This window comes from Mustelus asterias, chromosome 25, assembly GCF_964213995.1.
Source record: "Mustelus asterias chromosome 25, sMusAst1.hap1.1, whole genome shotgun sequence".
NCBI lineage: Eukaryota > Metazoa > Chordata > Chondrichthyes > Carcharhiniformes > Triakidae > Mustelus > Mustelus asterias.
Genome location: NC_135825.1, coordinates 7933246 through 8043643, shown reverse-complemented (window position 1 = coordinate 8043643; position 110398 = coordinate 7933246). Strand labels below are relative to the sequence as shown.

The 110398-nt window shown below is 44.3% G+C and overlaps 1 protein-coding gene across 3 annotated transcripts; it reads right to left on the bottom strand.

Moving 5' to 3' along the window:
* Positions 1 to 3022: 3022 nt before the first annotated feature.
* On the bottom strand, positions 3023 to 109976 carry dstyk (dual serine/threonine and tyrosine protein kinase). 3 transcript variants are annotated; one of them, XM_078242052.1, is made up of 13 exons: positions 109617 to 109976; positions 81820 to 82208; positions 55219 to 55909; positions 41049 to 41287; positions 38404 to 38487; positions 33726 to 33902; positions 31411 to 31540; positions 30587 to 30743; positions 25086 to 25218; positions 21404 to 21517; positions 16781 to 16895; positions 15523 to 15657; positions 3023 to 10591 (listed from the first exon to the last, which is right to left on the bottom strand). In XM_078242052.1, the coding sequence occupies exons 1-13, from the start codon at positions 109864 to 109866 to the stop codon at positions 10410 to 10412; spliced, it is 2796 nt and encodes a 931-aa protein (XP_078098178.1). In that variant the 5' UTR covers positions 109867 to 109976; the 3' UTR covers positions 3023 to 10409. The 3 variants fall into 3 exon arrangements, with proteins under 3 accessions (XP_078098178.1, XP_078098179.1, XP_078098180.1); XM_078242053.1 differs by having other exon boundaries at positions 109689 to 109969; XM_078242054.1 differs by lacking the exon at positions 109617 to 109976 and adding an exon at positions 89335 to 89431.
* Between the last annotated feature and the right edge of the window lie 422 nt (positions 109977 to 110398).

Below are 110398 nucleotides of genomic sequence, written 5' to 3'. Positions count from 1 at the left end.
TTGCGATTAAAACATTTAAAAGAATCACATTAGCTGCCAAGCTTCCATTTTCAGAGAAATCTGAAGCTGAAGTCTCTATAGCAGTAATTGAATATACAAAACTACAGTAAACGAAATTATTCATTTCATCAACTTCAAAAGAATTGGACTCGGGGGAACTATTCCCCATCCACTTCATGGGATTCCGATGTGCTAGAACTCTTGCTGGTGAATTGTTAAATGTGTTTCCACTGCAACTGTGAAATGGGAAAAATATTTGTGGAAATGGAAGCTTTACCCAGGATCCACCCTGATCAGACAATGGAGCCCAAATTATTTCATTCCATCCATCTTGATCCCGATATCCACCAATGCTAAACTCCAAACCTGACCTACACAAGTTCAATAACAACCTTCATTTTTTTTTTATTTGTTCACGGGAGTGAACATCACGAGCAAAGCCAGCATGAATTACCAATCCCGAATTTCCCATGAAAATATGGTGGTGAGCCACCTTCTCGAACCATTTGAATCCATGTGGTGTAGGTACAGGCACAGTGCTGTGAGGCTAGGGGAGGGGGGTGGTTCCAGGATTTTGAACCAGCGACTGTGAAGGAACATGACAGATTTTCAAGTCAACATGGGTTGTGACTTGTTGGTGATCAGACCACATGTCTCCTGCTCAAAGGGTGGCACAGGGATTAGCACTGCTGCCCCAGCACCGGGGACTCGGGTTCAATTCCAGCCCTGGGTAACCATCTGTATGGAGTTTGCACGTTCCCCCCATGTCTGCGTGGGTTTCCTCTCTCAGTGCAAAGATATGTGGGTTAGGTTGATTGGCTATGCTAAATTGCCCCTTAGTGCCAGGGGTACTAGCAGGGTCAACACATGGGATTATGGGAATAGGGCCTGGGTAGGATTGTTACCGGTGCAGGCTCAATGGGCCCAAATGACCTCCTTGCGCACCGTAGTGATTCGATGATTCTAGGCAGTCCAGCTCATGGGTTTGGAGTGCTGAAGGAGTCTAACTAAGTTGCTGCAGTGCATCTTGTATAACCCTGCCACAATACACTGGCCGTGCAGGGTGCGAATGTTTACGAAAGTAAATGGGGTGCTGCTCAAGCGGGCAGCTTTGTCCTGGATAATGTCAAGTGTTGTCAAAGCTGCACCCATCTAAGTAAGTGGAACAGCTTTGACAAAGGGTCTTCGGTACTCGAAACATCAGCTCTTTTCTCTCCTCACAGATGCTGCCAGACCTGCTGAGATCTCCCGGCATTTTCTCTGTTGGTTTCAAATTACTTCACACTCCTGACTTGCGCCTTGTGGACAGGTTTTGGGAGGTCCGATGTTGCTTTTCACAGAATTTCCAGTATGCTCCTGTAGTGACATTATTTACATGGTTGATCCTGTTAAATTTCTGATCAATGGATGTTGAATGATGGTGTCAAAGGGAGATTACTAGGTTGTTTCTTGCTGGAGATGTTCCCAACATACAGCCTAAGTCTGTATGTTGTCCAGGTCTTGTTGCATGCAGGTGGGGATTGCGTCAGTATCTGTGAAGTGGCAAATCATAGAATCCTACAGTGCAGGAGGCCGCCATTTGGCCCACCAAGGCTGCACTGACCACAATCCCACCCAGGCCCTACCCCCACAACCCAGTGTATTTACCCTAGCTTCTCCCCTTGACACTAAGGGGCAATTTAGCATGGCCAATCCACCCAACCTGCACATCTTGGGAGTGTGGGAGGAAACCAGAGCACCCGGAGGAAACCCACACAGACACGGAGAATGTGCAAACTCCACACAGTGACCCAAGGCAGGAATTGAACCCGGGTCCCTGGCGCTGTGAGGCAGCAGTGCTAACCACTGTGCCACCGTGCTGCACCCCCACCCTCCAAATAGTACTGAACACTTCAAATCAGCAAACACCTCCACTTCTGACCTGATGATACAGGGTCATTGAAGCAGCAGTTGAAGGTGTCTTGGCCAAGGAACTCCTGCAGTGACGTTCTGGGACCAAGATAATTAACCCACAACAACTCACAACCAGCATGAAACCAGTGAAATGTTGCCCTCAATTACAACCCAATATATTAAACCATTGTCACTTCGAAACCATTTTCTTGCCTTTTAGAGTTTCCTAGCTAATGTGAGAAGACAAAATGAAAAGTCAGCTGTGATTTTCAGTGTGCTACCTAAAACTGTGGTGGAAGCAGATTCAATAGTAATTTTCAAAAGGAAATTAGATAAGTATTTTAAAAGAAAATATTTGCAATGCTAAGATTTGGGGGAATGAGCCAGCACCATGTGCCAAATAGAGTCTTACAGCACAGAAAGCAAAGTGGGAATCGAATGACTACAGACATATCCCTCTTGTGAATTCAGCCTTCCCTCACCCCTACCCTCTTCCAACCCCTTTTGCGGGCAGCACGGTGGCACAGTGGTTAGCACTGCTGCTTCACAGCGCCAGGGACCTGTCTGTGCAGAGTTTGCACATTCCCCCCGTGTCTACATGCGTTTCCTCCAACAGTCCGAAAAGACGAAAGATACTAAATTCTCCCTCAGTGTACCCGAACAGGTGCCGGAGTGTGGCAACTAGGAGATTTTACACAGCATCATTGTAGTGTTAACGTAAGCCTATTTGTGACACTGATAAATAAACTTTAAACTTTTCATTGAATCCCGACAGCGCAGAAGGAGGCCATTCGGCCCATCAAGTCTGCACCGGCCACAATCCCACCCAGGCCCTATCCCCGTAACCCCACATAATTACCCTGCTAATCCCCTGACACTTAAGGTCAACCTAATCCGTACATCTTTTGGATTGTGGGAGGAAACCGCAGCACTCGGAGGAAACCCACATGGCCACGTGGAGAAGGTGCAAACTACACACAGACGGTGACCCGAGGCCGGAATTGAACCCAGGTCCCTGGCACTGAGACAGCAGCGCTAACCACTGTGCCATCATGCCACCCCTTTTAATGCGCAGTAACGAGTGGAACTGGGAAAGGAAAAATAGCACAAGTGAGACATTAATACAAGGAATAGGTTAATGTCCATCTTTATTATATAGCACCTTGTATTTTGTGCAGTTTTTCAGTTTCTATATAAAACAGGATTTGAGAGCAGAGGCATTTTAAACAATGGAGGAACATTTTGTTTTAAAACAAGTACTTTATCTTGAAACTTTACTCGATACTTAACTGGAGAAAGATTACAAGGAATACACAATAGTAAAATATTAATAATGCATCCAACTAGTTGTTGTTCATTGCACTAGAGTCCAAGCATATTTAGTATTTTAAAAATCTCCATTATGATGCCAAGTCTAGTTACCATTCACATTAAAACAAAACAGACTGTCAGAATGTACCAAAAGGAAAAACAGAAACACAATTGTTCTATACAGGATTGTGCTAATGATTCTCACAGGATTCTCCCTCATAACTGGCTATGCTGTGATGTTGCTTCAACCCCCTGGCCCCTCCCCAGTTAGAAGGGGATGGGGTGGGAAGTCATGCATGGGTGTGCAGACAAACACACAAAATGCCCATCTTGGTGGTAAAACCCTTGCCTCTAGTTCCCAGGGTTTCACCGAGGCAGGGAAATTGCGATAGGAGGTGGTTGGAGAACAAGTGGCAGAATGGCACTGGGTAAAATTAGGGCGTAAATGACCAATTTGGGAAGGGAAGATGGGATGGGAGGGGGGGAAAAATGAGGAGCACTTCATTTTCTTTGAAAGGACCTACTTACTGAAAATTGAGAGAGCCTTTCTCCTCCTAAGAGCGTCGGCATACAAGTGTTAGCAGAAAAAAAAAATCCTATTAACCCAATTCATCTCCCTATCTTGAGCCCTTCCAGGCTATCATTGTCAAACCCTGTAGCGGTGAGAGTGGACAGAGTAACAGCAATGGTCAGAGGGAGATCCTTCATGGTTTTCTCGAGTAACACTGAGAACGAATACATTCCCCTCTCACGATTCTGTAGTGGCTGACATTGTCCACAGCTGAAGTTGGAGAACATACAACACACCGACCAAAGTTTCAGTTAAGCCCTCAATAAAATAATCCAGAAGGTGCTATTCCGCCCCCACCCCCCTCCCAAAAATTGGTTGAAAATATATATATACATAAATTTTCAGGGAAATTGTAAAAGTTATAAGGAATAAACCAGACTCTTTAGTGTGGGACCTTTGTCGATTACTTATAGTTTTGTATTGGCAATTAAAGTGCAGAGATTTAGCCAACTATACAAAGCACTTTTTGGTTTTTAAAGGAGTATTAAACCTTGATGGACAGTCAACCAGGTTCATACGTACGCATATTTCACAAGAATATAGTTATACTTATTCAGTATGTTATACAAATATGCCGAAACGTTCAAAATATTAATAAACCATACTTCATTTATAGTTTGGGTCTCAATTGAGAGCGCATTCATGCAAGTGCATACCCAGGCCATGGCACCTGGGCAAGGAGTTAGGGCGGCCGGTTAGATTTCAGCAGCATGCCCATCAGTTAGCTTCCGTGGCACGTGAACATCTTGGCACTTCATTGGATGGGGAAATGAGGGAGAGGATTCATCACAACCAAAGAGGGGGCCGAGTGTGGAAAAAGTGTGCAAGATTGTGTGTAAACATGTAGAGCCACGAGTTAGCATTCGGGAGTTTTTAATACTGCACTGGTGTTTTTTTTAAAAAATATGGAGTGAAAGGCAGTGCCTTAAAAAGGAAACAACACCACGTGGCCAGAATTGTTCGGGTAACAGTGCAAACGCAGGTGGAGTTAGCTCACGAAGAGAAGCTTTACAACGTCGGCAGGATTTTCTCCATCCAACCTGCGATCCAAGCACAAGCAATGACTCCTTTTGCCTGGTTGAGAATTTACAAAACCGCAAGGTACAATCAATCAATCTTGTGCTTTTGCAAAAAGGAGTCATTGACTTGTACCTTTTTGAAGGAGACTTTTTCAAAAAAAAACACTGCAGCAGCCGAGGATAGCTGGCTTTCCCACAGGACACCCTATTTAAAAGTGGATGGAGGCCCAGCTCACCACCTCCACAGTCCGGTGCTTCAGCTCAACGCAGCAACCCGAGTAACCTGCGAGGCCTGTGCGCAGAAAAGAGTGGCTGAAGCTCCAAGTGCTTTCTTTTAAAAAAAATACAAGCCTCTTTCAAGGGTGGAAGTGCTTTCGGGAGACCAGCCTGTCACTACAGTCCACAACACAAAGTTCTCAGCTTCTCATGAGAAATATGGACCTTCAGCTCCAATAGCATTTCTGAAAGTGAGGAACAAGGCATCAAAACATCTGATTACTTTGCACGGGCCAGCTCGTGGGACTGAGGAGAGATTTGCTGAGTTTCAAGTTAAAACTGGTGTACTTACTTTAGAATAAATCAAGATTCGAAGTGATCTGAATTAGTGTTGTTAGATTCAGTTTATATTTTCCTCAATGATCGATTGGTTTGGCTTTTGATCCCTGTGTATCCCATGGTGTGAAAAAGAAAAAAAATGTGACCTCGGGCTTAATTTCTTTGATCTGAAACCTCTTCGGTCTCTCCACTTTCTGCATGCGCTAGGCGGCTCCTCTGGGTTTGGGATAATCAGGTGACCTCCTCCTACCTCTCACAGGGCAGTCTGTACAACCATATTCATTGCAGCAACTTGGCAAATGCTCCCCTCAAATTTTCTCCCAATTCTCGTACATAATTCAATTAAGGAGTGTGACGGAAAATAAAACACGTGGACCCTCCTACGCTGCAGTTCAATGCTCCAAGATTCTTACATTATTGCACCATCGCTCACAAAGCTAAGTTCTGAAAGCAATGAGACACCCCATTGAGAAATCTAATTTAAACCCAGCAACGTTGTATGACAAGGGATGCCTTTTAATGAAAGGGACTGTTCACTGCAATTAAGTTCCTATCTGGAGCTTGGAAAAAAGTTGACTTTGAATGGACTCCTTGCTCTCAAAAAAGTGCACTATCTAGATTTTTCCATAGCGGGGGGGGGGGATCTGAAATCTTGGCAAATGGTGCTTTGTGATAGTCTTATAAAGAGGAACTTCATTCTCAGTACAAGCTAACTGGCTAATGGTTCACTGCTTCCTGGCCGTAACCATTTAATTTTACAATGGGCCTGCTGAATCCCTCCCTCTTTGGAAATAAATCCTGAGGTTAAGAGAAGGGATCTGGACATTCAAACTAAAAAAAAAGCTTCAATAGATTAAGATCTCTCGCTACTTCATTTGAAACCTGCCTCTTTCAATGTTTCTCATTCCCTTACCCTAATAATTGTTTGCTGTGAATTGTGTTCAATTCAGTCGTGATTTCTCTCATTCCTTTAGCTTTTGTGAGGAGGTTTATTTTCTACGGGACAGTGAGTTTTTTTCCAAGTGCTATTGTTGCCCACCCGAATTTCCAATTTTGGTGAAGATTTTTCCCGTGCTCCCTGAGGATCCTGAATGGCGTGAGTTCTTGGACTCCTAACGACAGCAATACACAACTTCCAAAACAGGTGGAGCAGGAGCCAAATAGGAAAAAAGCTTTCCCCCTCACTGCTGAAACAGTGTGCTTTAATCAACATTAATGTTCTGCAGTTCATTACGAGAGAGGAAGGTTAAAGAGTTGTCACTTGCAGATGGGTCACCCATGCAGCAGCTCTCCCTTCACTCCAATCCATTAGTTTGAATTTTCCCCATTTCCTGCAACTGAGCAAATCTGGGGGCAGCTTTGCGTGGTAGATTTGCACGAACTAGGAATGGAATGGAGTCCGGTGGCATTCCAGTTCATGTAGGATCGTCAAGACAGGCTAAAAGTGACTTGCGTTTTTGCTGGTCTGAGCCGGATTCACATCCAGGCTCAGAGGGCGAACCAACATTGCACTAACCCCAACCCCTTGTGAATAAAGTGTCACTATGCAAACTTCCAAAAGTTTCAGTGTCTTCATCCGGTGGGATGTAGTTTTGAGCTCACGCCATTGGCTCACACTTGACTTTAAATATTCTCTCTCTCACACAAATGTGGGAAGCAAAGTCTGAGCAAGATAAATTGCAAAACTCATTCAGCTAACCTAGACTGACTGGCGTAGTCAATTTGGAACCATCCAGACACCAACCAGCATCCTATCCAGACAGATAGGATCAATGCCACAATTGTATTGCTGGGATTAGGATAGCATACAAAGTGTGGGGTCAGGCTGGCCCTTCCAGCTGGGGGCATGCTGCAAATTATCTCATGATTTAGATGATTGAAGTACTTCTGCAAGGGAAGGTTAAGGGCTTTGTTACTTGCAGGTGCTCACTTATAGAAAGAAATTTCCTTTTCTCTCTAATTTGTTAAATTTCAAAAATTACACACAGATCCAAAGCTCTGCCCAACTTGTTTCACCGGATTTCACTGAGGATTAAGTCGGGGAAAGAGGCACCAGCTGCCCTTCTCTGCAGTATCGTGTTTCAGGATGTGGTGGTTACAGATTGAGGAATCTTCCAATTGTGGTTTGAACTTTGGACACAGCTGGGGAGGGAGGTTGGCTGAAAGCAAGAACTAGTTTACAATCGCTCTCTGAACAGATCCGTAAATGCTGCCATTACACAAGAGAATCCATCACTTTTTGACAGTAAAGAAAATGGGGCATTTGGGTTTCAAATGGACAAACACTGGGGTCAGAACCCATCAGTGATGCTACCTGCACTCTAACCTCTCTTACTCGATTTAATAACTTATTTTTCTATCACATGGTTTAAAAGACTTTCTGATCGGTAATAAGTAATACTTATGCTCCAAAAGCAATACTGGTCAAAACAGCCTAAACAAAGTACAAGAGGCTCATCTGATAGTAGGAGACACCTTTTACGTGTATCCAAGGTGATGCAGTCCTTGCAAATGCTCAGGCTCTCAAACACTTGTCCAGCCACTCAATGCCTCTTACCTTGGGGAAAACATGAGCAGCAGAATTAGTAATAGAATAGGCCATCCTGTAATCACACAATGGATGCTACAGTCTGGGAGAAGAGGGTTCTCTCGCCATTTCAGTCTCAAGAATTAAAGGATGCTTGTACGTGAAAACATTTTGCCTAACTGTTTCTGCAGCAAATCTGACACTCTTCCATCTCATTCATCTGTCAAACTTAATGCCTGCCCGCCCTTCCAAGAACTGCGTCTTTCTCAACAGCATTGAAACTATGTCCCAGACACCGTCAACTCAGGCGCAGATATTTCAACAACTCAATACTCGACTTGCACTTCACACCAAGTGATCAAACTGAACTGGTCAGATTACTGAGCAAGTTGTTAAATGAGCCAATTCTAAAGCACCTTAACCTATTTTTTTTCTTGTAATATAGTTAGTGTTTACATCGTCTTCAAGTGGATTGTAGAAGGATGGAGTGTTAAATCCAAGTTGGCCCTCAGTTCAGAAAAAAATGAACACGGCCAATTTGGCGTCAAAGTGCTAAATTAAGGGGTTGTGTGTTCCAAGAATGAATTTGATCGCATTGGCTACAGTTTTCGGTCACTCTGATGAACATCATTCATTGGCTCTTTGGGCCCCCAGAAACACCCCTTTTTTTTTAAACAAAGTGATTACCAATATAGGTATCCATACAATACATGTTTTCTGTGTTATAATAACACTCACATTTAAGTGTTCCAATACCTTACAACATGGACCAAAAAAAACGGAAGGACCAAATTTCGGAAAGATTAGGCACTTCCATGGGGCAAAATTCAACCATTTAGAAAAGATGTCCTTTATCTTGGTGGGGAACAAAAAGCAAACAATACAGTAACACAGAACACTTTAAAAATAAGACATGTATAAAACAGTACATTACAACACAACAGTCTGGGTTTGGCTGGAAATGCAAGATGGAAGATAAGAGAACCGTCAGCCCGATTGGCACTAGGATGGAGTGTAAAATAAGGCTGGCGATTCACGATCTCCTGTTCACCAAGTCTTCAGCCACAACACATTTATCAAATGGAGTTGACCCGCAGTTTGCTCATAGCTAACCAACGTATCATAATAGTCACAGTCTGTCACTCCTGAACAGCCAGACACTGATAAATAGGCAGGCAGGAGTAAAACTGTCTGACCTTCACCCTGATCCTTTCGATGTCTAAAAATGGAGCTACGGGCAATGGAAGGAAATGTAGTGTTTAATTTTAGGAAAGCACCAAGTGTCCTCAAATCAGAGATATTCCGTTCCTTAATTTCTAGGCTAGAGGGGAAGGTCAGGACTTTTTGCAGCCTTTCCCTCCTTCACCATCAAGCGTTACATTTGTTTGAGGATCGGCAGAAGCTGAAGAATCCATCGGATGGCAAACGTGTTCAATATGGTCATTGGCACATGGCTAAAAGCACAACGGCTAAGGGTAAAAATTGGGAATTATTTCACATTTAAAACCTTTCACAAACACGACACTTTCCTCGCAGCCTCTGTTCCCAGTTCTTATTCTGAGCTATGATTAATGTGCAGTAGTGATATTGTTCTTCAGTACTTTGAAGAGGATCTTAATGCACCAAAAGACCCAAGCGAGCCATTTTAGGGGAATGGGAAAAAAAAAGCAGCAAGTCTCGTGTGAAACGCCAGCAGGCCCACAAGCAGGAGCTAGGAACCAGCAGGACTGGCAGCATCAAGGAGGAGGAGGAGAGCAGAGGAGCATTCATCACCATTTCCTGTCTTCAATCCAGCACACAGCAACACAGACAAGGCAAATAGTGAATCTCTGCACAACTTCCCTAAACTTATGAGTTCCAAACTAAAAAATATCAAATGTAAAATTAGTGCAAAGTGACACTATTTGTGGAAGGAAAGTGAAAGACAAGTGCCAGTGGTAAAAAGACAAATGTAACTGCGTCTGGCATTAGAAGCTATTAACAGAAAATGAATGACAAACACTGGAAATGCTGTAACCTTCAGCCAAAGTGTTACTCTGCTCTCCCCAGCTCTTGGAGAAAGAACACTCATTCACCAGCCGCAATCCACATTCAATGCAACAGCTTACATGGATCAAAATGGGTGCAGAGAGGGTGGGAAGAGTGAGGAAATTGATGGATGGGAGGGAAGGAGCAAGAAGCAAGCAGCTACATTCCTACATGTGCCTCTTTTTAATGATATTCGGTGATAACTTGGAGAACTGCAAGCAAGGTTTGCTCAAAAATACTGTCCGGAAAAAAGCCAATGAGTTCCTTGCACCAGCCCGAACAAGCTGTCCTATTGCATCCCCCACAAGTCCAAGAAAATGGATAAAAAATATCAAGTCTTGCTGCATAGCAGAAGGTAAACAGTAATGCTGAACTAGTGTTAATACTTATATTGAGTCAATGGAAACAACTCAGCCTCAATAAGCTGGTTTCCTCCTTGGCTTTTGTTTTTACCCCCACTCTGTGGAGACGTTGCTGCAAGTCCGCACTCTTTCCCGCTTGCCCATCACATCGAGCTGTCTTTGCACAGCAGTCCGGAGTGACCTTTGCAGAGTCTGTCCATGATGCTTTGCAGGATGGGCTGAACTATTCCAAGCAAGGGCCTCTGGGAAGGGTCGCCGTTCCAGCACGCCTCCATCAGCTGCCAGCATTCCTCATCAAACGCAGGTAGTCGCTCCGGCCGTACGCCTAAAACACAGAAACCACTGAATCACGCGACATAAAGATCATTCAGCCCATTGTACTCTTCAAAGCTGCCCAGTTAGTTCCACTGCCACTTGACCTTCCGCCCCCCCCCCCCAACAACTAGAACAAAGAACAGTACAGCACAGGAAACAGGCCCTTCAGCCCTCCAAGCCTGTGCCGCTCATTGGTCCAACTAGACCATTCGTTTGTATCCCTCCATTCCCAGACTGCTCATGTGACTATCCAGTTAAGTCTTAAATGTCTCCTTTAAGTATTTTTCTATTTCCATTTTAAAAGTTATTGAACCTGCTTTCACCATCCCTAAAGGCAGTACATACTCCAGATCACATCTCAATGAGCCTCTACTTTTTTTTTTTTACGATGATCTTAAATTTGTGTTCACTGACACTCAGCTAAAAGCGTTTCCACTGGCAGGACTTGCATACAATCATGTGAATTAGGTGCAGACCACTTGGTCCCTCAAGTTTGCTCTACCATTCAATAACATCATGGCTCAGATTGTGGCCTCAATTGCATGTTCTGCCCACCCCTGGTAGATTCTTGACGAACAATGGGGTGAAACAGGGCAACATGGTGGCACTGCTGCGTCACAGCACCAGGGACCCAGGTTCAATTCCCAGCTTGGTTCATAGTCTGTGTGGAGTTTGCACGTTCTCCCCGTGTCTGCGTGGGTTTCCTCCGGGTGCTCCGGTTTCCTCCCACAGTCCGAAAGATATGTTGGTTAGGCGCATTGACCCGAACAGGCACCCGATTATGGCGACGAGGGAAATTTCACAGTAACTTCACTGCAGTAACTTTAATGTAAGCCTACCCGTGACACTAATAAAGAAAGTTGAAGAAAAAAGGTTATCTAACTCTGTCTTAAAAATATCCAATGACCCTGCTGTCAATGCTCTCTGGGGAAGGGAGTTCCAAGGACTCATGACCCTCAAGTAAATTCTTCTCCTTTCCAACTTAAATGGGAGGTCTTTTATGTTGGAACAGTGCCCCCGAGTTCTAGTCTCTCCCACAAGGGGAAACACCCTTTCAGCATCCAAAAACAAACGCAGAAATTGGGTGCTACCTTTCACAGGAGAAAGAAAAGGGAGTCGAGAGGATTGAATACCTCAAAACTAGCAAGGGAACACAGTTGGCAGAGCTGGGGAATGCAAGTGATAGGTGTAATAATATGGATTCACACAATTTATGTACCTCAATTCATTGGACTATTTGTGGGATTAGCACATAGAGCTTTCAGTTCTGCTGAAGTGGTATTTTGTAAAATAGTCCTGTTGAAGGAAGACATTCATCAATGCCGTAGGGATATGGGAGATCTTTTGTTCACTGTTTATAATTTAGAAGTGATTGAGGGACTTAAGTAAATCACATAGCCATGGTAATAATTGTTGAGAGAACTTCCACAAATCTCCGATACCATAGCATATATCAGGGTTGCGTCTTATGATATTTTGTGGTTTTGCAAGTGCAAGTGTTTTGAGTAAACCATTACGTGTGATCTGTGTTTGCACGCGTTTCCTCCGGGTGCTCCTGTTTCCTCCCACCGTCCAAAGATGTGCAGGTTAGGTTGATTGGCCATGCTAAATTGCCACTTTGTGTTAGGGGGACGAGCAGGGTGAACACGTAGGGTTACAGGGAAAGGGGCTGGGTGGGACTGTAGCCGGTGCAGACTCGATGGGCCAAATGGCCTCCTTCTGCACTGTAGGGATTCGATAATCATGTTGGAACTTTGGTGCACGATGTACCAGAGTTCCTATAGTGAATTGCAAACTCCCTTTGATTTATTAATGTCACATGCACTGAGATACAGTAAAAAATATTGCTTCTTGCGTGCTATACAGACAAAACATACCATTCATAGAGTACATAGGGAAGAAGGAAGGAGAGGGTGCAGAATACAGTGTTACAGTCATAGTTAGGGTGACGAGAAAGATCAACTTAATGCGAGGTTAGTCCATTCAAAAGTCTGACAGCAGCAGGGAAGAAGCTGTTCTCGAGTCGGCTGGTTCGTGATCTCAGACTTTTGTATCTTTATCCCAACGGAAGAAGGTGGAAGAGAGAATGTCCGGGGTGCATGGGGTCCTTGATTATGCTGGCTGCTTTTGAGGCAGCGGGAAGTGTAGACAGTGTCAATGGATGGGAGGCTGGTTTGCGTGATGGACTGGGCTATGTTCACAACTCTTTGTAGTTTCTTGCAGTCTTGGACAGAGCAGGACCCATACCAAGTTGTGATAATATTGGTATATTGTGATATGAATTACCTGAATGGTTGGATTGTGTAAAAGACCCGATTCTGTAGTTGTTATATCTGATGTCTATGTTGTGTGGCATTTAATAAAATGAAAAATAACAGAAAGTTGTCCCAACAATATGCTTCATGGTAATACTTCACATCATGAGGCAATTTGGGATCATTGCAGGAGAGACAGCCAGAAAACCTGGCACAAAGCCTGCTAATGAGCTATAACGACACAGGAGACACTTTCCTCACGCACTAACAATTGACCCAAAACCTTTTATCTTACGCCACAATTACTGGCAGGATGAAACAGATGTTGAAAAGGTTAGAACTATTAAAGAAAATACAAACCAACACTTAATTCAAGCTCTGCGGTTGAAGTAGAGATAAAATGCTTTTTTAGGTTGTCAGAGATTCACTAATCGAGTTTACTGTCGGTGCGAGTTCATGGTATAAAATTATCAGAGGGAACAGGATTTATGATGTGGAAACTGGGAGGGCTGACCTATCTGACTTTGTCACAATTTTGACCTGAGAATAATTAAAACCAGTAATAAAATTTGCATCAAGCATTCTCAGACCAGGCTGCAGGTCACAACTGCCAGAGAGTCAGGCAAGGTCAACTCTCCCAGAGAGTCAGGCAAGGTCAACTCTCCCAGAGAGTCAGGCAAGGTCAACTCTCCCAGAGAGTCAGGCAAGGTCAACTCTCCCAGAGAGTCAGGCAAGGTCAACTCTCCCAGAGAGTCAGGCAAGGTCAACTCTCCCAGAGAGTCAGGCAAGGTCAACTCTCCCAGAGAGTCAGGCAAGGTCAACTCTCCCAGAGAGTCAGGCAAGGTCAACTCTCCCAGAGAGTCAGGCAAGGTCAACTCTCCCAGAGAGTCAGGCAAGGTCAACTCTCCCAGAGAGTCAGGCAAGGTCAACTCTCCCAGAGAGTCAGGCAAGGTCAACTCTCCCAGAGAGTCAGGCAAGGTCAACTCTCCCAGAGAGTCAGGCAAGGTCAACTCTCCCAGAGAGTCAGGCAAGGTCAACTCTCCCAGAGAGTCAGGCAAGGTCAACTCTCCCAGAGAGTCAGGCAAGGTCAACTCTCCCAGAGAGTCAGGCAAGGTCAACTCTCCCAGAGAGTCAGGCAAGGTCAACTCTCCCAGAGAGTCAGGCAAGGTCAACTCTCCCAGAGAGTCAGGCAAGGTCAACTCTCCCAGAGAGTCAGGCAAGGTCAACTCTCCCAGAGAGTCAGGCAAGGTCAACTCTCCCAGAGAGTCAGGCAAGGTCAACTCTCCCAGAGAGTCAGGCAAGGTCAACTCTCCCAGAGAGTCAGGCAAGGTCAACTCTCCCAGAGAGTCAGGCAAGGTCAACTCTCCCAGAGAGTCAGGCAAGGTCAACTCTCCCAGAGAGTCAGGCAAGGTCAACTCTCCCAGAGAGTCAGGCAAGGTCAACTCTCCCAGAGAGTCAGGCAAGGTCAACTCTCCCAGAGAGTCAGGCAAGGTCAACTCTCCCAGAGAGTCAGGCAAGGTCAACTCTCCCAGAGAGTCAGGCAAGGTCAACTCTCCCAGGTCCCACAGGATAAATCTCAATACCTTCAGCATTTTATAGCGAACCCACTTACCAGAATAAAGATCGAGTAATCCACTCACGCACTGACCAATTTCCTACACTCCATCATGATGTCTAGACTCTCTGCTCTGGAACTCTGGCCTAAACTTTTTGGTGTCTCCTCCTTCAGGAAGGTTCATCATATCTACCTGCCACCAAGCTTCCGCTAAACGTAAAAATTGGGATTTCTTTCACATCTCACCTTAAAACCCTTCAAGCCTCAATGCTTTCCTTGCAGCCTCAGTTCCAAATTTTTAGTCAACTAGTCAACTTTAGTGAACTATGATGACGTGCAGTACTGATATTGCTCTTCAATGTTTTGAAGAGGATCTTAATGCACCAAAAGGCTCAAGCAAAACGAAATTTTTTTTAAAAAATGAGATGGCATTAGTTCAAGTGTACATCGCCCTACCGGGAACAAGCAGGGACCAGGAACTACCGACTGACACTTCTCAAAAGAGGAGGGGGGAGGAGAGCAGAGGATTAATCATTTCTATTTCCTGTCTCAATGCAGTACCCAGCTGCACAGATGAGTTGAACTGTGAAAATCTGCATGATTTCCCAACAGTTGAGGGTTCCAAGCTAAAAATATCAAATGTAAAATTAGTGCAAAACTTCTGATTGCCTGTCCAAATGGCAGCTTTCTGATCATCAAATTTAGTTGGATTACAAAGCTGTGAAATCCATTCTCAAGCTTAGTTACATTAAGTGCTATTTACACACAAATACTTTTGCGAAAGCTTCTAACTTATTTCAACTGGGTGGCACAGTGGTTAGCACTGCTGCCTCACAGCGCCAGGGACCTGGGTTCGATTCCCGGCTTGGGTCACTGTCTGTGTGGAGTTTGCATGTTCTCGTATCTGCGTGGGTTTCCTTCGGGTGCTCTAGTTTCCTCCCATGTGCTGGTTAGGTGCGTTGGCCATGCTAAATTCTTCCTTAGTGTACCCAAACAGGCGCCGAAGTGTGGCGACCAGAGGATTTTCACAGTAACCTCATTGCAGTGTTAATGTAAGACTACTTGTGACTAATAAATAAACGTTTACTTTATTTCACATGAGACACACATGGAGGAGAAGTGACTAAGTACCTTTCTTCACATTGTTCCACAGCTGATCCTTGCTTGAGCATTTTTCAAACGTCTCCGGGAGTTTAATCGTCCCTGTGCACAGATACCAGAAAAGGATTCCGAATGCATACACATCTACGGAATTATCGTACTTTCCTAAAGGATTTGGGAGGGAGGTAAAGGTGAAAAGAAAACAAGGAAAGAATTTTAATCTTAATATTTGAGGATACACTGTGGCCAGTTGACTAACGATCCTCTTCCTCATCTTCCCTCTTCCATGCCCAATCTCAGTAAAGTCACTCCTGACTTATGAGAGGCATCACTGAAGACAAAACATGTGGTTTTTCCTAACCGGTTCCTAGTGGGCACTATTTGTAGAGTGCGGACAGCAAGGTCATGGTGAGCTGTCTTGCACCTCTTTGTCATGTCAAGAAATAGTCCTGCAAGGGTTACAAAGGCTATGAAAAAAAAGTGAGTTATTGGCTTTGGGGGATAGATCAGATCTGGACAAAAAGGTGGGAGGGGCTGAATGGTCTACTCCTGTTCCTTTGACCAAGTAAATTTCAACAAAAGTAGTTTAGTGATGGTGCAAGGTCTCTTGGTGCCAAATTCATGCTGGTTACATTGAAATAGTCCTGTGCAAGATCACAATCTTGTTGCTTTTGCGCAGATGCTCTCTGATGGGACATTTTTGGGGTAGAAGGTAACCTCACACACCACCCTCCCCAACATACACACCACACCCCCCCTAGTTAGTTGCCACCATACACCTTTCCTGATCTATTGCCTGTAAGAGGATCTTAAGATTTCAACGTCTTTAAGTGCCAGATCCAAGAACCAGCAAGAAAAAGGTAAAAGTTACCAGGTTTAACATTAATGTAGGAAATGTCAGAAATACAATTGTTAAAATCAACCAGCATCAGAAAAACCTATCTAGTTAAAGCAGGTTATATAAATGCAAGCTCCTGCTGCCACCTACGTTATTCCAAGGAGTAAGCCATTTGATCAAAAGGGGGTCAGACTTGTGACAAAACCCACCACTGATACACTGGATAACTCTCTGCTTGACTTTACCTTCCCAGCTGAGAGGCAGTGATGTTAAACAGCCACTGTTGCCAAACTAACTCAGCAGCATTGGAGCTTCTCGGCTGTGTTGCTTCGCTCACCGGGTAGGGTTAGTACGTCACAACCCACAGCTCTTTCCGAAAGCAACATTAGCTCAGCAATTCTGTCTGGGAGCTCCCCAGTCAAACAATCCTGTGCTGATAAAATGACATACCTGAAAACAGCTCAGGGGCCATATGTATAGGAGTTCCCACAATGCTCCCAGACATCATAGCTTCAGGCTTGCAGAACCCCAAGTCAGTGATTTTGGCTCGATTCTGTTTATCCAACTGTGGAATCACAAAAAGAGACATCAAAAAGATTGAAACAGAACACCCTGCATTATGAGAGGAGACAATAAACGTGCCTTCAATAAAATCCTGCTTCTAACAATGTGGCGTTACCACTTTTCCTTCTAATTGTATTCAAACAAGAGCTTCAAGTTTTTAGGTATCCAGATCACCAACAGCCTGTCCTGGTCCCCCCATGCCGACACTATAGTTAAGAAAGCCCACCAATGCCTCTACTTTCTCAGAAGACTAAGGAAATTTGGCATGTCAGCTACGACTCTCACCAACTTTCACAGATGCACCATAGAAAGCATTCTTTCTGGTTGTATCACAGCCCTAGTATGGCTCCTGCTCTGCCCAAGATTGCAAGGAATTACAAAAGGTTGTGAATGTAACCCAATTCATCATGCAAACCAGTCTCCCATCCATTGATTCGGTCTACACTGCCCGCTGCCTCGGCAAAGCAGCCAGCACAGTTAAGGACTCCATGCACCCCGGCCATTCTCTCTTCCATCTTCTTCCGTAGGGAAAAAGATACAAAAGTCTGAGGTCACGTACCAACCAACTCAAGAACAGCTTCTTCCCTGCTGCTGTCAGACTTTTGAAAGGACTTACCTTGCATTAAGTTGATCTTTCTCTACACCCTAGCTATGACCGTAACACTACATTCATTCTGCACTCTCTCTTTCTCTATGAATGGTATGCTTTGTCTGTACAGCGCACAAGAAACAATACTTTTCACCGTATATGCGACAATAATAAATCAAAAACAACAAGCAGCAGCTCACCTGATATTACTAATGAACAATCTTCCTTCAATGTCACTGCCAAAGACATGGCATCGAGCTACCCAATATCATGAGACCTTCCTGATGCAGTACAGCCCAGGTAGTGCATTCGCTAACACGCCAGGCAGCTTTTGATTAACTTTCCCTATGGTTTGACTCCTATGTTGGAGCATTCTATGATGCTATTATTGGAGAGTTAATACACTATGTTTTGGTTACTAACTTGCCTCCATGCAACAGTAGCTGCACTTTAAAAGTAATTAATTGGTTGCAGAGGGCTTTGAAGTATCCAAATGACAAAGAATAGAAGTTGCGTTTATGTAGTGCCTTCCACAACTTAACGCCAGCCCAAATTGCTTAACAGTCAATTACTTAGTCCTGCAATATAGTTACTGCTTGGTCCATCGAGTCAGCTCCAGCTCTCTCAAAGAGCAAATCAGCTAGTCCCATCCCTCTTTCCCCATTTCCTTGCCGTCAAGTATCTGTCTGATTCTCTTTGGAAGGTCACTGTTGAGAGGGTTGCCAACTCTCCAAGATTGGCCTGGAATTTCCAGGAATTGAAGATTAATCTTCAGGACACCACTCAACAATCCTGGAGAAAAATCACTGGAATATTAGGGTTTTTTGTTAGTTTCTTTGAACATTGTTCTTGACCAGATATTAAAAGGGGAGAAAAAGGCTCTTTGTCTGACAGCCCAGTGCCATCACATTGAATGATGAATTTTTTGCTTTCCAACTGGATTGAAAAGTAATGGGTCACAAGACTGGCTGTTCTTGAAATTCATTTTATGGATTGGGGTGTCTCTGGCTAAACCAGCCCATTCCCAGTTGCCCTTCAGAAGGTGGTGGTGAGCTGTCTTCTTGAACCACTGCAATCCCACAGATATACCCACAGTGCTGTCAGGGAGAGAAATTAACAACTGGAGCGTGGGGCAAGTCATGTAACAAAACTTCCAGGAAAACATTTCAATAAAATCCTACAGTACAGAAGGAGGCCATTCTGCCCATTGAGTCTGCACCGACCACAATCCCACCCAGGCCCTATCTCATAATTCCATGTATTTACCCTAGCTAGTCCCCCTGACACTAAGGGGCAATTTAACACGCACATCTTTGGACACAGTTGGAAACTCTAACTGTTAAACATGTATCCACCAATCAATCAGGCAGGGTGTTCCAAATCCTAACGACTCATAGCATAAAAAAGCTTTTCCTGTCACACTTAGTTCTTATGCTCATCACCTTACTCCTGCGGCCTCTTATCAACCAACTATAATAAAGCATTCCTCTTTGTTTACTCTTATCTAAACCCTTCACGATGTCAAGCACCTCTATCAAGTCTCCCTCACTTTCTTTGCTCCAAGGAGACATTCCTCCGTTCCCGGAAACATTTTTAGTAAATCTCTTCTGCACCTTTTCCAAAGCTTACGTGCCCTCCATTAAATGTGGTGCGCAGAATTGAACACGATATTCCAGCTGGGGTCAAACAATGTTATAAAAGAGTTAGCAGAACTCTGTCTTTTGTACTCCAATCCTTTATTTATAAAGCCCAGGACACGATATGCTAAGATCACTGGCTGTAATTTTGTCATCATAAAGGTTACATCAATGTAGGGTGACTCATTCTTACATTTCATTGTTTTTTTCTGAAAGTATTTCATGCATTCATAGCCCATTGTTTTTAATGAAAGAATATTTCAAGGATCTTGTCTCATACAAGAGTTACAAATGAAGAGCTTCCATTGTCAGCTAGATATGCATTATTTCTCTTCCAATCTTATTGTTTAAACATTGAAGGGATAGGCTTAATTTACAATACAAAGCAAGAAAGGTTGAGAAAATTAATTTAACCTCCAAAGTTAAAGGTCAACAAAAAGACCTTGAGACACAAAAAATGCCAAGTTACAAGATCTAAATGTGGCCCTTTTATATAATAACTGAGAAAACCAGTTAACATTTAGTGTTCAAAGTGGAGGATGCAGATAAATTTAATACCCAGACCAATTTTCAAAAAATAACTTGGCTTGTGAACCTAGTGCTGCAACAAGAAAGAGTCTTAATTTCCCTGACCTCAAAATTTCCTTCACCCACCCTAGATACTGCGTCAATTTTTCTATTTCCCACTAGTCACTCCTGCAGGAAGCATGAGGATACCAAGTGCTATGTTTCTATACGGTCTAAGACACATTAAATTACCCAAATCACTTCCAACAGGAGATAGTACAAAACTACCTAATTGCATTGGATTCCAAGCAATTAATGGGGAAAAAGTGCAGCCATATTCACGGCATACCATTGCTCAATAAACAATGTCTCAAGAGAGCAAGAGCAAAATATATCCTGACTCAGCTGAAACATCAAAATCACAAAGATAGATAGAAGCCCAGTTCATTTTGGCGTGAGGCGGAAGGAAGGTGAAATTGATCCAAGTTGATCTACAAATCAGGACAAATGGGCTGAACATTTTGTTTCCACCTCTACATCTTTTTATTTACAATAAAATGGAAAGTTGTTTTGTACCAACACTTCTTTAAATTCATAGCTAACTTACTGACTGCATTAGGAGGGATACCATGGACCAAATTTTACCTCTACCATAATGGTTAATCATAGAATCCCTACAGTGCAGAAGGTGGTCTTTCGACCCATTAAGTCTGCACCAACTCTCTGACAAAGCACCTTAACCCAAACCTACTCCTGACCTATTCCCGTAATCCCACGCATTTATCCCACTAACCTACTGTGGGAGAAAATCACATAACTCCTGGAGGAAACCCACGCAGATATGGTGAGAACATGCAAACTCCACACAGGCAGTCACTCAAGGACAGTGGGTTTAACAATTAACCTTGAAACTGAATAATTCATGACTGGAGAATAGACAAGAACACTATGAAATTCTCCCATTGTCTCCAAAGGTGGAAAAATACTAAGCCACTAAAACAATTGAGTGCACCAACTAAACATACCTGGGCAGATATATTTCACACAGGAACCAAAAGAGTATTGCATATTACTAAAAAGAGCGTAAGTGAAGATATTAGACAAATTGGGATTATTCTCCTTGGAGCAGAGAAGGTTAATGGGAGATTTAATAGTGTTCAAAACTGAGGGAATGGAATAGGATAAGTAACAACTGTTTCCACTGCCAGAAGAGTTGATAATCAAAAGGACAGAGATTTTTAAGATAAATCTGAAACAATTAAGATAATTGTTTTTTTTTAAATCCAGGAAATAGGGAAGAATTTAAATTATTTTATGCAATGCATTATGCACTGACTAAATTATAGAAACAGATTCAATGCAACTTTCAATAGAGGATTGGATATATGTGTGAAAATGTGACATTTTCAGGAATATGAGGAGGAGGAGGGTGGGACTAATTGGTTGCTCTTTCAGCGAGCGAACACAGACACAATGTCCTCTTTCTGTGCACCATGATTCTATGGATATTGAAACTTGAATAGAACCAAAATCAACCCACAAGAGATTAAACAATTATTTTTCTAGAAAGTTGTCCTTAGTCCAGTGAGAAGCAAGTACCGTGGCCTATTAGACCTACCCTCTAACCCGGCTTCAGCTGAAAACTGAAAGAGATTTCGCAGTTTGAAGGAATCAATTTATATAGTAAGATTCCTGTGAACTAAGTAAGCAGCTATTCAATATACAACGGACAGGTAAAAGACAACACAAACCTATGGAGGTAAATGTGGATCTTACCAAGACATTTTTCAATTTGATGTCTCGATGCACGAGTCCTTGGCGATGGAGAAACCGGATACCTTCCACGACATCGAGAGAAATCAGCAAACGCACTTCAAGCTTCAGGCCAACCTAGAAATTAGAGAGCAATTTCTAAATTTAGATTAAGACTCGCGTCTACAATAGCTTCTGGAATCAGTCAGAAGTCAGCAACCGGTGTACTGTTACGAAGTTGCATATACAAGGTTAAAAATGTGGTGTTTAAAAGCAGGCTGCAGAAGCCAATTTTGCAACATGTGTCCAAAGCAGCAGCCAGAGTCCCAGCAGAGCATAACAAGCTTTTGAAATTGGACAAATTAGTTTCAAACAAGCAGGCAAAGACACAGAACCAATTGAATTGAAATTTGAGTGTTGTTGACAGCCTCAAGCCATTCAATTTGCAGGAATATTGAGGTAATTCCAGGTATTTAAACCTGGACAAGAAGACATGACTATGCTTGCTATTTCTTGGAGAAAAGAGGGTAAGGCAAGGCTCTCATATGAAATACTGCAGTTTTAATATGTAGCTTCATCAAATCATCATCTAAATAGAAGGAGAAACCAACTCAAAGTATTCCAGCCTGAAGCATCAGAAGAATGTTCATACTTGCAACAGGCGCCTGGCATTATACTATTTGAGAATGACTATATTCTGCAGGATTTCTCTCATTATTCCTGAATGAGTCTTGTAATTGGAACAGCGTTCCATTGGGGAGTTTATTCAGTTTGTTAATTGTTTTAATAAGGTTGTCACCAGTTTAAAAATAAAGACCTGTTAATTGTTCATGATAAGAGAGTGGCAGATCCTGCTTTAATTTAGCAAAACCAGTAGCTTCCGACTACCTCACACACACTTAAGATTACGAGGCGAGGTATTTTCCTTTGGGGAGGGGGGAGAGAAGGGAAGAGGGTCCAAAATCACGCAGAAAGATACATCACCTCCCGTGTCTTAACAGTACCACTGAACTTAACTGCAATAAAATACATCCAAGCCAAGAAAAATGCATTTCGTCTGGGAGGATTTTATTAAGTTCCTAGTGTTTGAGGCTCTATACAGTTCGATGAATGTGTAAACAAAGCAAGATTCAAATCTATGTTCCAGCATCAATTCACACAATGGCTGAAAGCTTGGAAATCTGAAGCATTGAACAACTGGAACTCTATCTAGGTCCGATAGGTGTCCATGTGCAACTCCCATTTTCAAAACAATGGGACAAGAGTACTGGGCGAGTTTTCCTATAATGACTGCCTCTCAACATGCTGAATGCATTTTAGAGAGAGGAAATTAGGCGAGTATGAGAGTTAATTGTAATAACCAAATATCTACCTGTGAGCAAAACAACAGCTTGCATCGATTTTGCACCATATCAACTCTCAATACACTTTACATACAATTACTTACTTATTGACTTCTGTCGACAGATAAAGTAGCCATTGTGCCAACACAATGGCCAGTTACGTCAGTTTAAAATAACAGGAGAAATGCTGACCAAGTCAGCCAAAACATCTCCACTTTTCTGTGTAGGACACACAGATGCATTACAATGGGAAAGCCCAGGCAATTCCATGGGAAGGAGCTTAGTCTGGCTGAAAACCACATCTCCTTCCCTTTCCTATAGCATCTGGATAAATTGGATGAGGAGAGGATGTTTCTACGAGGAGGAAAAACTAGAACCAGAGGGCACAACCTCAGGCTAAAGGGACGATCCTTTAAAACAGGGATGAGGAGGAATTTCTTCAGCCAGAGAGTGGTGAATCTGTGGAACTCTTTGCCACAGAAGGCTGTGGAGGCCGGGTCATTGAGTGTCTTTAAGACAGAGATAGATAGGTTCTTGGTTAATAAGGGGATCAGGGGTTATGTGGAAAAGGCAGGAGAATGGGGATGAGAAAAATATCAGCCATGATTGAATGGCAGAGCAGACTCAATGGGCCGAGTGGCCCAATTCTACTCCTATGTCTTATGGTCTTATCATGATGGAACTCCTTCAAATCAAAAGGGGGCACAAACTAGGAATCTTATCTTTTATATGTTTCTGCTGTCACTGCTTTATGCATTCTCAAGTCATTAAATTATCCCCCCTCTCTCCACACACTCAACAATCAGACTGAAAAAAGTGAAGGCTACAGGAGTTATTCCTGTTCACTTATTTTGATTTACACAAAACTTGTATAAATTTCTGAAATCATGTTAAACTTGCATAAAACGTTGGAGTACTGTGAATACTTTTGGTCACCATGAGGTGGAGATGCTGGCTTTGGACTGGGGTGGGCACCGTAAGAACTCTCACAATACCAGGTTAGAGTCCAACAGGTGAATCACCTGATGAAGGAGCAGTGCTCCGAAAGCTCGTATTACCAAATAAATCTGTTGGACTTTAACCTGGTGTTGTGAGACTTCTTACTTTTGGTCACCAGAGCCAAGAGGGAAGATGCAAAAGATGAATTACCAGAAATGAAAAGATTGAACAGATTAAAAGCTCTTTGCAAGAGTGACTCTGGGGTGATCTGACAGGGGTCTTTATTAATAAAGGATTTGATAGGAAAGGAAGGAAAGATTGTGTTTCTATTAGGATAATACATATCACAGTCACATTAAAAACTCCCATTGAGGAGAAACTTCTTTACCCAGAGGGCAATTAGAATGTGGACCTCACAACCACAAGGGGGAATTATGATGAAAAGCATAAATGCATTGAAGGGAAAGCTGGATAAATGAGAGAGAAAAATAGAGAATATGCTGATCAGATTAAACAAAGGGTGATGGGTGGAGCCTCAAATACAGCATAAAAATCACCATGATCAGATGGGGCCTAATTATCTGTTTCTGTGCTGTAAATACTTTTTACTTTTCACACACCCCACACCTGAAAGTGAGGTGACTGAGGCAGCAAAAACCTCCCCCAGGATCTACTGCAGACAGAAACACCAAGTGCGGCTGATGCTTCAATCATTCTTCCTCACAGACAGGTACCCATCTGCTTTCGACAAAGAGTGAGAGTGATCACAGTATCTGCATGAAGTGGTGCAGATAATTTGTCAGTTGCACATAGAATTCCGACAGTGCAGAAGGAGGCCATTCGGCCCATCGAGTCTGCACTGACTCTCTGATCGAACATCTTGCCCAGGCCCACCTCCTGCCCTATCCCCGTAATCCTCCACATTGCCCAAAGCAATGAGGGTTTCCTTAACCTGGGAATAACAAAATCTTGCGGAAAGTGGTAGATTTGATCAAGGGACTTAAAGCATTAAAAGGAATTGACAGGCCATAGACAGAGAAATTATTTCCTTTGGTGGAGGAAATCAAAAACAAAGGCAACAATCTTGAAATTAGATCCAACATCCTTCAGGATTGTGTCAGGAAGCCCTTTTTCATAAGTTCATAAGATATAGGAGCAGAATTAGGCCTCATTTTTATTCCAGATAGATAAAAATCAGAAACTCGTTCCGCAAAGGTTTGTCAATGCGGGGGGGTCAACTGGAAGACTTGGAGACAGGACCAATAGATTTTCATTGGCAGGGCTATGGAGCAAAATCTGGTGAACAATGCTTAAGTGCAGATCAGTCATTATTTAATTGACTGGTGGAATGGGCTGGAGGAGCTGAATCCTAGACAGAGGCAGATCCTGGGTGTGGACGAGCAGTCAGCTTCTCCTGTGCTTACCTTCAGTCCGGCATAGAGATCTCGGTGTAGTCTCTCCATGATCAACAGAACAGCAATGCTGGATCCGCCTCCATAGCTATAGTCTATCACTGACCCGTGAAGATCAACCAGTCGCTCATGTCTGGGTAAAGATCTATTGGATGGAGAGAGAAAAACAAATACTGGTTTTAAATTTTAGAAACGCAGTTAAAACTTGGTCGAATATTCTGAATTGTGACGTTGGACAGTGGCAACCAATAGTTTTCTCCTTCTCTATCCACCTGGACTTGAATTATGGGCGGCACAGTGGTTAGCACTGCTGCCTCACAGCGCCAGGGACCCGGGTTCGATTCCCGGCTTGGGTAGCTGTCTGCGTGGAGTTTGCACGTTCTCCCCGTGTCTGCGTGAGATTCCTCCGGGTGCTCCGGTTTCCTCCCACAGTCTGAAAGACGTGCTGGTTAGGTGCATTGACCCGAACAGACGCCAGAGTGTGGCGACGAGGGGATTTTCACGGTAACATCATAGTAGTGTCATGGAAGCCTTACTTGTGACTAATAAATAAACTTTAATTTGGAAACAGAATCATAAACATCCTATTTATTATAATCTTACAAATTAAAGGGGGCTTCTGATCTCAAACTTGAACTTGTTTGTTCTGAGCAGATTATTCCCCTAGATTTAAAATCAAATGCTTGTTGCAAAGCGTCACGCCTGGGAATTTCTTCCCACCATCGACCACAACCACTCACCACCCTCCAAATACTAACCTTCCTCCTTAACTCTCCCTTGTCCCTCTATTATTTTAGCTTACTACAAAAGCTTTTACAGTCATGATGTGAAATTTAATAAATAAGAGTTAACTCTTGAATAGTTTTTATTAAATACTTTTTGGTGAATTCTCTGCAGTAATCAAGGCCCTCAAATAAACATTGCCTCCGATCCAAGAGTATGCGGACAATCCTCAATAGGATATGGTTTGGACGTGGCCACCCTGTCCAGGCCATATCCTACAAGTGGCACCTTCAAAGCTCGCTTAGCTGCAACTATGCTCAACCTGACCAAACCAGGCAGCACATAAACTTGCCCCCCCCCCCCCACTCAAGTTTCAGGGTGAGATCTCGGAGTTAGACTTGCTCTCGAGCAGGGCATTGGACTGGTCAGTGAAATTGACGTGAAAATGGTGACAACAGCTTCTGCTCCTAAAGCCATGAGAAAGGCAGCAGCAAGACGTGTCTACACCGGGTAATGGGACATTTTCTACTTCTGGTAATCCAGTGTAATCAAGCTGTCAGAAATCAGACAAAAACAGAGGCAGAGTAAAGGCTCCAATAAAGGCAAAACTCAGTGGATGCTGGAGAACTGAAATAAAAGTAAAGTGCGCGGAATACTCAGCAAGTCCGGCAGCATCTGTGGAAGAGGAAACAGAGTTAATGCTGAGTTCAATATGACTTGTTTTGGAACAGACACCAGTAAATAGAAATAAGGAATCTTGGTTCTCGAGGGAGATTGTAACACTGATTAAGAGGAAGAGAGAGTTGTATGAAATGTACAGGTAGCAAGGAACAGATCAGATGCTCGAGGAGTATAAAAAGTGCAAGAAGCTACTCAAGGGGGAAATCAGGAGGGCTAAAAGACATGACGTTGCTTTGGCAGACTGAGTGAAGGAAAATCCAAAGAGCTTCTATCGGTATGTTAGGAGCAAAAGGATAGCGAGGGATAAAATTGGTCCTCTTGAAGATCAGAGTGGTCGGCTATGTATGGAAGCGAAAGAAATGGGGGAGATATTAAATGGGTTTTTTGCATCCGTATTTACTAAGGAAACGGGCATGGAGTCTACGAAAATAGGGCAAACAGGTAGGGAGGTCATGGAACCTTTACAGATTCAAGGGGACGAGGTGCTCGCTGTCTTGAGGCAAATCAGAGTGGATAAATCCCCAGGACCGGACAGGGTATCCCCACGGACCTTGAGGGAAGCTAGTCTTGAACTTGCAGGGGCCCTGGCAGACATATTTAAACTGTCAGTATTCACGGGGGAGGTGCCAGATGATTGGAGGGTGGCTCATGTTGTTCCGTTGTTTAAAAAAGGTTCCAAAAGAAATCCGGGAAATTATAGGCCAGTAAGTTTGACGTCGGTGGTGGGCAAGTTATTGGAAGATCTACAAATATTTGGATAGACAGGGACTTATTAGGGAGAGTCAACATGGCTTTGTGCGTGGTAGGTCATGTTTGACCAATCTATTAGAGTTTTTCAAGGAGGTTACCAGGAAAGTGGATGAAGGGAAGGCGGTGGATGTTGCCTACCTGGATTTCAGCAAGGCCTTTGACAAGGTCCCCCATGGGAGGTTAGTTAGGAAGGTTCAGTCGCTGGGTATACATGGGGAGGTAGTAAATTGGATTAGACACTGGCTCAATGGAAGAACAGTAAGAAGTCTCACAACACCAGGTTAAAGTCCAACAGGTTTATTTGGTAGCAAATACCATAAGCTTTCGGAGCAATGCTCCTTCGTCAGATGGAGTGGTCTCTGTTCTCAAACAGGGCACAGACACAGAAATCAAATTACAGAATACTGATTCGAATGCAAATCTCTACAGCCAGCCAGGTCTTAAATGCACAGACAATGTGGGTGGAGGGAGCATTCAACACAGGTTAAAGAGATGTGTATTGTCTCCAGACAGTACAGCTTGTGAAATTGTGCAAGTCCAGGAGTCAAGCTGTGGGGGTTACTGATAATGTGACATAAATCCAACATCCTGGTTTAGACCGTCCTCATGTGTGCGAAACTTGGCTATCAGTTTCTGCTCAGTGACTCTGCGCTGTCGTGTGTCGTGAAGGCCGCCTTGGAGAACGCTTACCTGAAGATCCAAGGCTGAATGCCCGTGACTGCTGAAGTGCTCCCCCACAGGAAGAGAACAGTCTTGCGTGGTGATTGTCGAGCGGTGTTCATTCATCCGTTGTCGTAGCGTCTGCATGGTTTCCCCAATGTACCATGCCTCGGGACATCCTTTCTTGCAGCGTATCAGGTAGACAACGTTGGCCGAGTTGCAAGAGTAGGTACCATGTACCTGGTAGATGGTGTTCTCACGTGAGATGATGGCATCCGTGTTGATGATCCGGCACGTCTTGCAGAGGTTGCTGTGGCAGGGTTGTGTGGTGTCGTGGTCACTGTTCTCCTGAAGGCTGGGTAGTTTGCTGCGGACAATGGTCTGTTTGAGGTTGCGTGGTTGTTTGAAGGCAAGAAGTGGGGGTGTGGGGATGGCCTTGGCGAGATGTTCGTCTTCATCAATGACATGTTGAAGGCTCCGGAGGAGATGCCGTAGCTTCTCCGCTCCGGGGAAGTACTGGACGACGAAGGGTACTCTGTCCTCCGTGTCCCGTGTTTGTCTTCTGAGGAGGTCGGTGCGGTTTTTCGCTGTGGCACGTCGGAACTGTTGATCGATGAGTCGAGCGCCATATCCTGTTCTTATGAGGGCATCTTTCAGCGTCTGGAGGTGTCTGTTGCGATCCTCCTCATCCGAGCAGATCCTGTGTATTCGGAGGGACAATCACCAGGCAAGACTGTTCTCTTCCTGTGGGGGAGCACTTCAGCAGTCACGGGCATTCAGCCTTGGATCTTCAGGTAAGCGTTCTCCAAGGCGGCTTTCACGACACACGACAGCGCAGAGTCACTGAGCAGAAACTGATAGCCAAGTTTCGCACACATGAGGACGGTCTAAACCAGGATGTTGGATTTATGTCACTATCAGTAACCCCCACAGCTTGACTCCTGGACTTGCACAATTTCACAAGCTGTACTGTCTGGAGACAATACACATCTCTTTAACCTGTGTTGAATGCTCCCTCCACCCACATTGTCTGTGCATTTAAGACCTGGCTGGCTGTAGAGATTTGCATTCTAATCAGTATTCTGTAATTTGATTTCTGTGTCTGTGCCCTGTTTGAGAACAGAGACCACTCCATCTGACGAAGGAGCATTGCTCCGAAAGCTTATGGTATTTGCTACCAAATAAACCTGTTGGACTTTAACCTGGTGTTGTGAGACTTCTTACTGTGCTTACCCCAGTCCAACGCCGGCATCTCCACATCAATGGAAGAAGCCAGAGAGTGGTTGTGGAGGATTGCTTCTGAGTGGAGGCCTGTGACTAGTGGTGTGCCGCATGGATCAGTGTTGGGTCCATTGTTGTTTGTCATCTATATCAATGATCTGGATGATAATGTGGTAAATTGGATCAGCAGATTTGCTGATGACACAAAGATTGGAGGTGTAGTGGACAGTGAGGAAGGTTTTCAAAGCTTGCAGAGGTATTTGGACCAACTAGAAAAATGGGCTGAAAAATGACAAATGGAATTTAATGCAGACAAGTGAGAGATATTGCACTTTGGAAGGACAAACCAAAGTAGAATGTACAGGGTAAATGGTAGGACTCTGAAGAATGCCGTTGAACAGAGGGATCTGGGAATACAGGTACAGAATTCCCTAAAAGTGACGTCACTGGTGGATAGGGTCGTAAAGAGTGCCTTTGGTACATTGGCCTTTATAAATCGGAGTATCAAGTATAAAAGTTGGAGTGTTATGGTAAGGTTATGTAAGGCATTGATGAGGCCGAATTTAGAGTATTGTGTACAGTTTTGGTCACCTAGTTACAGGAAGGATGTAAATAAGGTTGAAAGAGTGCAGAGAAGGTTCACAAGGATGTTGCCGGGACTTGAGAAGCTGAGTTGCAGAGAGAGATTGAGGTTGGGACTTTATTCCCTGGAGCATAGAAGAATGAGGGGAGATTTGATAGAGGGGTATAAGATTTTGATGGGTATAGATAGAGTGAATGCAAGCAGGCTTTTTCCACTGAGGCTAGGGGAGAAAAAAAACCAGAGGGCATGGGTTAAGAGTGAAAGGAGAAAAGTTTAAAGGGAATATTAGGGGGGGCTTCTTCACGCAGAGAGTGGTGGGAGTGTGGAATGAGCTGCCGGATAAAGTGGTAAATGCGGGGTCACTTTTAACATTTAAGAAAAACTTGGACGGGTTCATGGATGAGAGGGATATGGTCCAAGTGCAGGCAAGTGAGACTAGGCAAAGAATGGTTCGGCACAGACAAGAAGGGCCAAAAGGCCTGTTTCTGAGCTGTAATTTTCTGTGGTTCGAACATGATTTTTGACTAAAATATTACAAGCTTCCTTTGAGTTCTTCCAATTTGGGAAAACACACAAATTGGCAGTACGAAGTGGGAATTAGGTGCAAAACCAGCCCTCACCAGGACGAGATAGAAATGGTACAAGTAATTTCACATAATACCAACACGAGACTTTAACTAGTTTGTAAACCAGTTTCAGCATTAAATCCTGAGAAGACCAATTGTAGCAGAAGCGCACCCTCTAAAAGCAGTCTTTAAACCCACGACCCACCGGCTGCGCGGATTATTACAATGCAGAATGTAAACGTACAGATGATCAGACAAGATCCTCCAAGAAAGATCGCAGCTTCCTGGTGCAACAACGCTCCAGATATCAAGCTCTGCACAGATCCTACCTTGTGTAGTGGAATTCTAGTGCAAGATCATTCCAATGCTTGTCATCTGGAGGCACGACAGACTTCAGTGCACAAGGAGAATGGCCAGCCCAACTGTCACACAGGTACACTACTCCGTACTGGCCACGGCCCAGCTCCCGCCCTAATTTAGGTTTACCTGCGTTGGAGACACAAACACCATTAGAGCACTGTGTTCGGTTGTGGGCACTGCACCTTAGGAAGGCTACGTTGGCCCTCCAGCACAGGTTCACGAGGCAGCAACCGAGGTTAGAAGAGTCAAATTGCGACCGAGCATCGGGTAGGTTTGTATTCCTCATGTCGAGATGATTATGGATGATTTGATAGAGGTGTTTGCGATTAAAGGAGTAGAAATCTTCTTTCAATCCACCCTACTTCTTCTAATGGGGGAGGAGCCGTCGTCCAGAACAAGAGGATATAACCATAAAAATGAGAGAGGCCATTGAGGCGTGAAGTCAGGAAATATTTCTTCCACAAAAAGGGGAGGGGAAATCTGGAACCCCCTCACTGAAAAAAAAACCTGTTGAAGCAGAGAGTCAATTGAAAATTTATAATCGGAGATGAACACGTTTTTGGTAAAAATCAAAGCAGGTAGATGAGGTTAGGCCCTGATTTAACTGGATCAGCTCAAGGGGCTGAATGGCCTATTTCAGTCCTAATTACAGGGGAAATATTTAATAATCTGAATATATAATAGGAATGTTATGTCACGCACATGTTCGCCATTACGGAGTCTTCAGTACTTCAAAATAACAGGTTGTCCACCTCCAAAAGCCAAACAAAAAGCACAAAAAAAGCAACCTTACCGTGCAGCAACAAATCCCGAAGAGAACGACTTTCCAGGGAAAGACGAGCGAGGCGTGGAGCATGATCTTTCCGTACTTTCAACCACAGATCTTCAGTTCTTTCAAGCCTTCCTGAAAGCCCCGTTTCAAGCTGTGGAGGAACAGCAGAGAAATTGAATCCTCTGGAGAATTTAAGGGGAAACCAATGCGTTGAAAGTAGAGTTAGATAAAGACGTGGGAAAATGGATAGGATGTGTTGGGAGTTACGATAAAGAGATATTGCACAAAGTTTTATTTGGAGCATAAACGCTCTCGACAAGAAAACAACTGGGCAGAAGGGCCTGCTGCAATTAGTGTCATAGAGGTTTACAGCATGGAAACAGGCCCTTCAGCCCAACTTGTCCATGCCACTCGTTTTTAAACACTAAGCTAGTCCCAATTGCCCACGTTTGGCCCATATCCCTCTATACCCACCTTACCCATGTAACTGGCTGCTTTTTAATACAAAATTGTACCCACCTCTACCACTACCTCTGGCAGCTCGTTCCAGGTGCTCACCACCCTTTGCGATGTGCAGAATTAATTATACCCATCACACCTTGGTGACGCCCTTCATTTGTACGTTTTCAAATTTTTTTAAAATCGGGGTTAAGTGATGCAAAGTCTTTATTCTTAACCTAACAGGAGTGCCAATTTGTGCTTCCTGTCTCAGAAAAGGCCCAAAGCGCTTCACACAGTTCATTACTTTGCAGCCCAATGACTTCAAAAAGCTATTTTGCACACAGCAAGATTCTACAAGCAACAATGAGATGAAAGACCAATTAATCTGGGGCGCCAGAATGTTGGCCAGTGAATTCAATGTTGAGTGCTGGAGGGGGAGAAATTATCCCCAATAGAATATTTGGTGTGACAAATGCAAGTAATATTCATAGAATCATAGAATCCCTACAGTGCAGAAAGAGGCCATTGGGCCCATCGAGTCTGCACCGACCACAATCCCACCCCGGCCTACCCCCATAGCCCTACACCTTTACCCGCTAATCCCTCTAACCTACGCATCCCAGGACACTAAGGGGCAATTTAGCATGGCCAATCAACCTAACCTGCACATCTTTGGACTGTGGGAGGAAACCGGAGCACCCGGAGGAAACCCACGCAGACACGAGGAGAATGTTAATACTGTCAGAATATATTTGGTGGACTGACAATATTACTTGCATTTGTCACACCAAATATTCTCTAAATACCAACTTCATTGCTCTCCAAGATAACTTCATACCCGGACCATCACTAAGGAAGACTGCCTATTTCTAGCCTCATAACCTTGCCCGGTACTCCCCATCTCAGCTCACCTGCTGCTGAAGCCTCATTTGTATCTTTTGTCATCTCTAAACTGACAATTACAATCTAATCCTACTGGCCTCCCAGACATTACGCTCTGTAAACTTCAGGTTCTCCAAAACTTCAGAGACCATATCTTAACCTGCATCACCTCGTGTTTGGTCATTTATATTGGCTCCCAGTTAAGAAACATCTTCATTTAAAAAGCCTCAACCTTGTTTTCAAATCCCTCGATAATGTCGCCCTTGAATCTCTGTAAACTCCTCCATCCCCCGCAACCCTCAAGATGTTGGCACTCCTCCAACTCTTGGCCCTTAAGCATCACTGACTTCAAATTGCTCTACCATTGATGGCCACACCTTCAGCTTCCTGGGTCCCAAACTCTGGGAATTTCTTCTCTATGTTTTCTGTTAAAAGCTCTATACAAACATTAGTATTTGCTGGGGAAAAAAGGCAGCTTTGCATTTCTGAAGAAACTTTATAGCCACCAGATATCATCGTGTGCTTCCCAAACAAAGCAAGTTCTTTTCAAGTGTAATCATTTGTAATATAGGAACATGTAGCATGGGAAACATGGCAGCCAATTTGCACACAGCAAGATCTAACAAATAGGAATGACTAAATAAGCTGTTTGTGTTTTAAATTGGTGTTGGTTGAGGTATAAATAAACCTCATGGGCCAGGACACCATGAGAACTTCTAACTCTCACACCTGAGAATCTTTCACATCGAGAAGGCACATTTCAACTTTCCATCCAAAAGACTGACAAATACACAACTGAGGGAGTGTCAGCGAGATTATGTGCCCAAATCTCTGGATGGAACCAAAACCAACAATCTTCTGACTCAGGCAGGGGTCAGATACAGCTGACAAGGGGCTATAGAAGACACACCTTGCAAATGCAAGCATAGAATAACATTGGCTTTGGATTAAGACACTGGTTAGGGAAGTGAACAGAACCAGTGCTTTAATATATTAAGTCGACGTGAACAGACCTGTCGTAGAGAGGCAGCAAATGCTTCGTGAGAACTGCTCAGCCGTGTGCGGAACTGACTACATATGCTCTTGGCAAGTTTTGATGCACAGAGGCTCTCGATGGCATCTTGAGCAATTTTCCTTTTCCACTCAATTGTCACTGAAGGGGGATGTACCCAAGGCATCCTGTGAATAATCTACAGGAAAAGACACACAAAAGCAATGAACTTCAAGATTTTCTAACGAGGAACCTCACCAATCTGTGGGCAAGGATAACCAGCCTCTTAAAATTTAAAAATATATATAAAAGCTTCACTTTCTCCAATTTTCCCCTTGCAAGGTGCTGACTCTTGCAGGAATGCAGTAACATGGGTTCCAGCAGCTCCTCGATACATTATCCAAGTGGCCAGAGTTCACAAATGTGTTTAGAGAGAACAAACTGGCGGGTTACTTAATTGTGGAGAATACTGATCTGGTCACTTTCCAGCAGGGGACACTGGACTGCATTCAGAATAATCATAGAATCTTACAGTGCAGAGGGAGGCCATTCAGCCCATCAAGTCTGCACCGACTACTATCCCACCCAGGCCCTATCTCCACACGCCATGCATCTACCCGAGCTAGTCCCCCTGACAGTAAGGGGCAATTTAGCATGGCCACTCCACCTAACCTGCGCATCTTTGGACCGAGGGGGGAAACCGGACAGGGGACACGACTGCATTCAGGAGTGGAGACCCTGGCTGTCTTCCTCCCGGCTCCCTATTACTAAAAAACAGAAACGGAGGGCAAACAGACTGGCTCAACGGCTAACCTCCTGCTTATATTCAACAACTCAATATTCATCAGCAAAGGGTGGAACCCTTCAGGTCTGCATGAGCGAGAATATACAAGTTAGCTATTAGGGCAAGTCACTGCTGATAAACTGACCAGAAATGCACCATAATATAATTGAAATTGCAATGAATTGCAATAATTATTCAATCATCAGAAATCTAATTGCTCATTAACAACTGTACTCCTGATCCTTATTTTGCCATTGCCAAAATATATTTAATTTCCACTGTTCCTCCAATCAGCTTGGTTAATGGATCAGGATGTGCCCTGATCCGAATCTTCTGTCAACATTGTTCTATACTCAGCCAGACGTACAAGAGTTGTTTTGAGCAACTCTCCCTCCAGCTTGCTACTTTTCTTGAATATAAACACAAATGTCTTCTTTTGACATCACTGCCAATGGCATGCATTGGAAACTCAATCCACAGGAATCCACAGGGAGAACCCATCTTATATTAAGTCGGAGCACATTCCAATCTCCAACACATTCCAGAACTGGTGAAACAAGAGTCCACTTTTGCAAATCGCAAGGACTACCGAGGTGATGTGGTCTTACTTGAAGACCAGTGTTGTAAACAACAGTGCAAAGCTTCAATCTCTCAGCCAGCTGCTCACCATCCAAGGACCAAAAAGAAAACAACATGAAAACATACTCCGTGAAATTCTTTTTAAAAAAATCATGGGATCTGTAGTGTTGTTGGTTGATCTCCAATTACCCTCAAGAAAGTGCTGGCAAGCTGCCTTCCTGAATCGCAACAATCCCTAACATGTAGGTACATCCACAATGCTGTTAGGGAGTGAGTTCCAGGATTTTGACCCAGTGACAGTGAAGGAATGACAATATATTTCCAAGTCAGAATGGTGCGTGACTTTGGGAATTTCTGTATGGTGGTGTTCCCATGTGTCTGCTGTCCTTATCCTACATTGGACAAAGCTCTTCTGATAGTTAATATTTCAACAAAGTTATCTTTCCTGATAGCTTTTCAGTCAGCTTCACTGACAGGTATCTTCATGGATTTGGAGAACAGGCAAGTTTGGTGACAATAGGCCTTTGACCTACAGAGTAGAGTGAATGTTGTGGATTGGACTCAAAGTCATCAGGGCTGTGAGACTGTAGGTTACCTTGACCAATTTTTAGGCTGCGCTATGGCTAGCATGTCATGTAATCTTAGCCAAAATTCGAGTGTACATTTCACTTAGGGCAGCAGGATGGCACAGTGGTTAGCACTGCTGCCTCACAGCACCAGGGGCCCGGGTTCAATTCCAGCTTTGGGTGACTGTGTGGATTTTGCACGTTCTCCCCCTGTCCGCGAGAGTTTCCTCCGGGTGCTCCAGTTTCCTCCCACAGTCCAAAGATGTGCAGGTTAGGTTGCTTGGCCGTGCTAAATTGTCCCTTGGTCAAGGGGATTAACAGGGTAAATGTGTAAGGTTATGGGGATAGGGCCAGGGTGGAATTGTTGTCGGTACAGTATCGATGGGCCGAATGGCCTCCTTCTGCACGATAGGGATTCTATGGATTAGCTGAATATTAAATGGACGAAGGGACAGAAAGCAGCAGCAAGTGATTGTTTTTTTCAAACCGGAGTAAAGGGCACAATTGTTTGCCCAAGTGGTCTGTATTAGGATCACAGTTCTTTGATATATATTAATGACCTGGAATTGGGTATACAGGGCAAGCTTAAAAGTTGCAGATGACACAATAGTGGTAAACATTGCGGAGGATATTACCAGGCTTCAAGGAGACAGATTGGTGAAATGGCCAAACAAAAGCAGATGAGAAAAAAGTTAAATACATTTTGGTAGAGATGAAAAGAGGCAATATGAAGTGAAAAGTACAATTTTATGCAGAAAGAGATATGGGGGTAATATCCACAAATGTTTCAAAGTAGCAAGGCAACATGAGAAGGATGTTAAAGCACCATATGGGAGCCTGGGTTTCACTAATAGTGGAATAGAAGCAAAAAAAAACTATGTTCAACCTTTATACCACAGGAAGTAGTTGATGCCAAAACATTGAATGTATTCAAGAGGCAGCTGGATATAGCACTTGGGGGCGAACGGGATCAAAGGTTATGGGGAAAAAGCAGGATTAGGCTACTGAGTTGGATGATCAGCCATGATCATAATTACTAGAATCCCTACAGTGCAGTGAGGCCATCCGGCCCATCGAATCTGCACCGACAACAATCCTACCTAGGCCCTATCCTACACAGGTACCCTGCTAATCCCTCTAACCTACGCATCCCAGGACACTAAGGGGCAATTTAGCATGGCCAATCCACCTAACTTGCAAATCTTTGGACTGTGGGAGGAAATCGGAGCACCCGGACAAAACCCATGTAGACACGGGGAGAATGTGCAAACTCCACACAGACAGTGACCCAAGCCGGGAATCGAACCCAGGTCCCTGGTGCTGTGAGGCAGCAGTGCTAACCACTGTGTCGCCCCATGAATGAATGGCGGTGCAGGCTCAAAAGGCCAAATGGCCTCCTCCTGCTTCTATCTTCTATGTTTCTATGTTTATCACCTAGTTATATCGTTAGACCTCATTTGCAGCATTGTGAAACTCTGGACACCATGCTTTTGGAAGGATGTCAATGTCTTGGAGGGTGCAGATGAGATTTACTAGCACTGTTACAGGGATGAGGGCTTTCAGTTTATATAGACAGGCTGGAGAAACTAGAATTTGTTCTCCTTAGAATATAAGGAGATACAGAGAGATTTAATGGATCATCAAATGCTTCCATCATTGTGAACAACAAAATAAAGGAAAACTGTTCCTAGTTCCTGACATTTCTGACACTGGAGGACACAAATTGAAGGTAATTGGCAAAGAACTAGGTGTGAAATGTGGATGTGCTTTTAATGTAGCAAGTTATAACAATCTGGAATGTAATGGCAGAAAGGATGCTGCAGGAGATTCAATAACAGCTTTCAAAAAGGGAATTGAATAAAAATTGGGAGAAACATTTGCAGAGCTTCAGGAAAAGAGCAAAGAGTGGACAAGTTAGATTGATTAAAGAACTGCCAAAGGCATGCAGAGCATTGGGCAACACAGTGGCAAGCACTGCTGCCTCACAATGCCAGAGACCCGGGTTCGATTCCGGCTCAGGTCACTGTCTGAGTGGAGTTTGCACATTCTCCCCGTGTCTGCTTGGGTTTCCTCCGGATGCTCCGGTTTCCTCCCACAGTCCGAAAGACATGCTGGTTAGGTACATTGGCCATGCTAAATTCTCCCTCAGTGTACCCGAACAGGCGCCAGAGTGTGGCGACGAGGAAACTTTCACAGTAACTTCATTGCAGTGTTAATGCAAGCCTACTTGTGAGAATAATAAAGAAACTAAAAAACAACTATTATACAATTGTTTTGCTCCTAGAGGCACTGACTTATGTTGGGGAACAGTTGCCAGGCACCTTCTAGTCTCTCAAAGTGGTCATTCTTCATACATGAAGCCAAAGCAACATGTGCCATTGGGCACTGCAGGGGAATTCTCAACCTGGGCTGCCATGTCTTCCATTAGACCTGACATGACAGGAATCAGCACAGGTACCCTAGCTGATTATTCTACTTCCTAATACAAGGAATGCAAGAGATCAGACGTACACTGATTAGCATTCCCTGAGGGGAGACCAATTACCTGCAATGAAACCCAGAGCATTCCAATCAAAGTGCTCAGTGCTGCAGCACATTCAGCAATTGATGGACTCCAGGGAAAAGTTGTCAATATTAGGGGATACATAACAAGAACAGGCCTTTCAACATGCATGGCAAGGACAGATGTACAACAATTTGGAGATATTACACTGGAAAAGGAAACTTGGAATGCCTTTAAATGGCAGCTATTCAGAAGCAAGCAACTTTACCTGTTTAATCTGCTCCCAAAGCAACCGGGACACCGTTGATCCTGAATGGAATGTCACCTCAACATGATAAGCAGCATTTAGAATCTAAAAATAGACAATATTATTTTCCAAAAGACTGAAAAGATACATTGTTAGTTTCAATTCACAAGACAAGTATCAGTTCAAATTGACATAGGGAAGGAGAAGGTATTGGCAGCCTGAAAAGTGGATAATCTCCAAGTGCAGTTGAATTGTGCCCAAGGCTGCTGTGGGAGGCAAGGGAGGAGATTGCAGAGGCTCAGACCCAAATTCTCAATTCCTCTCTGGCCACAGGATGACCAGAAAGCAGCTAACGTGGTTCCGCTATTTAAGAAGGGTTGTAGAGATAAACCAGGTTACTACAAACCAGTGAGTCTCACGTCAGTGGTCAGGAAACTATTAGAGAAACTTCTGAAGGACAGCATCTGTCTCCAGTTGGAGGGGCAAAGCTTGATCAGGGATAGTCAGCATGGCTTCGTCAGAAGGAAGTCCTGCCGGACAAATCTGATTCAATTTTTTGGAGGTGGTGACCAGGTGTGCAGACGAGGTTAATACACTCAATGTAGTTTAAATGGATTTCAGCAAAGCCTTTGTAAAGAAGGTAAATTCACACGGGATACAGGGTAACTTGATAAAGTGCATTCAAAATTGGCTCAGTTATTGGAGGCAGAGAGTGATGACAGAAAGCTGCTTTAGTGACTGGAAGCCAGTGTCCAGTGGCATACCACAGGGATCTGTGTTGGGCCCCCTATTGTTCACCATTTATATAAATGACATTGATGGCTATGTGGGGGCTGGGGTTACCAAGTTTGCGAGTGACACAAAGATTGGATAGTTAACAGTGAGGCGGAGTGGGCTACAAAAAGATATAGACAGAATGGTCAACAGACAGGTAAGTGGCAGATGGAATTTAACCCTGAAAAGTGAGAGGTGATATACTTTGGAAGGAGTAATTTGACAAGGAAGTATTCAATGAATGGTAGGACACTAGGAAGTTCAGTGGAACAAAGGGGCCTTGGTGTGTATGTCCACAGATCTCTGAAAGCGGAAGGACATGTTAGTAGGGTGGTGAAAAAGGCATATGGGACACTTGCCTTTATTAATCAGGGCACAGATTACAAAAGCAGGGAACCAAAGAATCCCTAGTGCAGAAAGAGGCCATTCGGCCCATCAAACCTGCACTGACAACAATCCCACCTAGGCCCTATTGCCACAACACTCCCAAGTATTTGCGCTGACACCAAGGGGCAATTTAGCATGGCCAATCAACCTAACCTACACATTTTTGGAGTGTGGGAGGAAACCGGAGCACCTGGAGAAAACCCACGCAGACACAAAGAGAACGTGCAAACTCCGCACAGACAGTGACCCGAGGCCAGAATTGAACCAGGTCCCTGGTGCTGTGAGGCAGCAGTGCTAACCACGGCCATCGTGCCACCCTGGAGAAGTCATGTTGGAATGTACAGAAGTTTGGTGAGGCCACAGCCGGAGTACTGCGCGCAGTTCTGGTCAGCACATTATCGGAAGGATATGATTGCACCGGAGGGGGTGCAGAGGAGATTCACCAGGATGTTGCCTGGGATGGAACATTTCAGTTATAAAGAGAGGTTGGATAGGCTTGGGTTGTTTTCGTTGGAGCAGAGAAGACTGAGGGGCGACCTGATTGAGGTTTACAAGATTGAGGGACATGGACAGAGTGGACAAGAAGCAGCTATTTCCCTTAGTTGAAGGGTCAGTCATGAGGGGACATAGGTTCAAGGTCAGGAGGTTTAGGGGAGTGTGCGGAAAAACTTTTTTACCCAGAGGGTGGTCTGGAATGCGCTGCCCGGGAGGGTGGTGGCATTGTTTATGGCAGAATCTTGGTTGGATTACTCCAGGCTCCTGAGGCAGCATTCGAGGGTCCCGACAAAACTCTCGCGAAGGTAGTCGACGGAGTACTTGGCACATCATAACATTCAGGGATGTGGGTCAAGTGCTGGCAGGTGGGATTAGGTGGGAGTTCAGGTGTTGCTAATGTGGATTCAACGGGCTGAAAGGTCTCTTCTGCGCTGTATGATTCTAAGGGATGTGGCTTGCTTGTGGTAAGAGATGCTTACTGGGAATGAACTAGAGAACTTTGGATGCATGGCTCTCAAAGCTGTCTGGGGTTTCATTCATTTTTTGTTTGGGTCCGTTCTAAACTTATCAATAGAGGTTGATCAACATGATTAGTCCACCCTATTATGTCATATCATCTGACTAACCAAGGTGGTAGAAGGCAAACCTGATGGGCCTGGGTCTATTTTTGCCCACCAATTCCTACGATTCCTGAAGATGAGCATAGTTGCTCTCCATTCCAAGGTTCACACATTCTTCAGCCTGAGCTCAATCTGTCATTGGGGTCTCCCAACCACTGATCCACTTCAGCTCTCAACTCCCACTTGCTGGAAAACTCATTGCTTTAAAAAAAAGTTCCCATCTCCCCTCTTGATTCCACACACAAATCTGGCCTAAAAGAACGAGATTGTATTTGAAAAATGTTTGAGCTGGGCTTTCATCCTGTACAACCGTAAACCAACCAAAGTTGTGCAGTTCTGAGAATTCTCTTTGCATTCAGCTCGTGATGGTTGAACCCACTCTCCACACACCTGTTTCAGGTGATCGCTGGTGGCATTGTTTATGGCAGAATCTTGGTTGGATTTCTCCAGGCTCCTGAGGCAGCGTTCGAGGGTCCCGACAAAACTCTCGCGAAGGTAGTCGACGGAGCTGATCAGCTTATTGGCGACCGCTTGATTTAACCGAGAAATAATCAACTCTTGAATCTGTTTCATGCAGCACTTAATGTCCTTATTGCCAACAGTCTCACCATTCTCGGAGATGATTATATCTGGGAGGGGGGAGAAAGAGGAATGGAGAGGACACACAATACAAGAGGCAATTATTCTGACTGGAAGAATCAAATCACCAAAATATTGAAAACATATTTTATTTTAATAATGCAATGATGCTATTTCCTCCAAAGTACATCTGTAATGGAATTAAAGATGGGAAAAGGTCTCATTTAATCAATGCACACTAGCTGCATCATACATTTAATTTTAAAAAGTGGGAAAATGGAGAACATCCAGTAAATGGTCCATGACTTAAGACAAATTAACTCGTAGAACATTTAAGAAGAGATGACAGTGACGTAATGGTGTCACTAAACTAGCAATCCAGAGGCCAAGGCGAACGCTCTGGGGGATACCATCTCACAATAAAGAGCTGGCCATTTCAGACCGAGATCGTAGAATCATAGAATCCTTACAGTGCAGAAGGATGCCCATCAAGCCTGCACCGACAACAATCCCACCCAGGCCCCATCCCCATAAATTGACCCTGCTAATCATCCTGACACGAAGGGTCCATTTACCACGGCCAATCCACCTAACTTGCACATCTTTGGACTGTGGGAGGAAACGGGAGCACCCGGGAGGAAACCCACGCAGAACGCAGGGAGAACGGGCAGGCTCCACAGTGTCACCCGAGGCCGGAATTGAACCCGGGTCCTTGGTGCTGTGAGGCAGCAGTGCTAACCACTGAAGGGAATAAAAAGATTTTTCACACAGAGAGGGCTGTGAATTCTCTGCCGCAGAGGATATCGGATGCTCAGTTGCTGAGTATATTCAAGGCAGACATTGATTTTTGGACATGAAGTGTGGTTGCTAACATTTGGACAGACATATCTTTCCAAATCTGCTGAGGAGCAGCTACAACAGTCCACACTCCTGGGTAAAGACAGAACTCGGATGGCAACTGTTAGACACTCAAATTGCTATTTGCCACATAAGCCTTGGAAGAATACAGCTATTTGCGAGTGATCGCAGAACCACCAGATACCAGTTTATGGTCTTAATATTCATATCCCAAGCTATAACTTTTCGTACAACTCTTCTGTACCATTTCAATATGCTCCTTTTAGAAGTCTGCTGATGAAGCAGGCCAGTGTCTTCTACAGTGATCTCAACAACTCCTGATTTTGCAATCAATGTCATGCTGGTTCACCATTTTTCTTCTTTTAAAACTCTAATGAATATGTACAATACACAAACTGATCACACATTTAAACACACAAAGCACTTTTTTTTGGTGCCATAGTCAACTTCATCTGAGACCTTGCAATAAGTCATACCTTTTGAAAAACCAAAGATCTGCAATTCCAAATTATGACACATGAATTTTTATATCTACAGTATTTGAATGACTGGCTTGATTATCACTCAGTAGACGCAGCCAGTCTGTATCAGTCTTGTGCTGGAGCTATATCAGAAGTCAGAGAATCACCTCTGTTTGGGTGGACTTCTTGAAGTTCATTAAGGTAGGATGAACAGTTGATAGTGCAGGCCAGGCAAAGTGGACATAAACTTGGAATCTATCTTGGAATCTTTTTTTGCTGAACTGCTTGAATGGGTCGAGTAGGGATTTGAGGGTTTGTAAAACTTTGTACGATGCAAGGGCCCCGGTGTAATTCTTGCCTTGACGATCAGAAGATGTTTGTGCAATTTTGAAGCAAGGACTGTGAGGTTCATGTCTTCAATCTTTTGGGTTCGATCTTTCAGGGGTGAAGGAGGAATTGTCTCAAGCAGACAGTACTGAGCTCGTAGTGCATGCAACATTGGCGGCACGGAGGCACAGTGGTTAGCACTGCCGCCTCACAACGCCAGGGATCCGGGTTCAATTCCCAGCTTGGGACACTGTCTGTGCAGAGTTTGCACGTTCTCCCTTAGAATCCCGACAGCACAGAAAGAGGCCATTTGGCCCATCGAGTCTGCACCGACCACAATCCCACCCAGGCCCTACCCCCATATCCCGACATATTTACCCACTAATCCCTCTAACCTATGCATCCCAGGACACTAAGGGCAATTTTAGCATGGCCAATCAACCTAACGCGGACGTCTTTGGACTGTGGGAGGAAACCGGAGCACCCGGAGGAAACCCACGCAGACACGAGGAGAATGTGCAAACTCCACACAGACAGTGACCCGAGCCGGGAATCTAACCCAGTTCCCTGGAGCTGTGAGGCGTTAACCACTGTGCTACCGTGCCGTCCCTGTGTCTGCGTGAGTTTTCACCCACAGTCCGAAATACATGCTGGTTAGGTGCATTGGCCGTGCTAATTTCTCTCTCAGTGTACCCGAACAGGCGTCGGAGTGTGGCGACTAGGGGATTTTCACAGTAGCTTCATTGCAGTGTTAATGTAAGCCTGCTTGTGATTAATAAATAAATAAACTTCACTTTTACATTGACAGCCATTTCCTTCACTTGTGGATTGAGACACTCACTAGCAAGGTAATGACAAGAACAGAAAATGCTGGATAAATTCAGCAGGTCTAGCACAGCTTCTGTGGTGAGAGGAACCGATTTAACCTTTTGAGTCCATGTAACTCTTCTACCATTTTGTGGAACGGTCACATGGACCCAAAACATGAACTCGGTTTCTCTCTCCACAGATGCTGTCAGACCTGCTGCAATTTTCCAATATTTCCTGTTTTTATTTCAGATTTCCAGCAGAGGCAGTCTTTTTGTTTTTATTTAAGTCCAAAGATGTGCGGGTTAGGTTGATTGGCCATGGTAAATGGCCCCTTAGTGTCAGGGGGATGAGCAGGGGCTACGGGGATAGGGGCTGGGTAGGGTTGTGGTCGGTGCAGACTCAATGGGCTGAATGGCCTCCTTCTGCACTGTAGGGATTCTATGATTTAGCAGACTAATGATCTTGTGTTCTTTGTCTGCTTCAGGAGAGAAAGCATTGCTAAAGTCACGTACCTGTTCAGCTCTGATAAGGTGCGACTGTTAAGTCGGGACAAAAGAAATAATTTGCATTTCAATAGCATCTTTCACAGCCCAACGATGTCCCAAAGGAATGAATCAATTTGGAAATACAGTCACTGTTTTGACGTTGGAAACTCAGCACCGAATTTGTGCACAGAAAGCATCCAAAAACAGTACGAGATCGAAATGAAGTAAGTTCCCTACATTACAATAGAGACTACAATTCCAAAATATTGATTGCTAGTATGGAGTTACAAAGGGGAAATCATGCTTGGTGCATTGGAATTCTTGGAGGATGCAACTAGTAGAGTTAACCAAGGGGAACTGGTGGATGCGGTTTATTTAGACTTGAAGACTTTCGACAAGGTCTCACATAACAGACGACTATGTGAAGTTAAAGAGCATGAGATTGCAGGTAGTGTCTTGAAAGGGATAGAAAGTTGGTAAGCAGACAGGAAGCAAAGACGTGGCATCAATGGCTCTTTTCACCATTGGTAGGCAGTGACTAGTGAGGTACCGTCAGGATCTGTGCAAGGACCCCAACTGTTCGCATTATATATCACTGATTCGGAAAAGGGAACTAAATGTTTTATCTCCAAGTTTGCAGGTGATACAAAGTTAGGTGGGAGAGTGAGCTGTGAGGAGGATGCAGAGATGCTTCAGCGTGATTTGAACAGGCTATGTGGGCATACGCACGGCAGATGCAGTATAATGTGGATAAATGTCAACCATTTCAGTAGCAAAACTAGGAAGACCAATAATTGGGTTTACACCAATTTTTGGGTGTAAATTGAGAGAGGTGGATACTCAGTGAGATCTGATGCCCTCGTGCATCAGTCACTGAAAGCAAGCACACAGGTACAGCAGGCAGTAAAGGCGGCAAATGGTAGGTTGGCCTTCATAGCGAGAGGATTTGAGTACAGGGATAGGGATTATTTTATTGCAATTGTGTCGGGCTTTGCTGAGGCCCCACCAGGAGTAGCATGTGCAGTTCTGGTGTCCTTATCTGAGGGAGTACACAAAGGTTTACCAGGCTGATTCCTGGGATGGCAGGTCTGCCATAAGAGAAGAGACTAAGTCGGGTCGGATTATAATTCACTGGAGTTTAGAAGAGTGAGAGGGGATCTTACAGAAACTTATAAAATTCTCACAGGTTTGGTTAGGGTAGATTCAGAAAGAATGTTCGCAATGGTGGAGAAGTCCAGAACGAGGGGTCATAGTTTGAAGATAAGGGATGAACCTTTTAGAACTGAGGTGAGGAGAAATTTCTTCACCCAGAGGATGGTGATGTGTGGCATTCACTCCCACAGAATGTAGTTGATGCCAAACGTTGTGATTTCAAGAAGAAATTAGATTTAGCTCTTGGGACCAAGAGATATTGTGGTGGGGGGGGGGGGGGGGGGGGGGGGGGGGGGGCGGTGGTGGTGACATGATCAGTTTATTCAAGTTGCTGATCAGTCACGATCAGAATGAATGGCTGAGGAGGCTCAAAGGGCTGAATGGCCTACTCCTACTTCTAGTTTGTATTATGAAGTGCTTGTGGGATGTCCAGAGGTTGTGAAATGCAATGCTCTTCCACTAATTTTTCTTTTGAAAATTGAAACCTAAATTTTGGCCACTGCATCAGAGACAACGTCCTTGGTAGCAGATAAAACTAGGTGTGGACAGCCAAGGCAATGCCCTTGCCTGATATTCTCACCATCAGTGATCAGAGCTGCCTGTACAAGGCCACTTTCCTATTGAGAACTGCAAGAGTGGTTAAGCAGCATGCGGCCAGCTGGGCAGTGCCCATCGCCCTTGCTGTGTAACACACAAAACTTGTGGTAAACACAAAGTTCAGGGCTGGCTATTCCCAGAGATGCTGGAATGAGGCAACTTTGCAAGCCACGCACCTGAGCAACACATTGCTGATCTAAGGAATGGAGGCGAAATCTCTCTGGGGGAGTAAGGGGAAGAGACTGAATTACCCACTCAGTTGTCAAGATTCGTTCCTGTGCCCTGCATTTCACCAATTTAAGTTTGTGTTTACAGATAGTGACTACACTTTGAAAGTAGTGTAGCCACTACAACTTCTACCACCTCAAAGGATAAGGGTAGCAACTACATGGGGACACCTCCACATGCAAGTTCCACTCTTAGCCACATACCATTCAGACTTGGAAGTATACCATCGCTCTTTCACTGTCATTGGGTTAAAATCCTGGAACTCCCCCCACCCAACTCTGAGGATTCAGGGTAGTCATGATGTGGAGATGCCAGTGTTGGACTGGGGTAAACACAGTAAGAAGTTTAACAACACCAGGTTAAAGTCCAACAGGTTTATTTGGTAGCAAAAGCCACAAGCTTTCAGAGCCTTAAGTCCCTTCTTCAGGCGAGTGGGAATTCTGTTCTGGAGACAATACACATCTCTTTAGCCTGTCTTGATGCTCTCTCCACTCACGTTGTTTGTATCTTAAAGACTTGATTAGCTGTAAGTATTCGCATTCCAACCATTATTCTGTAAATTGAGTTTGTGTCTTTATATGCCCCGTTTGTGAACAGAATTCCCACTCACCTGAAGAAGGGGCTTAAGGCTCCGAAAGCCTGTGGCTTTTGCTACCAAATAAACCTGTTGGACTTCAACCTGGTGTTGTTAAACTTCTTACTGTGATTCAGGGTAGACCATTTAGGGCGGAGGTGAGGAGACATTTCTTCACCCAAAGAGTGGTGAGCCTGTGGAATTCATTACCACAGGAAGTAGTTGATGCCAAAACATTGAATGTATTCAAGAGACGGTTGGAGACAGCACTTGGTGTGAATGGGATCAAAGGTTATGGGGAGAAAGCAGGATTAGGCTATTGAGTTGGATGATCAGCCGTGATCGTGATGAATGGCAGAGCAGGCTCGAAGGGCCACATGGCCTCCTTCTGCTGCTATCTTCCATGTTTCTAACACTCCATGTGGTGTAGATACACCCATACTGCAATGGTTCAAGATGATTACTCAACACCACCTTTGCGAGGATAATTAGGGATAGACAATAAAGGCTGTGCCGAGTCAGCAAAGCCCACATCCTATGCAAGAATTTTTTTAATGTGAGAAGCCCTTTAAAACATGGATAATTTAATGAGCCACTGTCCAAACGCAGAGTCAGCACACTGCTAAGCAAATACTGCAGTGCTGGAAATGCTAACCTTCAACACGCTACACCATCTGTCTATTCTTGTGCTTAGGCAGGACATTAAAGATCCTAACAGCATTATTTGCCGAGCAGACATCCAGTAGGCCAATGTTTCTTCTCACCAATAGAGTCAAACAGTCAATTGGCCACGTTTCATCATCTGATAGACTAACATTTTCTTCTCTATAATAAACATTGGCTGCATTGCAAAGCGATTCTACTATTGGTTGAGAGCACCCCAGTGGATTTGCCCCTGCACAACAAGTACTCCTGCTTGAGTACTGCTGGGGGGGACAGCCCGCCTGGGGGAAGCAGCAGTGGCCGTGTCTCCGCAGTGGAGTCCAGCCCTGTAACTCAGAGGGCTAAGGAAAAGAGGAGGAAGGCGGTATTAATCGGGGACTCGATGGTGAAGGGGACAGACAGGCGTTTCTGCGGAGGTAGGCGGGATTCTCGCATGGTGGTCTGCCTCCCTGGGGCCGGGATCCAGGATGTCGCTAGTCGCGTCCCGGAAATCCTGAGGTGGGAGGGAGAGGAGCCTGAGGTAGCGGTACATATTGGTACCGCTGATGTGGGTAGGAAGGGAGAAGGGGTCATGAAAAGGGAGTACAGGGAATTAGGGAGACAGCTGAGAAAGAGGAAAGCAAAGGTAGTAATCTCAGGATTACTGCCTGTGCCACGGGAAGGTGAGGGCAGGAATGGAGTGAGGTGGAAGATGAATGTGTGGCTGAGGGACTGGTGCAGGGGGCAGGGATTCAGGTTCCTGGACCATTGGGACCTCTTTAGGGGCAGGGGTGATCTGTATACAAAAAACGGGTGGAACTTGAATCACACGGGGACCAATATCCTGGCCGGTAGGTTGGCTAAAGTTACTGGGGAGAATTTAAACTAGATAGGTTGGGGGGAGGGGAGCTAGAAGAGTTGACTAGGATCAAGGAACTAATTGATGGGGTGGAGGATGCAGGGGTAAGGGGAATTACAAAATTAATGGTAGAGGAGAGGGTGCAAGTGAATGAAGGCGGTAATTTAGATAAGGGAGTAGAGGGAGAGGGTGTTCGCGACTCATCAAAGCGGGTCCAGATAAAAGCTGGAATAAGGACACTTTGCCTGAATGCACGAAGCATTCGGAACAAGGTATATGAGTTGATGGTGCAAATCAGCACGAGTGGGTACGATCTAGTGGCCATTACAGAAACGTGGCTGAAAGGTGACCAGGACTGGGAGATGAATATCCAGGGGTATCAGGCGTTTAGGAAGAATAGACAGGAAGGAAAAGGTGGTGGGGTCGCGCTATTAATAAGAGATAATATCAGGGTAGTACTGAGGGATGACATAGGCTCTGAGGAACAAAACGTGGAATCGTTATGGGTAGAGATGAGGAATAGTAGAGGGAGAAAGACACTAGTAGGTGTGGTATATAGGCCCCCAAATAATAATGTTGAGGTGGGGAGGGCTATAAACAAGCAGATAAGGGATGCGTGTAAAAACGGAACGGCAATAATCATGGGGGACTTCAACATGCACATTGACTGGCAGACTCAAGTCGGTAAGGGTGGAATGGAGGAAGAGTTCTTAGAATGCTGTCGGGATAGTTTCCTTGAACAGCATGTTACGGAACCGACGAGGGAACGAGCTATTTTGGATCTGGTATTGTGTAACGAGGTAGGTAGAATTAAGGATCTTATTGTGAAGGACCCTCTTGGGTCTAGTGACCACAATATGGTCGAATTTCTGATTCAGATGGAAGAGGAGAAAGTTTGGTCCCAAACCAGTGTCCTCTGTTTGAACAGAGGGAAATATGATAGGATGAGGGATGAATTGGCTAAGGTAGACTGGGAGAGCAGGCTGGCAGGTAGGATAGCTGAGGAACAGTGGAGGATTTTTAAGGAGATCCTTTTCAGTTCTCAGCAAAAATATATTCCAGCAAAAAACAAGGATTGTAAGAAAAGGGAGAACCAGCCGTGGATAACGAAGGAAATAAAGGAGAGTATTAAAATAAAAACAGCTGCGTACAGAGTGGCCAAAAATAGTGGAGAAACAAGTGATTGGGAAAAATTTAAGAAACAACAAAGAGAGACTAAGAAAACGATAAAGAAAGGAAGGATAGACTATGAAGCTAGGCTAGCAATTAATATAAAAAATGATAGTAAAAGTTTTTATAAATATATAAAAAGGAATAGAGTGGCTAGAGTGAATGTTGGACCCTTGGAGGACGAGAGGGGGGAGTTAATAGTGGGAAATGAGGATATGGCTGAGTCTTTAAATAAGTTTTTTGTGTCGGTCTTCACGGTGGAGGACACAAATAGTTTGCCAAATATTAACGATAGAGGGTTGGCAGCAGGAGAAATACTTAATACAATTAATGTAACCAGAGAGGCAGTGCTGGGTAGACTAATGGGACTGAAGGTGGACAAGTCCCCGGGTCCGGATGGAATGCATCCCAGGGTATTGAAAGAAATGTCAGAGGTAATAGTGGATGCGTTAGTGATTATTTATCAAAACTCGTTGCATTCTGGGGTAGTGCCGGTTGATTGGAAAACGGCTAATGTTACGCCGCTGTTTAAAAAAGGAAGGAGACAAAAGGCGGGTAACTATAGGCCGGTCAGCTTAACGTCTGTAGTAGGGAAAATGCTGGAATCCATTATTAAAGAGGAGATAGCAGGGCATCTGGATAGAAATGGTTCGATCAATCAGACGCAGCATGGATTCATGAGGGGAAAGTCGTGCTTGACGAACATGTTGGATTTTTATGAAGATGTGACTAGGGCGGTTGATGGAGGAGAACCGGTGGATGCGGTGTTTTTGGATTTCCAAAAGGCGTTTGATAAGGTGCCCCATAAAAGGCTACTGAAGAAGATTAGGGCACACGGAGTTGGGGGTAGTGTGTTAAAGTGGATTGGGGACTGGCTATCCGACAGGAAGCAAAGAGTCGGAATAAATGGGTGTTTTTCCGGTTGGAGGAAGGTAACTAGTGGCGTGCCGCAGGGATCGGTACTCGGGCCGCAACTATTTACCATTTATATAGATGATCTGGAGGAGGGGACGGAGTGTAGGGTAACGAAGTTTGCAGACGACACAAAGATAAGTGGAAAAGTGAATCGTGTGGAGGACGGAGAAGATCTGCAGAGAGATTTGGACAGGCTGAGTGAGTGGGCGAGGATATGGCAAATGGAGTATAACGTTGATAAATGCGAGGTTATACACTTTGGAGGAAATAATAACAAATGGGATTACTATCTCAATGGAAACAAATTAAAACATGCTACCGTGCAAAGGGACCTGGGGGTCCTTGTGCATGAGACGCAAAAGCCCAGTCTGCAGGTACAACAGGTGATCAAGAAGGCAAATGGGATGTTGGCCTATATTGCGAAGGGGATAGAATATAAAAGCAGGGATGTCTTGATGCACCTGTACAGGGCATTGGTGAGGCCGCAGCTGGAATACTGTGTGCAGTATTGGTCCCCTTATATGAGGAAGGATATATTGGCATTGGAGGGAGTGCAGAGAAGGTTCACCAGGTTGATACCGGAGATGAGGGGTTTGGATTATGAGGAGAGGCTGAGGAGATTGGGTTTGTACTCGTTGGAGTTTAGAAGGATGAGGGGGGATCTTATGGAGACTTATAAGATAATGCGGGGGCTGGATAGGGTGGAGGCGGAGAGATTCTTTCCACTTAGTAAGGAAGTTAAAACTAGAGGACACAGCCTCAAAATAAAGGGGGGTCGGTTTAAGACAGAGTTGAGGAGGAACTTCTTCTCCCAGAGGGTGGTGAATCTCTGGAATTCTCTGCCCACTGAGGTGGTGGAGGCTACCTCGCTGAATATGTTTAAAGCGCGGATGGATGGATTCCTGATCGGTAAGGGAATTAAGGGTTATGGGGATCAGGCGGGTAAGTGGTACTGATCCACGTCAGATCAGCCATGATCTTATTGAATGGCGGGGCAGGCTCGAGGGGCTAGATGGCCTACTCCTGCTCCTATTTCTTATGTTCTTATGTTCTATGTTCTTATGATTCAGTGCATGAATTGTATTCAAATAATTCAACAACACTTCCCACAAAGCACGAAACTCCTGCTGTCTATCACTCTATCCTTTAAGACACTCCTTTAAACCAAATTCTGACTAAGCTTTGGATCATCTGCCCTCACATCAGCGTGTGTGGTTCGGTGTCAAATTTGAAGTATCTGGAGCTGTTTTATGACATTAAAGGTGTTATATAAATATAAGTTAAGGTTAATTGTCGAGTTCCTGCAGTGATACATACAACCACGAGGTGTCACTCTGACCATACACCCATCAGTAAAAGCTCCAGGCGTCAGCATTAAGATTTGTACTTCCAGCCTCAGGGCAAACAACAATGGAGCACTAAATACCACAAGTCTGCAGCAAGATCTTCCGCACCCTTTTGCCTACCAATAAATCAATTAAAATTAATTTGGAAGCCTTGACACTGCCACATTGGGAAAAATGACAAGCAAGGAGATTCAAGGCCCGTTAATCCATTCAAAGCAAGCACGGTGGCACAGTGGTTAGCACTGATGCCTCACAGCGCCAGGGGCCCGGGTTCAATTCCAGCCTCGAGTGACTGTGGAGTTTGCACATTCTCCCCGTGTCTGCGTGGGTTTTCTCTGGGTGTTCCAGTTTCCGCCGACACTCCAAAGGTGTGCAGGTTAGGGGGGCTGGCCATATTGCTCTTCAAGTGTCAGGGATACGGGGATAGAGCCCTGGGTGGGATTGTTTGTCAGTGCAGGTTCCCAAATGGCCTCTTTCTGCACTCTCGGGACTCTAAGAAAATGATATTCAGGAGAATGTTTGCTAGAACATCTTGTTCTCAATCTCCCGAGCCTACTCGGTTCTCGTGGAAACGGACAGGCTCTTGTTATAACGACACATTGTTCAGAGCAATATGGATTCACTCATGTCACAATAACACCAACTTCAATTTCATAAGCATTGGCGTCATTTCCATTTCCTATAGTTGGCCCCTTGCATCAACACCTTAATGCAGGCGGAGTCCACAGTGCATCACAGCTCCACTGTCTTTCAAAATACAATCATATTGCTCCATAACTCTTGCAGCTGCAGAATGAGAACATGTGGACATGTGTGTGTACATTCACATATCTTTGTGCACAAGTTGTGCACGTTCAGGTTTTCAAATGAAGGCTGGCACCATGCACAGAGCGAGTTAGTCCGAAGGTTCAGATCCAACTCCAGAAGCCAGAACTTCAGTGACAGACTGAGGGAGTTCTGCACTGTCAGAGGTGCTGCTTTTCAGAACAGACGTTAACCTCTGGGCCCATCTGCCCTCTCAGGCAGCCGTAAAAGATTCCATAGAGCCATTCAAAAATCAAGGAAGCTGATCCTGGTGTCCTGCCTCAACAGCGCAAGAGTCCCAGGTTCAATCCCGGCCTTGGGTCACTGTCTGTGTGGAGTTTACACATCCTACCCGTGTCTGCACGGGTTTCCTCCGGGTGCTCCGGTTTCCTCCCACAGTCCAAGCATGTGCGGGTTAGGTTGATTGGCCATGCTAAATTGACCCTCGTGCCAGGGGGGATTGGAGGGTAAATGTGTGGGATTACGGGAATAGGGCCTGGGTGGGATTGTGGTCGGTACAGACTCGATGGGCTGAAAGGCCTCCTTCTGTACTGTAGGGATTCTATGATTCACAAACAGATCATCTGGGCAGTTGCTCCATTGCCATTAGTGGAAGCTTGATGTGCACAAACCAATTACAGAATTACCTACATCACAACAGTGACTACACTTCACAGGTCCCTTATTGGTTGTCAAATGCTTTGCGATGCCTTGAAACTTGGAAAAGTAAATTGTGTCTCTCGAGCAGGTGGACACGGGGAACTGGAATGCGATTGTTTCACGTGAATTTCCAAAACGAGTGTGATTTTCCCGGCCTGCTGCACTGCTGGAGCACCAGCGGGGACCAGGTGTGAGGACCTCGTTATCGGAGACAGAGGCCGCCCCTGAAAGGTCAGGGGGTGGGTTCCCTTAGGCAGTGCCAGACTGGCATAGGGGAAGCCATCTTGAGGCTGGCAATGACCCCACTGATAGATCGGTGCATGCGCAGTGGCTCGGTCAGTACGCTTATGACAACCTCTTGGGCGTGAATTCCCAGGTGGACTCTGATGCACAGAGTGCTGGAAATCTATTCAAATTAAGTATGCGCAAAGAACGGGCAGGAAAATCCCCCATCTTCCCACCTGTTAGGTACTTAGTTTCGAGATCATCCCCAACATGCCCAGTTTATGTAGGAATCTGGAGCCACAGAAAATTAGCACCGAAGAGTTGAACATCGCTCTGCAACAGCCAAACACCCTAATGATTACTGTCTGTGAAACAATGTATTTAGTCAGTTACCTCATGTTCCTTTTCCCCTTGAACAGATTTGTCCTAGCCCTGGTGACACTTGTTATATCACCTTCAGCCAAACACTAATTCTTGCAGCCGTCCTCAGGGCTCCTACCCCACCCAAGCAATCCGTCCCCCATTAGGCTGCATCAGTATTGCTTTACAGGTTCATGCCAAACCTTAGCCCGTCACCACAAGACGCTCATTGCTCTTGCTGCTGTCTCCTGTGTTCAGGGGGGAAAAGGAACTGAACTGCCCTCATGAACCACCATTGGGGGCAGTGTGGTTAGGATTAGGAGACGGTCAATTTTTACATATTCAGTTCTTATTCATAATTTTTCAGAAGATGACAAACCATGAACTAACAGATCACCTTCTTGCTGAAGTTCAGCACAGGACAACTTGGGCACAGCTCTGTGTCACAGGCTCCAGGCTGACAACTGGGTCTACGTAAAATCATCGATAACAAAATATTCCATTTTAAGCCTGGAAAACAGCACTGGCAATGTCTCGCCAGCTAGTTAGTATTCAAAAGCAAAGCTCAATAGTCAGTGTCAAGAAGCAGTGGGTTAGACCTTCATTGCACAATTATTTGCTGGACAGCTTTGTTCATAGCTAGCGCAAGATGGATTAAGAGGATTAAAAGGATTTTTAAAAAAACCAGGAGTAGGCTATGAGGCCCCTCAAGCCTGCTCCACCAGTAAGATCATGACCAATCTGATTAGGATTTATCACTACTTTCCTGCCAGCCCCTGAAGAGAATAAATTAGCTTCTTGTGGCATGTTTCCAAATCTAGTACAGTTGTTGGATGTGCTCTATATAATTGCACATGCCTGTATATTAAAAATGTAAATGAATTTGTTAATGATCAGTACATGAGGTGGCATTTCACCCATTGCAACTCAGTTGGACTTGAACACCAGTTTCCCCCTCCTACTCAGTGGGAAACAAGCACTTATAACTTGTTATAACAAGCTCTTACCCTTCTCAATGCACAGCTTGATAGGAGTTCACATTGAGGAAAAAAATAACCATTGGTTTAAAAAAAGAGCATCTTTGTAAAAACACAAACAGAATGCAAGATAATTATCCCCCATCTTATATATATGGGAAATCACACTGGAAAATGTGTTCCTTGATAAAAATGAAGCTTACTGTTGGCTGTCCCATATCTGTAGAAGCCAAAGTCTTATGATGACAGTGCTCCTTTAGCTCATTTCTTCATTAACATTACAACAGTGTTTTCCTTTGCAATACAAGCTCCCATGTCATTCCTCCAGTCCCCATTCAAATCCATTCCCATTCACCTATCCCTGGAATAATCAGTACCAGAAACCGAAATTCCAAGTTAGAACTCTTGGCATTTCATCATCTGTTGAATCTGTCCTTAAACCAGAGCTGATTGAAGTGCAATGGTCAGTGTGATCAGGGAGCTGCCAGCTGCCTTGAACCTGCAAATGGAAAATTTACACCTCAATCTCACCTTTGAATTGCAAGTTTGCCGCTTCTTCCAAGAGCTCCTCCTTCATGCCGCTGAGAGTGTCGATGATCATGTCTCTCATTTCCTCCTGCTTCCTATTGGCTATGTTCATCAGTGACTGAAACAGCTCATTCTCCTTGTCCCTGGTGTACTCCAGCCTCTTGGGCGTGATCTGCAAGTCCCTCTGCATGTCGAAGGCCTGGTTGATGAAGATGTCCAAACAGCGGCAGTGGACACCATTCAGCACATTCGCTGCGTCCACAAGGTGCATCTGCGCCACTTGCTTGGCGAAGACGCCAATCTGCCGGAACTTCTCAAAGTGTTCTACCAACATGCTTTGGGCTTTGCTGGTGTGGGACAGCCCAGCCACAATAGGGTTCAAGTAGTCCAACTTTGTGAGCTGACGATAAAGGCAACTCTTTTCCTTCTCAGACTTGGAATTTTTCACCGAGGGCTCCTTGTCCTGTCCGGAGTGAGAGTCTGGGTGGAGGCTGCTCAAGTGTTTCGGTACCTTAATGAAGAAAACAGGAAGGGCGTGTTCTCTCATCCCCTGCAGCTCACTTTCTTCCCAGTCTGCCAAACGCTCCTCACTGATGGCATAGACAATAATGGGCAGGGAATGTCTCCAACAGTCATCGAGCTTGCCCCCTTCTGCCCCAGTTTCATGGCACGGAAGTACCAGAATATCCATTTCCTGGAACAAAGAGACAATGATTAGAAATGGGATAAAGCCATGCTGCTGACTGTGACTCAGTGTCGCGCTTCAGAGTCAGAGGTTATGGTCTTAAGACCCACTTGTGTGACTGGGGAACATGAATCAAATCAAATACTCCCATTGACAGAATCAACGTTAGAGACTCAGTCTTTTGGATGTTAATTTATTAGTTTATTAGTGTCACAAATAGGCTGACATTAACACTGCAATGAAGTTACTGTGAAAATCCTCCAGTCGGCACAATATGGCCCCTGTTCGGGTACATTGAGGGAGAATTTTGGATGGTCAATGCACCTAACCAGCACGTCACCCACTTGCTCAGGCAGATGGACATAAAATACCCCATGGAACTATTCAAAGACAACATGTGCTGTTTTCCAGGTGTCCTGGCCAAACCAATCCCACACCAAAGCGAATGATCAGGTCGTTTTCACATTGCTTGTGGGAGCTTGCCATGTCTAATGTGGCTGCTACATTTCCTACAATTGTGCAGCACCTACACTTGGAAGCAACTTTGTTCTCGTACATCATTGGAACAACTTAAGGCCATGAAAAATGCTGTACAAATGCCAGCTTAGTCTTTTCCTTTTTCAGTCAGTTTTAGCATTACTCACCTGCAAGAATATTCAGCCAAGTACGTGCATTGAAGAGGCATACAGACGCAAAACGTGAACTGTTCTGCACAGATGCAGCCTGACCTGCTCGGTTTCCCCAGCATGTTCTGTTTTTATTTCAGATTTCCAGCATCCGCAGTATTTTGCTTTTATTTGTGTGTATTAATTGTTGGAGTCGGGAACCAGCAATGGCCAGGAAAGTGTCAGATACTAGCACAATGTTGCTCTGCAAGCTTTGGGCTTCAGGCACCATAGGAATGCTCTAGGGATTCAGCTTTGTAAAAAGAGATAGATAGGGGACTGAGGAAGGCGATACTGAGAATATGGAAGGAAATGTTTAAACGCTTAACTGGGTGGTACGGTGGCACAGTGGTTAGCACTGCTGCCTCACAGCGCCAGGGACCTGGGGTCGATTCCCTGCTTGGGTCATTGTCTGTGTGGAGTTTGCACATTCTCCTTCTGTCTGCATGCGTTTCTTCCCACAGTCCAAAAAAACATGCTGGTTAGGTGCATTGGCCATGCTCAATTCTCGCTCAGTGTACCCGAACAGGTGCTGAAGTGTGGCGACGAGGGGGTCTTCACAGTAACTTCATTGCAGTGTTAATGTAAGCCTACTTGTGACATGAATAAAAAATGTTTTTAAATTAACAGTATATAGAAGAGACAGAAGCAGGTAATCAAGATTCTCTGATAGTCTGAGATGATATCTGGAGACGAATGGAATGAAAGTCGTAGGTAAAGGACGACAGTTATGGAGGCGAGCTGTCTCAGTTTTGTCAACATGCAGCTGGACAGAGTTATATAGCATCACCAACATAGTGATAGCTCCAAATATATTTTAAAGTTTATTAATTAGTATCACAAGTAGGCTTACATTAACACTGGTTATGTTCTGTAAAATTTCACAGTAATTTCATGACAAAAATTGACAATTAGATAACCCAAAACAAGATGGAGAATATATAATTTTCCACCCCTCTCAGGCAAGGAAAATCCCACAGACTGGGATAAAATTAACAGCAGAAATCATCTAACAAAAAAAAAGTGTTCTCATTATCCTGAACAGATATATAAATATTTTATCTCATACAGAGAAACATTCATGAAACCAGAGGAAGCAAACTCAACGGAAATATAGTGTCAATTCAGGACTAAGTTGTTGGCCTCCCATTCCTTCCTGCCATTCCATTGATTCTTGACCAGACTCACGTCCTTTGAACAATTCATCAACTTAATGACAAACATGTCCCGTAGCTGGGGCTTGGCCTCCTGTCCCTCCAAGGTCTATGTTGCAACCACCCACGCCCACCCCACCCCACCCCCCCCGCATCACCCATCCACACTGAACTGTGCCCCCAACCATTCCTTCGAACAAAGCCCCGAATCAAGATGACAACAAAAAATGATTTGGGGAGGAGTACGGGAGAAGGACCCTGCATCCTTGGTAGGATAGGGCACAGTCATGCAACGCAAGGTGTTTGTGCAAACATTCAATTTTGTGCACATGGTAAAATGAGAAAATAACTTCCCCAATTTAGTTATTTTGAGCATCATGTTTGCAACCCACTGCCACAACGAAAGGGAAAAACCCACAAAGAGGAACAAGGAACGAGGATCTAAGAGGCTCACTTGTTTCTCGGCGTTTCTTTGCAAATTATACTTGCCACAAAGCCAATTTTCTCCTCCCCTCGCTGAAGCTTGCATTCTTGCTTGGCACGGAATGCCTTTTGGTGCCAGTCCTATGTGGTTATTCTTCACAAGAAAATGGACAGAGTACTCACTGCCCAGGCCGAGTGACTGTTACTTGCTGACAGAAAGGATTGAAAGTTATTAATTCACTCAGGCCAGCATTTGTTGCCGATCTGCAAGGTGGTGGCAAGCATCCTTCTTGAATCGCTGCAGTCCATGTGGTGAAGGTACTCCCACGGTGCTCTTCGGTCAGCAGCTCCTGGATTTTGGCCTCGCCACAATGAAGAAACTGCAATCCAGTCAGGATGGTGGGGTTTTGGGAGGGGAAGTTGCAGGAGCAGGTATTCTCATGCACATGCAGCTCCTGTACAACTGAAGCATAATCTCCCTACTTTAAAAAAAAAATCAATTCCCCTCACAATAAACAATGACATTCAGTCAGCTTTCCCAAATACTTAATATTCCTCTATGCTAAACATAGGTTGATTGCCCAAAACCCTCAGGATCTAATTTAAATCTCATGTCCTCACCCTCATTCTCCGTAACCTCCTCAAGGCTTAAACCCTCCCCACAAAACCCAACATGGTTTTGACTTGAGTGTCTGTGCATTGTTCTTCCCTTCCGTGCCTTCAGTCACCCAAGTGTCAACAAATTGCCTCCTGCACAAGCCTGAATACCAAACTATTGGTCACCCCTCCTATTCCAGCATCTTTGTTTTTTTATTATGCTCCTTCAAAGCACCTTCAGAGTTGTGACATTAAATGTGCTACATAAACGCAGGCTGCTGCGTTAATGAGGCTGGACTGAAAAGAAAGCCAGTATTCTTGAAATGAGATATTCATTCTCTGCAGATTACTGCCAACTCTAACAACATCTGTCATCATCAAGTAATATATTACTCTAAATCATTCCCCAGAGATGATACAAGCTGGTAAAGATAGATTTCACAACCATATTCCTGGCCAATCTTTTATTTGTGGGATGGGGCATCGCTAGCTGGGCCAACGTTTGCTGCCCATTCTCAATTGCCCTTGAATTGAGTGGCTCGCTAGGCCATTTCAGGGGGTACTTAAAAGTCAACCACATCGCTGTGTTTCTGGAGGCCAGACATTAGAAACCCAGATGGGTTTTTAAAACAACAATCAACAATGGTTTCATGGTCATCATTAGACTTCCAATTCTAGATTTTTATTGAACTCAAATTTCACCATCTGCTGTGGTGGGATTCAAACCCTGGGTCTCCAGATTATCTGTCCAGTGACAACACCGCTACGTCACTGCCTCCTTTACTCACCCCGAAGCCTCTGCTGCCCATAACCTAACAGACAGAGTCCCATTCACCCTTCATTCCTGTGCTTTCAGATCTAATGTTCATTCCTCCCCATCTTCAACTTCTTCCAGCCTTTGAAGCCCTCCAAGATCTCAGCCCTCGTACAATTCTGGCATCTTATGCACCATCGATTTGAGTCTTTCTACTGTTGGTAGATGTGCCTTGATGCCATGCCAAGCCCTGGAAGACTTCTCCTTGAACTTATTCATATGTCTCTCTCTCTCTCCTCCAAGATGCTCCAAAGTACTTGGACCAAGCTTTTGGCTACCTCATGTAGTTCAGGTTCAAAATGTTGTTTGAAAATGCTACCGTGAAGCACCTTGCAATGTTTGACAACATTAGACTGCTTTATAAATGCAACTTATTATATATTCAGTTCAAGTGGGCACTACATATAAATTTTACGCACCCACAATTTACACTTCAATGAAATCGTCATGATAGCAAAGCCATCTCACTCGAGGAAAAGAAAACATTGCGGTACTTGAGGACATAACACTAACAAAGGACTCGGCTTACAAAATCCTGGAACTGTATCCATCAAATCTTAACAATCCAAGAAAAACCACCTCCTATTTCGAACATTCCTGAAAAAAATGTACTTGCATGAGAGGAAAGTAAATGTTGAGTGGGAGAAACTTAAATCACCTGATGTAAATACAGATTTAAAAACTAAAGCAAACCGTGAATATTGCTTCAGACAGTAGTCAAGCTAGCAGAACACAAAAAAAATTGCATATCAAACCAAGACATGGAAGTATTTTATTCAGAATACCGTGATAAATATTTGGACTACACTCTGGCAAGCAGGCTGGATACAGAATGCAGTCAAATTCTAGACTGGGTTGGTGGACACATTAGAGGAACTATTGTCAATGGGCAAGTTCACCTTTTCTTGTCTTGAAGTCCTCCAGAAACGTTGATATAGTGTCTTCCATCTGGATTTAATAGGATAAAAGCAAAATACTACATATGCTGGAATCTGAAACAAAAACAGAAAATGCTGGAAAACCTTAGCAGGTCTGACAGCATCTGTGGGGGGATAATAGAGTCAATGTTGAGTCTGCATGACCCTTTGTCAGAGCTCGGACTCAAAATGCTGGTTCTATTCTCTCTCCACAGATGCTGTCAGACCCGCTGAGATTTTGCAGCATTTTATGTTTTTATTGGATTTCAATAGGCTTGTTTGAGTAGTTAAATCTTGGAGAAATATTACTGAAATGATTCTGAGAAGCATCAATTCTATGACAGAGCTGTTTGAGGGTCTGTTGTGATGAAGTGTGCAAATGATATGTATACATATTGTGTGTTTATAGATGTTTCAAAAGAATCTTTTGAAGTTGTGTTTTTTTGACAGGTAGTCAGTACTTCTGGGACGAATACAGCTCAGATGCTGGGAAGCAGGATAATTACTCAATTCAACCTTGCAAGTGGTTATGTTCAGTGGAGTTAATGGACTTGTGTTTCGCTCAGTTCTCCTGGGATTTCAGATTACTGTGATTGACAGGGTCATCTGATGTTGTGGTTTAAGCGCAGTCCTGGATCTGCAGCAGAGAGAGAAACAGGCTTTTGCAGAAAGGAGTTGGAGTATGGCTGTCCTGGTTAGGGGAATTCTGCAGGAGGCTTCTGAAAACTCTACATCTCTCTCAAAACTCTAAGGCTGTCAACATTGATTTTGCTAAGTATATTGGTGATAGCCAACTATATTTAAAGTGGGTTTTAAGCCCCTAAGAAGAATGTTGCTTATTTGGAACTGATGAAAAGAAATGACTTTCTAATTTATGTTTAAAGATGGCTCAGCTGTTAAGAGTAAGTCTGTTTCATTTTGTTAGAGTTATAATTGAACTACATTACGAACAAAGCTTATTTTGATAAGATCCCTAATCTGTCAGTGGAATTACTCCTGGAACAAAGCATCCTTTGCTCACATTTATGCCAAAATAGAACAATTGTCGGGGTCTAGTCTGGCTTCACAATATACCTTGGGGTTGTGGTCTGGGACGGGACCGTAACATGGTTGCATGAGCTTTCTACTTTGCTGGGATTATTAACCTTGCCAGTCTACTAATAAAGTTCCAAGGGGCTCAATTGGTCAGAACTAAAAAAATTCATTTTGATCATGACTGATGATCAAATTCTGATCCAGCCTTTCCTCCCCCATATCCCTTCATCCTTTTGTGGTTTGCATGAGCTCTCTACCCCATTAGTCACTTCTCTTGGTTTGAATTCAACTGTCCCTCTGTGTTTATTCCTCTAAGAAATCATTCAGGTTTTGACCCCCGGCTGAATGATTTCGAAGAAGAATAAACCCCCCCCCTCCCCCCCCACCTGCCTCTTCCATTACTGCAATTTCTGCATTCCAGATGAGATGTTAATCCAAGGCCTCATCTGCTTTCTTTGGTGGATATAAAAACATTACTTTGGAGAGGAGTGGATATGTCATCCCCAGTTCACTGGCCGATATTTATGCAGCAAATCAATGCAATGAATCAGTTTATCTCATCATCATCACGTTGCTATTAGTGGGAGCTTGCTGTGAAAGGGCTGACAGGTCCTCAGTTTGCATCTCTTCTGAACCAGCACCTTATTAGAGTGCTGTACCCCCTCATTACTACACTGCAGAGTTAGCCCAAAGCAAGGTAAGTGATACTGACTGAGACACAAGGGATAGCCTCACCAATTCAAGGCTAGATACCTTTGCTGAAATACCACAACCAATTTGATTTTTTTTCCCCCCCCCAAAACTTGCATCTTCACCGTCAGCGGAGATGATATGCTCAATTCTTCAGATGGGGTTTTTGGACCATAACCTCTACACTCATGCAAGAATGTTAATGCTGCGCAAGGGTCAATATAGGCCAGTTATGGAACCAAAGATCTTAATGGTTAATATTCCTCAGTGCCATACCATGTGCAAGATCTGCATTTTGAGTCATGTGTTGCTCTGCACTAATAGAGTCAGAGGTTTACAGCACGGAAACAGGTCCGTCGGCCCAACTTGCGCAGGCCGCCCTTTTTTTTAAAAACCCTTAGCTAGTCCCAATTGCCTGCATTTGGCCCATATCCCTCTATACCCATCTTGCCCATGTAACTGTCTAAATGCTTTTTAAAAGATAAAATTATACCCGCCTCTACTACTACCACCTCGGGCAGCTTGTTCCAGATACTCACCACCCTCTGTGAAAAAATTGCCCCCCTGGACCTTTTTGTATCTCTCCCCTCTCACCTTAAACCTACACCCTCTAGTTTTAGACTCCCCTACTTTTGGAAAAAGACATGGACTGACTCGCTGATCGATGCCCCTCATTATTTTATAGACCTCTATAAGATCTATAATAATGTGCATTACAGTCAACATCAGAAGCACATCTTCTCCGAAACACTGAACACCCTATTTGCCACAACAAATTAAAAATTAGAAAAAACTATTCATCTGGCAGACCCACACACAACGCCCTGCCATGAACTCAACCTCAGGTGAACATGCCTAAATCCATGGCTCAACTTCCAAGGCCTCACTTGCAATCCCCTTCCCATCAACCTTGGGGATGGTGGAAGTGAATGCTTCGGGAATCTTCAAGTGATAACTGAATGAGTAATGCTCAGGCTGAATTCCAGACACTCGTACTCTTGAATATAGTTCAGAAATCCCCACGTTGAATATTCATGAAGCTAGTACACAGCAAGAGTAGAGTGACACTGCCAATTCATACTGGACTGAGACTTGGGTCGCGGGAACGAAAGGATGTGTAATTTTATCCAAGCGACAATCTCAAGATGCAGCACAGACTGAAATTTTCAAACTACAACTTACACTACATTAGTGGAAAATTTCTCTAATCCAGAAGGAAAAACATGTAAAGCATGAAAACAGGGGCAAAAATAAAGAGAGAACTTTAAGCGTCTTGAGGTCTCACCAGAATTCATCTCAAATTGCAAGCTAAATCTAACAGAAAATGTACAATGACATGTTTCAGTGTTCAGCAGTTGACGATGAAAAAAATATTTGAAACATTCAAAAATCTCTTGAACCTTATCACGATTGGAATATTCAAAGTGCTTCATTGGAAATTAAAATCATGCTGCAAAAAAAAGGATGCAGATAAAACAAGCTTTAATCAAATGAAAATTCCTTTAAAAAGGAACTATTAAAAGCCTGGCTAAATTGACCGTGGCTTTGGCAGCTCGAGATTGAAGGGAATGAATGACTCCAGTCTAAACTGCTCCTACAAAGGAGGCAGTCACTGGTATCTCCAAGTTACCACGTAGCAAGCCTGAAATGGAATTCAAACAGCCACAAATAAATAAATCTAATTCTTCAAAGCTGAAGGAGTAACCCAGGCAGATGATGAACTGGAATGTGGTGTTTGGTTTAGTTACTTATGGCAAGAACTGGTTCACTCAGCCAGGATAGTTTATGCTCTTTAGTTAGTGAATTTTGGCTAGTTTCAACAGGATTGCTAAAACAGTGCTTGGCGCTTCTTGTTTTGAGAGGGAAGCAAAATAATCAGCCCGGGCTCCTGCCCACTTCTTTAGTTACTACTCCTCGAAATGTGTGCACATCGTGCACCAGATTCCACTGCATTGAAGCCATCCTCCACTTCCTCGTCCTCTTCCCCACCGCACCCATCTCCCCACTTCCTCAGATAAGCACCCCAATAATGAGTCCAGGCTCGCACATGAAGAACTGTCCTTGGGGTGAGAACGTGAAGGATAACCAGTGTCGCTGGACTCAACACGTCAGGGAATCCACCCCTTCATCAGATCACAAGGCAATTGTAGACAAAGGAGGATCACAGTTCCATAATGGTTTGCGAACCTGAAATTTCCTCAGTCCCCCTAGTGTAGAGTCTAGTTATTTCTTAAATGCATCCAAGGATTCTCACCTCCCTAACATGAAGTCCATTGATGTGTTGCTCAGTGTGAAGAAAATGATATCAGTCCCTGAAGTTACTAGCATTACTTCAACTTTGTACCCCTTTTCCCCTGCTCCCATGATGTACCTACAATACCCGAGAAATATTGTTTCCTTACAATATGCTGTAGCTCCAAGGTTGTCATCTCATACCTCCAACCTAGGCTCAAAAGCTTGTGTTTTTAGTCATCCCTTGTAGCTCAAGCCCTCACACTACAGCTCACCCTTGCTACTCTTCTTTGCATTGTCCCCAGCACTTAAATGTCTCCTTCATTTCTGAGGAACAAGAACTAGACTTGGTATTTCTGACCAGTGCCTCTGGCTTAAATTCCACTCTCCTTTTGTTTGAGCAAGTGCATGTCCAAGAGAAGATTCAGAGGTTTGTCAACATTTCATTCGTGGCTCTTCTATCATTTATAGAATATTTATTAATTTCAATCTAATGTGCTTCACACACAAATGAAATCACTGATTTACCTAAATATTTATTTTGTCTAACTCAAGTATTTATATTGCTTCCCCCAATTTGATTGCCCCTTCCAATTTGGCATCAGCAAATTTAACTACTTTGCATCGAATTAGAGTCTAGGCCATGAGGAAATGGTCAACAGTTGTACTGCCATCAAGCCAGAAGACATCCAACTCAGTGCTTGTCACCCATCCTGACTTATCTCCCCCGGGTATTTATTGCTGTCTATGATTCAAAAAGTTTGTTATTCCATCCTATTTACACAATCAAAATCCTATCAGAAACCTATGCACACTCATGTTCCACTTCCAATCAAGATTTTTTGATTTGATTTACTATTGTCACGTATTAGTTTACGGTAAAAAGTATTGTTTCTTGCGTGCCGTACAGACAAAACATACCATACACAAAGGAGAGGATGCAAACTGATGTACACCGATTTGATTTGTCACATGTATTAACATACAGTGAGAAGTATTGTTTCTTGCGCGCTATACAGACAAAGCATACCGTTCACAGAGAAGGAAAAGAGACAGTGCAGAATGTGTTACAGTCACAGCTAGGATGTAGAGAAAGATCAACTTAATGCAAGGTAGTTTTATTCAAAAGTCTGATGGCAGCAGGGACAAAACTGTTCTTGAGTCGTGTCCTCAGACTTTTGTATATTTTTCCTGACAGGAGAAGGTGGAGGAGAGAATGTCCGGGGTGCGTCAGGTCCTTGATTATGCTGGCTGCTTTTCCGAGGCAGCGGGAAGTGTAGACAGGTTCAATGGATGGGAACTGGTTTGAGTGATGGACTGGGCTTCGCTCACGACCCTTCATACTTTATTGCGGTCTTGGACAGAGCAGGAGCCACACCAAGCTGTGATACAACCATCTGTAAAAGTTGGAGTGTTGAAGTGGTCATGCCAAATTTCTTTAGTCTCCGGAGAAAGTAGAGGTGTTGGTGGGCTTTCTTAACTATCGCGTCCGCATGGAGAGACCAGGTTGCTGTGATCTGGACACCTAAAACCTTGAAGCTCTCGACCATTTCTACTTCATCCCCATTCATGTAGACAGGGGCATGTCCTCCATTATGCTTCCTGAAGTCGATGATCATCTTTATTTTGGCATTGAGGGAGAGATTGTCACCGTTGCACCAGTTCACCAGATTCTCTCTCTTTCCTGCACTGTCACGTCATTGGTTGAGATCCGACTCACAATGGTGTCATCAGCAAACTTGAAAATCGAGTTGGAGGGGAATTTGGCCACACAGTCAGAGGTGTATAATGATGTCTTTCATCATGACAACACAAGTTAAGAACTCACAAGAAGTTGCATTAACATAGTAGCTTTTACTTAATAAAAAGACCCAAGATGCTTCACAGGAGCTTAATGTGCCAAAATGTGCTCTTACCCCACACATAAGAGAAGCAGAGAAGCAGCTGCACCGTGATATTATCAATGCACTAGTAATCCAGAGACCCGGGATAATGCTCTGGGGACCTGGGTTCAAATCCCAAAATGGCAGGTGGTCAAATGTAGATTTTTTTTAAAAATCTAGAATTAGAAGTCCAATAATGATGGTGAAATACATCACTCAGCTCAAGGGTTATTAAGGGTGGGCAATAAATGTTGGCCAAGTCAGCAATGCTGACATCCCATGGATGAATAAAAACATAGAAACATACAAAACAGAAGGTCAATCAGCCCTTCGAACCTGCTCTACCATTCGTTATCATCATGACTGATCATTCAACAGCCTGATCCCACCTTCACCTCCCCCACCCCCCATATCCTTTGTTGACCCCCTGCACTCTAAGTGTAATACGTTCTTGAAAACATACATTTTCGCTTCAACTGTTTCCACAGGCTCACTACTGTGTGTGTGTGAAGAAATTCCTCCTCATCTCAGTCCTAAAAGGTTTACCCCTATCCTTAAACTATGATCCCTTCTTCTGGACACACCACCACAATCGCCCCCCCCCCTCCCCCACCCCACCCCACCTACCCCTACCGTGACCCCAACATCCTTCCTGTATCTACCCTGTCTGGTCCTGCTCGAATCTTACAGCTATCAATGAGATTCCCTGCCCCTCCCCCCGCCAATTCGACTGAACTCCAACAAATATAATCCTAACCGACCCAATCTCTCCTCAAACATCAATGCAGCCATCCGAGGGACCAGTGTGGGAAACCTTTACTGCGCTCTCCACAGCAACAATCTTCCTCACTGCCTGCCATTCGGACGAAGGCCCATTCATTCCTACTCTGTTTCCTGTCTGTCAACCAGTTTTCTATCTATCTCAATATACTACCCCCAATCCCATGCACCTGAATTTTAGATGTTAATCTGTTTGGTGGGACTTGGTCAAAAGCCTTCTGAAAGTCCAAATAAACCACATTCACTGGCTCCCCCTCATCAACTCTACTCGTTCCAACCTCCAAGAATTCCGGGAGATTGGTCCAACATGCTTTTCCTTTTGTAAATCCATGCTGACTGTCCAATTCTGCCACGTTTTCCAAGTGCTCAGCTATAAAATCTTGGATAATGGACTCTAGAATTTTCCCCATGACCGACGTCAGGCTGACTGATCTATAATGCCCTGTTTTCTCTCTACCTCCATTTGTAAATAGTGGGGTTACATTAGCTACCCTCCAATCTGTAGGAAGTCCAGAGTGCACCGAATTTTGGAAGATGACCACCAATGCATCCACTACATCTAGTGCCACTTTCTTAAGAAAAAAATCAGAAACTAACACCAAGCTAAAAAAGGATATTCTGACAGGTACTCAAAGGTTCTTTTTTAAATATGTTGAGGTGATTTAAGGAGTGAGTTTCAAAGCTTCTGGTCCAGACAACTTGTGGATCAATGCAACTTGGTGAATGGCAAGATACAGAAAGTTATCAATGAGCTCAAATTTATGGGAGAGAGGCTGGTCAGAGCACTGGGAATAATTTGAGAGTGTTGAGAAAAAACTTGAAATGAAACTTTTGGCAGCAAATGGGTGATACTCGAGAAGTGGAAGGAGGCAGTGTTTGTGATAATAGGACAATGGGGTCAGGAGCTCAGCATCCTATTGGATGCAATGCTGAGCTTATGAACTGCCTGACTTAGCCTAAGGCAGTTACCAGGAATAAACGATGGAATCTGGAAACCAAACGAGTTTGAAGGTTTGAATAACACACTTTCATTCTCTACGACGTTTAACCGGACAAAAGTTCAACTGATTCAAGGCTGGAATTTGAACCAGCAGCTGGAAACAGGGTCAGCGAAGAGGTTGAGGGGTGGCAATGAGGTGTGGGGGGCATTCCCATGTTTATTGGCTTGTAGAGATCAGAGGAAGATGCAAGCTTAAGGCATTTACATAATAGAGATTTGACTGACTCGTCAGTCATTTCTGTTGCTGCTTGTTGGATGAACTAGCAAAGTATTTGAGAAAACTCGACTTCAGAGTTCTCCAGATCATACGAAACAAACCCTCAATTACCCATTTCCTGAAAACTCCAAACTCGTCAATATTTATTCTACTAACACACAGAACAGATGATCCAATCATCTAACTCATTCCAGCTGTTGGGTTCGACCAGCATTCAGATTGGCTGCCACATTTTCAACATTACACTGAGTATATTTCAGAAAATATTCAATTCACTGTAAAAGGCTCAGGAATGTTGTGTGGTTGTGAAACGTGCTACATAAACACCAGTCCTTGCTTTTAATAAGGAGACATGGCACCACATTCTTTCCTCTCTTGCTAGCTGGTCTGCTGCAGGCAATGAAATCTTGGCAAATGGATTCTGCTTGCAAATTTCCAATGACCAAATAACTCACCTCAGCAGCACCCAAATAAGTCAAATTTATGGAGGTTCAAGGGCGATAAGGGATGAACAAGAGGAGGGGTTTTAAAACGGCTGGAGTTGATACTGAGCCAGGAGTGACATCAAACAGCAACGCTGGACTGCACACCGCCCAACAGAATTCCTCAAACTGGTGAGAAACTCATCAAGGAATTTTGCACATTTCCAGAAATAGCTGCTGTTCAACCCAAGGTCCTTCATCATAGGGATGACAATTGGCAGCTCACTGTTGACAGTCTGTGCTCTCAATTAATATGCCAACACCCAAACAACCATACGGGAGCAAGGCTTTTAGTAAAGAAAAGAACCAAATCCTACACTTTGGATCGCACTATCTCATGGGTTACTCTGCCCTACATGCCCAAAGACATGTGGGTTGAGAATTGGCCTGTTGAGTCACACAAAGACCCTTGGCAGAAGCTCATGATGCTCAGTTGACATCAATCCCGAATCGAAGGACAGCTAATGATGACAATTACTGTCTCCATTCATTCAATTGTGTCTTCGTACTCAGCATATTAGGGCGGCATGGTGGCAAACACTGCTGCTTCGCAGCGCTGGGGACCCGGGTTCGATTCCCGGCTTGGGTCTGTGCGGAGTTTGCACATTCTCCCCGTGTCTGCGTGGGTTTCCTCCGGGTGCTCCGGTTTCCTCCCACACTCCAAAGATGTGTGGGTTAGGTGGATTGGCCATGCTAAATTGCCCCTTCGTGTCAGGGAGATGAGCTCGAGTAAATGCATGGGGTTTTGGGGATAGGGTCTGGGTGGGATTGCGGTCGGTGCAGACTCAACGGGCCGAACGGCCTCCTTATGCGCTGTAGGGATTCTATGATTCAATTCTAGGAAAGAGACTTTGCAAGGAGGCAGAAGTATTTTGTTAAGCCTGGGTAAGGTTCTCTGTCTGAGAGTCATTGCAAACTCAATGGGCTGAACAGCCCCCTTCTGCACGGCAGGGATTCTACGGATATACGCCTCATGACTGAGCACTTATAAAATCTTCACTTAAAGAGAATAACCTCCTCTTACTCCGTCTCAGTTCCTTTTACATTTCCCTTATTAATGTTTGACGTTCAGCCTGGATCTCATTTGAATTATCAAACTGACGTCGGTCATACACACATCTGTTGATGTTCGGCTGCACATTCAAATTCAGCCGATTGCAACACCAATCATCCCTCAGTTACTTAGTATTCTCTCTTACGAACAGTGTGTGTGTCTGGGCACACTCAACCCAGTTTCTACACATTCACATTGCAAGACCAGCCAACAGCACATGGATATTTGGTTTGGAAAATAGCGAGTCTCACAACGAAGAACCACAGGACAGAGTTTTACATAACAACGCCACAGCAATTGTTGAGGGCTCAATGTTTCAGTGGGAGCCAACACTAAAGATGAAATGTCCCACAACGTAGCACAACAGCTTTCATTTCAACAAGGCCACAAGTTCGTAAAACTTTCAAAATCTGACGCAAAAGTTGGTAACAACACGACTAAGCTCAGACAAACATGGTGAATTGGGGGGGTGGGAGCTGCATGCCGATTAATTTTAATGAAGGATGGGGTAATGCAGCCAATATACAGAACCATAGAACCCCTACAGTGCAGAAAGAGGCCATTCGGCCCATCGAGTCTGCACTGAAAACAATCCCACCCAGGCCCTATCCCCACATCCCTACATATTTCCCTGCTAATCCCTCTAATCGACGCACCCCAGGACACAAAGGGATAATTTAGCTTGGCCAATCAACCTAACCCACACATCTTTGGACTGTGGGAGGAAACGGGAGCACCTGGAGGAAACCCACACAGACACGGGGAGAATGTGCAAACTCCGCACAGACAGCGACCCAGGCCAGGAATCAAACCCAGGTCCCTGGAGCTAATAGTCAATATGCACATCCTTTAAGGTACAAAGTCTTTGGACCGTTATTTGATGCAGACCATGGTTACTGTTTTTTAAATAAATATATTCCAACTTGGAACACAGGAGTCTGGCTTTCCTAACACTGATATTTGAAACTTTTAACATGAACTACTTGAATGTTATTCATGTGGAAGCTGTGCCAAGTGGCCCCAGAGGTGTTGCAATGCGTGCAAGGATCAGGAACAGAAACAGCTGGAGCAGGCAACACATGGATTTTCAAATGACTCAGTCTTTTTTCAGGAAATTTAACACATTCGGACTGCAGCACCACCACATGTACAATTAAGGACTACAGACATTCAGCTGGTTTTGCAACTTTATGGTCCACACCCACACCCTTCCTCCTTCAGTACATTCCCACAAGCACTCAAACAAGGCTAATCACTATTATAACTACAGTTCTTTTCTTAAGTATTCAGGATGTGGAGACAAGCTTAACTCGTTCCTCTCACCCACCGAATCTGTGCAGATCATGAGTTTCAGATCACAAAATAACCACCAAGTTTAATTTTGAAAAACGCAGATTTAAACCATGATCATTCCTAATAACATCTTTTAAAAGGTCACCTCTCTGCCACTGTACATTCCCTGTAATAGATACAGGGATGATGAGCTCTCTCATAGCTCGACTACGCAATCGAGGAAGGTCTAGACAACAATGTCCTTTCTGTGCTAAGTTAGCTGACATCAAACGGGAGAGACAAGAATAATCAGCAACTCTCCCCTTCACTGTACTGTAAACCTGCGGGAAAGTAGGAGTGTGCTCGTGAGCAGACAGGACAGGGCTCCATGTGTCTGCAATGTCTCTTCCTACAAAATAAGCACCATGTTGACACAAGAGCCCACGTTAGGTGGTGTGCTAAGTTACTGTGGGCTTGCAAACACCCATGAACTGTACTCCAGCCTGACAGCCTGCACACAGCAAACTAAAAAGGAGAGAAAATTGTGTGGGGAGACTTGGGGGCGGCTGAAAGAATTCGAAGAACCTAGCGCACATACAAAAATGTTATTCTGCGTTTTGGTTTTAAAAGTACACTACTTGTGTTGAAGACGTCAGCAAACAACAGAAGCACTGTTACAACTGTGTCAAGAATGACATGTGGCTGTTGACAGGTACCAAGTGTTGCTTAAATGGAAGCACTAAAGTCTGAACAAGGGAGGGAGGCTGAAGGTGGCAGGGAATAAACAAAAACTTGAATGTTAATAGTTGTTTGGTAGCGCAAAATTAGAGCACTGCTAAATTAAAAACTTGTTTTGCCTGCAGTCATCAGGACATTCGCAAGAATAAAAATCCAAGAGAAACAAATTTATGGTGCATTAGAGTATTGATTGGTTGGTAAGTGATTGATAGAGGCATTGCCATGGCGAATGCGCTTATTACTGATGAGCTGCCAAGCATAGTTGGAACTCAGGCACCTTGACTATGCTTGGTCAAGGCATTGCCCTGGGAAATGAGCCAGCAAATGGCCATCACTTATTTTGTTTCGGTGAAACGATTGCAGCGAGTGCACGTGTTGAGTCTACAAAGAACAATGCCCTCTTTATTCATATATGCAGCTTCCAGTACACTCACACGCTACACTACAAACCCAACTGACCATCTTAAATTGGTTGTCAGAGTAATTCTGAGCACTGCAGTCTGGCGCGTGTGCGTACGAGAAGCTACATATATTAATACACAGGGCCCTGTTCATCACAAACAAAGGTCTTTTGCACACATTTATTTTGTTTAGCTGGAACAAGCACAGTGACAGCCATTTGCTGATTCATTCCTCAAATAAATGCCTTGACCAATGGCACAATTAATACCTGGTTTAAGTTTCCAAAACGTTCAGCAGTTAACTCTCAATCACTATCAACTAGGGCATTTTCCATGGCAATCTCTCGACCAGTTTACTTGCCACCCAATCAGCACTCTTTTCTCATGAAGCATAAATTTGCTGTCTCCTTTGGATTTGAATTGTTGTGAAATAACTGGAGCACAAATCAAAAAGCTACAACAAACAATCTTTTTCAGCAATGTATGTCATGACACTTAGAGTACCGGACATACTGTACAAGCCCAATCAATTTCTTCACAGCCTGACTTTCAAGGTCGGCATAGACCTACGTAGTTTTTAATTCCATTATTTTGATTGAGATACGATGATTAATTAATTTGCACAAAGTTCATGGCGATTTTCAGTCTGTATCCGGACACACGAGATAGAGCACAGACCTAGAATTTCTGAAACTGTTCCATTCCAAACACTATTCAAGACTGAAATGCTGAGCTCGTTTGTGTGTGGGGGTGGGTGGGGGGTGGACCACCATTCTTTCCTACTTTGTGCGCTGGTACAATTCGGCACCTTACTTGGAATAATGGGGCCACGAACTGGGATTTTTTTATGCTGGCGCTCTATCCACATATTAAATCACTTCTCCATTTCTTCCAAGTGTTAATCTCTATTTACAATGCGCTGCCTGGGAGGGTGGAGGCAGCGGGATGCCTCGCATCCTTTATGAAGTACCTGGATGAGTACTTGGCACGCCATAACATTCAAGGCTATGGACCAAGTGCTGGCAAGTGGGATTAGGTGGGCAGGTCAGGGCCTTTCAAGCATCAGTGCAGACTCGATGGGCTGAAGGGCCTCTTCTGCACTGTAGTATTCTGTGAAAAGTTAACTTACCAGTAGGACTACCAGAAACACTAACACTAGCCCATGTTTTACCTTCAGACTGCCTAATGTACCTAATTGTAGATAGAACATAGAACAGTACAGCACAGAACAGGCCCTTCGGCCCACGATGTTGTGCCGACCTTCATCTGAAACCAAGATCAAGCTATCCCACTCCCTACCATCCTGGTGTGCTCCATGTGCCTATCCAATAACCGCTTAAATGTTCCTAAAGTGTCTGACTCCACTATCACTGCAGGCAGTCCATTCCACACCCCAACCACTCTCTGCGTGAAGAACCTACCTCTGATATCCTTCCTATATCTCCCACCATGAACCCTATAGTTATGCCCCCTTGTAATAGCTCCATCCACCCGAGGAAATAGTCTTTGAACGTTCACTCGATCTATCCCCTTCATCATTTTATAAACCTCTATTAAGTCTCCCCTCAATCTCCTCCGCTCCAGAGAGAACAGCCCCAGCTCCCTCAACCTTTCCTCATAAGACCGACCCTCCAAACCAGGCAGCATCCTGGTAAATCTCCTCTGCACTCTTTCCAGCGCTTCCACATCCTTCTTATAGTGAGGTGACCAGAACTGCACGCAATATTCCAAATGCGGTCTCACCAAGGTCCTGTACAGTTGCAGCATAACCCCACGGCTCTTAAACTCCAACCCCCTGTTAATAAAAGCTAACACACTATATGCCTTCTTCACAGCTCTATCCACTTGAGTGGCAACCTTTAGAGATCTGTGGATATGGACCCCAAGATCTCTCTGTTCCTCCACAGGCTTCAGAACCCTACCTTTGACCCTGTAATCCACATTTAAATTTGTCCTACCAAAATGAATCACCTCACATTTATCAGGGTTAAACTCCATTTGCCATTTTTCAGCCCAGCTTTGCATCCTATCTATGTCTCTTTGCAGCCTACAACAGCCCTCCACCTCATCCACTACTCCACCAATCTTGGTGTCATCAGCAAATTTACTGATCCACCCTTCAGCCCCCTCCTCTAAGTCATTAATAAAAATCACAAAGAGCAGAGGACCAAGCACCGATCCCTGTGGCACTCCGCTAGCAACCTGCCTCCAGTCCGAAAATTTTCCATCCACCACCACCCTCTGTCTTCGATCAGACAGCCAGTTACCTATCCAATCGGCCAACTTTCCCTCTATCCCACACCTCCTTACTTTCATCATAAGCCGACCATGGGGGACCTTATCAAACGCCTTACTAAAATCCATGTATATGACATCAACCGCCCTACCTTCATCAACACACCTAGTTACCTCCTCAAAAAATTCTATCAAATTTGTGAGGCACGATTTGCCCTTCACAAATCCGTGCTGACTATCCCGGATTAATCCGCATCTTTCTAAATGGTCGTAAATCCCATCCCTAAGGACCTTTTCCATCAATTTACCAACCACCGAAGTCAGACTAACCGGTCTAATACCATATCCCTGGCATTAATGCATTAATACCATATCCCTGGCCAACATGATAGCACTCACACAGTTCATCAGCTTACTTAATTTTGCCATTTCTTTGGCAAGTGCCGTCTTTCCTAGCATGTTTACTCCGTGGTTCAGATTCACTAATTTTTCAACAATGGGAACTTAAAGACAACCCAAATACCGTACTGCAGACACAACTGAAATCTTAACAACAATGAACAGCCAAGTGCAACCATTCCAGTAAGCAACACGGGACGTGTTCCCCAATCTTTTCTTCGTGATTCTTTTCCTCTAAAACCACAGATAAGTGAACATCTGACCTACAATTTGGATCATGTTTTGCGTGGATGAGCACATTCAAATGGTAAAGACATGAATGGTGGGATGTTACTGTCGTCCAACCACTGTCACGCCCTGGCATCTGTTTCTTTGCCCTCACCCCAATTTACCAAAAATCTTTTCAATTTCATTCACACCATGTTGCATGGTTATTAATTGTTATAATTTCAAACAGACAGACGTGTGAACGAAAGAAACAGAAAATTAGGAGACTTTTTTTTTACCGCATTCGACAAACTGTTTTGATCTGGAATGCGCAGCTGAAATGGTTGTAGAAACAGATTCACCACTTATAAATGGGGAATTGGATAAATACTTCAAGTGTAAAATGCAGAGTCAGGTCTACAAGGAAATGATAAAAATGAAACTGCAAACTTCTATTTCATGCCAGTTGGCTTCAAGGTTTATACAGCTATGACCTGATCAATGCTTTAAAAACCTCACGCCAATGCCAAAGCATTGTAGCATCAATCAACAATCTTAATAAACAATGTCTGAAGTCAGCTTAGATCCAGGTTTGTTTATTGTCAGAAGTAGGCTTACAGTAACACTGCAATCAAGTTGCTGTGAAAATTCCCTATTCGCCACACTCCGGCAACTGTTCAGGCACACGGAGGGAGAATTTAGTATGGCCAACGCACCTAACTAGCACGTATTTTGGACTGTGGAAGGAAACCCACACAGACACTGGGAGAACGTGCCGACTCCACACAGACAGTGACCCAAGCTGGAAATCGAACCCTGGTCCCTGGCCCTGAGAGGCAGCAGTGCCAACCACTGTGCCACCCATCCAGAGATGACAGAAAAGCTTCCCTTTGTTGTTTTGAAAAGAATACTTGAAATATGAAACAGCTTTCAAATAGAAATACTGCGTGAAGACAAATCAACAGATGGAATGGAATAAAGGCAAATTTCATAGGCTCACAATGACACCTCAAACAACTATTTAGTTGCTCCAAGTTAATGAATGTGATGATTAACCTAAATAATGCATGGCGAGTACTCAAATCCTTGAACTTTTTTACTACCTGCTAGCAAGGAGAACAGTGAACAGTGAATTTCACTAGGTATTCTGTCGATTCATACAGAAACTGAGCAGTTATAGTTACAGCAAATGAAAAACAAGCAACTTTCTAACCCTTCATTTGCATACATACTGCACCAATCATAGCAGAATTTTTTTGTCCTTTCTTATCCAATAGAAGACCATCTCCTTCATTAGCGTAATATGTCAATATATCTTGAAGTGAAAGTTGAAGCCTGAAGGTAGTGTTGGCTCAGAGGGGAGCCAGGAGGTCACTTGCATCAGACAACCGTGATGACATATTGCACTGTTAACTGGTTGGTTTTCTCTACATGTGGTGCATGGCCTGAATTTTCTGCTTTTGTTTTAATACGATACTTATTGCTCCACGTCGCACAGTGCAAACTGATCAATACTGGATGCTGCAACACTCCAACAGCCACACTGCATCACTGAATGATAAAATTAAAGCATGTTCATTCCAAAGGATAGCTATATAATGTAACAAATACACAATACCACTCCCACTGTGAAATGAACATAGCAACCCCACCCACATTCTGAAGTGCCCTAAAAATAGTCAGGTGTTAAAATATTCTATTTACACCCGAGTTCACACCTAGACATTTCATTGAAAGTTCTGCATTTAACACAATGGAATTCTTAGCAGCGAGGGAAAGGGAACACACACAGGAGACGGAACATCTTGTACCATGTGTCTGAATCCAGAAATTTACAGGACCAGTTTCTAACCCTGTGCTCCATTAAAACAAGTACTAAGCACCGTTCCCCAAGGACTATTAGCTTCTTATTATGCTAATCCCTTGTGTAATTTCTCAAACATTCAGCAGTATTTTCAAGAAGCAGAATACCTCCGAGTTGATTCAGCACAAATAGATACTTAAATAAAGATTAATAGTAGGCCATTTGGCCCATCGAGCCTGTTTCACCATTCACTAAAGTCGTGGCTGATCGGATCATGGCCGTAAGTCCACTTTCCTGCCTGCCCGTCCTCCACACCCTCAACTCTGCTGCCGATCAAAAACCGAAGTCAGCCTTGCATGCAGTCAATGACTCAGCCTCCATTGCTTTCTCTGCGCTGTAATGTTCGAATGTTCTAAACAGAATTCCAGAGGCAAAAGACCCTCTGAGAAAATAAATTTCTCCTCATCTCAGTCTGAAAACTGAGACTCCTCACTTTGAAACCATGCCTCCAATTCTAGCTGCTCCAGGCACGAGGAACTTCAGTGTTGCGGAGAAGTTGGAGCTGTTCTCCTTGGAGAAGATTGGGAGATTTGATAGAGGTATGCAAAAATCACAGGTGGCCTAGGCAGAGCAGACAGGAAGAAACTCCACTGATAGCAGGATCAAGAACACAAACTTAATATAATTGGCAACAAGTGGTTAGGATCTGGAATGCATTGTTTGAGGGTGTGGAGGAGTCACAATCAATTGAGGCTTTCAAAAGGGAATTGGATCATGGTCTGAAGAGGAAAGATTTGCAGGGCAACAAGGCAAGGGAATGACAGTGGTGAATAGCTTCTTCAGAGAACCAGAACAGACGTGACAGGCCAAATGGCCTTCTTTCAGTTGTAACCATTCTATGATTTTAGCTTTAAGAACCCTGTGTAGATGCAAAGGAGTTAAAAAGTCGCACCCTACTCATGGTTCAGTCACCCAAGTCCCTGTATTATGATAGACTTCTTACCCAACCCAAACCACACACCGAGGTTAGGCCAGTTGTTTCACGACAAAAACGGTAAGTCCACACAGACTGCAGAAGCTCGCTATTAACTCATCAATTAGGAATGGGCAATAAATGCGAACTTAGCCTGCAACACCTCCATCCAATGTATGAAAGGTATATTATGGTAAAGACGCGAGACCATTTCTGAATAAAACCATGATCAAATTTTAGCCAAGGGCACAGTCAAAGAATAATCTTTCATTTGAATAGAGACACAAAGAAACATGAGAGTCATACCACCTGCTGATAATTCCATTCGTTTACAGGGAAGTCTGAAATTATTTCTTCATTTGTACACGCAATGTGCAGTAATTGAATTGAGAACAAATTGGGTATTAGATCATTTGACATAAAGAACAAAGAAAGTTACAGCACAGGAACAGGCCCTTCGGCCCTCCAAGCCTGCACTGACCATGCTGCCCGACTGAACTAAAACCCCCTACCCTTCTGGGGACCATATCCCTCTATTCCCATCCTATTCTTGTATTTGTCAAGACGCCCCTTAAAAGTCACTCCAGAATCAGCTTCCACTACCTCCCCCAGCAATGAGTTCCAGGCACCCACCACACTGTGTAAAAGATCTGCCTCGTACATCTCCTTTAAACCTTGCCCCTCGCACTTAAAACCTGTGCCCCCTAGTAATTGACTCTTCCACCCTGGGAAAAAGCTTCTGACTATCCACTCTGTCCATGCCTCTCATAATCTTGTCGACTTCAATCAGGTCGCCCCTCAGCCTCCGTCTTTCCAGTGAGAACAAACCAAGTTTCTCCAACCTCTCCTCATAGCTACTGCCCTCCATACCAGGCAACATCCTGGTAAATCTTTTCTGTACCCCCCCCAAAGCCTCCAGATCCTTCTGGTAGTGACCAGAATTGAACACTATATTCCAAGTGCGGCCTAACTAAGGTTCTATAAAGCTGCAACATGGCTTGCCAATTTTTAAACTCAATGCCCCGGCCAATGAAGGCAAGCATGCCCAATGCAGTCTTGACTACCTTCTCCACCTGCATTGCCACTTTCAGTGACCTGTACACCCAGATCCTTTTGCCTATCAATATTTTTAAGGGCTCTGCCATTTACTGTATATTTCCTATCTGTATTAGACCTTCCAAAATGCATTACCTCACATTTGTCCGGATTAAACTCCATCTGCCATCTCTCCGCCCAAGTCGCCAACTGATCTATATCCTGCTGTATCCTCTGATGGTCCTCATCGCTATCCGCAAATCCACCAACCTTTGTGTCGTCCGCAAACTTACTAATCAATCCAGTTACATTTTCCTCCAAATCATTTATATATATTACAAACAGCAAAGGTCCCAGCACTGATCAAGGAACGCCACTTGTCACAGTTCTCCATTCAGAAACGCACCCTTCCACTGCTACCCTGTCTTCTTTGACCGAGCCAGTTTTGTATCCACCTTGCCAGCTCACTTCTGATCCCATGCGACTTCACCTTCTGCACCAGTCTGCAATGAGGGACCTTGTCAAAGGCCTTACTGAAGTTCATGTCGACAACATCCACTGCCCTACCCTCATCAATCATCTTCTTCACTTCCTCGAAAAACTCGACTACAAAACATAGACTACAAAAAGAGCAGCTAGCCTCCTTTATCCAGTTGAGAAGTGGACAGGACTGCAGAACTTCTGACAAACCCCAAACCTAATTTCTTGTGCTGCAAGATGAACTAACACATTGTCCAGTCACTAATCTTGTGTACAAAATTACCATGGGCCTAAATAGGGGAAATAAAGGCTTCTTTCCCATAGCTGAGCAGTCAATTACCTAAGGGCTTTAATTCAAAGTGATTGGTAGAAGAGGAAACACTATTTACCCATAGTGGACATCTTGAATTCACTGCCTAAGTTAGTGATTGAGATGGAAACACTTAAGCACCTGGATGGGTAACATGGTGGCACAGTGGTTCGCACTGCTGCCTCAGAGACCTGGGTTCGATTCCCAGCTTGGGTGACTGTCTGTGCAGAGTCTGAACATTCTCCCCGTGTCTGCGTGGGTTTCCTCTGGGTGCTCCGGTTTCTTCCCAAAGATGTGATTCGGTGGATTGGCTGTACTAAACTCTCCTTCAGTGTAACCACTGAAGTGGGGTGACTGGGGAACTTGCACAGTAATGTCATTGCAGTGTTAACATAAGCCTATTTGTGACACTAATAAAATATATGTTTTTAAAAACTTGAAACTCTGAGGGACATGCTCCACTGACCAAGATTCAGGTTCCTCAAGTTAGGCAAGTCTTTTTTATAAATTGAGCAGCTGAGAGAACAACAGGTTCGGCAACAACTGAACCACGTAGAGAGAAAAAAAATGGGTTTTCCATTAGGTCAGATGTGGGAGTGTCGGCATGCCGACTCACAGCTTCCGGAACTTGAGGCATGAACATAATAAATGAACAGAATTGCACCATACAACCCCTCATGCCTACTCTGCTATTCACTAGAGTATGACAGATGAACAACAATATCATTTTTCCACCCAATCCCCATACCCCTGGAGTTCAAAAAACTTCCAGTCTTTGATATACTCAACAATGGAGTATCCACAACTGTGGCAGACAATTCCAAACATGTACAACCCCCCGCGTGAAGAAATTGCTCCTCGTCTCAGTTGTAATGAATCAACCTCTTACTCCAGAGACTCGTCTCCTGGCTTCAGACTCTCCAGTCATGAAAAGCAACCCATCAGCATCTGTCCCGTCGAACTCCCTCAGGATTATCTATGCTTCAACAAGATCACCTCTCATTTCTTCTCAACTCCAGAGGAGGTCCACTCTCTACCATCTCTCTTCAGAGGGCAAACCACTCATACCCAGAATCAACACACAAAACTTGGCATCAATCCCAATTGCAAGTCTAATCTTCTTTTGGACACAGAACCAACACCACATCTTTGAAAGCAAGTTTAAAAATTATACTTGGAACAGTTACAATAGCATCTCAGCACGCAAGAAATTCCCAAACGTAGATTAATGGTATGAAGGCATAGTGTGAATGCTGGAAGCTGCAATTGCTTGACATACTCAGCAGCTCATGCAGCATGTGGATGGAGAAACAGTTTTTAAAAAATTTCCAGGATGATTCAGTCAGCATTTATTGCCTATTCCCAAGTGCCCTCGAGACAGTAATGGTGAGCTGCCTTCTTGAACTGTTGCAGTCCAGATAGTGGAGGTACACCATAGGCTGTTGAAAAGGGAATTCCAGGATTTTGAACCAGTGACAGTGAAGGAATTGTGATACATTTCCAAGTAAGGATGGCGAGTCGCTAGGAGGGGAACTTGCAGGTTATGGTGTTCCCTTGTGCCTGCTACCCCTGCCCTTCTAGACAGTAGCATCCGTGGGTTGGGAAAGTGCTGTCTCAGGAATCTTGGTGAGTTCCTGCAGTGCAACTTGTAGAGCTGCCACTGTGCATCGGGGTAGAGGGAATGAACGTTTGCAATTAGGGTGCTAATCAATCGGGCTGCTTTGTCCCAGATGGTGTTGAGCTTCTCGAGTGTCGCTCGAGCTGCACTCAGCCAGGCAAGTGCAGAGTATTCCATCACACTCCTGACCCGTGCTACGTAGATGATGGACAAACTTTGGAGAGTCAGGAGGCAAGTGACTTGCTGCAGGATTTCTAGCCTCTCACGGGCTCTTGTCACCACAGTATTCACATGGCTTGTCCAGCTCCTGGTGACTGGTAAACCCCAGGATATTGACAAAGGCAATTAGGGATGGATAACAAATGCTGGCATAGCCAGCGACACCTACATCGAGTGAAAATTTATATTTTAAAAATTACAGCTTCGTGACCTTTCAGCAGAACTGGAGGCAAAAGTAAAAGACTAACAAAACTCCCACTGTCAGTTGATCAGTAATCCTATTACCTGCAACAATGGATGATGTAGCGTTACTTCTAGATGCGCTGCACGATGTGCAGGATCTTCATTGTTATCTTGGATTTCCAGGTCCTCCTCAGGAATGGTGTCCCATTTGCCCTGGTGCGCTGCAAGGTGATGAACTAACACATACTGTCCAGGCAAGGCTAAGCTAATACTGGTCCTCTTTCCATGGGTAAACTTCAGCCGTCTCCTTTTACACTTCTTCTCATTGCCACTTTTGACAACCGGCAAGAGCTTTTCACCCAACAGACTGTTCAGTACATGACACTTAGCCCCACAGTTCTGACCCAGGATCATAATACATGGAAAGCAGCCCACTGTTGCCTGCAGGTACTCCTCTTCATGTCGGGGGAACGATATACAGCTCAAAGCACCTAGAGGAGAGAAACGAGACATGTTATAATCAAAGATCCCAGGCTGTTTTCACAATGTTTTTTAAAAATACGCCAAATTTAGTTTTGTTGATAAGACTGGCATTTATATACCCCACCCTTATTTCATAAGCTGATTGCACTCTGCTATACAACTGAGCAACTTGTTAAACTACTTCAGAGGGCAGTTAAGAATCAAACTCATGGCTCTGGGTCTGGAGTCTCAGGAGACCCAGACAGCAGGTTTCCTTTGCAAAATGACATTGAAGCGGCAGTCGGTTTTAATGGTGTAAGACAATGTGCTGTTATGAAATGACAAGGCTATTATACCGCACAAAATACGAAGAATTGTTGTGTTAAAATGTTGCTGCTACATAGAAACTAGAAGCAGGAGTAGGCCATTCTGCCCTTCGAGCTTACTCTGCCGCTCATTTTGATTATGGCTGATCGAATTCAATATCCTGATCCCCCCCTTCCTCCCATATCCCTTGATCCCTTTAGTCCCAAGAGCAATAACTAATTTCTTCTTGAAATCAGACAACGTTTTGGCCTCAACTACATTCTATGGTGGTGAATTCCACACATTCACCACCCTCTGGGTGAAGAAATTTCTCCTCACCTCAGTTCTGAAAGGTTAACCCCTTATCCTCAAACTATGACCCCAGTTCGGGACTCCCCACCATTGGGAACATTGTTTCTGAATGTACCATGTCTAACCCTGTTAGAATTTTGTATGTTCCTATGAGATACCCGCTCATTCTTCTAAACTCCAATGAACACAATCCTAACTGACTTAGTCTCTTCTCTTATGACAGACCTGCCATCCCAGGAATCAGCCGGGTAAACCTTCACTGTACTCCCTCTATAGCAAGGACATCCTTCCTCAGATAAGACGACCAAAACGGCACACAATACTCCAAATGTGGCCTCACCAATGCCCTATACAATTGTAGCAAAACATTCCTATCAAGGCCAACATACCATTTGCCTTCTTTACTGCCTGTTGTACCTGCACGCTAACTTTCAGCGACTGATGCACGAGGACTCCAACGTTTCGCTGAGTATCCACCTCTCTCAAATACATCCATTCAAGTAATAATCTGCATTTCTATCATTGCTACCAAAGTGGATAACCTCACATTTATCCACATTATACTGCATCTGCCATGCAGATGCCCACACACTCAGCCTGTCCCAATCACGCTGAAGCATCTTTGCATCCTCCTCACAGCTCACTCTCCCACCCAACTTTGCATCATCTGCAAATTTGTAAACGATACATTCAGTTCCCTCTTGCAAACCATTAACATATAATGTGAACAATTGGGGGTCCCAGCACAGATCCCTACGGAGCCCCACTAGTCACCGACTGCCAAATCAGAAAAAGACCCATTTTTGCCAAATCTTTGCTTACTATCTGCTAACCAGCTTTCCATCCATCTCAAAGACATCACTTGCAATCCCATGTGCTTTAACTTTACCTAGTAGTCTGTTATGAGAGACCTTGTCGAAAGCCTTCTGAAAGTCTAAATAAACGACATCCATTGCTTCTCCGCTGTCAATTCTACTATTTTTATTGTAATTATTAGTCACAAGTCGGCTTACATTCCCACTGCAATAAAGTTACTGTGAAGCCTGCCAGTCTTAGGGTGTAGTAACACAGTTACGAAGGGAGTTAGGAAGTTTAAATGGCAAGAGGTGATCCTCTAATATACAAACTCTCCAGCAATTAAAGATTACCATGCCTGGAACATCTGAATTGATAAATTTACTCTTATTCAATCTCAGTCAGACTTCAAGAGACAGAACTTAGAGATAGTATCAGATTCAAGGAACAAGCCTACAAATTGGCCGGAGAAAGCAATAGGCCTGAGGATTGAGAGCAGTTTAAAATTCAGCAAAGGAGGACGAAGGGACTAAAGGAAAAACAACACGGAAGAAAGATAGCAAGGTACATAAAAACTGACTGTAAAAGTTTTCATAGATATGTAAAGAGAAAAAGATGGACAAAAACAAATGTGGACCTCTTACAGTCAGAAGTAGGAGAAATCATAAAGGGGAATAAAGAAACGGTGGAGGAATTAAATTTGTACTCTGCTTCAGTCTTCACAAAGGAAGAAATCAATAATGTACCAGAAGTGCTGAGAAAAACATGTTTTAGTGAGGAGCTGAAGGAAATCAGCATTAGTAAAAAATGATTTTGGGGAAATTGATGGGATTGAAGGTGAATAAAACTCCAGGTCCTGATAATCTTCATCCCAGAGTACTTAAGGAAGTGGCCCTGGAAATAGTAGATCCATTGGTGGTTATTTTCCAAAATTCTTTGGACTCTGGAATAGTTCCTACAGATTGGAGGATAGCTAATTGTAAGCCCGCTATTCAAAAAGGAAGGAAGAGAGAAAACAGGGAACTATAGACCAGTGAGCCTAACATCGGTACTGGGGAAGTTGCTAGAGTCTATTATCAAGGATTTCATAACTCGACATTTGGAAAGCAGTGGTACAACCAGACAAAGTCAGCAGGGATTTACGAAAGGGAAATCATGCTTGACGGATCGATTGGAATTTTGCGAGGGCGTTACCAGAGTTCTGGTCTTCGTTACTCATGGAGTGAAGTGATACAAACGTGCATGCACCGCAACAGCAACAAACACAGCCTTAGTTTTAACCTCGGGTTGTTCAACACTGGATAGAGTATAGATATATAGACACTCAACAACAAAAAGCCCCATCTCCAGCATCGAGTTACCTGCTAACAAATGGGTGACCAGAATGATTGAGGAAAATGAAATCAAAATTGTTACGGTTGGCTCTTGCTGCACAACACATTCTTCTTGGATCAATCCAATTTTTAACCTAAATGCCATTAAAACAAACTAGATTAGCATCTCACAGCAGGACAACCCATTGCAATGGGTCTCATTTACTTTTGTCTTTACCCAGTATCAGTTTAGTTCAATTGGTAGCATCCCCACTTGTGCCTCAACATTATGGCTTCAAGTTCTACATCTCAACTTGACATCAGTGCAGTCATGATAGAATGCTACATTGCTGGAGGTGCCATTCTTAACGATGAAACATTAAACCAAAGCCATCCATCTGTCCAATGGTCGTCAAAAGATTGTAAACTCAAACTATAAAACTGTCCCAGTGCCCTGACCAACTCTGATCCTCAAACATCAGCAGCAAAACAAAAAACTTAGTTTTTAAAAAAATGACCATGTGGTGAGCAAACTGGGTGCTGCAGTCAGTCCTCTGATCATAATTAGCATGTTTCGGTGATTATTTGCATGTGTGACGCACCTTGGAATGTTCAAGAGATATGATCATGTGTTAAATAGATACAGGTTTTTCCTGAATTAACTTTGATTAGAAATAAGAGATTGGTTGAAAATAAACTTTGAAATCATGCTATGCATGCTATTCTGCACGAAAAAATGGAATATTTATTAAATATAGAAGTGGCTTCAAAACATTCCAATGACTCAGCGAAGGAAGAGCTCACAACCTCAAAAAGACTATGTCTGGTTTGCATCAACTTTAGAAATGATCAACTGAAGAAACACACAGAATCTAATGAGGTTGACAATGGAACTGCAACCAAGCTACTTTACACAACTCCATGGCCTTGCAATGTCTGTCGAACATTGACTGGGGAATATTGATTGCAATATGGTTTCAGCTGAGCCACATACTACAAACATGAATACAATAGTGGTTTGCACACCAACCCAGACCACCGTGGCTTGACCTTCGGGGTGGTGGTGTGGGGAAAACAGTCAAGAGAATTTCCCAGAGAAGTGGAAAAACTCCACAAAAGGCAAGGAACATTGCTGGCTATTTTCACAGCCAACGCCATGCACTTTCATTCTACTGATGGAAAGAAAGTCGATGCACACAGTTACAATGGAGATGTCTAGCAGACACTTGAACATCTGTCCAGAAACAAACATCGTTTTCATGATCTACAAACCAATCTTACCTGTTTTCACTGAACTACAGTTCAAGGTACTGTAACAAGTCTCTCAACATCAGGTTAAAGTCCAACCAGTTTATTTGGTATCACGAGCTTTCGGAGCGCTGCTCCTTCATCAGCTGACACCTGATGAAGGAGCAGTGCTCCTAAAGCTTGCGATTCCGAATAAACCGGTTGAACTTTGACCTGGTGTTGAGAGATTTATTACTGTACCAACCTCAGTCCAACGCCGGCATCTCCACATTACAGTTCAGGGTGTGTAACACGTGGTGCAGTATATAAACAATGACCGAGACTGAACAAATTCCAACGCTGGAGAAAGACCATGTTGACATGGATCTTAATTCAGATGCATAAGAAGAGTTATTTTAAAGTTATATGTTCTGACATAAGGAAAAATGACATTCGGAAATAAGCTCTATGCATTTAGCAGATACGTAATAGACGTGGTCACTGATTTTGAAGTGTTATGAAAATAGTTACAAAATCTCAATCAACACGAGAACTTGAAATCATCTCAAACATGTTGGGTGCAACCTATTTTCTCCCGGTTCTTAAAACAAGTTGGCAAAGACAAAAGAAACCTTTCATAATCCGAAGCACTGCAATGTTCTGCACTCCTGACCCAAAAAAAAAGGGAACATCATTTACTTCGTGTGGTCCCATAAATCCCTGCATTTTTCAAGCAACTCACTCATGTGGCCATTTCTATTCCCCTCAGAGCTCAAATGGACCTAAACCACATGATGTTCCTTCCCACAAGTACAGCAAGAAATCTCACAACACCAGGTTAAAGTCCAACAGGTTTATTTGGTAGCACAAGAGTTCAGAGCGCTGCTCCTTCATTACTCACTTGACGAAGGGGCAGCACTCCGAAAGCTCATGCTACCAAATAAACCTGTTGGACTTTAACCTGGTGTTGAGAGACTTCTTGCTGTGCCCACCCCAGTCCAACGCCGGCATCCCCACATCATTCCCACAAGTAGTCAGAGGGGAACCATGGTTAATTTGCTTCATCATTGATCAAGGGATTGCACAACTCAATCTGTTAAACTAATAAATGAGCCACAAGACTGATTATTTTAAAAAGCATGCTACGTTTAATGTTTCTGCAAGAACAGCAGGTGCCAATTGATTCACAAAGGTGGTGGCCAAATGCACCATAATGTGAGCGAGTTAAAATCACGTACTTATGCAGACAGCTGGAACAATATCATTTCGTGCCCCAGATCAACGAGGGTCACAATCTCTACATCCACTTCAATGAAGACAAACCAACAGACAGAATCATTAGCCCCATTATAATGGCATTGTATTTACTGCATTTCCACATGCCTTTCGTTCTCATGCAATCAAGATCCTTCTATCCCCTTGACTGAAGGCATCGATTCGAGTTAGGGAATAAGTATATCGACACCAGAAATTTCCCAGTATCCTGTTGCAGCAGCATTTCTCATGTTTGCACACATCTGGGCTTGTACAATTGACTACGGATGGATTCAAACGCAACGCTCTCCAATCGTGACATACATGTATTTGCACGGTGGCAATCAGGAACAAGAACCCTGGCCAAATTCTCCCTCCTTGAACCAGAGGCACAGAAAGCAATTATAAACCTTGCCATCTGCTGAAGATTGGCTAACAACCAAACGGACCCAGGATTCAAACTGGGATACGTTCAGACTTTGCGGCTCATCACCTGCAAGCTGACTGCTGGGACAAAATCGGACACCGAGCTGCTGCAAAAGGAGGAATAGTTTTCTCTCTCCCCGAACCCCTCCCTCCCCACTGCCACATGGCGAGATGTCTGCACGTCTTTCAGCCACTGCCCATCTGGTCAACATGATAATTCAGCAATTCTATATACCTTCCCTAGTTTACAATTGCAAGTGACGCAAGTCAACCCGCAAGGCTGCAGCCAACCTCAAGAATTAACAGAAACGGAAATAAGAACAGAAACTGAAGGCGTTGCGAAGAGCTCGTCAAAACATCCAGATTGCAAGGGAAAGAGGATGTGCTCCCACATCTGAATGTTAGCCAGTAATGCTGTCAAGAAGCATTGATGGGCGAGTGAATCTTGGGCAAAGACAGGATCAAGTTGAGCATCAACATCTCCACAATCCATTAGCCTGTTCTGTTAGCCATGGCTCAGTTAAGAGCACACTTGCCTCTGAGTCACAAGGTTCAAGTTTTACTCGAGAAAAAGTAAGGCAGACATGCCCATGCAGTACTGAAGGAGTGCTGAACTGTCAAAGACGACTGGCCAATATAATTACTCCTCTCATAACGTCACAAAAATAGAGCGGGAGGTGATTTATCAGTTGAAAGTTTGGAAGTTGCTGCGTGCAAATTGGCTGCCGCATTTCCTACACCACAACCCTGGCTGCACTTGGTACTGAATTGTGTGCAGAATGCTTTAGCATCCCTGGTGGTCATTAAAGGCAAGATATAAACAGTCGTCTTTCTTTCACAGAAATCATAATATGACCATATCTCATTGCTCTCAGCTCAACTGAAGGATAGAAGAGCTGGGGAGGTATTTTAGATTGTTTCTTTACACAAGCTTTTTATTAAGTTACCTGGCAAATCAGTAGAACAAAGAGCATGGATATGGGACCTAGCAATATAAACTAATTCCTCTTCAACCAGAAGCGATATAACAAGTTATTGACCTCTGCAGAACCGGCAGCTTTCTGAAGTGCATCTCAAATTCCAAAACTGTAGTCTCATTGCAATTTAGTTGCTATAACATCAACATTACTGATTGTCATATGACCATCATGAGTCTCAATGAACTGGAACTTGTGCACAGATTTGAAAACGTAATCAAGACCCTCACTATTCATTCACCCCGAAATGTCTCAATGGAATCAGTCGAGACTAATAGGGATAAAGGTAATCACAAGCTCAAACCTTCACACAATCTCAATATATCTTGAGTCTCTTCAGATATCAGTTCTCGTGCCCAATTGAAAAAAAACTGCTTCCTATGAAAAAGTATTTGGAAGCAACATAGTAGAGGGCTGAGCGATCAAACAATAAATCCATTTATTAAGACTTGGAATTACGCAGATGATTCACACAATATGCCCAGGGCACATTAGCAGACAGTAAACAGACACCTTTACAATAGAATAGACAATCAAATATTTACTCATTTCAAGATGCAAACAAACCCGAGTTGCGGGCCGATGAAATAATACCAATTATAACGAGATGATAAAGCTTCACTGAAAACTGTTGAAATGTGGTACAGCGTCTTAAAATCTTGACAGGTTAAGTTTCATTGATCATGCTCAACTTGAAATCGAAAAACAAAACTGTGGCACTCAAGGTGGCGGGAGGATGAGGCACAGAGGATTGATTTGAGTCAAGGTGGTGCCAGCTTCACTTGGAATCTTGTTGCTTCGGCAAGTAGTTTCACTTGACCTGTTCCTTCATAGGTTGCTTTCTCTTTAGTTAACAAAGCAAGCACTACTCATGTAACGCTATCAGGGAGGGGCAACAAATGCTGACCAAGTCGGTGATGCGCACATCCCATGAACGAATTAAAAACAACTTAGAATAACATATGCTATGACCTCAGCTTGTTTTACTCTCCCACCCCATCCAACATCCAAACATTCCTTTATACATTGCAACAATCTTCAAGGTTCACTCACTCAATTCAGGCCCAAACCACAAGGTATGCCAGTCTTCCAGAATTCACTTTAATTATCCTCATGTTTCAGCTGTCTTAGGTTGCACTTCCTTTTTGTTTTCCTGAAAAACCTTTTATTAATGGTTTTGTTTGCACTTCAGTCCCACGCTCCTGATCTACGGACACCTGGTGCGGAGAGGGGCAGGTCAGGATGGCGACCTCCTCGTGAACCTGCTCCTGGGCCTGGCGAAACACGCCATTTACATGTCCAGGCAGCGGGCGATCGATGGGTGCCGTCCATCCTGACTGTCTGCCCCTCTACCGCGGCTATGTTCGCGGCCAGGTGTCCCTGGAGAGAGAGCATGCGGTGTCCACGGGCGCAGTTGACGCCTTCCACGCCCGTTGGGCACCGCAGTGGTTGGGGTGCGTTATCGACCCTAATGATCACATTATAATTTGATGTTTCTAAGTTTCCTTTGTACTTTGATTTTTGTTCAGGCTGTTCCCCCCTCCTTTTGGGGAGCTGCCCCTTTTACTTTGTCCTGATTTAACTTGAGTTTGTGTATTTGGTTTGACCTGAAAAGAGGCCAAGGTAATATTTTACTTCTGTCACAAGGTTCTGTAATGACCACTGTAGATTTCTATCTCCAGTTGCAGACTGGACAAATATTCCTGATGTTTTCTCCCCTCAACATCCAAACTAAGCTCAAGTTCCACTCACGTTCTAGTCAATAAAATTATTTTCTCTGCCTAAACTGCAGACCTCACCAACAGTCATCTCCTGTTGGCCTCTCCCAACCCAGTGAGATTCGGTCTATGTCAAAGCAAAGCTAAAACTGTCTGCTTTCTGAGCAAACACCAAGAAAACTTAAAACAAAAGAACCTTCCAACTCCTCAGTCCGTCTCTTTGACAACACAGCTTTTATTTGGTCTCAAACAGAAATGTATCAGAGCACCTTCAGCGCAACTGTCGCCCATATGAAATACATATTTCCAAGAGATATAACAGCCCTCTCTCCAGAATCAACTGTCCCACACAGAAGTCCAAGATGACCCATTGTTAAAATTTACTGACCCAAACTGTGAATATGCAAGATAAACATGGGTCAGCTTTCTCCCATTTCTTGCATTTAACCGATTCATCCTAAAAGCGATATTCTAAAACATATGAATTATCAACAAGATATTCACAATGTAGATAAAGGACCCACACCACTATTCACAGATTAAGTACTTGACTTGCCTGAGGCTACTGACCCATCATGCTCTCTCAGTCAACATCACCAATACATTACTGACCTTTTATCTCATTGGTTGCCCTTGGGATATTACTGTGCACAAATTGACGCCTGGCTTTGGCTCCATATAACTACTAACTTCCTTGAACTTGATTGCAAAGTGTTTTGGGACTATTCTGAAGTGAAAGGTATTATGTAAAATGCATATTCCTCCTCTCATAGCAGCGTAACTGTTTTCTAAAACAAAAATGACAATTTCTTATTTCAACTATAGTCTCCATACCAAGTTCATGATAGAAGTCACTTTTTTGGGGGGAGTCATGCCTCAAAGACAATGGTTGTTAGTCCATAATCTTTTGATGTAGGTGTTGAAATAGCCGAGTCAATTCTCAACTGGTATTCAAAGTCCAGTTTGTTGCGTCTCAAAGTTCCTCAGGACTCGAGGAAGAAATGAAACTCTGCCATTTTGAAACAGAGCTCCAAAAAGATTCCTTGAATGAATAAGACTACAGAATGGGAAGCTAAAGAAAGACATGAATTTCCCTTTCCTCAACTCACCTCCCACCACAAAATATACTTCAAGTGCAAGAGCCAAACAAAACCTAAAATTAATGCAATGTCCTTTCAACAGTTGCAACTTACCGTCACAAAATTTTGGTTTCTTCCCACCAACTCACAGATTCAACCAGCCCCTTCGCTATACTCTTCAACCCTTAACCCCAAGCTTCATCGACAGAATGCATGCATCTCCTCCCTCTCAAACACTTATATCCACACTTTTTTGCTAGCTATGCATCCTCGAAATGCCAACACTGTACAATACACATGACACACAAAACCCTATCCCACTTAGTACTGACTGGCCCAAAACAACCTGACATTTTTTTGATTATTCATTCAAAGAATGTGGGGACAGCTGAGCCAGCATTTCACTGACCGGTGGTGGTGTTTCCATGCATCTGCTGCCCTTATCCAGCTCAATGGTAGTAATTGACAGTTTGGTCTGTCTAAGGAACCTTGTAAATGGTATGCACTGTTGGTCCTGTGCATTGGCGTAGAGGGAGACAGTGTATGTGGATGGGGTGCCAATCAACCGGGCTACTTTGTCCTCGATAATGTCAAGCTTCTTGAGTGTAGTTGGAGCTGCACTCAGCCAGAGTATTCCATCACACTCCTGACTTGTGCCTTGCCAATGGTGGACAGGCTTTGGGTAGTCAGGAAGTGGGTTACTCACCACAGAATTCTTAGGCTCTGACCTGCTCTTGGAACCACACTATTTATATGGCATGTCCAGTTCAGTTTCTGGTCAATGGTACCCCCGAGGACGTTGAAAGTGGAAGATTCAGCAATGCTAATGCCAGTGAATGTCAAGACACGATGGTTAGATTATCTCTTGTTGGAGATGCTTATTGTCAGACATTATTGTCATGTGTGTGGTCCAAATGCTACTTGCCACTTGTCAGCCCAAGCCTGGACATTGTCGAGGTCTTGCTGCATTTCGACATGGACAGCTTCAGCAACTGAGGAGCTGCAAATGGTGCTGAACATCTGTGCAACCATCAGCAAACATCCCCACGTCTGACCTTACGATGGATGGAAGATCAATGACAAAGCAGCTGAAGATTGTTCGGCATCGTCTACTACCCCGAGGGTCATCCTCCAAATTAACTTTGAAACACACAACCTCATCCACCAATTCCTTTCAATATCTCACCCACTTTCTGCGAGCTGCTCCAGCTTTATTCACCTTCATGTATTCCATTTCTTGGATTGTTGTGCTGCCCGTGATGTTCAGTGTCTGCTGTTCACCCAGTGACCATTTAGTACTGGCAAGCCCAAACAATAAGGCATCAGTAATTTACAATGTTGTGGAAGGTAGCACAGCAGAGCTCAGTCCTGTCCACCCACACACACCTGAATGATGAGCAACAGTAAGTAGGCTTGACTCTTTTCTCGCTCTCTGCGGAGAGACACTGATGTAAAACATGTATTCCTTAAAATCAGTAGCATGGCTGAGATTTGCTACCACAACACCAGGGCTGGAATCGAGTCAAAGATCATTTTGGCTTTTACAACTTCCTGTGACAAGTGGGTACAGCAACAGACAGTTGCTCATGGGGTTTTCTCCCTGTACCACATGCTGTCTGGTAAATGGAATCAGCTCACAATAAATTGGACAAGCTCATTTTCAGAATTATATTCCTGCAGTAGTGGGAACCTCTCAACATTAAACTTCAATTTGATAGCTGTTAGTTGTGGAATGGATATGGAGATATGGCATGAAACTGTGAAGTACCTGGTCAGCTTGATCTTGCTCAATGGCAGAGGAGACAAGCATCCGAATGGGTCAAATTTATATTCTGCCTCATATCTCAAACAAGCAACAACTTCACTTGGGGGTGCAGCAGTTCAGCTCAAGTTTCAGAGTCTGAGAAGGGTATTATATGGTGAAATACAAAACCTTCTCAAAACGTCTGTGTAACTCAGATCGAAAATAAAACAAAGTCAGAGCCCAAACAGCAAGCAGTTGCTTCCCTGGGGGTTTTCCTGCAGGATTCCACTCACATGCCTCTGGTCTTGCCACGGTTCTGTGCCCTCTTTTTAACTCTTCCCAAAACCCAACTTTTGGGCAATGCCAAAGTCAGCTCTCGTATCATTGCGGGGCATCGGTTTCACCTCTTTTAAACACCCTGGAGTAAGTACGATGCAAATGCAAACAGAAAAACCAAAGACCTGCAATTGCCAATATCTTGTACAGTTCCTTAACTACCAAATCCATAGAATCCCTACAGTGCAGGAGGCGGCCATTCGGCCCATGGAGTCTGCACTGACCACATTCCTACCCAGGCCCTATTCCCATCACCCCACATATTTACCCTGCTAATCCCCCTGACACTAGGGTCCATTTAGCATGGCCAATCCACCAAACCTGCACATCTTTGGACTGTGGGAGGAAACCGGAGCACCCGGAGGAAAAACACGCAGACACGGGAGAATGTGCAAACTCCACACAGACAGTGACCCGAGGCCAGAATTGAACCCGGGTCCCTGGCGCTGTGAGGCATCAGTGCTAACCACTGTGCTGCCCAAATGCTGGTTCCAGATCAACTCCTGGATATAAGCATTGCTCAGACCTGTAAATCAATGTTTTTTCGATATTAAAATGAAGAGTGCACAATGATGCAAATCATTAAACTTTTCTGTTTACACCAGGAAAAAAATTAAACCAACGTCGTTGAGTGGAAAAATGCACATCTACACTGGGACTCGCCAGATTGGACCCCAGAATCAGCCAGGTGGCAGATGAGTGAGGTAAAGAGAAGAAAGGTCAGTCAAGGAGTTAAACAGATAATCTAGACAATTCATAGAATCACAAAAACCCTACAGTGCAGGAGGCCCCCATTCTGCCCACCGAGGCTGCACCAACAACAATCTCACTCAGGCCCCATCCCCGTAACCCCACTTATTTGCCCTGCTAATCCCTCTAACCTATGCATCCTGGGACACTAAGGGGCAATGTAGCATGGCCAATCCACCTAACCCGCACATCTTTGGACTGTGGGAGGAAACCGGAGCACTCGGAGGAAAGATAGAACAGTACAGCACAGAACAGGCCCTTCGGCCCACGATATTGTGCCGAGCTTTGTCTGAAACCCAGATCAAGCTATTTCCTCCCTATCATCCCGAAGTACTGCATGTGCCTATCCAATAGCTTCTTAAATGTTCCTAAAGTTTCTGACTCCACTATCCCTGCAGGCAGTCCATTCCACACCCCAACCACTCTCCGAGTAAAAAACCTACCTCGGACATCCTTCCTATATCTCCCACCATGAACCCTATAGTTATGCCCCCTAGTTACCGCTCCATTCACCCGAGGAAATAGTCTTTGAACGTTCACTCTATCTATCCCCCTCATCATCTTATAAACCTCTATCAAGTCTCCTCTCAACCTCCTCTGCTCCAAAGTGAAAAGCCCAAGTTCCCGCAACCTGTCCTCATAAGACCGACCCTCCAAACCAGGCAGCATCCTGGTAAATCTCCTTTGCACTCTTTCCAGTGTCTCCACATCCTTCTTGTAGTGAGGTGACCAGAACTGCACACAATATTCCAAATGTGGTCTCACCAAGGTCCTGTACAGTTGCAGCATAACCCCACGGCTCTTAAACTCAAACCCCCTGTTAATGAACGCCAACACACTATAGGCCTTCTTCACGGCTCTATCCACTTGAGTGGCAACCTTCAGAGATCTATGGATATGAACCCCAAGATCTCCCTGTTCCTCCACATTCTTCAGAACCCTACCTTTGACCCTGTAATCCACATTTAAATTTGTCCTACCAAAATGAATCACCTCGCATTTGCCAGGGTTAAACTCCATTTGCCATTTTTCAGCCCAGCTCTGCATCCTACCTATATCTCTTTGCAGCCTACAACAGCCCTCCACCTCATCCACTACTCCACCAATCTTGGTGTCATCAGCAAATTTACTGATCCACCCTTCAGCCCCCTCCTCCAAGTCATTTATAAAAATTACAAAGAGCAGAGGACCAAGCACTGATCCCTGTGGCACTCTGCTGGTAACCGGTTTCCAGTCCGAAAATTTTCCATCCACCACCACCCTCTGTCTTCTGTTAGATAGCCAGTTACCTATCCAATCGGCCAAACTTCCCTCTATCCCACACATCCTTACTTTCTTCATAAGCCGACCGTGGGGGACTTTATCAAACGCCTTACTAAAATCCATGTATATGACATCAACTGCACTACCTTCATCTACACACTTAGTTACCTCCTCAAAAAATTCAGTCAAATTTGTGAGGCAAGACTTGCCCTTCACAAATCCGTGCTGACTATCCCGGATTAATCCGCATCTTTCTAAATGGTCGTAAATCCCATCCCTAAGGACCTTTTCCATCAATTTACCAACCACCGAAGTAAGACTAACCGGCCTATAATTATCAGGGTCATTTCTATTCCCTTTCTTAAACAGAGGAACCACATTCGCCACTCTCCAGTCCTCTGGCACCACCCCCGTGGACAGTGAGGACGCAAAGATCAATGCCAAAGGCTCTGCTATCTCATCCCTTGCCTCCCAAAGAATCCTAGGATATATTTCATGAGGCCCAGGGGACTTATCAACTTTCAGTTTATTCAAAATTGCTAGTACATCTTCCCTCCGAACATCTACTTCCTCCAGCCTATCAGCCTGTGACACCATCTCTTCCTCAAAAACATGGCCCCTCTCCTTGGTGAGCACCGAAGAAAAGTATTCATTCATCACCTCTCCTATCTCTTCTGACTCCATACACAAATTCCCACTGCCGTCCTTGACCGGCCCCAGCCTCACCCTGGTCATTCTTTTATTCCTCACATAAGAGTAAAAAGCCTTGGGATTTTCCTTGATCCGACCCGCCAAGGACTTCTCATGCCCCCTCCTAGCTCTCCTAAGCCCCCACACCAGAAACGGGGAGAATGTGCAAACTCCACACAGACAGTGACCCAAGCTGGGAATCGAACCTGGGCCCCTGGTGCTGTGAAGCAACAGTGCTAATCACTGTGCTACCATGCCGCCCCACTAAATTATGGGCAGTACTGAGTGCTGCACGACATCAAGGTCTTATCTTTTGGTTGAGATGATGGCAGTTCTGCCAAGTCGGCATAACACATCTCATGGCACAACTTAACACCCGGCAACATGGTGGCACAGTAGTTCGCACTGCTGCCTCACAGCGCCAGGGACCCAGGTTTCATTTGCAGCTTGGATTACTGTTAAGAGTCTGCACATTCTCCCCATGTCTGCATGGGTTTCCTCCGATTGATCTGGTTTCCTCCCACAGTCTGAAAGACATTTTCTTTAGGTGCATTGACCATGCTAAATTCTCCCTGTGTACGAGGGGAATTTCACAGTAACTTCATTGCAGTGTTAATGTAAGCCTAGTTGTGATACTAATAAATAAACTTGAAACGTTAACATTTATCCCCAAATCACTGGGACAAAAGGGAAAGTCCATCTTTTGATTTTTGTCTAGTCTGAAGTCTGTAGTCAAAAAGCGGGCCGCTCTCGGCATTAGATTTTCAAAAAGAAACAAATAAGACACTGGGGGACATGGATAAATTATGCCATCTTATCAGATGAATGAAATATAATCTGGTGTCATAGCAGTGACTTACTGATCCAAAGCTGACTGCCATATTGTATCCAGGCTCTTACTAACCCAAACGAACAAAAATAAGACAGCTTCCGAGGAGATTTGGTCTTCGTGACCACAGGAATTCAGTGGTTTACCTGATTGCCGCCACCTGAGTGAAGTGACTTATTTAAGTGAACATGTCAAATTTTTGAAAAGCAGTCTCCGAAGTCACTAATTAGGCCATAACAACTATGTAATAATACATACAACTAGAACTAACGGTTTACACAGAATGACCCATTTGCCATCAAAATGCATTCATGCTAAGACACATGGCTTCGGCTGTAAACCAGACAAATATGTGGAGGATTGCCGTGCTAATGGGCAGCACAGCAATACATTGGTTAGCACTGCTGCCTCACAGTGCCAGGGACCCAGGTCCAATTCCGGCCTCGGGTCATTGCCTGTGTGGAGTCTGCACGGTCTCCCCGTGTCTGCATGGGGTTCCTCCGGGTGCTCTGGTTTCCTCCCACAGTCTGGAGATACGCGGGTTAGGTTGATTGGCCATGCTAAAATTGTCCCTTGGTGTCAGGGGGACCAGCAGGGTTGCGGGGATAGGGCCAGGGTGGGATTGTCATCAGTACAGGCTGGATGGGTTGAATGGCCTGCTGCTGCATTGTAGGGATTCTATGATGTTATGCAGGAAACCCTGTTTGCAAGGAGCTCCTTTTTTGCTGAAAAACAACAAATAAATCGAATTTGAGTACGAGATACTTGATTTAAGCTCAGTCTCGAAGAGCAAATCCTCACAGACCTCACTTAAGCATCCTGAGGGAGAACCGTTAAACACAAAACATATTGAAGCATTTCAGGTAGAAGCTGTGCATCAGTCACCATCAAGCGCAGATTCTAATGATAGGAGAAAACCAACCATCATGGATTTTGCACAATTATCCCGATGTAAAACAACACTGTCGAGCTAGTATCTAACAGATGATGGCAATACTGTTCCCAAGACTATAGTATAATGATTCACATGTTTTTTTGCATGTTTAAGATCATGACACAAGGTGCTTCACAGGGGTATTATTAAACAAAATTCGACACCAAGCCTAACAAAGAGATAATCAGACAGGAAGAAGCTTCATAGAAATCATAGAAACCCTACAGTACAGAAAGAAGCCATTTGGCCCATCGAGTCTGCACCGACCACAATCCCACCCAGGCCCTACCCCCATATCCCTACATATTTTACCCACTAATCCCTCTAATCTACACATCCCAGGACACTAAGGGCAATTTTAGCATGGCCAATCAACCTAACCCACACATCTTTGGACTGTGGGAGGAAACCGGAGCACCCGGAGGAAACCCACGCAGACACGAGGAGAATGTGCAAACTCCACACAGACAGTGACCCAAGCCGGGAATCGAACCCAGGTCCCTGGCGCTGTGAAGCAGCAGTGCTAACCACTGTGCTACCGTGCCGCCCTTTTCTGATGATGTCGAAAGCGCTGTTTTTTTAGCCAGTAAACTCACCAACAATACAGTGAAGGAATGGACCGTCAATACTCGAACCACGTGCATCTCGGGTCATGTGGCTATTCAGAAGCTTGGTCAAAGATAGGTTATAAAAGTGCAGCTTAAAGGGCAGAGATAGGCAGAGTGAATGCAAAGGCTTTGGGCCACAACAACTGGAGAAGTGATGAAAACGGAAGATGCTCAAGAAGCCAGAAATGGACAAGTACAAAAGATCTTGGAGGGTTGGAGTGCTGAAGGTTAAAGATAGGGAGGGGCAAGGCTGTGGAGCTATTTAAACAAATATAAAAAGTGCATTGTTACCCGGCTCTGGAATCAATGTAGGTCGGAAAACTTGAGAGTGATGGGTAAACAAGACTTCTTCCAAGTGGCGATACAGGCAGAGCTTTGGGTCGTCTCAAGTTTATGCACAACAGAAGTTAGGGGGCCAGCCAGGACAGCATTGTTGTAAACTTGAATTATTCCAAAGGCATGGACGAGGGTATCAGGAGCAATGAACTGAGGCAGACACAAAGTCTGGCCGTCTTACGGAGATGGAAGTAAGCAGTCTTGCAGGAGATGGGTGATTGCAAGATCACCTTGGGGTTAAATCATGGCAACAAGATAGCAAACTGGCTGGTTCATCCTCAGTTACGATGTAGATTTGGGGGGGGGGGGCGACCTCAGAAGTGGGAGTGAGGCAGAACTAACAGTCATCACTGTACACGTACCACATGGCATCACGTTTTCTGATGATGTCGAAAGCGCTGTTTTTTTAGCCAGTAAACTCACCAACAATACAGTGGAGGAATGGACCGTCAATACTCGAACCACGTGCATCTCGGGTCATGTGGCTATTCAGATGCTTCATTTAGCTGCTCTGAAGTATTAGGGCCTGTTGCAAAATAAAGCATGCCAGCAACCACAATAAATTCAGAAACTAATTTTCTTCTCTGATCCAGCCAGCCAGCATATTTTACATTAAGTTGAATCCTTTAACTATTTAAGTGACGGATCTGTGGAAAACAGAAAAGATTTTCCATCTCTTTTCCACACACATTTCTCACATTTTATTAATGGAAGCTGATAGTTCAACGGGAAAAGGATTCTGCTGCTGCCATTCAGCTCCTCTGGATGCCTCGTTTGCTCCTTCACTCGTTCCATTGCCATCCCTCCTTCTCATTGCACCATCAGCCCTTTGTCCTTTAATTGCTCATCTTCCAACTCATCACAGACCTTGCTTTTGTTCTTCTTTCCCCATTTTCCCTGACCTTGCTTAAAATCTATCACATCTCTAACCATTGCCAGTTTTAATCTGAAGTCTCTGATATGAACCGTTAACTATTGTCCACTCCATGGATTCTGCCCACCCTAAGCATTTTTTGTTCACATTTAAAGATTTCCAGCATCTTGTAGTATTTTTTTTTTAAATCATTCAAATATGCAAGGTCTTACAAACTGCACTATGATAAGCATCCAAAAATCATATCAAGTAAATTCTCTCCTAAGTAGGAAATTCATCGAATCCCAACAATGCAGAAAACGACCATTCGGCCCATCGAACCCATACCAACACCAATCCCACACACGCCCTACTGCCACAACCCCACGCATTCACCCCACTAATCCCCCTTGAAACAAAAGGGCAATTTAGCACGGCCAATCCACCTAACTTGCATATCTTTGGAGTGTGGGAGGAACAGTAAGTAGTCTCATAACACCAGGTTTATTTGGTACCACTCCTTCAGTTGAGTGGGAGTTGTGTTCACAAACAGGGCATGTATAGACACAAACTCAATTTACAAGATAATGGTTGGAATGCGAGTCTTTACAGGTAATCAAGTCTTAAAGGTACAATGTGGGAGGAAACCAGAGCACCCAGAGGAAACCCACATAGACACAGGGAGAATGTGCAAACTCCAGTCACTCGAGGCTGGAATCGAACCTGGGTCCCTTGCGCCGTGAGGCAGCAGTGCTAACCACTGTGCCGCCCCAAGTTAATTAATCGTTAATTATTGAATCCAAATGTACTGTTGTTGGCCTCTAATCTTCTGCCACGAGTTTGGCATCAGGATCCAGTGTAATCCAACAAAGATTGTTCATTCTGTTGACACAAAAATCAGCAAATGTCGGTTTCCTCCAAACTGCATTTGAGAAACTTGCTCCTCACCCAAAACATCCCCAAGGTATAACTGTGAGAGACAAGAGGCATTAATTTCTGTCAACCTGAAATTCAAAAACCAACCTAAAACACTGCTGGAAACCTACGCAGGTCAGAGAAGCTCATGTCAGGAAACGTAGCCATGAAATTCAGCGCTGTGGAATATTACTATGCAAAATCTCAACCATTCAAGTCGAATAACTTTGTCCATCATAGCATCAAACAGCTCATTTATTTGATTAATTGTCACATGTATTAACAGTGAAAAGTATTGTTTCTTGCGCGCGCTATACAGACAAAGCATACCGTTCACAGAGAAGGAAAGGAGAGAGTGCAGAATGTAGTGTTACAGTCATAGCTAGAGTGTAGAGAAAGATCAACTTAATGCAAAGTAAGTCCATTCAAAAGTCTGATGGCAGCAGGGAAGAAGCTGTTCTCGAGTCCGTTGGTATGTGACCTCAGACTTCTGTATCTTTTTCCCAACGGAAGAAGGTGGAAGAAAGAAAGTCAGGGGTGCGTGAGGTCCTTAATTATGTTGGCTGCTTTGCTGAGGCAGCGGGAAGTGTAGACAGAGTCAATGGGTAGGATGTACAGAATGTGTTCGGGGCAATGGATGAATTGTGAAGTGACTGACATGTCAGGGGCGCAGAAGGGAGAAAAGCAATATCAAAGTAAACAGGCTTAAAAAAAGACTCGGAAATACAAGTACTCGAAAAATAATGTTAAAAAGTACATCATCGTATACTCAGTTACAGAGAGTATTACATTTCATATAATCGATATTACAGGAAGCACGACAGAGGGTACAAGAAAGGAGATTTATGAGGATGCTACCAGCAATGTATAATTTTAGCTCGGAGGAAAGACTGGATAGGCTGGAGTTGGTTTCTTTGAAGGAGAGATGTCAAGTCCCTAAGATTATAGGTTAAGTCTCTATTATCTAAAATCCTCTGGACAGATCACTGTTTGGATTTCAGATCATTTTGGTTTTCAGACACCACACAAACTTACATGACAATAGCCTAACCTTGGGCAAGCTATGGGCGATCATTAATAAAATTCTTAGAAGACGAAGATGCATCATTGAATAATAAATACAGAATATCTGGACTAAGTTCCAATCCGTGATGCTCCCTGCAATTCTGAATGTAAGAAAAGGTTCAGAGACTATTAGAGTTTCCGCGCTCAAGGTTGATAAGGTTCAAGTGTTGAAGTGTTGAGCCCAGTCCATCACAGAAACCAGCCTCTCATCCATTGACTCTATCTACACTTCCCGCTGCCTCGGACTCCACGCACCCTGGACATGCTCTCTTCCACCTTCTCCCATTGGGAAAAAGATACAAAAGTCTGAGGACACGTACCAACTGACTCAAGAACAGCTTCTTCTCTGCTGCCATCAGACTTTTGAATGGACCCATCTCACACAAAGTTGATCTTTCTCTACACCCTAGCTATGACTGTAACACTACATTCTGCACTCTCTCCTTTCCTTCTCTGTGAACGGTATGTCTTGTCTGTACAGCATGCAAGGAACAATACTTTTCACTGCATGTGACAATAATAAATCAAATCAAAAATGGCTTTATGGATAAAAGATACTCAATCTATCCTGGGTCAGGACCTATTTCTATTATTATATATATAAATAACCAGGCGCAAAGATTTAAAGTAACTCACGGGCAGGTTAGAGTACAGGATAGGTTTTCTCACCCAGAAGTGGATGGTGGGGATCTGGGAAACTTGCTGCCTGAAAGATTGATAGAGGCAGAGACCCTCATTGCAATTAAAAAGTATACCTACCGCAGGCCAAAAACTGTGAAGTGGGGTTTGACTGAATCTCTCTTCAGCCACAGCGGGCCTAAGGGCCTTCAGTGTCATAAACTTAGAGGACTCTTGAATAATTAGGGATTTGAGCATTTCAGGGGCACATTCATATCTCAGGTGGAGAAGCTCTAGCTCACTATACAATTCCTTTATCCAGCTGTTCCACATTTATCAGATTGGCTCCTCCTTGTGCATGGTTACCATGTGGCATAATAGTATTACAGCTTTCCATTATAACACAGTGATGCAAATACAGATCAAATAAAGATTAAGGGTGTGTAAGATAAAGTATTCCACCAACAAAACAAAAGTGGACAATCAGTAATTCAACTGCTCTGTAACTGAACTGTGGGCAGCACAGTGGTTAGCACTGCTTCCTCACAGCGCCAGGGACCCAGGAACGATTCCGTCCTCAGGTGACTGTGTGGAGTCTGCATGTTATCCCTGTTTTTGAATGGGTTTCCTGTGGGTGCTCCGGCTTCCTCCCACAGTCTAAAAATCATCGAATCCCTACAGTGCAGGAGGAGGCCATTTGGCCCAACAAATCTGCATCAGCCACAATCTCACCCAGGCCCCAACCCCACATATTTATCCTAGCTAGTCCCCTGACACGAAGGGGCAATTTAGCATGGCCAATCCACCTAACCTGCACATCTTTGGACTGTGGGAGGAAACCGGAGAACCCGGAGGAAACACACGCAGTCACGGGGAGAAAGTGCAAACTCCACACAGACAGTGACCCGAGTCGGGAATCGAACCCGGCTCGCTGGCGCTGTGAGGCAGCAGTGCTAACCACTGTGCCGCCCTGACATGCAGGTTAGGCGGATTGGCCGTGCTAAATTGCCCCTTAGTGTCAGAGGGATTAGCAGGGTAAATACATGGGGTGACAGGAATAGGGCCTGGGTGGGATTGTGGTCGGTGCAGGCTTTATGGCCACCTTCTGTCGGGATTCCATGATAAAACTGTCAGGGGTGGCAGTGGCACTGTCACCTGAGTCACTCCAGTACCAGCTGTCAAATACATGAGTTTTAATGTTACGTCCAAAGGTGAGGCTCCATCTGTCCTCTCCGGTGGATGTTAAAGATGCCATGGTCACTTCTAAGAACAGGGGAGCTACCCTCCTGTCTTGGCCACAATTCATTGCTCAATTAAAACATGACAAACAGATCACTTTGGTCCTTGTATTTTTTTGTGGCAGAGTACTCTGCACAGCTTTGCTGCTGTGTTTCCTACATTGCAACAGTGACGAACTGAACTTCAAAAGCACCTTATTGATAGTAAAGCATTTGAGTGGCTGTGAAAGACTCAGTATAAATGCACGCCTTTTCTTCAGCAACAATTTAAGCTTGAAGAATGGATTTGTTACAGGCCTGAAAGACTAAAATTGTCCAAACATCCCAGAGTATCCAAACAAGTCCGTGCTAATATTTGCAATGACAGTTTCAATTTCTTCAACTATTGGCATAAGAAATGGAACACAGAGTGGACCGTACAGTCGCTCGAGCCCGCGCTGACATCAATGTGCTCAGGGCTGATCTTCTGCTGCGATTCCACATTCCCACCCACATCCCTCAATCCCAAAATGTCAGTAAAATCTCTCAGATATGAACTCTGATCATTTTCTGTGGAAAACCAAAATGTAGAGCCTTGTTCTTTCAAAGTTATTGAGCAGTTTCATACGTCAACCAGTGTTGTTTGAATTCAAACATGTTCGCAAGCCAGTTAATATGCCCAAATCCCCTCCCTAAAAATGTCTTTACTGTTGGTAGGTCAAAAACATACGAGCCAATTTGTCCATAGCCACATGTTTTCAGACGCTTGTTGAATTATAAATGTTGTGGAGAACTCACCAGCTCCCCTTCCAATCATGGCCCTGGAATTTTTCATATCCATTCAAAAAGGGCTTCGGCTAAAAGTCTCATCTGAAAGGTGGCATCTCCAACAATGCAGCATTCCCTCAATACTGCACCAGGAATGCCAGACTGGGCTTAATGCTCAAGTCCCGAATGGGACTTGAACCCACGACCTTGTGATTCGAGAGCGAGCACTATCCACTGAACCATAGCTTTCTATGAGGATAAGAAGCTATAACCAGTTCCTCCAAATTCCATCCTCACGGCCAACACCTCAGCACAAACCAGTCAAGCCTGAGTGAGAACCCATTTCTAACTCAGTCAAAAAAAACCCACAAAACTCATCAGCTTCAACCCTAACCAGAGCACATGGTCCAGATTACTACAATCTAGCCTCCAACACAAAATAATGTGGCACTGTTGAATGGAGAACTGAAGCCTGCCTTCACGAACCAGTGTGATATTTCACAGCTCTCTGCTATTGAGCTCAGTGTTTGCAGGCTTCACAGACAAAAAATAATTAGAATGGGCTTTATTAAAACCTGATTGCCTCTCGCGAAATCATTCAAACTAATTGCAGAATGCATCCTGTAAAATGCTTCACCACTGAATGTCGTTAGTTCTTTGATGCAACATTCATTGTGGTTCTTCGGAGTCCTTAGCCAGCCTCATCTCTACAATTCACTGATGTGTTATCTCACTCAATTCTATTTTGACTGTCCCAACACAGCAAGAGAAAAGGAGAATTCGGAGAGCCGATGCAGACATGATGGACCAAATGGCCACCTTCTGCACTGTAGGGATTCTGAGGAAAAGGGCAGAAAGTCCTCCTCCATTGCATTCAGTGTCCCAAATTGCAATTGTGTTTCTCACATTGATCTAACATTTTTCACTAGTGTTTATCTTCCGGAGGATGCAGAGCCACCAAGTGCATCCAAACAAAATTGTAGAAATGGTCAACAGCTTTAGGTTTTTCTGTGTTCAGATCACCAAGAACCTGCCCTGGTCCCTCCCTGCGGATACTATTGTTAAGAAAGCTCACCAACGCCTCTACTTTCTCAGGAAGCTAAGGAAATTTGGCATATCCACTACAACTCTCACAAACTTTTACAGATGCACCATAGAAAGCGTTCTTTCTTGTTGTATCTGGTTGCACCTGTCTATAAGGTGCAGTAAGCACAATTCATTTCTGCAACAATAGAACACTTTTAAATTTAGAGTTTATTTACAAGGCGGCTTACATTAACACTGTAATGAAGTTACTGTGAAAATCACCTAGCCGCCACACTCCGGCACCTGTTCAGGTACACTGAGGGAGAATTTAGCATGACCAATGCACCTAACCAGCACGTCTTTCAGACTGAGAGGGGAAACCAGTGCAACCGGAGGAAACCCATGCAGACAACGGGGAGAATGTGCAGTTTGGTATGGCTCCTGCTCCGCCCAAGACCGCAAGAAACTACAAAGGGTCATGAATGAAACCTGGTCCAGTTCATCACTCAAAGCAGCACCCCCATCCATTGACATAGGCAACACTTGCCGCTGCCTCGGAAAATTATAATTAAGGATCCCACGCACCCTGGACGTACACTCTTCCACTTTATTCCATCAGGAAAAAGATACAAACGTCTGAGGCCACCGACCAACTGACTGAAGAACAGCTTCTTCCCAGCTGCCATCAGACTTCTGAATGGACATACCTTGCATTAAGTTATTTCTCTACACCCTAGCCATGACTGTAACACTACCTTCTGTACCCTCTCCTTTCCTTCTCTATGAATGGTATGCTTTGTCTGTATAGCACGCAAGAAACAATACTTGTCACTGTATACTAATACATGTGACAATAATAAATCAAATCAACTAAGGCAGTTCTTTCCCTAGCAATAACTTGAAACAAAAACAGAGTTGGCTTTAGTAATGTACTGGAGAATCTGAATTATGCCAGTATGTTCAGATCTGCTGTAGATATCCACTCAGCCTTATTTGTAGGAGGCACTCCCTAACTGTGTACCCAGTTATGGGAATTGACTCATTCAGCCCTATATTGACCTGTACAACAGTAGAATCCAGTATACAACCAAAAGAGCAAAGGTCTTCTCCATCTGTACATCTTTGCTCAATCGCAAAGAATGGACCAATGCTTGGTTTAAATTGTTGAGCTGTTTTAATCCACATCGAAGATGTGCATACAGCAGATGTTGTAATCTTATTCACTTGCTATCATGGGATAGACTTGATCCCCAGGCCTATGAAAAGTGCATGTTACACCATCCCACTTCACAGTTAGCTCGCTTGATTTAAACGCACTAATCCCTCGACATTCTGCCCTTGTCAACCTTCCTATTCAGCACCATTTTTGCCTTAACTGCAGCTTCTGTTGCAACTGCTGGATTGTTTGGCTTAGACATCTGACCTTTTGCTTAATTCCTGACTGTTCAGTCAGAGGTCAAATACCTTCCATCACAATGGGAGAGATAGTTATTGATCAGTAAAACAAACCAAATGGTTTGTTTTCAGTATGACTCAACAACAAGACTAAGGTGTTAAAATGCAACTGTCAACCATCTCAAATCCCTGTCTCGTGCCAAGATATTTTAAAGCACTTAAAAACTAACTGTTCTCAATCCCAACAGTTGTTTGGTCGTACAAAATTTGAGTATTGATTATAAAGACATTTGGTCAAAGTTTTTCATCAGACACTCATCAGGACAATCGCAAGATTCCCAACATTTGCACTCTTAGAATTGTCCTGATGCATTCAAGATGAAAAGCTTTGAAAAAATGTATTTTTCAGCAATAGACATGATCAAGTCCTGTGGTGTCAAAAAATTCTGAAATGTGACTGATTTCAAATGTTTCCTGGTTCAAATAAACTGGAAACCTAAAGCCACAAGCTGTATCTAAAAAGGTACTAACCAAATCCTCAAACTAACAGATATATTTTTAACACAGATGACAGGTGAGTACGTCATACAGTTCAGTCATTCATCTAAACAAGGTCAGTGACAAAAATCATCGCAAAATGACGTCTCATCATTGACTGCTGCATTTCGACAATATACTCACGCTTATAAACAAGTTCTCCATGTCTATAAGGTGCAGGAAGCACAATTCATTTCTGCAACAATAGAACACTTGTAAATTTAGAGTTTATTTACAAGAAGGCTTACATTAACACTGGAATGAAGTTACTGTGACAATCGCCTAGCCGCCACACTCCGGCACCTGTTCAGGTACACTGAGGGAGAATTTAGCATGGCCAATGCACCTAACCTGCACGTCTTTCAGACTGAGGGGGGAAACCAGTGCAACCGGAGGAAACCCATGCAGACAACGGGGACAATGTGCAGACTCCATTCAGTGACCCAAGCCGGAATCAAAGCCGGGTCTCTGACACTGAGGCAGCAGTGCTAACCGCTGTGGATAGACAGTACTGCTTCGAATAGGCGCACAATTGTACAGCAGTGATGAATTGAAGGGGAAATGGGATGGGCATGAGGGAGGAAGATGTGTCTGTGGGGTTCAGAGAACTAAGGCGAGAGACCGCTCACAAAACAAATACTGACAAAGTTGAGCTAAGTAGCCCATTTCTGTGCTACAGCAAGTAAAAATTACTTCATTCTTCCTATTTGTAGACTGTTTCTTTCATAGCCTAGTGCTGTTCAGTGTGAGAGTTGAAGGCCTTACTATTCTTGTCAGCTGCCAGCATCAAGCACTGGATGGTGATAAATTATACCGCCTGTTCCAACCAAGTTATCTGAATTTCCTCCTGCACAGAATGACATGTCCAGATCTCACTCGGTGTGCAACACTGCTGGTCTGCAAACAGTTGTGAACTCTGAACTCATGACAATCATTTCATATTGGTTTTTCACAACTAAGAGACAATACTAAGCTCTTGTCTGTCTCTGCCAGGATCAGGTCGTGAAAATGAAAAAATATTCTAAACCAAACAAATTCAACAACACCTTTGGAGTCAAAATTGTGCAGAAACATCAAACAAAATCCCAGGTCCTTGCTGAAGATTTGGCCACATGTAGGTCAGCACACTCCAAATCTTCATTGTTAAACCTTTGAAAATCATTGTTAAGAGAAAGCCTTGGGAACAATTGGAGACGAAGTGGCTGATTTTCGGCTTGCTGTGGCATTTCTACAATGTTTCTAAGATATGCCCCATCTCAGGTCTGATAGCTCCATCCTCTCCCAGAGTAGTACCAGCCCAGGAATAGCCTCCGAGCCCAGTCATCACAGCACCTCCCCCCCCCCACTCCACTCCCAACCACCCACAGCCCCTCACCACCCCCCCCTCCCCAAAACACCCCACTCAGCAGACCCAAACTCAGCCCCCAAAATCCCCACCCATTCCACACCCAAAGAATAGTACAAGACAGGAACAGGCCCTTTGGCTCACCAAGCCTGCGCCGATCATGTTGTCCTATCTAGGCCAACCCGCCCGTATTCCCAATCCCAGCACCCCCCTCCCATTCCCAATCCCAGCACCCCCCTCCCATTCCCAATCCCAGCACCCCCCTCCCATTCCCAATCCCACCACCCCCCTCCCATTCCCAATCCCAGCACCCCCCTCCCATTCCCAATCCCAGCACCCCCCTCCCATTCCCAATCCCAGCACCCCCCTCCCATTCCCAATTCCAGCACCCTCCTCCCATTCCCAATCCCAGCACCCCCCTCCCATTCCCAGCACCTCCCCATTCCCAATCCCAGCACCCCCCTCCCATTCCCAATTCCAGCACCCCCCTCCCATTCCCAATCCCAGCACCCCCCTCCCATTCCCAATCCCAGCACCCCCCTCCCATTCCCAATCCCAGCACCCCCCTCCCATTCCCAATCCCAGCACCCCCCTCCCATTCCCAATCCCAGCACCCCCCTCCCATTCCCAATCCCAGCACCCCCCTCCCATTCCCAATCCCAGCACCCCCCTCCCATTCCCAATCCCAGCACCTCCCCATTCCCAATCCCAGCACCCCCCTCCCATTCCCAATCCCAGCACCCCCCTCCCATTCCCAATCCCAGCACCCCCCTCCCATTCCCAATCCCAGGCCGGCCTCACCTTGCAGTCGCCCCCAGGTGTCAGCTGCCTCAGCGGACGCGCTGTCTCCCTCTCCCCGCAGGCCCTGCTCACCTTCCTGGGCCCCGGGGCTGGCGCCGTGCGGGTTCCGCAGGTCCCTGAAGTACTTCTTGGTCTCCCGCAGGTTCTGCCGCAGGTACGAGGCGTGTTTGCTGCAGCTGCCCAGGCTCCGCAGCAGCTCCCGGGCCGCCGGAGTCAGGGAGCGGCCACCGCCGCCGCCTGCAGCCTCCATGTCCCGGCGTGGGCCGGTAACTCGGCCCGGCTGCAGGGACTCGGACACCGGCCTCCGCTCCAGGACCGGGACCGCTACCGCTGTTTCCCCTCAGCGGACAACACCCGCCCGGGGCACCCTGGGAAATGTAGTCCCAAAGCCCCCTGGGAAATGTAGTCCCAAAGGCCCCTGGGTCATGTAGTCCCAAGGCCCCCTGGGTCATGTAGTCCCAAGGCCCCCTGGGTAATGTAGTCCCAAAGGCCCCTGGGTATTGTAGTCCCAACGGCCCCTGGGTAATGTATTCCCAAAGCCTCCTGGGAAATGTAGTCCCAAAGCTCCCTGGGTAACATAGTCCCAAAGCCCCCTGGGTAATGTAGTCCCAGTAAGAAGTTTAACAACACCAGGTTAAAGTCCAACAGGTTTATTTGGACAACACCCGCCCAGGGCACCCTGGGAAATGTAGTCCCAAAGCCTCCTGGGAAATGTAGTCCCAAAGGCCCCTGGGTAATGTAGTCCCAAAGGCCCCTGGGTCATGTAGTCCCAAAGGCCCCTG

What these genes read in the sequence shown, in the direction of transcription:
- dstyk (XM_078242052.1), bottom strand. Translation starts at nt 109,866, where the DNA reads ATGGAGGCTGCAGGCGGCGGCGGTGGCCGCTCCCTGACTCCGGCGGCC. An exon ending in TACATCATCCATTGTTGCAG is followed by an intron (nt 55,910 to 81,819) that starts GTAATAGGATTA and finishes TCTTTGTTCCAG; the next exon opens with GAAATGGATATTCTGGTACT. An exon ending in GGCCCCTGAGCTGTTTTCAG is followed by an intron (nt 15,658 to 16,780) that starts GTATGTCATTTT and finishes CAAATCCTTTAG; the next exon opens with GAAAGTACGATAATTCCGTA.